Source organism: Haliotis cracherodii, unplaced genomic scaffold (assembly GCF_022045235.1).
Source record: "Haliotis cracherodii isolate W230 unplaced genomic scaffold, xgHalCrac1.p SCAF_1, whole genome shotgun sequence".
Classification (NCBI taxonomy): domain Eukaryota; kingdom Metazoa; phylum Mollusca; class Gastropoda; order Lepetellida; family Haliotidae; genus Haliotis; species Haliotis cracherodii.
The window spans coordinates 60,023,800-60,145,695 of record NW_027266264.1 but is presented as its reverse complement, the minus strand read 5'-3'; the positions used below and the strand labels follow the sequence as shown (position 1 = coordinate 60,145,695).

The following is a 121,896-nucleotide window of genomic DNA, read 5'->3' as shown; positions in this document are numbered from 1 at the left end:
CTATTTTCTTCAACAATTACCTCTTCGCATCAGGTCTCTTGTATTCAGCGGACAGACTTCTCACTGCGGTAATGTAGAGTATCTGAATTGCATCTTAACGTTCTATTGTATTTAATCTGTTATTCAATACCTCGCTTGATGATCGATCATAAGAGTCATTAGCAGTGTATAACAATAATCTAACGTAACAGCTCAAAGCGTGAATCACACACCCAACAGCTGTTGGATCGATCGTCAAAAAGAGAAGGCTGCGCGAGTTGGAATAGAATTACTCCCTCGGACAAAGGTTGGCATCGGGAAATGGTGGTGTGGAAAGCAAGTAGCGTTGTTGTGGGCTTCTGAGGACCACATGCTGTAGCAGACGACACTCAGGCTCGGCAGCAGACGACTCAAACAAGTTGGAGGGAAGAATTATTGGAGACTGGTTGGACGTTCGGAGATCGGAGGCTTGAGAGCAAACATATCGAGGCAAATTGAATGAAGCTTGGCCGAGCTCGTCCAATTATGACCCGAGATAAGTAGATCTATCTGAGGGAACTCAAATATTGTCCTGTTCAGCTGTATCGCGACATGCGGTGCTGCAGAGATTGAATGAATACCAAACTAAAAGTTCTCATAGCGGTTATAGAGTTTGACCGGAGGTTTTGTTCACAGGAGGAGAGGATGTTACGTCAAAAGTCTGATTGTTTTGTTCGTGGTGTAGATATGGATTGAAGCCAGGGGCTTTGGTAGCGAGGAACTATCTGCGAGTGAGAGTCTACCTGAACCTGTACGAGAGGTTCCCGCCATGTGTGTTTGTCGTCTGCTCAAGACTGAAAGAAGCGGCAGGCGAGAGGGTTGTACAAACAGAACGGAGGGAGAATAGTTGGCTATTCACTTGTCGCATGGAAGTATTACATGTGTTGTAAATCCTTTCTTGTCATCATTCACCGTTTTTTTGAGTAATTTATCGTAGATAAACAACTTCAAGACACCATAACGAGTTGTTCACAGTTAAAATTCACGAAGGTAAAGAGAAGAGATTGACTGGAACCCAGTTCTTATATTCACGCAGAACCGTCCGGGAAGGGTTTCAACAGTTTGACAACCCCAGACTTGGAATCCATTTCATTTTTTGCATTTCAAAAGTAAAAGTTGCTGCTTTGAACTTCAGTCTGTTACCACCGCTCGACAGAGAAAGACGTCACTTGAACCCTGCCTACAAAACGTACGTATAATTACGATTTTGACACATGTCTTACAGACATTCGAACTGTTTTAAGATTTGAAGACAAATGCTTATTCACTTCCCCAGTAGGATCATTTCCTAATTTAATGCTTGAACAAAATTGAAACGATGGAAGATATTTGACATAGTATTAGTTACAACTTGTGTACACATCTGTCTGGAACCAACTGAGGATGTATTGATATATCATATTCATCTTTCTTCATCTCGACATATCGTCTGAGGAAAATTACATCTTGAGGGGAGATCAGGGAGGGCGAAAATACTGTGTATTGATGGGAACAGTAATTTGACAGATGCTTCTCAGCTGATGTCAACAAATTGACAAATAACGTTCACGAGCTCGAAAAACCAGGATACGTTTTCACGAGCGAGGGATATTTGGGGCATGCCAATTTGTAGCAGGGTCCAAATGGATATCAGAAAGCTCAATTGATCTGACTTTTGTGACAATCTGTCAACAGTTTGACGATAAGTTCATTCCTCAGTGTCAAATAAAACCGTATTTGAAAATAACGCGTGAACGACTACAAGAGAATTTGTGAAATCGGGAAATTGCATTTGAACTTCAATAACGGGTTTTGAGAAATGCTTGAAATTAGGTTCAGTTTTAATACAACTCCCTGATCAATTTTCTTAGCAGTGTTATCGCCCTTAGTGAGAGTTTTCCTCTGTTACAGCACCCGAGAGCAGCGTCATTCTTCTTTCTGGGCAACAAACGCAGCTAATTAATTGAAAGGAAAAAATAAATTTCAAGTTGTGAGTAAAACTGTCTATTTGAAGATTAGGGCTGATGAAGCAATGAAGAACGTTCCGTATCCGGCATCTTCAAAGTTGACGGAACATTAAAAGAAACCCAAGGAACCATTCCAGTAAAGGCCTCGTCTACTATAAGAGGGCGGAGAAATCAATCAATTGGAATCATTCCTTCGATGCCTTCCCGATCCTACGCCGGGAGGATGCCTGGTCAGTATTCTCATGTCCACAATGGTCAACCGGTGACCAGAAACTATCGACAGCTGCGGTTGTGTGAGGTTGCAAATATGGTGATGAAAGCTGAGATTAAGACCATAGAGTTCTGGAGAGCCGTCATCTCGGAGTGTTTAGGCTCCATGTTCTATGTTCTACTCGGGTGCAGCGCCACGTTGTTTTGTGAGAATTTTAGAGACTATAGATACGATATATTGCTGGTGTCGTTTTCATTCGGATTTACAATGGCGACTCTTGTCCAGTGTTTTGGACATATATCAGGTGCCCATTTCAACCCTGTCGTCAGCCTTGCCATGACGATCACGTGCAAAGTGACACCCCTGAGGGGAATATTGTACTGTATTGCCCAGTGTGGGGGCGGAATAGCAGGGGCGGCAGTGTTATATGGGTAAGTAGTATTTGTTTTTGTTGTTAACAAACCTATTTTATATAGAAGCAGAGTATAGTGTTCTATGGTCCTTCCTCCACACAAAAAAAGTTATACAAGGCTCATCCTAGTTTGCAAAATATATCCCAATGTTAACACACTTTATCTAAGTTCATACCTGGAATATAAGAAAACATTTGTATTTCTTTAACACGTACAACTGGTTACTCGAGCAGGTCTATTATAAAAGCTCTTTTATTGACCAACGCTAACGGTTTCCAAAACCATTAGGATCAGCTCAAGGTGCTTTTTATGTCGTCACTGAATTCAACAGCTTGTTCAAATCTCCAGTTAATTGGAAAGGACTTAAATCACTGTTTCAACACATGCGTGAATGAAAGAAGATTTTCTGATTATACATTTAAGGTTAAACTGTGACAGAGAGTAATAGTGTCGTACTGTTCGGGGAATACTCTTTTATATATATTATCGATTTCTGTGTATTAGATGTAAGAGCAGTTCAACATGCACTAGGCAGGGATAAATAGTCGAGTCTTGCAAAGGGAATTCTCTTTTATGTGTACTGATTTCAGTATAGTGTTATGTAAGTGTAGTTCAATATAATTATATGTACCAAGAACACACGAATCGTAAGGCCATGTCAGGAAACACTCTTTTGATGTCGCTATTGATTTCTATATAGCGTGTCGTATAGCAGAAGGTTTAAGCTTGAGAAGCTACTTCACCATATTATTGCCAGACATGAAAATGACAGTGTCCGAGGTCTTTTCATGGTTGTCGGTCTGTCAGTTGCAAAATGGAACATACTCTATATAATTAAGAAAAGAAATACCTTTCCGCGAGTTCAATATACCAACGATGACATGGTTTTCTTTCTTGTTGTGTGTTGTTTAACGCCACACTCATTAATAATCCAGCTATACAAGCGGTCTGTATATAATCGAATCTCGACCAGACAACACGGTGATTGACATAATGACAATTGAGATACGATGCCATGCATCAACCAAGTCAGCGAGCCTTACCACTCGATCCCAATGGTCACCTCTTAGTACAAGCATGGGTGTCTGAAGACACAATACAATACCTTTAAGTAGCATTTAGAAGCTGAAGTATCTACGGATACAGGATATCGATTTCTACTTCTTTTATATTCTTTAGATGAGGCATAGATGCTGGTACCACAATCAAGCAAGTGATAAGGGTACTAGCATCTGTACCTTAACTTGGCACTGAAAGAAAATAAGGAGGTTGAAATCCTGTCTCCACATATTTCATACAGTGCATTATGTATCATTTAACATGTTTGATTCGTGTAACGTTTAAACTTATGATCAATAACGTAAACTATACAGGCTTAGTCTGTCCTACAGACCCTGATACAAATATACATCATATACAGCCCATGCAAGTCTATAATGTTTAGCAAGTTTCGATTACTGCAGTGTCTGAAAATGAAGAGAGTCACTGGGCTCCCTTTTCATTATATTTTTATCAAGATAACTGAACAACTGTTTTTTTCTGTACGATATGTTCATTTCAGAGACGAGATGTTAGTCTATATACAGGCTCTATGCATTGCCTTCAACGTTATAGATACCATTTAGAAATATAATAGGTTTAGTATTCACACTCTGTTAATAGGACTGAGTACAACACATTACGTTGAGGATTTCTGATTTGTCATCTAATTGTAACGTGTCATATCTGTCCCAGCTTGCACTAACAACTTCAACAAGTATAAATTCGATCGGCTGTTCTAATGAGCCTCCACAGTCGACACTCTGCTCGGCAAACTGAAGGATGCTTGTGTTTATTACCGCCAAGTAATTGGATTAATTACAGTACGAATTAACAATCATCTATCGATTATTGTATAGACACAGTGAGTGCTGACATATTGTTTTTCCCTTTTTGTCAGAACTTGAGCAGTAATTGGTCACCTGATATCCCGGACTTCGTCAGTTGTTAAGCACAACAAGTCTCATGAGTGTTGTCGTTGTCGCCTCCGTGGCGGGGTTCAAATGTACATGTTGATGGTCGCGGAGCCTAAACCTGACCCATTTACACCACCACGCTCATCCCAACGAGACAAATTACTGCAGTGGGAAGGTGACAGGACTGTGCGCATATATCTGTTAGATATATGGATACCGTGGGGCTGGAATGCCTCCTCGTCCATGACAATGCGACCAGACGGATTATTAATGTGGCCTCCATTATCAGCGATGGTAATGAGACTGTATAGTCATGACGGGCAGACTTTCAACACGTTGAAATATGATCAATCATGAAATTCCTAAAGAGTTCGTTCAGAAGGACTTCATTATAAACTCTCATTTGTTTCACGATGGAATGTGAGTAAAGTTTCTGATTTTGGCGCTGATAATGTACTTCACAACGATGATGACTAAGTGGAGACTGTTATAAGTTAACGAACTAATTATTTTGGAGAATGTACCTTATAATGACTCTTTTCTATGGATAGCAACTTCTTTTATTTTTAAAATTATTACAAAGAATAAAAGAAGTTGTATTCATGTTCTCCCAACTTCTAAATGCCTATCAAAGACTGGAGAAGTGGAGAATAGTTCTGGTGATGTATGGAAAACAGTCGCATGAACAATAATAATAATAATAATAATAATAATAATAATATTAATAATAATAATATCGACGAGGATGAAGATGATGATAATAAAAGATAATAACTTTTATAATAACGATAATCTCCGATATAAGAATCGGTATAGCGTTGATGATAATGATACGTGTCATTAGGGCTTGAACCAACACACGTCATATGGAGGTCTGCAGCTATCTGCCAAATAAGATAAACGAAAGACAACAGTTACTGACACGCTGTCCATGGTTACTCTTGGCAAAACTTCAATTTTATAACCAAATTCTATAATAATTGCGCCTACATAACCTCGGAGACCATACAAGGCTTGATGGATGAGGCCCCTGAGTTGGGTTATCAGATTTTGCCGTCGTAACCAACTGAGAATGTAAATGGCAGCAATTTCGACAAAATATTGCATAATGTACGTTGATATATTTAGTCTGATGCCACAATAAATCCTGAAGAGACGTCTTAAAATACAATAATCGCGAACAACTAATGTAAATAGGGGCATTACTCTGAGTTCCCTATGGGTCTGACGACAGAGATAAGACCCCGATCGCTGAGTTTCGTTATAGGAATTCCTATGTAATTACCAAGTATGCTAGAACTTCACATTTTCCTATACATCACAACGAAACGAGAGGTTCAAATTAATTTGAACAGCTGACTTTTTAGTTATCTATTTCAAAACTAGTTATGTCGTCAATAACTTATCAATTTTAGTAGCAAGGACCCAGAGATATCCGAAATCCCCGTTGGCTACGTATTGCAGTGTTAATTCACATTGACGTCTATGTAGGTCGCTTCTGTATGTATTAGCTTAATGGACACGTAATTGATAAGATAACAATCGGCGCTGAGTCAGTCGGTGTCAATTGGATACACGGAACATGTGAAATCTACAACAGTTCGTCACGTGTAAATGTCACGTTTAACTGCGAGAGACTCCATGGTTAGGCTCAGGTGCTCAACACGTGAAAGTCGAGCAATACCAAAGTACATTAATGAAATTGGCCTGCCGGCGATCTGTTTCTCACAATTGCAAAACAATGTTCGTTCTAAATAGGGTTGGGGGTCACTTGAAATGCAATTCGGATCAGATAAAGTGCCAGATGTCCTTGGTATCGAGTTTATGTCCTTGATGATTTAAAACTGGAATGAGCAACATAAGATCATTTTTTTTAATTTCAAACTATTGAAAATGGAACCCAAATGTTTCTAAGACTAATAGAACGTAAATTAGTCGTTATACATATTCCATGTTTTGACGATCACAGAGAATGAATTTAATTCGTTGAATTGCTTTTTAATGTATATACATCGAACAGTTCACAGGCACGCACCCTGGCGTCTCGTTGTGTGTCATGATACTGAGTGAAAGGGTTGGCGTGATGGTGTGAACACATTTTCTGTGCTTGAGCCGATTAGCAAGCGTTGCATCTATTGCTGAGTGGGCTCACTTCCGAGGCACCGTTATTCCATTAGGGATGTATCTTAATTGATATAAACTGATGCGTTAGCATCTTAACTGATATACATCGACTGCGTGATACATTAGCACCTTCACTGATAAATACATCGATACGTTCCCAGTGATGCAGGATTTCTTGTTTCTTGCGTTCTGTGAGGTCTGTTGGGTGTAATTGTGCAATATATATGTGTAAAGACATACACAAGACACTGTAATAAACTATTATTATTAAATGTAAAGGGATGATTTTGTGTAATGTATAATCATCTGAACACCTGTTAACTCAAAAACCAGTGATTGTTATGGAGTGAGTGACCAGCAAGTCCCCGAACCTGAGCGCCTGATCCATTTTGTCGTCTTGTGCAGTAAGAGGTGAAGTGAGGTGAAATGGGGTTTAACGTCGCGTCCTAGATTATTGCACTTATATAGCGACGTGCATGCACGCGTATGTGTGTGTGGCTGCTTGTACTAGTCCGGACTGATGCCGATCTATAGTGCTAGCACACTGAGATACCATGCCGCAGTTTAACATGAATACCCCACTCAGACACAGTATACTGACTCAGAGCCGACCAGTCCTTGTTTTAGCCGAGCACCAGACAGGGTAACAACAAGTACCATCTTTTAACGTCTTTTGGTATGACACGGCTAGGGATCGAACCCCGGACCTTCCGCTCTCCGGGCGGACGCTCTACCATTAGACCACGGAGGCGGTTTGTACAGTAAGAGAATGTTTCTGGGCAATATACGTTCAAAACTGTATATCGCCATACTGATCCACTGTGTATATGTTTGAGAGTATTTACCTTCCCGATCATGCGTATATATACAGATAAACTGACCTACCTGCAATTGATTTAAGGGAAAGTAGCAGCTCATTGGTACATGTATATATCGCCACACTTACCTTCTTGGTATACATTTGTGAATCCTTGCAAGCTTCACCACATTTAGCTCTATCTCTTTCTTTTGGATATTTATTTGAGTGTAATTTCAATCTTTAAATTCTAAAATAATTATATATCAGTTCATACCTATATATCGCCATACTGATCCACAGGGTACTAATCTTAGCGTCAGTGATAGTTCATACCTATATATCGTCATACTGATCCACAGGGTACAAGTCTGAGCGTCTGTGACAGTTCATACCTGTTTATCGTCATACTGATCCACAGTATACTAATCTTAGCGTCTGCATCAGTTCATACCTATATATCGCCATACTGATCCACAGGGTACTAATCTTAGCGTCAGTGATAGTTTATACCTATATATCGTCATACTGATCCACAGGGTACAAGTCTGAGCGTCTGTGACAGTTCATACCTATTCATCGTCATACTGATCCACAGTATACTAATCTTAGCGTCTGCATCAGTTCATACCTATATATCGCCATACTGATCCACAGGGTACTTATCTTAGCGTCAGTGATAGTTCATACCTATATATCGTCATACTGATCCACAGGGTACAAGTCTGAGCATCTGTGACAGTTCATACCTATTCATCGTCATACTGATCCACAGTATACTAATCTTAGCGTCTGCATCAGTTCATACCTATATATCGCCATACTGATCCACAGGGTACTAATCTGAGCGTCTGTGACAGTTCATACCTATATATCGTCATACTGATCCACAGTATACTAATCTGTGCGTCTGCATCAGTTCCTACCTATATATCGCCATACTGATCCACAGAGTACTAATCTGAGCGTCTGCATCAGTTCCTACCTATATATCGTCGTACTGATCCACAGGGTACTAATCGAAGCGTCAAGGATAGTTCATACCTATATATCGCCATACTGATCCACAGGGTACTAATCTGAGCGTCTGTATCAGTTTATACTATATATCGCCATACTGATCCACAGTATACTAATCTGTGCGTCTGCATCAGTTTATACTATATATCGCCATACTGATCCACAGGGTACTAATCTGTGCGTCTGCATCAGTTCCTACCTATATATACTTCATACTGATCCAAAGGGTACTAATCTGAGCGTCTATGATAGCTCATACCTATATATCGTCATCCGTCCACAGTATACTAATCTGTGCGTCTGCATCAGTTCCTACCTATATATCGCCATACTGATCCACAGGGTACTGATCTGAGCGTCTGCATCAGTTCATACCTATATATTGTCGTACTGATCCACAGGGTACAAGTCTGAGCGTCTGTGATAGCTCACACCTATATATCGTCATACTGATCCACAGTATACTAATCTTAGCGTCTGCATCAGTTCATACCTATATATCGCCATACTGATCCACAGGGTACTAATCTGTGCGTCTGCATCAGTTCATACCTATATATACTTCATACTGATCCACAGGGTACTAATCTGAGCGTCTATGATAGCTCATACCTATATATCGTCATCCATCCACAGTATACTAATCTGTGCGTCTGCATCAGTTCATACCTACATATCGCCATACTGATCCACAGGGTACTAATCTGAGCGTCAGTGGTAGTTCATACCTATATATCGTCATACTGATCCACAAGGTACAAATCTGAGCGTCTTTGATAGTTAATACTTATATATCGTCATACTGATCCACAAGGTACAAATCTGAGCGTCAATGATAGTTCATACCTATATATCGTCATACTGATCCACAAGGTACAAATCTGAGCGTCAGTGATAGTTCATACCTATATATCGTCATACTGATCCATAAGGTACAAATCTGAGTGTCAGTGATAGTTCATACCCATATATAGAGTCATACTGATCCACGTGATATTAATCTCAGCGTGAATTACAGTTCATACCTATACATTGTCACATTGATCGTATATATTCTGGGTATTTTTCCGAGACATACGCATGTGTAATCTCCCATCGCTTCCAATTACTGACTATACATCGCTCTGTTGGATGTGAACACTTCGTGACGAGGACTCGCACAAGCCTATAAAACACATACCATGGGCTACCACATAAATCTACTCTGTAATACTGGTATATAATAAGCAGTGCTCCATATGAAAATGCCATATGCTCATAAAATGCAAACAAGTAATGCTAGACTTCCATTAGTCTGACATTGTGATTGATGCACACTTATCAAGGCAGTTAATCACTAACGTGCAGTGATGTTATTCGGCGATTACACTCTACTACATGTTACTGTGGTTAGAGAGCCCGGCTGTTAAGCAATGTAAAATAGCAACTATAGAAAACCGGAATGAGACAAGGTTTACACTATAGCTACGGAACCATATCTTAGCAACATGGCTTGTGTTGTGTGGTACCGTAAACTGTGCAGTGCGGAATGGTATGCACTCAGGAAAAAAGGAACAAGTGAACATGCGTGACAAGATCGGCTGTATTTGTAAAAAAAAAATCTAAGCATTAGCTCAGCGACCAGATGTCACCTACAGATTGGGGCGCAGTCTATAGAAATCAATTAGCGCAATGGGTGCTTGACGTACTAACACAGAACCAGCTGCCCCGGCTAGTCGGTGTCATGTAAAATACGAACTGCTATGCATGTGGAACACGGAATGGCTGATAAATTGCGAAAGACGGAAACATATGTGCACTTGCACAACCAATTTTCTTGCTGACAACGAGATATTTACCATAAGATGCTAGTCATTTGGAACCGTTGCCTGTTGACAGATGTCTCAGCACCTACACGAAATGTGAAGCAAATTGAATAGATAATTTTAATTCTTAACTCCTTTCAACTACTTTGCCGACATTTTATTTTGTAGCGGGTATAGATGAAGCACGTGCTTTATATTACGTCATAACAGACTACAAATGTCGAAAGTTCTTATTTTACGAGAAACTGAAAAGAAAGTATGTTCGCATTTCATGGTCGAGATTTCGTTCTGGCATTTTGTCGGTTGTACTTCGTACACATGTTAACTATGATAAATGACTTGCACTCTTGGCTCGAAATACTCCCACCACGAAAGTGTAAGTTCGCACATATGCATCGTGAGCCTAGAGACGACCTCAGCCAATTCTCAGTGGAATGTCCCTCGCTTTGATCAGCGCCTCCAGTGCTGCCGTCGGCTCTAGACAGCAACCACGCGTGAACGGAATGTTCATTTACTGAAGCATGTTCGCTGCCTTTGTTCGCTTACTGACACTTTCATATTTTGTAAATAATGATTTCGAGGTCTGGAAGTGTGCATGCGTAGCATCCATCATACAGAAGCAGATATACATTCCACAGCCATTTCCAGGCAGACTCCATCTGCTGTTATATGCTTTGGGTTCTTACTGTCACAATGGTAAATAAACAGTAGGTGTGCAAGTTACGTAGCTAGGCTATGTGAACACGCCCTTCAAATTTTGTAAAATGTTACTGTTTAAAAAAATGAGCGTCGTAAAATTCTTTATCCAGATACTACCTTGTTTGGCTTCAAAGGGTATGTTCCATTATTGAACAGAAAATGACATAGTAATTTATATAAAATCTTAATTACCTATTTGCATCTTGATATATGAAGCGTAAAATTTGGAGGCCTCAAAGTAAATTAAACGTCAGATACTGCATTTTCTCTAGACTAACATTTAGTCTATGAAATCTTATCTGTATTACACAATACCTTTCTCGACTCTAAAAGTAAAAATAATAATTTTCCCAATGTGGAATAGAGCTAGCTAGAACTGGCTGAACTTGCTTTTGTATACGTTTCTAGATTGTTTCTTTTTCATAAAATAATTATATTCCATAGTCATGGTGCAGGACTACATTTTCTTATACACTACTGTGACATGATGTATCCAAACAGTCAATATTCGAGGTATACCGTCCGGAGCAGGTTCAAGATGAAACCATACAAAACAACAGATTTACTTGCATGTCCTCTTGTACAAAACACAGACAGCTTGTCACAATGCAAACTCACTCCGTAAGAATCCGAAAATACGGTAATAACATGCACACATCACAACAAGGTGGTAAATCTCAACTAATTCTGGTTTTAAACGAACAAAATATTAAATTACATCCCTTTCATAAAAACATATATCATGCATATGCAATGTATTACTTACACATTTCGTGGCAGAATCATAGCGTTGACAACAGCCGTACATCAGCTTATCACTCACAGCGATGCGAACTTTCAAATTTCACGCCAAACCGCGTGCTTTTTCTCTCAAACCATCCACCCGCAGTTGCATCCCCAGTCCAAGCTAAGCCATTCAACCGCAAACGGCAAATAATCCAAAGTGACTTTCTGTCATCTGCAGACTAAGTGCAGCAACAAAAATCGTTATACTGCTGCTTACCTTTTACACAGTGTGTCTCTCCGAGGGGGTGTCTGCGATCAAGAGGATGGTTAAAATGACAGTGTTATTGATGGTGAAGATGGTGGGCGGTGGTGATGTGCTGAAGATGTTGATACTGATATGCTCTTGCTGCTGATGACGGTCGAGGATGTGATGGTGATAGGGTAGTGGTAGCGGTATTCAATGATGCATTAAATGATCATGTACCAAATGACCTCTACTCTCCCCGAAAGATCAATATGATATTTTTTATTGATTGACATTTATCGTTGGGATGTTTAGACTTATGCATTATTAATTTAAAATTTTCTTCCCCTGTCACGATTCCAGGCGAAACAATACCCAGTATTGGTGTGACATGACTGATGACGTTCCATCGATATCCGTTGCTCATGCTGTCACCCACATGGTTTCCTGGCACAGATTTGATTATTTACAGGCTTTCGTAATATGGCTGGAGATATTACTGACTGCAATGTAACATAAAAGCGACAAAACAATTTCCATAATCATATTAAAAAATCTCTACTAAAAGCAGAATCCATTCCACGATACATCCTTTCCACCGGTTGCACCGTCTCAAAAACATGCAAAGGCAAGTCAATTGTTCAGCTGAAACAAAAAAAATCGGGAACATGTGGTACAATGAAAACAGTAAACTGCATCGGGCATGAATGTGGTCACTGGTGCGTTAAATTTGGAAATGTCCTCCACGTGACCACCATACAACTTCCTGAAAGCGCTGCCAGGGCCTTAAATGCCGTAACCTTGATCAAACAAGGATTAGCAAGAGTCTTATGACGCAGGTTGAAATACTTGTAAAATGAGCTCGTTGAATGCTCGAAGAATGCATGATTGTACCTCAAAAGTTGTGAAATGTAGACATCAAAGTTTGGAGCTGTTGGAATATTGCTCGATATAGACTGGTGGCAAGTTAAAGTCATCCTTCTTGTGGCAAGTTGAGGTCATCCTTCTTGTGGCAAGTTGAAGTCATCCTTCTTGTGTCAATTTGAAGTCATCCTTCTTATGGCAAGTTGAGGTCATCCTTTTTGTGGCAAGTTGAAGTCATCCTTCTTGTGGCAAGTTGAAGTCATCCTTCTTGTGGTAAGTTGAGGTCTTCCTTCTTGTGGCAAGTTGAAGTCATCCTTCTTGTGTCAAGTTGAAGTCATCCTTCTTTTGGCAAGTTGAAGTCATATTTCTTGTCACACAGTCGCTCAGCACATGCGCTAACTCATGCATTCTCGACGTTTCCTTGCCTTCTCACAATATCGTTCTTTGCAATATATCATCCTTATAAGAACAACGGGAGTAGCTATTTTTGTAAACACATTGGAATCACAACACTGGAGGCTTGGACATTAATACTGTCCCTTGAAAGGCAGGGTTAATGAAACACGTCGTTTATCAATAGAATGCAACTCCAGGGGTGCTTGCTCTACAGAAGTCGAGGGATGTGGATGTCATTGATGCTAATAGTGACTGTGTGGTCATATGGTTGTGGCGGTGATGACGATTATGATCATGATGGTGGTCATATGGATTAGTATGAATATTAATAGTAATGTTGACAATGGCGATGTAGTGTATAACAATGTTAGATAATGTTGATGGCCGTGTTAGTGACGATTGGGATCATGACAATGATATTGATTCTTATTACAAATATTGGTAGTTTAAAGAAAGCAGCTCTGTCACTGAAAGTCATGTTGATGAGGAAGATAATCAATTCAGTTAGAAGAAAATTCAGAGAGGCGTTCATCAAACATAGAATAAGACTGGTAATAGTCTTGGCCAAACAATTTCCCAACTCAGTGCTTGCCAATCTTCCCTCACAACTCAAAGGCACATACCATATTGACTTGGTCGTACTGGAATAACTTTTAATTTTAGATATTATTATGATAACCGTGATTGCTACTTTTTGAATCAACACCCTGAGGCTTTGAGAACACATTCCTCCATAACAAACACATCACTCTTCAAGTTTGCCCCTTGGGGCCGTTCAATAGTATTTAGGGGGCATCTCAAGGATATGTCGAAAAAACGTCTAACAAGACAGGGTGGTTTTATATGTTGCAAATCGCGATTCACCATATTATCAGTGGTATATGGCATTGTAACAACATGTTATACTATAGTCTATAGGTCATTATATTAACATTTAAATTACTATTTTGCGATTTTGTTGTTCAAAATACGTTGAATTAAGGTTCTAATTTAAAAACAACAAGAAGAACGTCAATGAAAATAATTAAAGTTGTTAAAAAAAACACATATTTCGTTGAACCTTTTGAAACATAAAATATCTGTATTGGAAATGCATTTATGAAACTACTTTTTAAAATCCATTTTTGTGTATGTCGATTTTTTATATTTTCTTAACGTAACACATTAATACAAATTGAATAAAATATCACTAAGAAAAGAACAGAACACAATAGAACATTAAGACATATTATCTTTAAACCACCGGCGGTGGTACAAGTGAGAACAAGAACAAGCATATAGTATATCCATACATTATTAATATGCGACAAGATCACAAGACGCCATGCAGGTCTCCTAGTAAATACATTAAGAAAGGAATACAACGCTAGTCTCCATTTGGAGTTTTATATAATTTTTTTAGTTTTATATATATAAAGGATATTTCATTATGGACTAACATTTAAATATATATATATATATATATATATATATATATATATATATATATATATATATATATGTTAGTCAATAATGAAATGGACATGTATTATACAGCCTTTAATTTTTCACGAGTAACACACATTGCAGCACTTTAAGGTGTGGTTTATTGCATAATAAACAATGTACATAAAGTACGAATAGCCATCAAATATTAGTCATAGCATGGCAAGCTTCTTTTATTTCTATAGATTCTGTTATTATTGTTTCAACAGAATCCATATGAACACAACTTGACCCGAGTACAACATAAAACGAAAAGGTGGCACTGAGCTAGGGTTTCTGGCAAGACGGCCCGGGGGATTTCTTGCAACTCAAATCCTCAAAATAACCTAGACAGAAAATGCACATAAAGGCATGCCAGTTAGAGAATTTCAGGAGCAAGTAGGGACATAAAAACGTTTAAATAGCCGCTTCGCTGATAAAGACAATATATTTGGTAACTTATGATACGACCCCTGAATTCGTGTCCAGTTCACGCCTGACCAGATCGAGGTGCAGAGTAATAGGCAGTATTCGATTTAGACCGGGGGTACCGCAATTGAGATTTTCAGGCGATTTAACTCAGCAGTTGTAGGATCAAACGCCACTGACGTCTCAACACGAGTGTGTAACTTTATGAACCTCGCCACATTAATAAAGTGATTTAAGTAATAGTGTGGAATGTCAGGTCAAGGGGCAGTGTAGCAGGGAGGACATGGCGTGTGATATAGAAACCACGGGAATTGCATGACAAATGACCCATCTGGATAACGACGCTACCCACGCAGCCATCTTCTTCATCTACTGCATATTAACGAAGTTACTCGAAAGTGAAAATAAATAATCTTGTTTTTATGGCTGTTTCTGTAGAAATGGATAAGTGACGTTGATAAAGCGTGACGCCAAATTACAGCATCAGATACCAGTCATCTGGTCGGTTTCCCTATCGCAGTAATCAGCTTCCATTGGCCTGATAGGGTTAGTCAGATCTTGCTGCTTGATGTGGCTGCAGGAATGGAACAGACATTCCAGTCAGGACGTATGAATGTCGGTTGCCCGACTTCGCTTTGTACGTATGATCAGTGGCAAGTGTTTAGCCTACATCGTAACATGTTACAGTAATGGACTATACAGACAGAAATATAAAAATGGACAATACAAGCATAAAGCCAAACTTGATCATCTGTCTGAGAGCTGAAGACATCGATTGAAAGCAAGACCAATCTCCGACCCCAATTCATTATAGCTTGGAGGAATATTGCTTTCTGGACCATGAGTGAACTGTCGATTTATCATAAATCTAAACAACAATTTGTACTTGTATGTGATGGCTCGTGATTGGACGGATTACAGAACCTTCAAAATACTTAACCACTGGGTAAAAGAAAGAATACCCTTGAAAACTGGATTTGAGGAAAACATTACAAGCGTTGTCAAAGCATTATTTGGTTGAAAGATGTCGCCGAAACACTGCAAACTTAAGGTCCAAAACACACCTGTGATACCCGTATAACATACGTGACCATCGAATAATCATTTCTTGATTGATTGCCACCATTAAACATGGGTGTATACTTTCTTTTGCCCGGCAGTTTATAGTCTGTGTGTGAATGTTTGAACCACGACGAAGGGATATGGGTTTATGTCGGTTTTAGCAATATTCAGTCCTAATACCTGCACCTTTTGGTGTGTGAATAATGGACTTCACACACTGAAACCATATAGAGAATCGAACGGACTTCGGTGTGACGAGCTAACGCTGTATCCACAAGGCTATCCATCATTGGACAATGCGGCATCATAGTGTGACGTTATACACGTGATTTTACAGTCAATGTTGCAAGCCATGTTTAAAGATCAGTAGTCTTTAATTATAATCTATGTAGAACTATACTTTACGAATTATACTTACTTTTAGCTATTGATATGTTGGACGAAATGTGTATAAGCTGCACAAAGCAATATTACTCCGAGTAAGACATATGTCTCCTTGGGGATCAAATTACGTGTGACCGGTAAGCATTCTATCCGTTCCTGCTCTTAAAAGTTAATTAAATCCGAACCTTTAGAAATAACCATATATTTTTACTGTGAAAATTGTTTTTCTCTTAAAGCACAGGGACGATTCATTCAAAGAACCTTTGACGCTGGGGGGTAATCTATACATTCTGTTCGTCTGGACAAAATCCATCAATGTTTTCCGCTGAGAAAACTAACAGAACTTATGCAATATAAACCCGTCTAATCCTATTTACGCTAAAGATTGGATTTCGTTGAAATACATTTTCTCCCAGTGTCGTGTCTGAGAAGAATTTAGAAAATACTGAGACACAGTCCAGTAAGCTCAGAGGAAAGATATCTTTATAACAGCCTTATTGCCCATCGATTGCCAACCATCCGCCATCAACCCTGATATGGCAATGATGAGTCACGTGACCAAACGACCCGGATTATAATGCTCTGTTTTGCGAGCTGCAATAACAACTTTAGACATGATATGCTTTTAACGGGCAAGTAATTTTTCAACGAGGCCGTTAAAGGCATAATTTCGATTAGGGATTAAGAAGGTTATGGTCAATCGATAAGCGAGCCGCGGAGATTAATTCCAGCGACTGCTCGTTGCATATCCGGAGAAGGGTTTTACTAATTTAATGCTCGCTAAAATCGCTGGCCTCAGAAAGTTTTCTAATCATAATGTCCCTGGCAAGGAATTAGGCAGCGCCATCAATAGTAGCTCGATGGAAGTCATCACTGTGTTTTTCAGTCCTTTCATTCCACAAGCGTTCGTTATTTTCTATTAATATAATCATTGTGATAAAGTACCCTATACGTCTAAAAAACCATCTTTCGATCCAGGCGTCCTATTGGTATGCGTGCACGTGCTGATAAATAACCGAAGTCTTCTTTTATATTCAATTCATATTTGATTTCTTTTATAGCGATACACAAAGTTTCAATTCGTCTGGGAGCAAGGCATCCATTTTACATAAAGCGACTGAAGGCCAGACTGCCGTACTGAAACAGCTTAACTATGAATCGGTGTTTCAGTCACTTTTCCAAATATGCACGTCTTCCTTTATTATATGTCGATGGGGCTTGGTCGTTATTGTATGTTATTACCAAATCCATTTGGAATTACAGTTACGGCAGTTGACATTATTTTGGGCCACGATTACAGTTCTCAGATCTAAATGATAGGGTCAACGCACACAAGCAGACCTGATTTCTTCTTGCCCCACGAAGGAAACGGTGTTTCTGTATTCACAGAGACATGATACATTTGGTGAGGGGACGATTCAATGAATACCTCGACATGTGCGGTGAGGTCACCGCGGTTCACGCCGTGCGTTGTACGCTATCATTATCTCATGTAGTTATTTTGAGTTCCTATAAACATTGATGTCACGATATAATCAGATAGTGTCTGTGCTATAGATTCTGAATATTCCTGGTTTCGATTTTCTTTCTTATTTTGAATAGAATCGGACCGTGCCGTTTCGGTTAAGTTTGACAAAATATCAATTTGTCGTTTCAGTATGGAAATAAAGTGTGTTATTCATGTTTTATAATGCGAAAGGGAACTTCGTTAATCTAAAGCTTTTTTAACGAAATTGGTTTGATTTTTTGTAAGTGATCTGAAAAGAAGATTTATTCGGTATATAATTCGCTCAGAAAGTGCACCTGGGTTACATGTTCAATGTTAAGGAGCCTCCGCTACGTACGAACGCCGGCGAATAACATTACGTTCACAATGAACATGACAGTTTGAATATCGTTTGATATGGTATTGATAACACGAACGGATTATAGAACCGTTTTTCTTCATGTGAAAATTGAAGTAATGATGTTAACTACGGACTATTACTATGCCAAATAACAATACATTTATGTCCTTCATGTAGAGTGAGTGAGTGAGTGAGTGAGTGAGTTGAGTTTAACGCCTCTTTTAACAGTATTCCAGTTATATCGCAGCGTGTCAGATTAATGTGGGGGGAAAGCCCGAAGTGATGCGGGTCTCTCCTTCATGTAGAAAACAGTTAGTTTAGTTGTTAATGAATCAAGAATTTTATTAAAATAAATATATTTTACTAAATTTGGATAAACAAATATGAAAAGGTAACGTTATTACCCGGCACCGTGATGAGATGCAGAAGGTAAAACAAAGAGATTCCCTACACAGATACCGCCTCAAATAGATTAATTCTAATCACGAAAGGATCAATCTCTGCGTACCATAAAGCTGTCGCTGCTACTGGGAACCAGTTTACTTGACAGGGTCTTTAACCCAGCGCTTGACACATGACACACTTTATATCGGGATCGAGATGTTTGTGCTTTAAACTTGACGAATTCCATGTCAACACATTACTGGGGAAAAAAATACGCGTGCTAACAAAATATACATGTATCTTCATCAGAAAAAGAAAAAACCCGATAGACTACTTAAAAAAATGTCATTCCCTGTACGGCTCAGAATGTGCACTCGTCTCATTTCGAGCAATCCTGCAGTATACGGAAAGAGACGAGTAACGACGAATTGCTAACCCGTGTAAGCTGCCAATTTCTTTAGTCAGACAGTAGAATTAACCTACCCTGACCTGAACCAACCCTGACAGTAATCAACAAACTGGGGTCATGTCGAGGCTAGAAGGAAACCCAGTCATTATGCTGAGGTCATCGATCATACACTCACAGCAATGCGTTGTTGGATGGGTGGGTGCATTTGCGTGTTTTCCCTGAAGGACTGGGCGCCGTCTAGTGATAAGACCAATTTAAGCCGAGAGCGATTACAGTAATCTCGTGACCTGAAGTATGGGATTTAACTCTATACGGTGGTGGTAATGTTAATATTTACCAGTAATACATTTTGGGGCATTGTGTTCTAACGTTTTATTCGTATACAATATATGACATAATATTCGAGGACGCTCTTCAGTCAACTGCACTTGTTAAGACACCACATTGAATCCATTCAACACTAGGTTCTCTCAGAGTGAGTGAGTGTGATGTTACGCCGCTTTTAGCAATATTCCAGCAATATCACGGCAGGGGACACCAGAAATTGGCTTCGCACACGTTCCATCAGAAAGATTATTAAAAAATGAGAGTAATGGAAACTTTGAGTTTTCTGCTTTAGAAAAATATATATGCTCCCTCATGCTGAGGGAATTCTATAGCGCATTGAAACTCCAACCGAATTCTTCCAAGATTTATAATGAAACAAATTGTATTTTGATGCTTAGTTTGTATGAGGTTCCATAAGGATTTTTTAGGGAAACAATACCATGCATAATAATTTTAACGTCATGAAAATATGATATACGAAGAAATAAAAAATAATATGAACATTTAGCATTGTATTTCATTTAGCGATGTTCTGAAATCTCATGGGGAGGATGAGGTTTTCAAAGATATGACCTATTTGTATTTCTCATTCACGTTAATCGTTTATGGCTTAAGGATTGGGTGCTAGAAGGACAATGATTATGGCCCGACATGGAAATCTTCAGTTTCAAAACATCCAAATTCAATTTCTCCTTTTACGACCTAAAACCTCTATTCATTCTTGTTTGAGGTGGAACTAAAGTGCAAAGACGTGGCGGTTGCACGTTCGGGCATTTTTTGCATCCGTTTTGTCTAAAAAAACGTTTAAGAATATTTAGTATTGATCGAAAACAACCGTTTGTAAAATCCCTTGAAACCGTTCTATTTGGCTAAAATGTGTCCAAACCCATTTCACTGTAGAAGTGAATTTCCTGGACTAGAAAATCGACCATTGGGATGAAAAATGAGAATAGAATGCTCCTTGTTACAACAGCAAGGGGCTATTGGTTAACAAATTAACTCTCAACCAATTTGATCTAACCCGCGGTAAAGTCAACAGACCTACGAAGAACTATTTTGTGTCGGATTAATCCGCGAGTATCACGTGCATGACATGTTCTTTGCAGAGTAAATTAGCTCTGAACTAATTTGAAACGCCATTGTGAGTTGATTGTAAGATTGAGGACGAATTTGAAGAACGTCAATATGCGGTGAAGAAGGTTTGCTATAAAGGGCATCAATGAAGAGATTAACAAGCTGTTGGATAAAACTGACAGAAACGTTTCAAAATTGCTTCATCTAGTCATTTAAGAAATGTGTACAGGGTTGACATGTGAAGGGCGAAAGGTTAAAAAAGAATTATTTGAATACCTAATGTTCTTTTATTATTTTTCAAGACAATTCTGTTCATTTTTCATTGCCATGATTTTTCAACTGACTCATTCAAAATTACGACACTTTAATACCGGGTTCCTGCTACTGAATGAATATTTCGTAATGCCACATCAGCAGCTATTCATGATTGAATCCTTCAGCAATACGAGCTCTGAAACGATCGATCACCATCATCTCGGCCCAACAACTATGTTGGTATGAAGTGCAGATACGTTGTACTTTGTGATGATTGCATCTTCTCTCTGTTATGTAAACTTTCAATCAGCACAACAACAAACGCACCCAAGCGTCTCCTGAAACCTTCCCCTTGTCATATGCCTTTTGTAGGGAGTGGATGAGCTATTGAATTGGACTGACGCATCTACATAACATAGACAAACATCCACAAGTCTAACCTCACAGCCAAACAGTGCCACTTCACTCCAGGTCTATGTTCTTGTCACAACTGTGAAGGATTTGTTAATCATTCACAATGAAAGAAGTTTCGATCGATTTTTGTATGTAATGGTTCATTTACATAAGCTCTTTTAACCGTTCTGCGTCTATGAAAGACAGACGCCCAAGGCAACGTGCCCAGTTTCTTAGTCCTTTCTAAAAACACCCTGATGTACATTTTGCATAAGTCAACACTTTCGGAGTTTGTAAAACGGAGCAAGCCAATCATGTTCACCCTTCAGTCTGCCTCTTTTATTCCTTGTCTAATTTCACGAAGCTAGTACCATCTCGGCGAAGATTACTTGCGCTCCTTTGGCACCAAGGGGCTGGCTACACTCTTGCACGGCGAGCTTGTCACAAATGATAGCTGTGTAATTGGATAAAAAATAATGAGCAAATGTACGGGTCAGCTGAAACTGAATACTAGATGTTGACAAGCGATCCATGTTATTGAATATCATAACCAAATGTGTAGTTTGATATGTCGGAGGACAAACACGGACCACACATGCTGTAAGACTACAAATAAGTACAAATATTTACTCCTGGCGGTCATCTATCGATAATTAGATAGGCGCTGTCACTTCGTGGTCATAAATGAAAAATGGGAATTTCATGTAAAAATCCTCATTTAATTCAAACTTGAATTCAATTCTCAACTTTCGGTTTTGAAGTGTCAATCATGTTAGTTGGGACGATTTCTCAATTCCACAGCAAACTCGTTAACTCTAAGTCTCAACAGTACTGAGGATACGGTTGATCTATTGACATGTGGCGACCAAATTAGTGGTCCCCTAGTCATGCCAGGATCCAGTGATGGGTTCCAATCCCAGATTCATTCCGACAATGAGTCATGGTGTGTCAATAATCCTGCTCATGTGAAAACGGCTCGGTCCTAAACCGTCGAGCATATCCCACCATTAAACTGAAACAAACGAAAAAATGATTATCCGCCTTAACACCAACTAGAGACAGCCATAGCCATGTTCATGTACTCCCCTACATTTCTCCAAATGCGTCATAATGTTTAGGATATCCCAGTTAAACCACGACCACATACATGAACAAACACTACAACACTAAACTCCGTAAAGATGGTAAAGTTCTTGTTTAGTTGCTGTAATAAACCGCGTCCTACTGGGATCATCCATCACCGCGACCATTGATTTACATCTGTCTGTTGCACATCACAGCAACGCCGGGATTGTTTTCTAAATCATTTGTTACAGGGACGATGAAATCAAATCTACTGAATGATTTATGGCCCATTCCGTGTTGTAAAATGGAGACATACATCAGGATATTGAGCATGCTTCATGTCACTTGTCACCTATAGATTTGTCCTAGTTGATCAACTTTAAGTGAACTCCGTCATAACATTTCCTATTAACAACTTAATTTCAGTTATAAACTCCAAAATCCGCGCTCACAATTCACACGCTATCCATGTCCAATCTGTGGAAGACAATCAATACGGCACTCACACAAGTGCCCGTATTTCCTCTAGTGGTCGCTTGATGTCTGAATTTGTGCTTGACGTAAACATGCGTTTATGATTGTCGTGGGACACTGATGAACCAGTTTAGCGTTATGCATTCTTACCATACGTACATTAGCCTTTGTTATATTGTGTTGAGTTCGTCGAGGTATATACAGAGGATATAAATCCACACAAGTAAAATGTCAACAAATTGGAGGTCTCCAGTGTTTTAGTAGAGAATCATTAATTCTTTCATCGTGAAGTTCGTGAAGTCGAACTACTTTTTATCCAAGCGGGAGCAACCTTTCAGTTAATCTATATTTGCCTTTATGGGGTTTGGGTTAGAAATTGTTCCCTGCAACCCATGGAGGCGACCTAATGGCTCCAGTGGTCAGGCGTCGGTGACTTGGTTGCTGGCGCGTCGACGTAGCCGGACGGCATGGATCATTGCTTATCATATCAATCACCGGTTAAATATGATAAACGGTGCTTGTCACTCATTTACGCTAGGATTTTTGGTAGGGATGGCCCAGGCTACGACTGTGTTTTTGTACCAATAATACTATAAGTATTCCTTGTTACGTTCTCAGTGGAAATGCTAGATCCACTTTACATACATCGTGTTTCTGTTTATGCATCATAGGCCACAGGAAGTGACAATTCTTTCTAATTTCTCACCCCCTCTCCTGAATAACCACACCCACAACTAGAAAACATCACCCTACCGAACGCACTGCACTTCCTTAGTTTGCTGCGAGAACCAGCTGTAACAACATCGTCTACAGCCTACATGACGGCTGTGAGCGCGCACCTCCCAAGCCTAACGCCTTGGAAGCGTATTTTACCCTTTCAAATACCCTCCCCTGCTTCATAAAGGTCTAACCCCACCCTGAGTACGACCTCACCCCCATATACCCCTTAACCTCTCTCCCCAACACGGACAGGTGAATAAACAATACCTCTATCCAAAGAGGCGGGTATCATTGTGGCGCCCTGTCGCATCTCTGGGAGTACTGATCTGAATGGTATTTACCATGTGCGCCGATGGTTATTGGTAGAGTTTCACCGCCTGACATCTTCAGTGAACGTCTGCGGGCACTTATGTCGTATGTCTGCTACCCATAACGCTGTATGCAGTTAACTCTGCTTGCCGCAAGCCCTTGGTTTTGGAATAACACCTTTCATATTGGTTGCTACATGTGCATTGTGGAGGCCGCGGCGGAAAGAAAACCAACTCAATCAATGTACACTAAATCGTCGTCAAGGACTCTCAGGGTCCCTAACGTTACATCGACTTGAACGTGAATGGATATAATAAAGTTCGAATTAACGAGAATTTTACTGTATAAGTCTGTGTAGACCAGAAGCCTTGTCAAAACGAAATATTGCATCTTCTATAAATATGCGTCCCACCTATTTTAAATGACGTCTTTCTTATTTTTCATAATTGCTGCAAACAAATGAAACAAAGCGCTTAACAAAGTAAAAAAAAATGAGGAAGAATGTGTACCCTATTTTGCAATACCGTTGCCAAAGCTGGTCTCCACCTCAGGCACATATATTGTACATTATCTATATGGTCCAACTGAATGGACAGTTACATCTTTATTTGAACATAGCATGCATGGGACTATATTATGCATCAGGTACTCAGGTACGTCAGTAATACATTAAGCGTGGGATGTGTATCTCTAACTGCCGCATGGCTCTCTCAGAAAAAAAAGATTGCAAGGCACGCTGTTCTCCTGAGCTTTGTTTTCACAAAACAAACACACAAAATACGACTCTTTTTCTCATTTCAAACCAAATCGGCATGTAAGGTAACCCCTCATCAGTAGAAACCGATCTTTACAAGCTGCCATTATTCGAATATGTTCTATATCATGTTTGTATGCACAGATTGGGATCCCCCAAGTTGAGTAAAGCAGTCCCACCTCGCTCCATTTGCATGTAATTAAGTGGGTAATAGTTCTCTCGTCACCTGTGCCCGCGCTCGGTTGTGATTACAGACACTCGCCGATACCCCAACCTGTTCACTGCATCTGGTTGTAATCTTCCGCGATGGCCGAACCAATTACTCCCTATGTATTCTTTCGCCGGATATGTAGTTCCCGTGGGATGGGAAACATGTCGAGTATTTGCTGTCTTTTCTCTGTTTGTTTTCTTGTGGATGTTTGCAATCGCCTCCATGTGCTTGCACTTCTGAACAGGAATCTGCACGTTCGACTGATAACAAATTGCTAAAACCTCTTAGGAGCCAATTGTAGAACGTGTGAATGAATTATGTATTGTAGGTTTTGGGGTGACTCGTAAACATCTACCAAATTATAATGATTTATTACTCGATTCGTGAGCGGAGGTATGTTTGAATTTTAAACTTCTTTACACGTGAGAACGAAACGAGTATGAATCGCTTAAGTCATCCTCGATAATTGTGGAGATTATATCTTTCTTCCGTTATGACAAATATTAGCAAGCCCTAGTTCCTTTATTACCAATTTCACTCTGTCACACCAAACCAAATGAGTTCGGCATTATTAGCATCATCATAATAATCATCAACACCACCACCATCATCATCATCATCATCAGCAGCAGCAACAGCATTATACCATAGATTTACATTGGAAATTGCAACTTCCTTACGGACGAACCTTCGTTAAATGTTTAATATAATTATAGAGACGTGTTATAAATTAACTTTAAGCTGGCAAAGATGTAGAATAGAGATAAAACACAACGACGCAACGGAATCGGGGTGGGGGTGGGGGGAGAGTGGGGGGGTGTCAGAAGTTGTCGCAGATGCAGGTCTTTGTTGTTGACCACTTTGTTGACACTCAAGGACCACAACGGAGGCGAACCTGGGACCCATCTCGAGCGGATCCTGACAAGGGACTTGTCACCGCACAGGGAGTGCCACTTTTGAAACCCGCGAGCAAGGGAATGGTGCTGACAACCAAAAGATCATAATCATTGTGGATCTTGACGCAGAGCCTGTCCTGGCAGGACTAGGTTCACATCTCTGTACAGCGAATAGCGACACCCTAGAACACTTGGCCACCCATGCTCCATCAACTTCATATACAGACACATCACACGCAGGAAGGCACAGATGTATATGGAGAACATATCGAACAGCTCAGTGTGAAATACGTAATATGATATACCATAATATATATGGCCAGGAACTGAAAATATTAAAGCACATTAGAAAAAAAGAAACTGCATGAACTGATGGAAAAGTCTTCAAAGATGAAAAAGATGAAATGTTGGGAGTGTATTTATTAATATTATACTTTGGTAAACACGCATCTTGCCAAGAAATACGTAAACTGTCATAATCTTCCTGAACTGGACAGATGGTTTAAGTTACGTTGAGCATCACACAGAAGCTGCGACAGCCTTTAACATTACTTGTTACGCCCAAATGCCATTGCGTTATATAGATGTGTTTCTCGTATATTACACACATCAATCATTTGCTTCATTTCATGTTCGGGCGTGAAATACTTTCCCTTTTATCATAAAGAAGACTGGCTTTGCAATATTCATGTCGTATCTATCTCCTTCACAAACACTAATACACAAAACACTAGGTTTAACGTGGTCTCGAGTAGGGCATCAGAGGAATAATGTAATAAGACACTCAAGGAGAATACTAGAAACTGCAAGAGAGGCTGATGCAAGTGCGGATTGTTTACAAGGATTTGGACCCAGGTGTGATTCATTCGAATCTTCAAGAAACGAAGAGTAAAGAACATAAAGTTATATTAGATATCATACTTGATAAAAACATAATAATAGAAAGATGAGCTCCAGAATAATCATATTATCGGTTTCAAGCTGATTTGCGATTTGCGACTTCGTTGCACGCCCGCTCAGGACTGCTCGACAGATGGCTCCTGTTAAGAGAACTACTGACAAATGACTGAGACGGATACATACGTATCATCTGCTATTGGCTGCGTCACCTGTGACAGCTATGGATTGTTTCTCATCGTCATCAGATTTCCAGACATGCGTATGGTAGTTTTATGGTTAGGTTAGTGTGTTCTGGCCTATTGTTAGAAGACATCCCGACGGTTCATACTAGAGTGTACACGGGAAACATGTAACACGGCCAGTCCCCTCGCTTCTTCATCACCAACATAAACACCTTTAATTCATTTACACTCTCTCTAAGGATTGAGAAATTATAAATATGTATGTACCTCATGCGTTATGCATGTGATGCTTTCCACAATGAAAGTAAGGTTATAGCTTTAGGTGGCAATCGCTAAACAACTTGCAAGAATGTGCTATTCTGATTAGAAGTGCCTCGATAAACAGGAATAATTAAAAATCACATGATAACCATTGTTGTACCCGTGTCTGACAGATACCACCGTTATTGGCCATCATGGTCAGATATCAATATATTGACATATTGGTATTGGACTAAATAGTAAGGATTAATTTTGGTTTAAGTGACACGGCTATTGTTGGCTCTGAATCCAGAACCGTAGGTAACAAGTAGGTTCCTGGTAGGTTCCAATAACCCCACCAAGGTAGTAAAGGACAAGGGAGAGGAACAAAGGTAGTAGTTAGTGAGTTAGTGAGGTTTTACGCCGCTTTTAGCAATATTCCAGCAAAATCACGGCGGACAAAGGTAGTAAAGGACAAGGGAGAGGAACAAAGGCAGTAAAGGACAAGGGAGAGGAACAAAGATAGTAAAGGACAAGGGAGAGGAACAAAGGTAATAGTTAGTGAGTTAGTGAGGTTTTACGCCGCTTTTAGCAATTTTCCAGCAATATCACGGCGGACAAAGGTAGTAAAGGACAAGGGAGAGGAACAAAGGTAGTAAAGGACAAGGGTGAGGAACAAAGGCAGTAATGGACAAGGGAGACGAACAAAGGTAGTAAAGGACAAGGGAGAGGAACAAAGGTAGTAAAGGACAGGGTAGAGGAACGAAGGTAGTAAAGGACAAGGTAGAGGAACGAAGGTAGTAAAGGACAAGGGAGAGGAACAAAGGTAGTAAAGGACAAGGGAGAGGAACAAAGGTAGTAAAGGACAAGGGTGAGGAACAAAGGCAGTAAAGGACAAGGTAGAGGAACGAAGGTAGTAAAGGACAAGGGAGAGGAACAAAGGTAGTAAAGGACAAGGGAGAGGAACAAAGGCAGTAAAGGACAAGGTAGAGGAACGAAGGTAGTAAAGGACAAGGGAGAGGAACAAAGGTAGTAAAGGACAAGGGAGAGGAACAAAGGTAGTAAAGGACAAGGGTGAGGAACAAAGGCAGTAAAGGACAAGGGAGAGGAACAAAGGTAGTAAAGGACAGGGTAGAGGAACGAAGGCAGTAAAGGACAAGGGAGAGGAACAAAGATAGTAAAGGACACGGGAGAGGAACAAAGGTAGTAAAGGACAAGGGAGATGAACAAAGGCAGTAAAGGACAAGGGAGAGGTCCAAAGGTAGAAAAGGACAAGGGAGAGGAACAAAGGTAGTAAAGGACAAGGGAGAGGAACAAAGGTGGTAAAGGACACGGGAGAGGAACAAAGGTAGTAAAGGACAAGGGAGAGGAACAAAGGTAGTAAAGTACAAGGGAGAAGAACAAAGGTAGTAAAGGACAAGGGAGAGGAACAAAGGTAGTAAAGGACACGGTAGAGGAACGAAGGCAGTAAAGGACAAGGGAGAGGAACAAAGGTAGTAAAGGACAAGGGAGAGGAACAAAGGTAGTAAAGGACACGGGAGAGGAACAAAGGTAGTAAAGGACAAGGGAGAGGAACAAAGGTAGTAAAGGACACGGTAGAGGAACGAAGGCAGTAAAGGACACGGGAGAGGAACAAAGGTAGTAAAGGACAAGGGAGAGGAACAAAGGTAGTAAAGGACACGGGAGAGGAACAAAGGTAGTAAAGGACAAGGGAGAGGAACAAAGGTAGTAAAGTACAAGGGAGAAGAACAAAGGTAGTAAAGTACAAGGGAGAAGAACAAAGGTAGTAAAGGACACGGTAGAGGAACGAAGGTAGTAAAGGACAAGGGAGAGGAACAAAGGTACTTAAGGACAAGGGAGAAGAACAAAGGTAGTAAAGGACAAGGGAGAAGAACAAAGGTACTTAAGGACAAGGGAGAAGAACAAAGGTAGTAAAGTACAAGAGAGAAGAACAAAGGTAGTAAAGTACAAGGGAGAAGAACAAAGGTAGTAAAGGACAAGGGAGAAGAACAAAGGTACTTAAGGACAAGGGAGAAGAACAAAGGTAGTAAAGTACAAGAGAGAAGAACAAAGGTAGTAAAGTACAAGGGAGAGGAACAAAGGTAGAAAAGGACAAGGAGAGGAACAAAGGTAGTAAAGGACAAGGGAGAGGAACAAAGGTAGTAAAGGACAAGGGAGAGGAACAAAGGTAGTAAAGGACACGGTAGAAGAACGAAGGTAGTAAAGGACAAGGGAGAGGAACAAAGGTAGTAAAGGACAAGGGAGAGGAACAAAGGTAGTAAAGGACAAGGGAGAGGAACAAAGGTAGTAAAGGACACGGTAGAAGAACGAAGGTAGTAAAGGACAAGGGAGAGGAACAAAGGTAGTAAAGGACAAGGGAGAGGAACAAAGGTAGAAAAGGACAAGGGAGAGGAACAAAGGTAGTAAAGGACAAGGGAGAGGAACAAAGGTAGTAAAGGACAAGGGAGAGGAACAAAGGTAGTAAAGGACAAGGGAGAGGAACAAAGGTAGTAAAGGACACGGTAGAAGAACGAAGGTAGTAAAGGACAAGGGAGAGGAACAAAGGTAGTAAAGGACAAGGGAGAGGAACAAAGGTAGAAAAGGACAAGGGAGAGGAACAAAGGTAGTAAAGGACACGGTAGAAGAACGAAGGTAGTAAAGGACAAGGGAGAGGAACAAAGGTAGTAAAGGACAAGGGAGAGGAACAAAGGTAGTAAAGGACAAGGGAGAGGAACAAAGGTTGTAAAGGACACGGTAGAAGAACGAAGGTAGCAAAGGACAAGGGAGAGGAACAAAGGTAGTAAAGGACAAGGGAGAGGAACAAAGGTAGAAAAGGACAAGGGAGAGGAACAAAGGTAGTAAAGGACAAGGGAGAGGAACAAAGGTAGTAAAGGACAAGGGAGAGGAACAAAGGTAGTAAAGGACAAGGGAGAGGAACAAAGGTAGTAAAGGACAAGGGAGAGGAACAAAGGTAGAAAAGGACAAGGGAGAGGAACAAAGGTAGAAAAGGACAAGGGAGAGGAACAAAGGTAGTAAAGGACACGGTAGAAGAACGAAGGTAGTAAAGGACAAGGGAGAGGATGAATCTTGTCCCTGCTGATACGGGGTTGTTCTTGTCTGGCTGTTGACTCTTAATATTGCATCCTACCCTTACGATGTGGGTCGACTTAGCCAGGTCGACTGGCTTTGAATATCCTTATCACAGATAAAATACGGATTTGAAATTCAAATCTCACATTGTCGTTCTCCCTATAATCGGAACCATAAAACTGCCTTCCCAGTAACGTATCGTGACAAGCATGAAGGCAATGTACAGAACATGTGCCATCGCTACTCGTCATAGTTCTCTTTACGATCCACTTGACAGCAAACGTATAATGTGTCTTTACTCTGTGAAGATAACGTGGGACATTAATCCAGAAGCGTTCCTCTTGTACAGCCGTCACGCCATTTTACCTACTGAGAAGAAGATGGGTAAAAAAGATGCTGTCTTAAAGCCTTGTACATCTCAATTCAACACATGTGTATAAAATGTCCAACATTTCTACACATGGAGTGTTCCCACTTGGATCTGGGCTGGTTTGTTGGTGCAGAGTGTTCAATGCTAGATCGTATTTCTGCCATATGTCAGACAGGGACCCCATACTGACATCGTTATGGCTACTTCGGAGCAAGGGTAGCTGTAGTTTTGCTGAAACTTGCCGTTTATATTTTCAAGGGTGAAAATAGATCGGCACTTCTTTGCATTAGCTAAGGAAGCTGCTGCTGTCCCAGAATATGTTTATTTCACCACAAGATATACAGATGTTGACATACACGAACCGAGATACCGCGCCCGTCAGAATGAACTTTTTTTCAAATCACAACGTCTCAGACAAGTTCTGTCGCTACCCACCACAGTGTGAAATACGATACATTACATACAGACGGAGCACGGTCAGTGTGCTTGAAAGTGTTTGAATGTTAGGTAGGGATGTACTTGTGTATGGGTGAATATTGATTTACGCCGCATCGAAACAATTACACACCACTTTAAAGCAGATTTTTCGGTGCAGAAAAGAGGCATTTCTGCACAAATATTATTTTGCTCTTCAATAATTGGTAACCATGGTGAAACTGATATTCAGTTTAGAAACATCCGTTTATGTGTTGGGGCTTATTGGAAGCGACAGTCGGCTAAGAATCATTACATGTAGGCATAATACGGCACTAAAAGCTACAAGTGAGATTTTATCTTCTTCCCCTTCAGACTGTTTTGTTCGGCCCCAGGATTTACAAATGTGTTTTGCGCCATCGCCAGGTTAGGTTACTGACTAGCGGGAATGTTAACCACTATGGCAGCGCTGCAAGTTCACGAATTAGGGTCCCAACCATGGACTTAATCAATTATTTCATTTCTTCTCCTGAGAGGCCATAGGGTACTACACAGCTGAGAGCGGTTATGCATGATGACATATTTTAACATGTCTTATTAATATTGCCTGATATATATGCAGCGAGATATTAGGTTGTGATTTGAGCCATGTTGGTTCCTTTAGCTTGCATTGTGTGTTTGATAACAGGATAGAATCGGTTAAATGATTATGCAATTATTGTAATCTTCAGCTTTTTTTAAATGACACATTCTGCACACTGAATTCCGATTTCTTCTGTAACACATGTATCATCTGGAAGAAATCAATCCAATATTGAACAAAATCTCGAATGGAGCCATGGCAAGAAGAACTTTCCATTTTTGAGGGCACAAAAGCGAAACGTTTGAACAAGCGTTTCATATCGCGTTATGTAAATATCAATATTTAAAACGAAAAGAACCTTTATGATTATCTGGGAAGTGAAACCGTCCCACATCTGCCAAGGAAATAGCCAGAATTGTTGGGCCCCATTCTCCATGTTGGTTTCCAATCCATCTTGTTTTTTCCGCCCAGTTGGGAGTCCAAATTAGACCTGACATGTTCAGGGCACGCAAAACAGAGAAAAGCCCAGTTCACTTATCCAGATGCGCTATTAGTGTATTAGGTAATTACATCATAACGCCGGGCTGCAACTTGCATTATACATGGGCTGACGTGTCTTTTAGAAGCAGACATTCTGATAGTTAAAGGGACGGATGAAGCGAACGGCGTGCTTGAAGTAAACGATCAGTGACTCAGTTTGTTTAAATGTATACCCCCTTCGAGTTTTACTTTTGTCAACAAATGAAGTGGTACAAATTACATGCTTCGGTTAAAGGGCTTGATTTGAAAAAGCGCGCATGCGTAGTTGATTAGAAGGAACGGAGCAATTACCCAGCTGCCCCCTGTCGGTGTGTGTTGTATGGATTAGGTAATGTTTTGTTAAACAGGCCATTGAAATATTGTGTATATTTGATAAACAGTCATAAGTTCAAAAGAAAACTTTTTTCATAATTATCAATTTGGGTTAGGGGCCGTCTCATACATTTTGTTCTAATTTCGTGAAATGTGTGTACATTATGGGATTGTGATTATCTATGGGCTTTGATGTAAGGACATGGGGTGATAAGGACATGGGCTATTTTGCCTCGAACACACTTAAGAGATGTCTAAAATATTAAACTTGCTTTTGTTAATTAGGCGGAAACCAATCACAAACAAGTTTTAAAACAATGCTTTTAGTTTTATATCGTCACGCGAACGGAACAAAATATTCGGAATTCCGTGCTGAACTTCCGGTTTCTGTCGTCACGTGACCGGAACACAATATTTAGAATTCTTTGTTGCTGTTGACATGACATGTATTGGCAGTTCGTTGATAAATATCAGTACAGAGTGCACCGGCTGGAAACTGCTGGTGGTGTGGGAAGCCGTCAGAGACGACCTGCCTGTGTATGAACCGGGGCGCCGACCCACCATTCGGGCGTCAATGTTGAAAGACAGTGAAATTAAGACATCAGCAGCAACGACGTAGGAACTCGATCAGACTAACACTTAGTCAATGAAAACATGTCTTAAAAATAATTACATATTTTTTCTTCGAAATAGCCTTTCCTCTTCTGCTGTTTTCAAGCAAACCAGTCTTGGTAAGTCTAGACTTGCCTAGGCTGTTAGTAAAAAACATACCTAAACAATATAAGTTCCACAGTCATGGAGCAGGACTAGAACTCAATATGTACGACAGATTTAGAAGAAGTGACTCTGCGATAACTTTGTGGTCATGGTTGTAGACTCCATTAATGACAATCACGACAAGAGCGTCAATTTATTTAAGTGAATTCGCGTTAATCCAGAGTCTATCGTGACCAGAGAAATTGCCCGGATGTTAACATTTGGGCGTGAATCAGTTCTCGAACACCGGGTGTCATCGCTGATTTTCAGTGATCCATTCATAATAGTCTTCGCTACTATTCTGACTTTCACACCCAATGGAATCTTTTTCGTCGTATAATCGTTGATGTTTTAGATTCATATTCAATAGCAATTCGTTAGTTGGACCCCGGTAACCCGGAGACTTGAGCTTACATTAATTAAAGTAACCGGGATTATCACTAACTTGGAAACTTGTTTCCAGGCGATTTCAGTTGGAATGGTCCATAAGCCGGATAAACGGGGTTTCAATGGATGGACTTTCCTGTAAGTTACCGAACTAAAGTCGCGACTAAAAGGGTTGTCTTTTCTTATATATTTAAGGTACACTGTATATAATACAATACTGGCCTATATTGTAAATGGGTGGTGAATGGTTAACTTGGAAACCGTGGGTAATACGCGTTCCTTCATTCCAAAAGCATTTGATCCAAACACTAACCTTATCCCGATGTTAAAACAAGTGGCAAGGACAGGTAATCTGTTCATGCTTCTTGATGACAATTTATACCATAGAGAACCAAATTACGAAAGAGAGCTTTTGCCCCCTCGAACCGAAAAGACGAGTAACAGGTTTTGTCTGACAAGATGTTGTAAATTGCCGGGCAAAAGGAAGTATACACTTGAAAATTGGATTTGACCTAAAGATTACAAGTATTATCAAAACAGTCGCCGAAACACTGCAAACTTAACGTCCAATACATCACCATCAAATAACCATATTTTGTTTGTTTCACTTTTAGCTACACATGGGTGTATACTTTGCTTTTCCCGGCGGTTTAATTATTCTCAATGTTGATTATATTTAAAGGAGAAAGGAATAGCAGTATTAATATAAAAAATAAGTATAGAATATTTCAAACTTTATTTTCGATGAAATATTGTCGTTCCACAGGTCTATTCTCATGGTGAAACAATACTAGTACTAGTGTATATACGTGGTTTCTACAGCCTGCATAACATACATTTGTATATCATGAATAGAAACAAACATCTCTGTTGGGTTTCAATCCTAACTCCGATTGACATGTAAATTCTCCAGCGAGTAGCCTATTCCCATTCCTCATATGACAGGAACTTAAAGTTTAAGTATTCAAACAACTATATATATTGACACATCCCCCGAATGCTGCATCCGCTAGTGTTATATGTGCCTGTATGTGTATGGTAAACGAGGCATTACGGACTCACTGGGTGTTTATTTCAGCAATGAGATGTCAATTTCAGCCAAGTGATATTGACATGCATCACACTTCGTAGACAGTGTAAACACTAACACGGACATTTCTCACACAAGTGTCATTTCAGTGACGAAAAGTCAAAAATTGTTCAATCTTTGTTATTTGTTCAATCCTTGGATATTTCTTATCAAAATATTTGTATGGTGCAAGTAGGTTTTTCTCTATTTTGCTAAGATAATGTACATTCAGTACAGTCGTATATTTTCCTAATTTGCTGTTATTTGTTATGATGCGAAATATTTGCCTCTTTCGTGGATATATATTTGTCTAAGCGAGATAAACAGCAGTTAAGAGCTTGCACAGGTCAGCTGATAAAATCTTCATTACCTAACGGTCTAAATTTCAATGTATTAATCATTCTTTTCTAAGTCAATGAAACACATCCTAAACTCAATATTTTGAATGTTGGACATATTTAGACTGTGGTCAAAGAAAATGTAAATTAAGAGGAAACGAAATTAGTGGTATGAATGATAAACCGTTAGATTATTGGAAATTTCAGCCAGTCGGCTAATAACATTGCTATTTCCGAGGATCGTATTCCCTATGGTGTAGTCTTCATTTATGAGGATCTTTGATTCACGAGAGTGATTACTGATAATTAATTGCAATTTATGGCAATAAAGTTAAATGTCAATATCGTTCCTTCAGTGAGCAATAGTCGGTGTTATTGCTTTCAAAGTCGTCTCCAACTATTTCAATATTTGCTTGAACAACATAAATCAGCCCCTAATTGCTATAAAGCAATATGCCTGCAGAATTTCAAATATTTTTTCCGCCATTGTTTCTAACAATGCAAATTGATAAATGAAGTGGAATGAAAATAGAAACATTACTTTCGAAAAAAAATCAATATTTATTCAGATTGGATTTAATAATTATTGATTTTCTTGTGAAATTACGACCGAGCATGCAAAATGGCAGCCTATCTCAAGATCGAACGTATTTGTATTCCTCGTTGTTGTGAACGACGGATGTGAAAAAATCATCATGCTTTCGTTTGAAGAAAAGGCTGTTAATCGCATCATTCGCAAGTTCCATTTCTCTCTAGATATCAGCAACCAAATGAGATTGTTCATGTTCTTGTACTGCGATATTTCATTGGTTTCTCTGTAATAGATTGTCCACTTAAAAGAACAACTTAGAATTTCACAGATAAATCTGACAAGAGAGGACCTGTTCATCTCAGCTCAGCGCTGCACGGAGACTCCGCGAACTCAGTACAAATGTTCGGATGCTATTCAGTAATACCTTCTTTCATGGTGTCAGAATTAATTGTGGCTTAATTTCTTTTTGAAGTGAACTTGATTAACTCACACCCAAAAGAAGCAGTAATAACTAGTTATAAAAATCCAACAAATTATATATCAGCCTTCAATATCTGTTTTATAGCCGACTTTAATTGTCTCGATACTTTCGAGGTAATAATATTGTGTGTACTTGAAACTTTAGTCACATATGAGAATACAGTCATCTTTCCGCGCGTACAACCGGCACGACGGACAGTTCTCTGACGCCGGGGAAAGCAATTGAACTACTTTCGTAAAGCCAATATTACCAAACAAAAGTGGGAACTGGATTTTATTAGTCTTTGAATCGGATTTCATGTGTCTTTGAATCGGATTTCATTAATGTTGAATTGGATTTCATTCATCTTTGTATTGGATTTCGTCACGTTCCTAATTCGTATTGGCTTGTGTAAAGCGTATTGCGTCGATACGTAACCAGCACAGCCTTTACAGGAAATAGCTTTATGCTATAATAATGGTGTTTATCAAAAACCGATTATATCGATAGTTGGTCATCTCAAAGTCCGCCATCTGAGGTTGAACAGAGAATATTATAATGACGTTAAACTCCTTCCCTGACTCAGTTGTGAATATTTAAGTCAGTTTGGGGGGTATCTAATTCATCTCCCTATCCAAGTTCAAGCTGACCTTAGTAAGACGCTGTGGTATGTCATTCGTGCCCATTCGTATGATTCCGGGATAAGACGAAGAGTTAACGTCGTTTAACCGACTGGGGCCCGTCAAAGAACAACCTGTCATGCATTTGAACTATTTCCAAGCTGCATTACTTTCTTTTGTCTTCTTGATAGCAAAGTTGCTATTTACAACCATTTGGAAAACTTTGGTATTTTGAACTGTCACTTTAGTATTTGTTAAGACAACATTTCACCACCTTAAGTTATATTCAATATGGATTTGTTAAGCGCACTACGTTAAGACATATGTACGTTCTGATTGACTTGTGTTTTCACGCAAATCGTCGTGCGTGTTACGGAAAGGCGCGAGTATTGACTAATTACACACACATTCTTCATCACTCGCCCGTGATTAGTGATCTCTCTCTTTCTGCTCGCCTACGCCAAGGGGTTGGTTACCGAGTAAATAAATGTCCATGATAGGACACGGGTCGCTATTCGGCTTTTCAATGATTGACACGAGTGGTCACGAATGACGGATGGCAATGTGTGACAACAGGGCAAATGTATATAAAACATCAAGGCCAGAGAATAACCTGCCGAGACAGATTCCACTCCAGGTGAGTGATGTGTTCCACTCGGCGAAAAAAGCGAACTAGCGGTGACAAGTGTATGAATGGACGGCTGAAGGTCAGTGATGACACCAGGTGTTCGCAAAAATAGTAAGCATGTCCTGCCCTACCGGTAACACCCGCCACTCACACAATTTGCACAAAAAGTAAGCGTTTGTTCGTTGTCTAACACCGCATGACAGTACTCCTGCCACGCGACAGCAGCCTGTAGACAATTGAGTCTTGACCAGACAATCAAGTAGCGAATCAGACAATACAGTGACACGTCAGCGTATTAACAATTTGCCACTAAACGGAACACGTATTCCAAAATCACGGCATGGCGTATTTCGGTGGATGTGCACATGGTACTGCGTTTTGCCCAAACACATTCAACGTTGATAAAGTGATGTAACCAATCAACTCCTGCTTTTTATTTCACCCTTGATGTACCCACGTGGGTGTTCCAGGGGTCATGAGAACAAAGGATTTCTTCCCAGCGAACCTCTAAAGGTCCCGCAATCGTAAATAGTGCTTGAAGTGTTAAATAAGGCTTGTTTTAATTTGACAAATATGTTTTCAAATTACCGCTGGCTGTACTCGCTAACGCCTTTTCCACTAAAACAGATTCTTCCGTGATTGCAGTTGTGCAGTCTGTGTGAGGGACCAAAACACATCAGCGACCTCCGGTATGCAAAGCCATGATCTGTTTTGCAGCCACACCGTTGAGAGACAAAACCTATCTAAGTTATCAGTGTGGTGGAAACAATGGGATCTGTCTTAGAAAGGCAGACAACTATCTTTTCCTTGCTCGATTGGTATGCATCATTGTCATTAGGATTATTATTTTGACAACTTGCCCGTGTATTTTTATCAAGTTAAGCTCCGGTTAATGGATCGCGGAGAAGTGGTATCTGGGTGGACTGACTACATTTCCATGTATGCTAAATGAATGGACTACTCAACAATCCTGCCCGTCCTGCTTTGGAGATAACGGGAGATAGCGATGTCTTTGTGCGTTGCTTTCATGAGAAGCTTAACTTCAAATTGGGAGATTCCGAATGTGGCTACATACATATTTCTTCCAGATTCCGAGAAGGAAAGGCCATTTGAATGTTCACAGACACATTTCAGGGATACTTACAGCTTGTGCACGTTTACCATCTCCAGCGTTAGATTTGACGTTATTCTAGAGGTAGTACGTCCAAGTTTGTCGTGTAATTTATTTATGATATATGGCCATCAATTGTAAAAATACCATGACTTGTAAACGTGATACTGTTGATACGTGACTTTTATTAAGAATGTTTCTACAAATTCGACAGCAATTGTAATAATTATTCCATATAACTGGTTATGTAGAGATGGGAAAAGAGATCAATAATATCGATTCATTTGTATTGATGTGTTCAATGTAGATGCTTCATAAATGCCACTTTCTATGTCTTATTCTGAAAGGTAGGCATCGACCGTATTTACGAAACTGCAAAGCAATCTGATGTATACGGGTAATTACGAATGTCGTCATCACTGGCGTCCCTTTATATATGTTTTCTCATATAGCAGTGAAGTTGTAGTAGCAGATATCCTTTCCGTAGGCGTCAAACTGTGAAAGTAAATACTTTCAACAAATTTAAACTTACTGCCAGTATTTATTGTTTTCTCGTAGCTCCCCGATGGTTCAAACGTTGTGTTGAAAAGTGTGTTTTTTATGTTTCCTTGACATACAAACAAACTCCTTAGAACATTCACGAGAATAGGACAGCAATGACAAAGCTAACAGTAGCAACAGCAGATGCTCAAGGATGCATTACACATTAGAATGTACACTACCTCTTTTATCAGCGTATAAGCCACATGCTGTTGTAACATAGTCTGCGTACATATCCTTTAATGCATTTTATCACCGTATATCAAAACCTTCTTGCGAATTCTGACATTCTTGTCTTATAGCGGGAATATCCTGCCGACGAGTTCGACACCGTCTTGAAAGAGTTGTAATGAGCTAGTGGAAGGGCAGAACCAATCTCTAGGATACAAATTCAAAACAAACCCTCCACAAATATTTTACGCTAACCCCAAATAAGCCCTTTATCATTCTTTCGCTTACAGAAAGGGCGTGCGGGGTATCGACTTTCTAACTTAACCATTGGTTGTTATGAAAGAGAACATGTTAATGATATGCGTTCCGGTGTACTGATGGTTGTGTAAAACACAGCTGATCTGCAAGACACGTGTATATGGTATGTATTACTGGTCGTCACTTATCGCCTGTCTATTCGCAAACGTCTGTGTAATATTGTATGTAAGTGTGTCTGTGTTTCCTGCTGGTATTTGTGTAAATGAATTTTTCCGACTGAAAGGAACTCAAACTAGGACGACAGGCAGAAATATGTACACGTGCAATATGTATGAGTTGTGAGGGTGAAGAAATGCCTGTAGAAAAAAGCTTCTATCCCTATCCTTGGTATAATTTGTATGATGTTGATGTTTCATACCCGTTATACCCTCTTATTTAGACACAGATGATGTCCACAATAAATATTTGTTCATGTAAAGTTCAAAAATGTTGTTCATGTAAATTTCAGTGAACGTTCCACATGGGATTTCAGATGGATAAAAACACGTTTTTTGCCATTACGTGCGTGTGAGATGATCACTTAATATGATGAGTGGTTTGTGTTGAGGTGCATGGTGTTCATATGGAACTATTACGTGGTATCTCGAGCCTGCCACGTGCTATTATGTGCATGCATTCCCCATGTATATGACGTTTACTGCTTTGATGGAACCCACGAGCATCACCATGGCGCTGACATACCAATGATCACAATCTGTGAGAGAACAGGATGTCGACCAACGATCATCGGAGCGTCTGACTCGAAACAGTGCATTTCGACGCATGGGCCACCCATGTCCCCTCCTCAACAAATAAAGCTTGGATCTCATAACTGATCTCTTCCAGCAAAAAAGCTTAGGGCAAGGTCTTCCGAGAGAATTTCCTCCATCACAACAGTTAAGTCTTCCGAGAGGATCTCCTCCATCACTACATCCAGGTCTTCCGAGAGAATCTCCTAGATCACAACAGTTAGGTCTTCCGAGAGGATCTCCTCCATCACTACAACTAGGTCTTCCGCGAGGATCTTCTCCATCACAACAGCGATGTCTTCCGAGAGGATCTCGACCATCACTACAGCTAGGTCTTCCGAGAGAATCTCCTCCATCACTACAACTAGGTCTTCCGAGAGAATCTCCTCCATCACTACAACTAGGTCTTCCGAGAGAATCTCCTCCATCACAACATCTAGGTCTTTCGAGAGGATCTCCTCCATCACTACATCTTAGTCTTCCGAGAGGATCTCATCCAGCAATAAAGTTAGGGGTTCATGTTGGACCCATGTTTGATACTTCATAATTTAAACAAGAGGCTGGTTATCTGTAAGGTATTTACGCGCACGACCAACATACCTGAGTGACGTCTGTTTCCTGACTTATTTCCTAAAGTCACATTTCTTGTATATTTTCATATTGTTTCAAATAGTTCAAAGCTACAAATTGGTTGCCTTTACCAAGTACATAAAATGCATATATCATTTTGTTCCAATTACATAGACAGCTCCCCATCGTCAAATGGGACTCTAATATGATATAATGATATTGTCTAGACCCCGGCTGGATGTAGCACATGTTTATTAGGCCAAGGTGGGAATCCTACGCCAGACATGACATTAAGTTGTAATGGGCGTTGTGTTTTCATAATTTGGCCTGGTGGCTGATATAATGTCACTTTCATTTAGAAATTTCATATTTCCGCAAATGTCTGCATGCAGCTAATATCACGCTTGATTCATTTGTAATTGACTCACTATTGTATGTGCCAAGACACAAACGTCAAATTGTGACCAAATGTTCGTCTGTATTTGAATACAATGATTCTAGCAGGAGGTTAATTTCGCAGCTCTATCTATTTTATGTTTCAAAATAAAAACAATACAATAATATTATCAGGCGAATAAACTAGCATAAACTGCCTCTGGCAAAACCATTTTCAAAATTAAATTGAAATAAATGAATTGTGCACCAGTACACACCATTAGGCTGAGTAAAACGACAATGGTGTTCCTTTCTAATGGGAGTTTAACACGAGAAGAATTAATTAATAACTTAATTACTTAAATAAAACTTAATTACGACATGGAGTTGTCGTACCAGTGGTGTTAACATCAAACCACTGGTTTTCGTTGGAGCTCTCTGACGATCCATATTCTAAGAGGAATCACAGTACATTTTAAGGATTCTAGACATTCATAATGGATTCATCAAGAGAAAGATTGAACTTGCCATATCTGATCTAAATGGATTTGAGTCTAGTCTCCTTTAGAAAACATTGCCTTATCATCAGTCACACTCTCCATGGAACACTCAACGACTGATGACTCTTTTAGTAATTCCAAATGGCATAGATTTTTTACGAGGAAAAAAAAGTCGTAATCAGTTTCAATAAAGCTAAAAACATTTTCTCCTGCTCTAAGTCTTTTCAATACCCTTCTAACATACTACGATGAATTATGTCCTAGTTTTGAGCCAAGTGGAAAATTGCAATTTGATGACAGATCTTTTCTAGTTGACGCAATAACTCCCCTCAACGAGAGCACTCAAACCTTAGCTCCCCCTGGAACTAAGATCAATAACACGTTAACAGTTGAAACCTCCTTCATGCCATAACGGGGGAGGCTTCACAAAAATCCATTGTTTTATTTCCGAGAGATGATTGTTTCTTGATCTAACGCATAATTTACTTCGCGGCTGTATACTTGTTCCACAAATCTCAAAGTGACGTCTTTTTACATTCATATTTGATCATAGCATTTCTTTGTATAGGACTATAAATCTTCATTGATGGTACTTAGTGCTCGTGTTTTATGATGAGTGGAACGTATCCATTTTCTTCAGATGTCGGATGATACTAGACAAAATAGATTTGTAATAAGTAGACGTTTTTAGCCTTTAATACGGATTGCGTGGCTGGACTTATGTCGATAAGTAGACTGGGATTGAGCTTGATGGAACCTTTGTGACAAAGTACTTACAATTAAGCTTTATATCTGCTTATGTATGTACGTGTAGATGGATGGGTCTTGGTAGTCATGGCTGCCACATGATATTTAGCGGTCGGTTGATTATAGAATTGATCGATTTTAAATAGGATCTTCGAAAGAAAAATCTTTGACAAATTAATTTCAAAGTTTCGTCTTTGAAACTAAACGTTTTTCATGGTGTTGAATTTGTTTGTACTCCTGTTGAATGGAATAAGGTAATCTTCCTCCAATCTACATAATAGCAGTTCTGTCATGTATGAGTTTCCGCTATTCATCTTTTGGCATGTGTGTATTTGTATATGGATGTCTCAGTGGGGTATTACGCTGATGATATCATTGATCATGTTGATGAAGAGGCCTTCAGAGTTATAAAATAAACATGGAATATTTCAACCATGCATTTAATGTTATGTTAAGGCGATTGATGGGATGTTTGTTACAATAAAATTATTTCTGTTCAATCCAGACATTATTTACGAATGCAGCTAAACCTGTCGTACCATGTCTTCCTTCATATGCACCTGGGATTTGATTTCCCCATGGGTAAAATGTGTGAAGCCCATTTGTGGTGTCCCCCTCCATATTACCGAGTATGTCTAAAAGTGTATAAAGTGTAAAAGTTGAAATGATATTCACTCACTACCACATATGGGGGCACGGGTGGCCCAGTCGTCTAAGGCGCCGCAATTCGCTGTGCAGAGTTGCGTTCCTTGGGCACGCCAGAAACCTATGATTGTGGGTTCGAATCCCGGTTCGCCCCGATTATGTTTCTAGGTTTGTGAGCACCATTGCCGTGCTCGTGGGTTACCGAAGTGGTACACGTCTGAGACCTGCATCACTTCTACACTTTCCTCCTACATTAAGCCGACACACCGTGATATAACAGGAATAATGTTAAAGCGGCGTTAAACCCAACTCACTCACTCACTCCCACATATGAGTGGTTGACCAAACCGCTGTATCGGCATCCATAGACATTATTATACCGTAATCGTGCGTTTGAATCTCAAAGTCGCTGGATGATCCATGGTCTGTAGGCACCACGCTCGTGCTCATGGGTTTTACCAAACGTCTGCGTTCAGTTGACAATCCGCGATATTGCTGGCATAGTGTCCCAAGCGGTGTTTAGCACACCTCACTCACCTACTTACGGTGCTCAGATGCGAGGATACGACTTGTCATTAAATGCCCACTCCACATGTTCTTAGTAGTTGCAAACACACGTACTGCACATCTCCCTAGGTGAAGAGGATGGATAAATATTTTGTAGCAATACATTTCAGTTATACCAATCCTGACTTTACAAGCCACGGGCGCATTGTTGCTTCATGTGTTAGTTCCAGATCTCGCGTGCAGATACATCGTGTGATGAAAGCACATTCTGGTGTGCCTGACGTGCTTCAGATAGAGGGAGCAACAGCGATATCTCCAACACTGATGCTTGCCGTAAAAGGCGATTGACTATGCTTGTCGTAAGAGGCGAATTACTTAATCGGGTGGTCAGACTCGCTGACTTGGTTGATGCATGTCATCGATCCCGATTGCGTGGGTCGATGCTCATTATGTCAATCACTGGATTGTCTGGTCGAGATTCGATTAATTACAGACTGCCGTCATACAGCTGGAATATGTCAAACAAACAAACAAACAAACAAACAAACAAACAAACAAACCCCCAACACTGGCTTAGTACTAGTTTGCTTGGTTCCAGGCTTGAAGTTTATGATTTGACTACATGTATGTACCTTCAATGCCATGTCACAGAAACCTTGAAACGCAGAGTTAGTATTGAGCAAGTTTACCCTGATATTCTTACAGTGAATACAGCCACCCCTCGGGGCTCTCCGTCCGTCGTGATTAAAGATATCATGCAACTGAAGGCACATCAAGAAATACCAGTTGATGTTGTTGAATAGTCCAGCCATAACACCACGCACTGGGGTTGATATAATGAGCAACGTCTCACGGGAGACGATAACACTCAATGAGGCACGTCACTGCCGACACCCCATACTGGTCTTACAACAAACATCAAGGGTTAATTTTTCACCGTTATCGATACAGGTACCTGCTTAAGGAACACCGAGATGACGTAAATATAACGACAAAGAGTTTTATATCCAGAAGAAATCTTTGATAAAGTCTGAGACCATTGCAAAATTCCGATTATGCCTTGAGCATGGATCACTATAAATGGAGAGCGTATCCTGTCCCACCGGGGGCACCAATCAGAAATACATGCGCAGTTAAGTCAATTGAAAATGGGATATAGTAATTGTATCGGACATATTTTTTTGTCACTGATGCGACAAATTCGGAAACACGGAAGTTTGATCTAAATATTGGATGTGTTTGTTTCTATGTAATAAGACATGATGCAAATCATTGTCCCAACTGATGCGTGCGGAGAACTGGGTCATTATCAGGGCATTGTGGGCAATACTGACAAATCGATATCAAAACCTCCGAAGTACACGTTAAATATTTGTAAACACGGGTTGCCTCGAAATCTTTGGAGTTAGAAAAAACACCCTTTTCGATGACAAATTACATAACTGTTTGTAAGCTATAAAAACAATCGAGATGCTTCACTTGCCGTGTCTGTGTGTGTGACTACACCCCGGAGATTCTGTGAAGTACAGTGCGTCTACTATAACGATCTCCATGCCATTGATAGCAGTTCGGCTGGTCACACGATCTGCCTCACGCCTTCCAACGGAGAGATAAAGCCAACCCATGGCCTCTTTGGGAAGTGTGATTTTCAGTTTAAGCACCTAAATTCGTCAAATTTGGTGTTTCATTTTCGCTAATACCGACCACATGGGCTGTAATTACAGGGGCTAACTAGGTTTATACAAACATCCATCTGGAAATATTTATCTCATGGGAATTTTATAGAGATGCGTTTCCCATTTTCACTAGCACACGTTACGTGTTCAGAGTTTCAGTTTTTTCTGTGCATATACAACTTTTCACGAACCGAGACACAAGTCTTTCCAACATCCGTTATGGCGACGGTGTACTTCCGGTCCTCTCGACCAATCAGATATTCCCATTCATCTGGGTTCATATCCCATGACGTTCATTCACACTCTTTGTTCAGTGTGTCAGTGTATCCTGTCAAATAAGTATTAATTAAAAACCTCAAAGTGTGAAATAACGCTATAAGAAGGCTACATGACTGACACTACGTATGTTAAGAAGGCTCGACCTGTCTGAAGTGTTTCATCCAAGTACATCCACTGAAAGGGTATACCTCATTGAAGTTGTTGCAGATCACGGGGAGATGTTTTTAGGTAATCAAACAGCCGCGACTGATACTGAGAACCAGGAGAGGCCCGACCTCTTACATGTGTAAATAAATGGCGTCTGTGCACCAAAATAAAGATCTTTAGAGTAGATCCCTTTTATTTATCAACTGTCTCGGACGCTGCCTATTCATTTAAGTCTCCAGAGCATTGACTGGATTAATCGACATTTGCTAGACTCTGAATAAAGCTCATTCCTCATTCAAACAGTCCCTACTATCTTGGGAGAAAAGGAAATGCCATTTCTGTGAGCAGGAAATCTTGGAGACAAAGCGTATATGATTCTGGTGTTTTGTTTGTTTATATTTTTCAAATGGTCTTCAGCTTCAGGAAGGGTTTGTGTCAAACTTTCCCATTATGTAAATTTATCACTGTCGTTAGACAAGTTCCATGATGTACGTTCTTTGTGTTCGTCACGCTTTCTAGCAAACTGATATGTTCATGCTAGTTTTTTTCAATTGTCGAAATTTACCATATTTTCTTTACAGTTTAGACAATTATTAGGATGTAAGGAATACGTAAATCGTTGCCGAAGAGTGAGTGTTGTAACCAGCTGCGATTTTGTTACCCCTTGATTTTATGAAATTGAGCTACAATCGGTGCAAAACGCCGTTTACTATTTGCGCCAGATCCAGTATGTGAGCGAACAGGCAGCCTCTTTCTCTATGTTTTGAAGTAGTGGGTGCAAAGCTCCCCTGTCTCTACTCCTCCAAGACATTTTTTTACTCATCCCAGATGTATGCCCCTACCACTCCCAGATATATGTCTCTATCCCTCCCAGGCATCTGTCTCTTCACCTTCCAGACATCTGTCTCTACCTCTTCCAGACATCTGTCTCTACCTCTCCCAGATATCTGTCTCTATCCCTCCCAGACATCCGTCTCTTCACCTCCCAGACATCTGTCTCTACCATTCCCAAACATCTGTCTCTACCCCTCCCAGACATCCGTCTCTTCACCTCCCAGTTATCTTTCTCTACCATTCCCAGGCATCTGTCTCTTCATCTCCCAGACATCTGCCTCTTCACCACCCAGACATCTGTCTCTACCATTCCCAAACATCTGTCTCTACCCCTCCCAGGCATCTGTCTCTTCATCTCCCAGACATCTGCCTCTACCATTCCCAAACATCTGTCTCTACCATTCCCAAACATCTGTCTCTACCCCTCCCAGGCATCCTGTTTCTTCACCTCCCAGACATCTGTGTTAACCATTCCCAGGCATCTGTCTCTTCATCTCCCAGACAACTGTCTCTACCATTCCCAAACATCTGTCTCTTCCCCTCCCAAACATCCGTCTCTTCACCTCCCAGTTATCTTTCTCTACCATTCCCAGGCATCTGTCTCTTCATCTCCCAGACATCTGCTCCTTCGCCACCCAGACATCTGTCTCTACCATTCCCAAACATCTGTCTCTACCCCTCCAAGGCATCCGTCTCTTCACCTCCCAGACATCTGTCTCTACCATTCCCAGGCATCTGTGGCTTCACCTCCCAGACATCTGTCTCTTCACCTCCCAGACATCCGTCTCTTCACCTCCCAGACATCCGTCTCTTCACCTCCCAGACATCTGTCTCTACCATTCCCAGGCAACTGTCTCTTCATCTCCCAGACATCTGCCTCTTCACCACCCAGACATCTGTCTCTACCATTCCCAAACATCTGTCTCTACCCCTCCCAGGCATCTGTCTCTTCATCTCCCAGACATCTGCCTCTTCACCACCCAGACATCTGTCTCTACCATTCCCAAACATCTGTCTCTACCCCTCCCAGGCATCCTGTTTCTTCACCTCCCAGACATCTGTGTTAACCATTCCCAGGCATCTGTCTCTTCATCTCCCAGACAACTGTCTCTACCATTCCCAAACATCTGTCTCTTCCCCTCCCAAACATCCGTCTCTTCACCTCCCAGTTATCTTTCTCTACCATTCCCAGGCATCTGTCTCTTCATCTCCCAGACATCTGCTCCTTCGCCACCCAGACATCTGTCTCTACCATTCCCAAACATCTGTCTCTACCCCTCCAAGGCATCCGTCTCTTCACCTCCCAGACATCTGTCTCTACCATTCCCAGGCATCTGTGGCTTCACCTCCCAGACATCTGTCTCTTCACCTCCCAGACATCCGTCTCTTCTCCTCCCAGACATCTGTCTCTTCACCTCCCAGACATCTGTCTCTTCTCCTCCCAGACATCTGCCCTTCAACTCCCAGACATCTGTCTCTTCTCCTCCCAGACATCTGTCTCTTCACCTCCCAGACATCTGTGTTAACCATTCCCAGGCATCTGTCTCTTCATCTCCCAGACAACTGTCTCTACCATTCCCAAACATCTGTCTCTTCCCCTCCCAAACATCCGTCTCTTCACCTCCCAGTTATCTTTCTCTACCATTCCCAGGCATCTGTCTCTTCATCTCCCAGACATCTGCTCCTTCGCCACCCAGACATCTGTCTCTACCATTCCCAAACATCTGTCTCTACCCCTCCAAGGCATCCGTCTCTTCACCTCCCAGACATCTGTCTCTACCATTCCCAGGCATCTGTGGCTTCACCTCCCAGACATCTGTCTCTTCACCTCCCAGACATCCGTCTCTTCACCTCCCAGACATCCGTCTCTTCACCTCCCAGACATCTGTCTCTACCATTCCCAGGCAACTGTCTCTTCATCTCCCAGACATCTGCCTCTTCACCACCCAGACATCTGTCTCTACCATTCCCAAACATCTGTCTCTACCCCTCCCAGGCATCTGTCTCTTCATCTCCCAGACATCTGCCTCTTCACCACCCAGACATCTGTCTCTACCATTCCCAAACATCTGTCTCTACCCCTCCCAGGCATCCTGTTTCTTCACCTCCCAGACATCTGTGTTAACCATTCCCAGGCATCTGTCTCTTCATCTCCCAGACAACTGTCTCTACCATTCCCAAACATCTGTCTCTTCCCCTCCCAAACATCCGTCTCTTCACCTCCCAGTTATCTTTCTCTACCATTCCCAGGCATCTGTCTCTTCATCTCCCAGACATCTGCTCCTTCGCCACCCAGACATCTGTCTCTACCATTCCCAAACATCTGTCTCTACCCCTCCAAGGCATCCGTCTCTTCACCTCCCAGACATCTGTCTCTACCATTCCCAGGCATCTGTGGCTTCACCTCCCAGACATCTGTCTCTTCACCTCCCAGACATCCGTCTCTTCTCCTCCCAGACATCTGTCTCTTCACCTCCCAGACATCTGTCTCTTCTCCTCCCAGACATCTGCCCTTCAACTCCCAGACATCTGTCTCTTCTCCTCCCAGACATCTGTCTCTTCACCTCCCAGACATCTGTGGCTTCACCTCCCAGACATCTGTCTCTTCACCTCCCAGACATCCGTCTCTTCTCCTCCCAGACATCCGTCTCTTCACCTCCCAGGCATCTGTCTCTTCACCTCCCAGATATCCGTCTCTTCACCTCCCAGACATCCGTCTCTTCTCCTCCCAGACATCTGTCTCTACCATTCCCAGGCATCAGTCTCTTCACCTCCCAGACATCTGTCTCTTCACCTCCCATCATCGGTCTCTTCTCCTCCCAGACATCTGTCTCTTTACCTCCCAGACATCTGTCTCTTCACCTCCCAGACATCTGTCTCTTCACCTCCCAGACATCTGTCGCTTCACCTCCCAGACATCTGTCTCTTCTCCTCCCAGACATCTGTCTCTTCTCCTCCCAGGCATCTGCCCTTCACCTCCCAGACATCTGTCTCTTCACCTCCCAGACATCTGTCTCTTCACCCCCCAGACATCTGTCTATTCACCTCCCAGACATCTGTCTCTTCTCCTCCCAGGCATCTGTCTCTTCACCTCCCAGACATCTGTCTCTTCACATCCCAGACATCTGTCTCTTTACCTCCCAGACATCTGTCTATTCACCTCCCAGACATCTGTCTCTTCACCTCCCAGACATCTGTCTCTTCTCCTCCCAGACATCTGTCTCTTCACCTCCCAGACATCTGTCTCTTTACCTCCCAAACATTTGTCTCTTCTCCTCCCAGACATCTGTCTCTTTACCTCCCAAACATTTGTCTCTTCTCCTCCCAGACATCTGTCTCTTCTCCTCCCAGGCATCTGTCGCCACCCATCGAAGGCGTCTGTGTCTGCCCCTCCCAGGCATCAGCCTCTTCATTTCCAAGGCGTTTGTCTATAACCCCCCCCCCCCCCCCCCCCCCCCCTCCCCAGGCGTCTGTCTTTACCCCTCCCAGGGGTCCGCCTCGGATTGTGAACAACTCTTGATTAATACAGACATAACCTACTCCAACCTGGATGGATGTAGCTTGAATTTTTCCTCACATTATCGACCATTCGTTTGTCTCGACCAGCTACGATTACTTTACGTTAAGACGTTGTCGTATGGTTGTAGACTGTAGACCATGACGCGACACCAAATTACTCTTCCCATTGAATTACCCCCCCCCCCCCCCCCAAACCCCAGCGACAAAAGGCAATGAGCCATGTACCGTGATGGTATATTGTAAGCTGTCGCACGTCAATGGTTCATTCAGCCGTATATGCCAGCAGGCAGTAAACCCATCAGTAAACTGAGACGAATCAAAGGAGAGAAATACATCATAAAGCAAATATGGGGAGTCCTTAGACTGAGGTAATTCCTGTGTTAGATATCAGAGGACAGATCAAAAGGAAGGGAAATGTCAGAGAAGTATGTGGATCACCAGCACGAGGCTGTTTCCACGTAAATATAATATTTACAGAAATTGTTCAGAAAGCCAGAAGACATTTTCCCCCTGAGTAGATCAATATATATGATTATGGAAATATGTGGGTTTACTTTGATAAATGTAATGCTACAACGTTACAGAGATTGTTGACACAGTTTCGTCCGAGTGCTCAAAGAAAGCAAACATTCTGATGGAGTATATCAAAGGCAGATGACGAAGTAATTGAGCGAAAACCTAGACCCATTTTAAAAGCAAATATATACTTGTTTTCGCTTTATGAAAAAAGCCCTCGGCTAAGATCTTGTTTAACCTTTAATGATTTCAGTCCGAATATGAAGACTTCCATATAATGTTAACTTTGATATTTGGAGAAAGGGATACTCTCGCGCCTGAACGATGTTGCATTTCGAGATTTTAATTCTGCTTGGTGATAGAGGGGTATTTTCTCTTTCTTCTATTTGAGTGGAAATGTAAGAGATGGATTTAACAATTGGGGGGTATTTTATTACTTAAAGTTGTCTGTTGAATAAATACAGCAGATATTGATTTAACGGACGGGCGCACAACTCTAGATGTAATGATGTACCTAATTGTGCCACATGTTGGTTACCGGGTATAACGTATGACAAATTAGAAACTTCATCAGTTTTCGTGGGTGGTTCTTCATCATAGTTTTTCAGCAAAGACGCAGGCCATCGGCCCATGCTACAACATATTTACAGCAGCCACAATAGTGGTACATGTAAAGTCATGACAACATGTTCTTCATGAGTTGCATAAACATACATTGTCAGATATCTCAACAGATCAACATTATCAATGGACATCAATAACTTAAATGTACGTATGGTAGGACGTCTCGTGTATTTGCTGGGGATATAGAGGGCCCGAAATACATCCTACGTCTAGCAAACAATCATCTTCTACATTGACCAATATGTGTACCTTACAAAGAATTTCTTGTCTGGGGCCATCTAATTATCCCAATTTCAATTTCTAGTTGATGCGAGCTACATCCAGACTAGCTAAGGCAACACGAAGTATTACTTGCCTTGAACCATCTAAATCTCCCAATTTCAGTTCCCAGTTGATTCGAGCTACATCCCAACCTAGTTAAGGCTACACAAAATATAATTTTAGAAATATACTTGATATATTGGTCTTGCCTCACAATTGTTTCATACAAAAGATTAACAAATGTGTTTGGACTACGAGATAGAGCTGTTTTTAAATATTCTTTCCCCGATCGTCGGTTCTCCAAAACGTGGGTAATGTTGAAGATGTCTATTTTTGTCTTATACATGTATACTGACACCAGTTTGTTATATTCGTATATTTATGTAACAAAGGTTTTGTGGCTGTCAAAGATATGCTGATTTGTTAAATTTGTTAATTTGCATTTAGACACGTCTCGAATGCAGACAGGAATCGTCAGGTCTCGAATGTAGTCAGGAATCCTCAGGTCTCGGATGTAAACAGGATTCCCGAGGTTTCGAATGTAGACAGGGATCGTCGGGTCTCGAATGTAGTCAGGAATCCTCAGGTGTCGAATGTAGACAGGAATCGTCAGGTCGTGAATGTAGACAGGAATCCTCAGGTCTCGAATGTAGTCAAATCGTCAGGTCGTTAATGTTGACAGGATTCCTCAGGTCTCGAATGCAAACAGGAATCGTCAAGTCCTCGTATGTAGTCAGGAATCCTCAGGTCTCGAATGTAGACAGGAATCGTCAGGCCTCGAATGTAGACAGGAATCCTCAGGTCTCGAATGTAGTCAGGGATCCTCAGGTCTCGAATGTAGTCAGGGATCCTCAGGTCTCGAATGTAGACAGGAATCGTCAGGTCTCGAATGTAAGCAGGAATCGTCAGGTCTCGAATGTAGTCAGGAATCCTCAGGTCTCGAATGTAGTCAGGGATCCTCAGGTCTCGAATGTAAGCAGGAATCGTCAGGTCTCGAATGTAGTCAGGAATCGTCAGGTCGTGAATGTAGTCAGGAATCGTCAGGTCGTGAATGTAGACATTAACCGTAAGGTTATAATGGTAGACAGGAATCGGCAGGTCATGAATATAAACCAGGAATATCAACTTGCTCTGCATATAACCAAGAATCGCATGCATCGATCATTTAACATCGATCATTTTCACATTTCGTGACGAATCTTCCAACTGTGAAGTATTGTCCACAGTTACACAAGTTTAGAATCTTAAACATCCTGCATGCACTTGTCACCCCTTTCGGAATAGTTTATGCAAGGGAGTTTCAGCTCAGGTCAACATCGACTTTAGCCCTTGTCTAAACAAGGTGGTAATAAGGGATTATATAATCACAATACATCACACACTTCAACCAGCAGACCTTACTTCCTCTCGGTCAGCCTGAAAGAAACTATTTCGTCCTACATAAACACTGGTAGGAAAGTCATTTCCTCTAAGTTTAAGCACACACCTCAAGATTGTGTTATGAGCAAAAGGTCTTGGTCAGCCTGACTGACAACCGCTTCCCCTTGACCACTGGCTATTGTCTGGTCAGCTGATTACATAGAGGAATTACTATGCACCTATTTCCTCGCTGGCCACTTGAGCAAGGACAGAACTGAACAGCTAATTGTCGGTACAGACACTGTGCCAGTGCTTGTGACGGTGGTACTTGGCATTTGCCGGACTCTCAGCTTTCGATCGTCACCGTTAAACGAACCACTCAGACATTGGGAAATATCATTGATGACACTGGGGCATCACCTCGGAGTCTCGGGGCGCACTGGATGTATTTTTGTGCTGGTATAAATAATATATTAGTAATAGCAATCATGACATGAAATTATAGCTCGTTATATGCACGACATATCTAATCAGAGGTCGCGACAAATGTGTTTTGGTTTATAGTGTAATGGGCTACTGACATGACACAGGGATATAACTTCCTTTTGCGACCCATGATACTCGTACATCTTGTTGGAATGTGTTTTGGACAGGAGTCTAAATATACACTGCCGGGCAAAAGAAAGTATACATTTTAAAATTGGTTTTGGCCAAACCAATGTCAAAATATCACTTGGGTGAAAACAGTCGCCGAAACACTGCCAACTTTAGGTCCAAACACAACTATGATACCAGCATCAAATACATTACCATGAAATAACCATTTCTTGTTTGTTTCATTTTAGCCACTATAAAACATGGTCGTACACTTTCTTTTGCCCAGCAGTTTTTAAGAACTGTGTATTCGGAAGACACAGAAATAATCTTCTTCTTTTAATTTATATTATATATATTAATCTTAAAAACAATTTTGTGTATACATTTCTTCATATGGCTGCAACATTGACGATGCGACGTTAAATATTTATTCACTCACTCGCATGCTTGTATTATGACACAAATATGACAGTGGTATACAATGACCGTAAAACATGCAAAATGATTTTTCACTGAAATCCTTCCTGAATAAAATATCCAGGGGAGGAATATAAACTTCATGACTGAATGTTAGTTATTAATAACATCTAGTGACGCATGCAAAGAAGCATGCAAAGAAGTTCAAAATCTTCTATAACCTCTGACTGAAGCTGTTATTTTCCTCCTCTTCCATTGTAGCATTTGCCGTTCATGCTGCAACCTGTTTGTTTGTTTGTTGTTTAACGCCGCACTCAGCAATATTCCAGCTATATCCAGAATTGAGTCTAGACCTGACAATGTAGTGATTGATATCATGAGCATCGATCCACGCAATTGGGATCGATGAAATGCACAAACCAAGTCACCCGATCCGATTTGTCGCGTCTAACGACAAGCATAGTTGATGAAGACCTATTCTATCCCAGATCTTCACGGGTCTGCTGCAAAATGGGGCTTCTAACTGTAATGTTACAACCAGGGTGTGTGAAGCGATGTTTTGAAGTTTTAAAAATTTGGGTTAAATTGAAAAATTTCCAGACATGCAAGCAAATTGCCGTAAGTTGTACCGTGGGGAATATGCCCCAAGTACTTATGTCATTGTTGAAGCCACTGAATTTCACGGTACTTGCTCAATTACTTACAGCTCGTCATGATATGGATAAATAACTGTTGCCTGTGGCGTAACACAACATTCAGTCACTCACGCCCTGTATGCTTTGTTGTAAGTGGTGGTAAAATTTCCTATATTGTGCTCAACATGACAAAAACCAAAAATCTCTACATCACTGCTGATTCTTGAAATATTGACGGATACTGCAGTTACATTGGCCGTTGACGTGTGTAAATAAGAGAGCTTCTCGTTCTGACACGAGAAAGTATGACAGGCAAAGTATAGCCACGGCGGTCAGATGTGGACGAGGTGAACTATCTAGAATTGAAAATGAATGCACCAATTTGTGATAGACGTTTACCTCAACCAATCTCCAATCTTAAACGTCCTCTGATTCGCACAGACGTGGGTTGAAAACTTCGTCCGTGTTTTTCCGGAAAGTAGAACTGTCATTATTCGGGTACGCATCATCACATCAACAGTGTACAAGATGAAGGAGTTTATTGAAAATAGACCTAGAATGGTTCATGTCGACTCACATCAACATTGTACAAGATGAAAGAGTTTATTGAAAATAGACCTGGAATGGTTTCATGTCGACTCACATCAACAGTGTACAAGATGAAAGAGTTTATTGAAAATAGACCTGGGATGGTTTCATGTCGACTCACATCAACATTGTACAAGATGAAAGAGTTTATTGAAAATAGACCTGGAATGGTTTCACGTCGACTCACATCAACAGTGTACAAGATGAAGGAGTTTATTGAAAATAGACCTGGGATGGTTTCATGTCGACTCATTACTTGTATCTCCGAAATCAGATCTCATGTAGCTTATAAACTACTGTTGATATTTGCCAAATACCAGACTTAGAGTGTTATTGTCTTGTATATCTGTAGGTACAGGTGTTATTAGCTCTGTCACAAGACGTTTGACCTTATAGATGACAAAGACAATCTATTAACTCCACAGACATTGCTTCTTTTCAGTGACTTAATGGTTTCTGTGACTGTCACGAAGATATGTCATTCGGCTAATTGGCTGCTGTAGCATTACCCTGTTCAAATATCAAAAGGCCTGAGTTAGAAATACCAGGGCATCATTAGGGTGGTACGAACTGCATCCATCAGTATCAGTCTGAGATGCAGGATGTGTCTTATTTCAAACAAAATATTATGATAATGATGATGCTGGTGATGGGATTAACTTCCTGATATACATTTGAATTCTGTATTCAGTACAGTACAAGCCACAGGCCCTTTGTACAAAATGTATGGCATCTTTATGGCAACAGTCACGATGATAAAATACGTGTTCTCTCTTCTTTACTGTGATACAGATATTTAGCGATATTAATAAGCATCTTTGTGTTGGTTGTAGATAAAAGAATATTAAACTTATGGACATTTGGGTGTAGAATATATTTTGAAGGAATATAGAGATGGCGTAGGTGAGTATATGCAGTAAATACAGTAAGTATATATAGGTAATGTCTCAGACATATTTCAGATAAGTACGTCTTCAGTCTGGATATGAACGCTGTTAGCGAAATAACAGAGATGAGACGAAGAGGGGAGAGCTCTATAGCGTGCTAGGGACATACCGGAACGATCGGGTGCTAAAAGACATAAAAGACGAGCTGTTTAAAGGGAACTGACCTTATTTCAAAACAGTAATGACACTTTGTTAACATAAATCGAGGTCTAATAATGGAATCCCAGGGCAACACTATTTTGAACAATTCCTCAAAGATACAAAACGACGATGATGTAGCGGCAATGCATAACGGAAGAAGAAAGATTTCATCATGAGCGAAATGGCAAATAAAAAAACAAAACACAGATGGGCAGAAAGACGTATAGACAGGAACAAATATGTTGATAGAGAGACAGGCGGAGGTACAGGGGAATTCACACATTGGTGTTTGTGATTAGATGGACAGAGATGAATGTAGGTTACAGAACACAGTAGATAGTGATAGCGTTCGTTATCCACACACGGCCGCCGCCAGTAGTTTCTGAATCAAATAAAACCCATGAGGAAAACCCAGCTGGTATACGCATCACACCAACTCGCAACACCACTGCCCTATAACTAAACTCAACCGGGTTCTAGCCCTGCTTCCCCCATGTCTCTGTCTCTAACCCCCCGTGAAGATCCGTGTTGTGGTTGGTCTTCAGCAACCCATGCTTGTCGTAAGAGGCCACTAACAGGATCGGATGATCAGGCTCGCTGACTTGGTTAAAACATTATTCATATTCCAATGGCGTAGATCGATGCTCATGATGTCAATCAGTGGATTGACAGGTCCAGACACCATTATGTCGTCGACCGCACATAGTGGAAACCCGTGTTGTTCCTCCCCGCACCTAACAGTGGTCGACCGCACATATAGGAAGCCCGCGCTGTTCCTCTCTGTACCCTACAGTGGTCGACCGCGCATACTGGAAGCCGGTGCTGTTCATCTCTGTACCCTACAGTGGTCGACCGCACATATAGGAAGCCCGCGCTGTTCCTCTCTGTACCCTACAGAGGTCGACCGCACACATAGGAAGCCCGTGCTGTTCCTCTCTGTACCCTATAGAGGTCGACCGCACATATAGGAAGCCCGCGCTGTTCCTCTCTGTACCCTACAGTGGTCGACCGCACATATAGGAAGCCCGCGCTGTTCGTCTGTGTACCCTATAGAGGTCGACCGCACATACTGGAAGCCCGCGCTGTTCCTCTCTGTACCCTATAGAGGTCGACCGCACACATAGGAAGCCCGTGCTGTTCCTCTCTGTACCCTATAGAGGTCGACCGCACATATAGGAAGCCCGCGCTGTTCCTCTCTGTACCCTACAGTGGTCGACCGCACATATAGGAAGCCCGCGCTGTTCCTCTCTGTACCCTACAGAGGTCGACCGCACACATAGGAAGCCCGTGCTGTTCCTCTCTGTACCCTATAGAGGTCGACCGCACATACTGGAAGCCCGCGCTGTTCCTCTCTGTACCCTGTAGAGGTCGACCGCACATATAGGAATCCCGCGCTGTTCCTCTCTGTACCCTGTAGAGGTCGACCGCACATATAGGAAGCCCGCGCTGTTCCTCTCTGTACCCTATAGAGGTCGACCGCACATATAGGAAGCCCGTGCTGTTCCTCTCTGTACCCTGTAGAGGTCGACCGCACATACTGGAAGCCCGTGCTGTTCCTCTCTGTACCCTACAGTGGTCGACCGCACATACTGGAAGCCCGTGCTGTTCCTCTCTGTACCCTACAGAGGTCGACCGCACATATAGGAAGCCCGTGCTGTTCCTCTCTGTACCCTATAGAGGTCGACCGCACATATAGGAATCCCGTGCTGTTCCTCTCTGTACCCTACAGTGGTCGACCGCGCATATAGGAAGCCCGCGCTGTTCCTCTCTGTACCCTATAGAGGTCGACCGCACATACTGGAAGCCCGTGCTGTTCCTCTCTGTACCCTATAGAGGTCGACCGCACATACTGGAAGCCCGTGCTGTTCCTCTCTGTACCCTATAGAGGTCGACCGCACATACTGGAAGCCCGTGCTGTTCCTCTCTGTACCCTATAGAGGTCGACCGCACATATAGGAAGCCCGCGCTGTTCCTCTCTGTACCCTATAGAGGTCGACCGCACATACTGGAAGCCCGTGCTGTTCCTCTCTGTACCCTATAGAGGTCGACCGCACATACTGGAAGCCCGTGCTGTTCCTCTCTGTACCCTATAGAGGTCGACCGCACATATAGGAACCCGTGCTGTTCCTCTCTGTACCCTATAGAGGTCGACCGCACATATAGGAAGCCCGCGCTGTTCCTCTCTGTACCCTATAGAGGTCGACCGCACATACTGGAAGCCCGTGCTGTTCCTCTCTGTACCCTATAGAGGTCGACCGCACATACTGGAAGCCCGTGCTGTTCCTCTCTGTACCCTATAGAGGTCGACCGCACATATAGGAAGCCCGTGCTGTTCCTCTCTGTACCCTATAGAGGTCGACCGCACACATAGGAAGCCTGTGCTGTTCCTCTCTGTACCCTACAGTGGTCGACCGCACATACTGGAAGCCCGTGCTGTTCCTCTCTGTACCCTATAGAGGTCGCCCGCACACATAGGAAGCCTGTGCTGTTTCTCTCTGTACCCTACAGAGGTCGACTGCACATATAGGAAGCCCGCGCTGTTCCTCTCTGTACCCTACAGTGGTCGACCGCACATATAGGAAGCCCGCGCTGTTCCTCTCTGTACCCTACAGAGGTCGGTTCCTTGCAGATTGCTGCTTAGTTGTTGTGGCTGCCTGCAAGTAGTGATGTATCACGTCACGTGTATTTTCGATCACGTCGTTGATATGGCGGTCACGGCTAACTTTTATAGATGCACATTGTTCAAATGTCGGCCCGGTGTTTAGAAAACGCTTGAATAAATAATACTTATAAAAGCATTAGGCTGAAACCACGTGAAAAGTAAACAGTGAATAATCAATAACTCTTTACAAGATACAATCCATAATACATTACGACATTCTTTCGTGGGCCACACCATAACAGCTTGCTTCAGTGTCTGCAGCTGAGGATAAACGAGAAGGTAGATGAACACAATACCCAGATATTTACCGAGGTCATCTTGTGTATATAATAGTATCTGGATTCTTCGCAAACACCTCTACCATATCCGCTGTGTGTGTTTTGCGGGGGTGGGGGGTGGGGGGTGGGGGGTAGTATTTATTCACATAACCCTTTTCATTTGGAGACCGGTTAATCCAGATGACTCACTGAAGCCATATTGTGCAGATTTAGAAGGTTTCACAAATAATCCAACAAACAATCAAGGCAAAAAGGCCTTGCCGTGTATAATACCATATTACAAAGATTACAAAAATAACGCCAGTTGTTGATTTAATTCGTTTTGCCCTAAACAAACAAAAGCTTTCTACGAACAATTTGTTACATAAAAGGCATAATTCGATTGAATTTTGTTTTGTTTTGCAAATGAACCTGAAATGTGATTAATCCAATATTCAACTATAGTATTCCCAAATAACAAAAGACATAATACACGCACGTTCTCGCGTACACACGCACGTGCACCCAACACGCACAAACAACACGCCACCAGCCACAACAGTGCCAGTAAGTCATTGCAGAAATCCAATCTGTCATAGAACTTAATGCATTGCACTTGCCCGACAGCACCGTGATTCCACCGAGTCTCAGACCTATGTGGAAAATCAATTACTTGCCTTGACATGTTATTGATTGAAATTTTGAGGGAATATCCCCGCTCTTAAAAACAATGCATTTTCAATCTACAAAATTGCTTAAGGAATTCGCTATACAGAAAACTTGTATATATTAAGTGCTTGGAGGTAAAAGAAATGATTTCGGGGTAATTCAACGTCGATATAATAACATAATGATGTTCTTCACTTTGATGAATTCTATGATGTAATATAAATATTTTAATAAAACCGAGCGCGGCACCACTGGGACTGGTTGTAAACGATATTACCTGACCTGGAAGGAACGCCATTTTGATGTAATCGATATTTGTAATGATTTCTTGTTCCCTGATTTTGCAAGTTTCCCCCAAACCACGATAAATTTTATAATTCAACACGTTTTATAATCTCCCAAGAAATTTAACTCATCTCTGACTGCAAATGGGATGTTTGACTTGAAATTGTACGTGATTTTTTTAATCCTTTTGCAACACTACAATCCCTCATGCGCTTTGATGAGATATCTATGCGTATTTCTGCACAGCCATGCCGCTTTTTTTCTTAAAAAAAAACATGTTTTATTTAACTTTCCTCCCCAAGGTGCAGATAAGTGATCAAATACACTGTAGAGGTTTGTGAATACTTTTTGTTTTGATTTCAGATCGAAATTGGTATCTTATTTCGTGTGTAACTCGCGTCCTGAAACTAATTGATCACTGCAGTGAAATCTCGAACGTTGAAATTTATTTCATTCAGTGTGCCTGGCAAAACTAGTATATGCTGCTCAACATTGGATAAGGATATTCTGAATGTCCAACGGGGGGATAAATCTGTCTGGATGTCTGGGAGACGTTGTTATTCATGCCATTTGGGCATGGTGCGGAGGAATGGTAAGCTTCATTTCATATTGAACAAATGTAAGCATTTATATACGTTGTTGCCTTCCGCAAGAGTATGAGCAAGCACAGTATGAGTGAGTGAGTATTTTTACGCCGCTTTAAGAAATATCCCAGTAATATCACTGCGGGGTCATCAGAAATGGGCTTCACACATCGTACCCATGTCGGGAATCGAACCCGGGACTTCGGCGTGACGAGCAAACGCTTAAACCACAGAGTAGTAGGAGTTGTGTAGTATTGTTCAGATTCACGCATGGGTGAACTTAGGGCTCATTTTGTCGTCGTTTTGGGAGAAAAGTGAAGCCTGTTTACAACAGAGGTTAAGTACTTCCCATTCTGGATCTCAACACAAATACCCACTGTTTAAACGGTGCAATACCTATTACGATATTGCTGAAATCTTCTAAAACATACGCTCCCAAGTTTTCTTTTGTTTATTATTACTTGAAAGTAAGCTTCGCATCCTATTCACACAGCAACGCCTCCAAACGCCCAGTCAGATGTACCCTCCATCTGGACACTCGGAATATTCCTAGCAAAGGTTAAGCAGTTTATGTCCCAAACCACCAATCGACGCTCTTTGTATTGAACTGAATATAGACACGACTCGAGAATTCGTTACTCAACTGTGTACCTAAATGACATTTATCTAAACCGTTTTGCCTCTAAACTGAAAACAAGCATGGGTGATCCTTTCTTGGGGTTGTCACTGGGTGACCTGGAGTAGTCACGTGACAGTAAATAATTGCTCAATTTTCAGAGAACGTTTTTATGTACCTTTGAATTATATGAATTGAAGTGCAATAAGACAGACAAATGCAATAACTCATCCTTTATGCAATATCCTCCCGTGACGCATCATCCATATGATGTATAGCTCCAGGACATTCCAAATACAACAGCGGGGCCTGATGGTTCGAGCTATCTCATGTCTAGACTGCCCAATTGACCAGAGGGCATCTGTAGACTTGAGATTGGCAAATGGTCCGAGATAGATGTAATGGTGGGCGCTGAATATGATCAATAGAATGTCCCTAACCACATCAGTGTCAGTAGCCCTATTACAGAGTCGTAATAAAGCATACAACGGTTGCTTACATCTCGCCAAGGTCAAGGTGAACGTCATTGAGGGTCATCGGGAAATGTATTACCTGTCAATGACGTGACGTGTTTAGGCTATGGTGGAGCTTAGAATGAGGCCAATGATTCATTTAATGACAAGCGCAAGAATCTGACGTTTAGACGTTTGTTAGTATGATTAAATTTCCTAGTTTCCTCTGGTAAGCCTTTGGTGGTGTATCCTTGTTAATACAGCGTTCATTTGTCACGCGGAAAACCCGGGTTCGATTCCCTACATGGGTTGCATGTAGGAAAGGTTTGTGTGTCCATCTCCCTCCAGATATTGTTGGAATATTCTATCTCGATTGGGTGATACTTGTTCAAATAGCCCGGGGAAGTTAATGTCCGAGTCGTCCTTTGATGGTCACAGATGTGACCTAAGAGAATCGGGTGGTCAGGTTATGTGAGCATTACGCGGGACTTTGTTCATAATATCAGCCACTGGTTTGTATACTGATTAGGGCCGATCATTGTCTTATCCTCTCAATGCCGAGCGCCAAGCAGGGTAACAAATGACATATTTTAACATCTTTTGATATGACGCGGCCGGGGTATCGAATCCTAGACCTCCCGCTCAACAGGCTCACGTTCTATACACTACACCATGGAGGCGGTCCGAGAATATATGGAATTACGTTGAGTGCAGCAAAAAAGATACTGTTGTCCTTTCGCAAATTGAAGCTTCTCTGTTTAATCTGTGAACATGGAACATTTAGTCCAAATGCGAGGTATGTCACATGAGTATCAATAGGAGCCGTGCGTTGGAATCTGGCATCCAAAAAAACTTTACTTCGGAGATAATGAGTGATCTGGGAATCAGATCTGGAATTTCAAAAGAGAAATATTAAAATTGAGAAACATAACGGAATGATATGCAACTGATATCCAGACGTTTTTTGATAAAACGCCGGTTTTATTATCAAAATCCTGATGTGAAATTTAGCATCAAATCACAAATTGCCTTCATTGAATTTAATTTTGTTTGATGGTGGGACGCCGTGCACCGGATTATGAGGACCTAATGACAGTTTGTCCGGGAATTCCATTGAATTTTGCCACTCAAAAAAAAATCTATAAAAAGAAGGGGAGAAGGGGGGACACATGTTTTCAAAATTAACAACATTATCTGTTTTTGATGATTGACAGAATGGGCATGTTCTTCCGCAGGCTATCAACATCAGCTGATGGAGTATGAAGGATTTGAACCGACATCTGTCATGAATTGGATTAAACTAAGCGATTATCTGACTACTATATCTCTCTACATACCACGGGTGGCCCAGTCGTCTGAGGCGCCGCGATTCGCTGTGCAGAGTTGCGTCCCTTGGGCACGCCAGCAACCTATGGTTGTGGGTTCGAATCCCGGTTCGCCCCGATTATGTTTCTACGTTTGTCAGCACCATACCCATGCTCGTTGGTTTCACCGAAGTGGAAAACGTCTCAGACCCGCATCACTTCGGGCTTTCCTCCCACATTAAGCTGGCACGCCGTGATATAACTGGAATACTGTTAAAAGCGGCGTGAAAACCAATTACCCCACTCCCATACCCAACAGTTGTTTGTTGATCATTGGTTAACACACTGACAGCACTAAGACAGATGTATCATGACGACAGGCTGTAAACAAATATAGTCTGGACCAGGCAAACCATTGATTGATATTGTGAGGAACGTCCTACGTCGTCGGCCTAAAATGACACACATTGAACAAATTCACCGCGCCTGTCCATCCGATCTATTTGGTCCATCTAACGACAAGCAAATAATCGACTGCTGCCTACAGGGTTCTCCCGTGGGTTAGTCCGTGTAGTAGGATGTTATTTTGCATCACTCATCCTCAGCTTCATCATAGACATGTGTTTGCAAACCATTCTGTTCTGGGTAGTTAAGAGGTTCGAAGTCATAATGTCTTATTGATCACCTGAACGTGTTGAAAATAACAATGAACTAATGACGTTTGCATGTGAGGTAACTGAATTTGTTATTGATGGGGTTTGAAACTTTCACCATGCTGGTTCAAAGCTTCATTAAACCTAGGCCAGGTAAACCAATGGTTGATAGCATAAGCATGGGTGTATTCGTGCGAAAACACAACCACCCAGATCACAACGAAGAGCTTATCAGCAAAGGTATTTAATGGGTAGTGGACTAATGTAGTTGTTACATCAAACGCCCGTCACACCGATTATCAGTGTTCGATTCCTGACATGGACACGAAATGTGTGTAGCCTATTCTCTGTGTCCCCTGTCGAGATATGAATATAATAATACAATAAACCACGGAAAATCAACACGCTCACTTTTAATACTTGGACGCCATTTTAGCCATCTAACTTGAGTTAAATCAGCTTTTATAATAAAAATGAGGTACAACTCTACATTAGTGCCCCTCGACCCCTCATCTCCCGACATACGGTTATATTTACTATGCGTTATGAAATTACACGAGCAGCTAAACTACCAGTATCACGCGTCACGCTTCCAACCCCGCACGGCGGCCCGTTGACGTACATAAGGCTTAGCTTGAGAAGATAGCTTCTTAACGTAAATCAGTTCTGGAGCCTGTTATGGTTTCGCTAGACAGTAGATTGGGAAAGTGGAAATTTCGTTAATCTATTAATGCGCGTCTGAGATTAGATGACGAGGTAGGTTGTAAGTCATATGCAGCCTTTTTGCCTTGTTCATGTAGTGTAAGAATATTTTCTATCTGGATTTCTTTGGTCGTTATAAACAAACTCTTTCTACCGGGTACCCATGTTGATCGAGCATCATTATTGTCTTACAGACCTGTCGAGAAACATTGTTAGGCTAAATACATAAAAATCGCTAATTAGAGGTTTTCCAGGATCCGAGGATCATGGTTCGAACCTGTTATTTCGTCCTTGGTTAGTTTGGCTACACCAACGTCGTATACATCGTACACCTCCATCTCGACGGGATATGACGGGAACACGGGTCAATCCAGCGTAAAATCATACACTCCCTCACTCGCTATTAAGTAAGTTGACATATGGTTTAACGTCACGTTCATACACTCCCTCACTCACTATTAAGTAAGTTGACATATGGTTTAACGTCACGTTCAGGATGATTGTACTTGTATAGCGACGTGAATACAGGTGTTTGTCTCCTCGTACTAGCAGGTTTTATGGTATTAGCCCACTGAAATACCATGCCGCAGTTTTAACACAATTACCCGTCTCAGACACAGTATACTGACTCTGATCCGATCAGTTATGTCATCTCCCTCATGCCAAGCCCAGGATGAGTAACAACAAGAACATTTTTTTACGTTTTCGTTTGGTTTAAAGCGACCGGGGATCGAACCACCGACCTTCCGCTCTCGTAAATTCAGTAAAGCAATGATATAGCTTTTTTAAAGAATAGCTAAGACAGCAAGTATCATTGACAGCAGATGTACGGATGATGTTTTCCATTTTTGGTCACATTAAGGACCATAATCGAGTATGGACCAGTAAATCCAGTGATTGACATACTCAGCATCGACCAAAGCAAATGAGATTCGATGACATGCATCAACCAAGTCAGCGAGCCTGACCACCCGATCGGCTCTTACGGCAAGCACGGGTTGCTGAAGACCTGTTCCAACCCGGATCAGAGTTGTTACAAACGGAGCACATATGTTTTAGCCAAAGTGAACTTCTGTTACTGAACGTTGTAAGAGGCGGACATTAGTTTTATGGTGTACTTTTTTAATAGCGGACGTATATGCTCAAATATACAGTACCAAGTAAAGAAAGAGTAAAAACGATCATGTCAATAGACCAAAAAAATTAATCAAACCAACCACTTAATTAACACAGTCAATTGGTCATGATCAAGAACCCTAAACAACCGAAACTTAATTTCAATTTGATATTCCACTTGGCAGATCGAAAACTTGCCAACAACTGTTCCTGGAAACAACATCCCATTGTAGCTCTCTGCTCCCTCGGGCAGGGCTGGATCCCAATTCCATTAGCGGCCAAGGAGTGTAACGGATCCTTGTGTATTCATCTGGCAGAGTAGACAATAAATTCGGCTTTATCATGCTCCTCCTGACAGCCAGGTGGTCAATGGGATATCAACAAGGTTCAGCTGGATCACATTACAGGGAAAATTAGTCCAGGCTGATGTGTCATCGCGATCGTAACTGTTCTACAAAACAAATCTCTAGTGGTTTAGTGTTGTGTATGTGCCATGCTTGGTCAGTTCGTAATACTTCAGTAAGTGTATGGTTATAGTTAACTGGGAAAGTATATGGTAAGTATGACGGCGGTAATACTCTGGTTGTATCGTGATAAGGGTAATTAATATCAATGTTTTTCTTGTTAAGATCGTATCGTCGTTCCCCGCTGTAGTCTTTGGTAGACTTAGTCTAGTGATGTTGTTTATGAGTATACTCGTGACGCTTAAGACCCGAGTTGGATATCTCACGTATGTTCATTTAATATAGGGATCTCATCCCCAGTGTCCCCGGCCATCATATAGCTAACAGCGGCGTAAAGCCACACTCAGACACTTGCATCCGAGGCTTTAGACAGGATCTCCTGACGGACCTTATATAAGCCTGGGTATTCGTGAACAGTTTCAAGTTCTGTTTGTACAGAATAATGACATCAGATTGTGCACGCAATAATCATTCTCAGCTCCCTGAGGAGTATACAACATTGTCCGAGTTCCTGTGGAAATTACAGCAGTCTTTTTGACTATGCGTCAGGTTTTCTTCAACTGAAGTTGCTCCATTCCCAGACAATTGGTATAGCTGGCATTATGTGCAGCTTTTAGCTCTTTTAAAAGCACACTTTCGTTTTCTTGTCGAGAAACGCCGTGATATTACTGGAATAATGTTAAAAGCGGCGTTAAACCCAACTCACTCACTCACTCACTCTTGTCGAGAACCACTGGCGAGTATAAACACTACGGCAACAGCTCATACGTTTTTGCTGTCTTCTAACAACTCACTGGATGACGATGCTGCACTTAAAGACTGTTATTTGTTTTATCTTCTAAGGAACCCATCTTAACTATTGTGATTGTGACGTTTTCAGTGTATCTGAGAGTGTCATAGAGGGTATATATGAGTAGACATAAAGTAGACAGATAAAGACGCTGGTGTGCGTGTATGTTTGGTAATCGTCTTTCTGGCTGTTTTTTCCCGTATTTAGTTGTCATGTCAATGCATTTATTCCCGGCGATCCCACAGCTTAACGTCCGATCTAGCCGTCTGATCTCATATCCTGCCCAAACTACCGTCCACACACACAGAGACGTACGTATAAGTGAGGAATTATATAATCAAATTTCTACCTTAAACTCCTCTGTCAATCTCTAATCTCCCTAACACGATCAGTTTTATGCTGATTAAATATTTACTCTATATCATAACTGTTACGCGTGGATCAGGTCTGTAGACAGTGTCCTGTGATGGATGTATAGACTTATCAACGGCGGAAGAACATTGCCAACCAGATGAGCTCTATGGCCAGAGCAGGTTATGACGGATGCACGAAGTATTAGTCTGGATGGTGTGTTTGACGGGAATGAGGGGTATCGATCTGGCAAAGGATACACCAGACTTTTGTTGTCAGTGGTTATAGATGGGCAATAAAGACTGTAGGCGAGGGAGCACGCCCACTATGCACTTAGGAGAAGTCACTTGCGGAGATTTTCCGTTCTATCCGTTGGGATTAGAGTCATTGTTTTATATCTATAATGTCGGATAACTTGTCGTGATGAAGCCGAATCCAATTCATCCATGAAACACAATTAGATTAACATCTTATGAAGGAGACGCATTGGAGAATCTGGTCACTGAATGAATCTTTGGTAGTTTAAGATGGTTCCAGTGTCATGATCTGCTCCAGGTTAATATAAGGGAAGTAACTCCTCTATGCCAGGAACCCCATCAACCGATATAAGTCATACTCGTCGCCTTCTGAATATGTTCCTTTCTGACAATGTCGATACATTGTGGTATTTCTCCTATTTTCTGAAAACGGATACTATAGCTACCAAAACTATCATTTCTACTCGTACTACGTTCTCTATTGCTACTTTTTTCTACTATTGCTACTATTGCTACTTTTGCTACTATTCCTATTCCAATGACACACGAGGATTTTATCATTTGCAAATGATGGATTCAGTCGAACGAGACGCACCAACTTGCTCTGCAGAATTGCGCCCCTTGATCGTGTCACAATCCTATAAACGTGCGTTCGAATCCTTGATCCTCAACACCATACCTGTGCGTTTCATGATAGTGGTGGACCCGTGCAGATCCGAGCTTGAATAGGTCTTCAGCAACCCATTCTTGCGGTAAAAGTCGACTACGCTTGTTGCATGAGGCGACTAACGTGATCGGGTGGTCAGGCTCGCCGACTGGGTTGATGCATGTCATAGTATCCCAATGGCGTGGGTCGATGTGCACGATGTTAATCACTGGATTGTCTTATCCAGACCGCCGTCATATAGCTGGAATATTGCTGAGTGCGGCGTTAAACAATAAACAAACATGAAAGTGGTGAATGTCTGAGACCTGCATCATAATTGGCTTTCTTCCACATTAATCTGACACGCCGGGATTTAACTGATATAATATCCGAAGTCAGGATATATCTCACTACCCCAGTCACCAAGTACACATATACAACTTGTGGACATTTACCACTGCTGGTGCCAGGAACCCCTCCTCTCTTCCAGAGGATAAATTGCGGGTAATACCAAGGTACTGATCGTATAGCAACTCGTGTAACAGTTGAAACGGCTGCTCCCTAGAACAGATTTCATGTCATAGTAATAGTTTAGTCCATATTCCTTAGTCTAATCATTACATGAAATTTTGTGGTTTGGTTTCACTTGTCAGTGCCGTCGACGTGTCTGTGTTGACCTTCACTCGTGTCGGTGAGTGCAAAGGTAGCCTTGCTCCAAGGCTATTCTGAAAGATGCGTCCATTGACGTATAGAAATTCTATGTTCATAATAGGCAAGTCTAGATAAGCAGACAGGATGTCAGCCTTTAAGGGTACAACTTGTTCGTATTAATCTAGAAATTATGATTTAAACTCATAATTATTGCCGTCGAGGCTTGTGCAAGTTTCGTGCAAGAGAGACGGACATCGAAACAGTGGTAGCATCCTACTCCACGCCCGGAATAGGAATCAGAGGTAAATGCTTCTTCGGTTACAACAAAAGAAGTGGAACGTTGTTGTGCTAAGGGCAAGAAATAGTTTTGTTTATAAACAGGGCTGCTGCGTCAATCGACGTGTTTACCTTCCATAGCGCGTATTATTTATTGTTATTGCTCATAAATAGGACAGTTTGTCAATCGGCTCGTTAAGTCTTTCATTAATTCTATATCCATTCCAGCTTGGGTCATATTACGGATATCCATTTCTTTGACGCATTCACAAAATGCAGAAAAAAATGAAGAGAATTCTGTTTTGTTGGTATCAGATATCACGCTTAATATGACGACGTCAACATCTTCACACTCAACAGCTACATCAACTGCCAACAGTACGACTATTTCTATGGTCACGACAAATACTACTGCATGTATACTACTACCTCCACGACTACTGCTACTACAACAGATTCAGATGGGTAATCTGGGGCTAAAAGGCCACCATTGGCCTACTGAGTTACATTGTTGATGGAAAACCGATGCAGACCCGTGAAGATCCGCGATATAATGTTTCTCGCGAACACCTGGGCCCACTTGCACAAAGCGATCTTAGCGCTAAGATGATCGCATCTTCTATACTTTAACATAGGCTTACGATAGTCTTAGCGCTAAGATCACTTTGTGCAAGTGGGCCCTGGTGTCACCACTGATTTCCATTGACCCATTGGACCCGTGAAGATCCGGGGTAGAATAGGTCTTCAGCAACCCATGCTTGCCGTAACTGGCGACTATGCTTGTTGTAACAGGCGATTAACGGGATCGGGTGGTCAGGCTCGCTGACTTGGTTGATGCATGTTATCGATCCAATTGCGTGGATCGATGATCATGATATCAATCACTGGATTGTCTGGTCCATACTCGATTATTTACAGACCGCCGTCATACAGCTGGAATATTGCTGAGTGCTGCGTTATACAACAAACCAATCTTTATGGGTTATCGGATGGCGTCCATCTCATGATGAATGATTACCGGTGTGAACCTTCAACACTAATTTGTGAGGGAGCGGTGTGGTAACCTAGTGGTTGAAACGTTCGGTCGTCACCCCGGACGTCACGGGGTAATTCTCAGAAAGGCTACAACGCTTGAACGCCATTTCTGGGGGTTGAAAGCGGCGTAAAACTATACTCACACACCTCCATATGTGTCATCCTGGAAATTCGTTGGTTCACCCACAATATAAAGGATGCACTTCCGACGACTCCGGTACACTCATAAAACATATCGTAAAAAAAACAATTGATATACAGCCCTTCTCCAATACCATACCCGTTAGTTTTGAGCCTAAAGTTAAAAGAGCTTTTAGACATGTTTACGCATGATGTCTGCACTGGGTTGCCCTGTGAACGCAATCCTCTCGTTTTCTATAATGAGCATCGTCTGTGAATACAGACACTTCAGATATGTATCAGAATATTGATTGAAGTCATCGGGTCCATGGACTAGGTTATAACAAATGTCAGAGTTATGACAAACATCAGCATTAACCCACGGCCGTAGATGTTGATCAGTGACAATAGGAATGACACATGCACATCAATATGGTCCCAGCAATAACAACGCTGTTTTATTTATAGCGTCCATCAGTAAACGCAGGGCGAAATGTTAGACTTACATTAACTGCGACCGGAATGGTGCGTCAAGCCTTGTTTATTATGTCATGAAACAGTATGGGATCTGATTATGTTTACCAATAACGGGCTTGTGTTACGTGTTAGGTCAATATAATCGTGATGTATACAATTTCCATTCTGTGTGTTGTTTTTATAACCACAGCTGAGCGATTAGTCTGTCATATATTCATTCGAATACAATCTCTATGTTGATTATTTGCATGGCATGCATAATGGATAATGTCTGATAAGGTGACGTAATCGCATGTACATTCGGTGTTTCGTCCAACTGAAAAACAATCTGGTTATAAAACATCGAGTTATTAATGCTTGAGGCAGAGGCGATATCATGTGACATTAGAATATAAATAAATACGTCAAAAATAATAATTTATTATTTTATTTTTTGATTATTTATTCATTGACTCCAAACATTCTGTGAACAACAATTCGAAATCAGTGACATCATTCCGCGTAATATTACAACAAATACCTCGCTATTTTTTATTAGTCAATCAGGAAACAGTAGTCCGTTAACGGGTGTGGCCTATTCTGGGGGTCATGGAAACATAAAACGCAAAAAATATTTGCTTGATTTGAAAACCAATGCCACGGAATCACTTTGCAATTTATGTATTTATTAATGCTTATGATTTCAGGATAACGCCGAGCAAGTGTCACAAGCAGCTGGGGGTCACCGTGCTGGACTCCCAGGTGTCCATGTGGCAAGGGTTGGGAATCGAGACGTTGCTCACCTTCATCATGGTGTTCGCGGTGTTCGCCACCATCGACCCCAACAGGAAGGAGCTGGGTAGCAAGGCGCTCGCCATCGGAGTAGCTGTAGCTCTGTGCCACCTGGCAGGGGTAAGATGCAGCTTCATAGATCATGCCGTGTGAGCTTGAGACAGTCTAGGTGTAATGTGAGTCAGTCTGGGTGTAATGTGAGTCAGTGTAGGTATAATATGAGTCAGCCTAGGTGTGCCGCGAGTCCTCCTCGGTGTAATGTGAGTCAGTCAAGGTGTAATGTGAGTCAGTCTAGGTGTAATGTGAGTCTGTCTTGGTGTAATGTGAGTCAGTCTAGGTGTAAAATGAGTCAGTCTAGCTATAATATGAGTCAGTGTAGGTATAATATGAGTCAGCCTAGGTGTGCCGCGAGTCCTCCTCGGTGTAATGTGAGTCAGTCAAGGTGTAATGTGAGTCAGTCTAGGTGTAATGTGAGTCAGTGTAGGTGTAATGTGAATCAGTGTAGGTGTAATGTGAAACAGTCTTGGTGTTATCTGAGTCAGTCTAGGTGTAATGTGAGTCAGTCTAGGTGTAAAATGAGTCAGTCTAGGTATAATGTGAGTCAGTGTAGGTGTAATATGAGTCAGCCTAGGTGTGCCGCGAGTCCGTCTCGATGTAATGTGAGTCAGTTAAGGTGTAATGTGAGTCAGTCGAGGTGTAAAATGAGTCAGTGTAGGTGTAATGTGAGTCAGTCTAGGTGTAATGTGAATCAGTGTAGGTGTAATGTGAAACAGTCTTGGTGTTATCTGAGTCAGTCTAGGTGTAATGTGAGTCAGTCTAGGTGTAATGTGAGTCAGTCCAGGTGTTATGTGAGTCAGTCTAGGTGTTATGTGAGCCAGTCTAGGTGTAATGTGAATCAGTCTTCGTGTAATGTAAGTCAGTCTTGGTGTAATGTGAATCAGGTTATGTGTAACGTGAGTCAGCCTATGTGTCATTTGAGTCAGTCAAGGTGTAACGTGAGTCAGCCTACGTGTAATGTGAGTCAATCTTGGTTTAATATGAGTCAACAAGTGTAATGTGAGTCTGTCTTGGTGTAATGTGAGTCAGTCTAGGTGTAAAATGAGTCAGTCTAGGTATAATGTGAGTCAGTCTAGGTGTAATATGAGTCAGCCTAGGTATGCCCCTAGTCCGTCTCGATATAATGTGAGTCAGTCTAGGTGTAATGTGCGTCAGTCTAGGTGTAATGTGCGTCAGTCTTGGTGAAATGTAGGTCAGCCGTCATGGCGTTATGTATTAATGTCAGTCATTATTTATAAAAGCGCAGAGGTTACATATACCCTACGAGGCTTGACGATGGCAAACAGGGTCGCGTTCCACAAAGCGATCTGAGCACTACTACTGTCCGAACTTCCATATCTGATACAATAGCTTCGAGTAACGGGACTCTGGCGAATACATACCTCGATTTCATCAGACAATTCATCTTGCAAGCCAATGTGTCACGTGTCATTACGTGTTTATACGTACGCTTCCTTTAACAACGTGAACGACTTGACATTGACCACGAACCACGGGTAGTGTGCTGATAGGTTTCTAGACATGCACTGGTCATCCTTAACATTGTACCTGCTGTTGTTTCAGTATCGCTTCACCACGAGCTCCATGAACCCGGCGCGGTCTCTGGGCCCCGCCTTTGTCATGAATAGATGGAGGAACCATTGGGTGAGTCTTATCACTGGCGTCATGTGACGTTTTCAGACGTCATCATTCGCAACAATGATCATTGCTCTCCTGTCTGCACCCAGTGTGTCTCTCAGAACCAAGGCAATATATTAAAAAAAGAATCCAACTCAAATATTGACTGATTTGGCAATCTTGATTGCCTCAGCTCTGAAATTAAGAATGGTTCTGGGTTCCATTTAAATATTACTTTCATTTTGTGGATAGATATTATTAAATGAGATAACTATATTTCTCGGTCTAAATGTTAGTCTTTATGTATCCTTGCTCGGCTATTGGGACGACACAGTTGTCGCTCGAGTACACCTTTTTTATCGTAAACCAGGATCTCGTACTGTCTCGTACTGGTCATGTAATACCAATACCGATCATGACGTGGCTTGTCGGTTGGAATTTGTGTCGTCAGTGTACACGCGCTGTAAGAAAGAAGACTTGAATCCACAATACGTCAAATACTTTAAGTCATTTCTCCCTTTTCAGATTTACTGGGTTGGACCAATGGTGGGCGGTTTAATGTCTGGCTTGTTATATGAGTATATATTCGACCCTAGTAGGAGTCGCAGAAAACCACGCACTGTTGAGGAGTCACCATCGTATCCGGATGCGGATGAGGGTAAGAGTCGTTCGTAATTCTGCTGCTTTTAGAGTAATCGAGCGTGTCCAAGCTCGTAATATTCTATGTAAAGTCAGGAATTCCAGATTCTCCACGAATACGTTCCGTGGCATGTAAGTACCAAACACTGTGTAATAGTTAATGTTCAACGCGGCTTAAGCCTGAGCCTTTAGCCTAGTAGAACGTACATGTTAGTGGGTTGGGTGACCAGTATTTCAGAATCACGGTGTGTCACGGTTTGACTGAAAGGAAGTGACGTAGGATATAGACGTTTAGCACAATGGTGAAATCCGGGAAAATAACTAGTACGAATCAGGGTTTCTAACCCCGACCAGCGGACCGTAGCTAGTACATGGGGAGTCACTCAGTACAATGACTCGCTGTAGACTACACGGTCTAGCGTCGCCCCTATTTGTAACACCTGTTTTCTTGAAACGATGGTTTATGTAACGATTGATTTTTTCTGTTTAACGCCGCACTCCAGTAATATTCTAGCTATATGACGGCGGCCTATAAATAATCGATCCACCCCATTTGGGAAACGATGCTATCAACCACGTCACCGCGCCCGACCACCCCACTCAATAAGTCGGCTCATACGACAAGCATAGGTTGCTGGGGACCTGTGTTCTTATCCGGAGTCCCCACAGATGTATATATTAAGAACAATATCATGTATTTGAAACTGTATCCGTACTAACGGCACATTTTCTGTTTTGCCAGATGAAGTCAGTACCCTGCCAACAACAACGTCATCGCCAAATCACGCCCCTCATACATACGGGAATCACGTGGCTCGTAGCTATGACAGCAACCTCGGAAGCTCATACGGCAATCACGTGAGTGGAGGCCATGGTAATCACGTGAGTGGTGGCTATGGCAACCATTACAACAGTAATCACGAACACGAGGCTGGTACAAACTATGGCGGTCCAGTAGGGGGGCGCAGAGGCTATAAGAACTATATGCCCGTGGACAACACCACGGCAGGGACGGAAAACCAAGCCTATGCTTTTGATACCCATCCCCGGCGGATACCACCCCCACCCCCAGCACGAAGCGCACACATGGCGGAACCAGTGAACGAGGAAATACTCCTTGATGACGTCAGGGTGGATCCCTACCCCGCCAGACAGGCTTGAGGGGTTCTAGGGTTGTCGATGTATACCGACTAGACAGGCCTAAGGGATTGAAGGTTGATACCTACTCGGAAAGACTTGAGGGGTGTATTGCTACCAGTTCTGAAGGGGTAGGGTGGATCCCTGCCTGACACGATTGAGGGGAGAGAAGATTCCTGCCTTAATGGGAATTTTTTAGGAGTCTGTATGAATGCCTGCTAAGCAAGACATGTCTACGGAGATCAGGGTGGATTTATTACAACTTCCTCGCGGTCAGTGAAATTGCTGCTTTTTTAAAGATTCAAGCACGTAAAAACACATTCGGAACAAACATGCGTCCTAGCTGAACGTGCAACACCATGATGTGTGGAAGGGGCCCGCCATGTTGTACGCTGATGTAGATCGAAGAAAGCATCATGAACATGGACTCCTTCAGCCCCTATACTAGAACATTAAGATTTAACAAAAGCGTGTACATACAAACTGTATTAACAGTGTCACCTTGTCTCGCAACGTCGCGGGTTGTTTTGTGCAGAAAATGACCGCGTCGTCCTGGTGATCAAGTTAGACGAACACTAAATTAATAAATTTCACATTTGCAGTATACCTGTTAATTGTGGAAAATGTTTCCCTGGAACTATGACTTTAAGCCACTGTTTTGTAGTGTAGAGCGTCACAGTATATGTTTTGTCCACTACGGAGACCCGGTTGGAAGAGTCCTATCTATCTCAGATCGATGTGTTCGTCACAAGGATATGTATAACTGACACGTAAAGATTCTTGGATGCTGGTTCATCACGGTAAAGCCCTCCTATGCAGTTGCCGGTCAACAGACGGGGTCAATACTCCTTGTTGTTATACCCTAGGCCTTCTCAGATACTGGTCGTCAATTTTAGTTGATAAGGAACAACCTCTTGAATGCTTTTCATGTGTGCGAACCCCTATCGTTTATCGCGACAAACCAACGCAGAACAACTGGTCTATTTCAGCAATGCGTGATGTTAATCTGTTTTCATTTATTTATACCGAATATGAAACATTGGACTAGTTAATTATTTCGTTAACTGTTTATAATCCATTCAAGCCATGGGATCTGTGGTCGGAATGAAAATAATGAAACGTATGAAATTAAAGAGTTTTGGAGTGGCCATCCTCAATTACCCGTGGTATGTTTTCTCAGTTCTACAAACAGTAATATATGTGATATGCTGCATACTCGAGGGTGTGGAAAGACAAGTTAAAGGATTACTTACATTAAATATGTACGTACTACAAATGTACAATTTGTAAAGTGAGATTCCAATAAAATACCATCGATTCCTTATTAATTCGGTACTTTGCTATGGCAGGCTATGCGCAGCGACATTAATATATCACGACAAACTCTTAATGTATCATACTTCAAAGAAATGTTAGAGCACCAGATTCTTTCATAGAACTAGTTTTTCTGTCGTGCCATGGCAGATTAAATATAGTTAAATGAAAGAATCGTGTGTTGTTTAAATTATTTTGGGTAATATATAAGGGTTTGGGGACAAGGGCACTCTTGGTCTCTAGCTACAATGACGCTGTGTAACCACTGGATCCACACGGTACCCAGTGTAGTACCTCATGTGCTAAACATTAGGTAGTGGTGGGTCGTGTTTGTTCCCCGAGGGGTGGGGAAATGTTACGAAGCACAAGTGACTGCCTGAAAACTGAAGCGCTCATAAAATGTGACTATAGAGTCGCTCAGCGCCTTCATAACGTCAACAAACTGTTTTGAAGGACGTGCCTCTTGTATATATACATGTATATAGATACATTGCTATCACCATCTGTTGTCTCATAAATTGTCCTCAACATATCCTTGTGTATATCAATGCCGTGATTGATGTACGTGGCCAATTTATGTGTTGAAGTAAGGTTTCTTTCAAATGTATTAGCAGGCTAGGGTATTATCATTTATGTTTCTGAGCGATATTACTGAAAAGGGTGTTCGATATATCGTATGTCTATAGGTAACAGGAGTCGACAGGTAACAGAGTGATTTTGGTCACCAATATCAGGTTACTTTCCTGAACACCTTATATACAGTGTGTAGTTCCCACAACTTAAGCGTCGAAGGAATTTGCAGGACATTTTAAGCCGACGCTGAACTGGTATCTCAGGTTCATCGCGATGTTTATCAAAAGGCCGCACACGCGGAACTGATGTGTGAACTGTCTCAATTATCAGTTTTCAAAATAATATATGTCATTATAGTAACACGTACATGTGTGACATATTACTTGTAGCTGCTCACATTAGTCATTTTTTGCTTGATTTTTTAAAAATGATTTTTTTAAAAACATAGAGCCTGAGGATGAAAAGAATTTTAGCGGCCTAGTCTAGCAATTGGCACAAACAAACCAAACAGGTGGTTGATAGTGTGAGCATCCATCTACTCCTGGCACTAAACTGGAGAGATCACAATATGTACTGCAGTATTGCCTTCGTGGAAAGCACATGCACGCTCTGTGTGTATTCTGTTGGCCTTCCTCAGCTAACCACTTCCAGTGATGTTCATGTTACGACCAGCATACCAAAGCTATATACACCGTGACGTCTCATTGTGAGGCCATATATCGTAAAAAGCATGTATTTGATGTGTAATGCATTGACATTATAACATGCGTGTATAGTCATGTGTCACCATTTGTCATAATAAAACATGCTTTTCTTTACTGCCGTTTTGTCTCCAGTTTGTCACACTCATTAATCTCGTCACTGTAATCTGTATGTACGATCAACAGCTGATCCCGCTGAAATGTGCCATATCTCCTCATGTAGACACTCCTTGGTGTCAAATGCGTGTTATCTGCACATGTAGACCCTACAGCAGGACGCAAGTGGTTTATGTCATATTCAGTGTCAACTGGCTGTTTTCAAGAAATAACTTAAAACTCACCTTCAAGAATTATTTTCATTAAACGCATCATTCAGTGTTTGTTGATTGATGCGGATGACTTGCGTCATTCTATAACTAGTTCACAGAGCATACGTCAATGTGAAGTGTTGCGCTACATAAGTACAATTATATTATTATATCTATTTTAATTATTATTATTATTATTAAAAATAAAAAATACAGGTTTGGTTGATTCTGGCACAGTCAGGCTGGTTAGGCTCATCATCAGCTCAGGGCCCTTACCCCCCTACACGCAGCCCAGACAGCAAATGGGACTTCTCCCAGGCAGTGTTGCCTAGTCAAACCCACCGAGAACTTTTCAGAGAATGTGAAGACTCCCATACACTGCAGCCTTCTGCATCACGCAGACTGTCAGAAGGGCCGGTAGCAAACCCAAGTACTCTCCCAATGTCAGTCAACAGATTGGAAGCACCAAACCTAAGGCAACGAGAACAATGGAGAATATGACAACTTGATACTTGGGATGCAAGCGTGACATTTCGAAAGCGAGGTCCGCATATTTGCCATGTTTTTCCTGATTCTTGTCAATCACATTAGTGTCAAAAGAGGACAGAAAAGTCAATAACATAAATATTTTCAATGGATTTATCCAAAAGGACAAGATCAGGTTTGTTGGCCTGGATACGTCCAAGGCTGTATACGGGCCTATTCCAAAGAATTTTATAGTTATCATTTTCCATGATGCCCTCTACATATTCCGGGTCGTACCATGGATGGACCTCTGTGTCAAAACCACAAGCATGGCGAAGACGGTAATAAAATGATCGAGTCACTCCATCATGTCGGTTAAGATACTGTGTTTGTGCCAAAGCTGGGCATCCACTGACAAGGTGTTGGACAGTCTCATTAAATTCATTACATAATCTACATTTCATATTTACATTTTGATGCAAAGTTATAATTCATTATTATTATTATTATTATTATTATTATTATTATTCAGCCATTGTACACAGGAAAACAAGATTTGGACATAACGACATAACGAATGTCCATAGGATAGTCCCTGAGCTTTGACCCACAGGAACCACAGTGTTTGGACATAACACCATACCGAATGTCCCTAGGAGCTGTGGTCAAGGAATTACCCTATTAGGACATAACGAAGTGACTGTACGGTCCCTAAGATCTCTAAGATAAAATGTTTGAATCCACAGAACTTAATGAAAGGCCCGGGAGCGCTTTTATCCGTATTAACGTATTAACGTGAAGTGCATGAGAGCTGTTCTCCATGTGCCCTTCAATGTTTCAAAATAATCAGACTTTCAGATCTCTGTGACCTACTGACCATATCAACAGACACAATCTTGTCGAAATTGCGTATGAGACTTAAACAGCAGAAATGTTTGCTAGTACCCTACTCGGACAAATTACACTGACTCTGAGACGACCAGTCCTTGTTTTAGACTCTCAATTCTCTTCACGTAATTTGTTATGACGCGGCCGGGATCGAACCAGTGACCGTCCGCTCTCCGGACAGACGTTCTACCCACAACACAACTGGACAGTCTAACACATCTTAGGTATAACGTGATGATGGTTAATTACGGTACATACGTCGCCATAAGGGATTCCATGGCATACAATCATCCAGGTCGTATTTCGGAGCTGCTCCTGAATTCCCTTTTCCACTTTTTCTTTTGGGTGATTTTTTTTTTATATTGACAACTAACAAACCAGACATTTCAGTTGACAAGGCTGAGATTCTCACGTTCCAGACAGATACTACCTAAACTATGGTACAGTTGATAGGATAGTGAAATCGTGACATATGTCAGCGCACTACGGTATAAAGTTGACTTACCTCAACACTATTTATATTCAAAGAAATATGAAGTTCGCTGTACTCCTCGTCTTCTCAACTCTGTTGGTGGCCTCCCGTGACTCTCGAGAGTCGACACAGCACCCCTACAATGTGTCCTTTTTTACCCTCTTAAATATGTGTCCAATATATTTTACGATTTTCGAACACATTTAAAGTTTCTTTTCTCTACCTGTATTGGAAATAAAGTGACACTCAGCTACAACAACGTGACTTGGTGAAATCTGTGATGACACACAGTTTGTCTCGTTGACAGGCAGCCCATCCGCTCTGTGGCACAGGCTGTGTCGCTGCTGGCTCAAACCAAATCACCTTCTGTCAGAACCTCTGCACTAGCTGTGCAGGACACGTCCATTGTAACACACATAATGATGAGTGCGAGTGTCACGGGAATGACCATACTCACAAGGCACGTACATTATATGCAATAGTTTCAGAAGTGTAATACCCTCTTGCAATCATGAATCTGCTGAGCACAGGTTTTGTTTGTTTGTTTGTTGTTTAATGCCGCACTTTGCAATATTCCAGCTATATGGCGGCTATCTGTAAATATTCGAGTCTGGGTCATGCAATCCAGTGATTGACATCTTGAGCATCGATCCAAACAATTGGGATCGACGACATGCATCAACCAAGTCAACGAGGCTGACCACCCGATCCCGTTAGTCGCCTCTTACGAAGGTCATAGTCGCCTGTTACGGCAAGCATGGGTTGCTGAAGACCTATTGTACCCCGGATCTTCACGGGTCGCTGAGCACAGGTATTGGTAGACTGGAAATGACAACAGTCATGACACGACGACCAGACATTGTTCCATGCTTCTGTTGACAGTCATATATTAATATTATTTTTATGTCGGATCGATGCGATGACGATTAAAAGTGTAAATAAGCAAGGCTGGTTTTTAAATTGAATTCCCTGAAACTGAATTATCTGAATAGTTTATTTGTTGGTGAACTGACCATTTGTTTATTTGTTGCAGCCTTGAATTGTTTCAACAAGGTGGAGATGGATACAAGTCATGCGCGTCGTGAATTAATAAAATTATTAGTAAGAATGTTTAATTGTTTATTGTTAATGATTATGCCATACACTTGTGGCAATACCTGTTTGTCTCGGAAGAGAACTGGTTTTACTCCGCCTGAATCGTATTTCCGTTACATCATGGCGTGTCGCCTATATGTGGAAACGTTTTAGAAAGCCCAAAGGGTGATGCAGGTCGTTGAGATTCGAACCCACGATCATAGGATTCTGGCACATATACGGGACACAATTCTACACAGTCGTCTTATGCGCCTTGATACCTCTTGACTGTGGCCATGTTCTAATATATCACATAGTCATGTTAAGGTGGATCTCATTTATGTTTACACTTGAGATCAAATATGGGATTCACAAAATGTGGCCCAGCCGTCTGAGGCGCCACAATACGCTATGCAGAGTTTCGTCCCTTGAACACACTAGAAACGTTTCATTGTTGGTTAAAATCCCGGTTCGCCCCGTTTATGATTATGGGAAGGTCAGCACCATACCCGTGCTCGTGGGTTTCACCGAAATGGGAAACGTCGAAGACCTGCAACAGTTTTAGCTGCCACGTCGTGATATAACTGGAAAACTGTTAAAAGTGGTAGCTCACTCACTCACTCTATAACGTGACGCTAATTCTATTAACATGTTGATCGCTGCTAAGTTCTTAATCTAAACAAACCACATAACAGACATCCTCGATTATCCAGTGTATTACACCGCCATTCCATTCATATAAATACCTTGCAATCCTTCGTCACCACCGCGTCGTGTTGACACGATGCTACAAATACATGAGCAAGAGACATTCTATGCCACCAGTAGGTTATAGATAGCAGCGATGCACGTTGTAACTTTACTTCCGAAACGAAGCTATGGTGATGAATGGGTCTAGGGTATATACACCAAGCTATGGTGATGAATGGGTCTAGGGTATATACACCAAGCTGTGGTGATGAATGGGTCTAGGGTATATACACCAAGCTGTGGTGATGAATGGGTCTAGGGTATATACACCAAGCTGTGGTGTGGATGGGTCTAGGGTATATACACCAAGCTGTGGTGATGAATGGGTCTAGGGTATATACACCAAGCTATGGTGATGAATGGGTCTAGGATATATACACACCAAGCTGTGGCGATGAATGGGTCTAGGGTATATACACCAAGCTGTGGTGATGAATGGGTCTAGGGTATATACACCAAGCTATGGTGATGAATGGGTCTAGGGTATATACACCAAGCTATGGTGATGAATGGGTCTAGGGTATATACACCAAGCTATGGTGATGAATGGGTCTAGGATATATACACCAAGCTGTGGTGATGAATGGGTCTAGGGTATATACACCAAGCTGTGGTGATGAATGGGTCTAGGGTATATACACCAAGCTATGGTGATGAATGGGTCTAGGGTATATACACCAAGCTATGGTGATGAATGGGTCTAGGGTATATACACCAAGCTATGGTGATGAATGGGTCTAGGATATATACACCAAGCTGTGGTGATGAATGGGTCTAGGGTATATACACCAAGCTGTGGTGATGAATGGGTCTAGGGTATATACACGAAGCAATGGTGATGAATGGGTCTAGGGTATATACACCAAGCTATGGTGATGAATGGGTCTAGGGTATATACACCAAGCTGTGGTGATGAATGGGTCTAGGGTATATACACGAAGCAATGGTGATGAATGGGTCTAGGGTATATACACCAAGCTATGGTGATGAATGGGTCTAGGGTATATACACCAAGCTGTGGTGATGAATGGGTCTAGGGTATATACACCAAGCTATGGTATGAATGGGTCTAGGGTATATACACCAAGCTGTGGTGATGAATGGGTCTAGGGTATATACAACAAGCTGTGGTGATGAATGGGTCTAGGGTATATACAACAAGCTGTGGTGATGAATAGGTCTAGGGTATATACACGTTGTTTAATCATCTTGATGGTTGCACTCGCACTCGTCCAGGTGGTGGTTGCAGTAGACGTTGCCAGTACAGTTGGTGTAGAGGTTAATACAGAAGGAGTGGCCGTCAGAGCCAGCAGCTGCACATCCTGAACCACAGGGCTCCGGGGCAGCGTCTGGTGGGATAACCATTGCAATTGAGTGAGTGAGAGAGTGAGTATGGTTTTACGCCGGTTTTAGCAATATTCCAGCAATATCACGGCGGGGGACACCAGATATGGGCTACACACATTGTACTCAATTCGTGAAGCCGGGTATTCGACGTGACGAGCGAACACTTCAACCACTTCGTCTAATACAAGCATTGGTGGCACTGGTGGTACTATGACCACCAACTCCCTCCGGTTCGCAGCCATTGTGACCACCTGATCCTCTTTGAAGTGTAACCAACTAGGCTTCAGGTCGTATACAAGTCCCAATGCCTATTAGTGGTCAACACGAAAAAAGAGTCCCATGTAGCATCCCAATGATCTACGGCGCCGCTTCTTAATGCGAAGAGTTGCTTTCCTTACCGTGTCAGGATCCACCGGTTGTGATCTCGATGAATGTGACCGAACTCGTTGGTTTAATGAACCCTGTGGACTCTCCTACCATGTCGTCATATTTTGTCATCGCAGTTGTGTAATTGCAAGTGCTATATGGAGCTTGTCCTTAGAAGGTTGGATTAGGAACTGGGGCAAAGTATAATTGAATATTTAAAAACGTTTAAATATTTAATGCATGTGAAGAATAGTTCAAATGTATCAGACGTAATTTGGTAGATAAGTTATGTTAATGTTTGTTCTGTTACTTTTTGAAAATAAGACCAGAGGTTCCCAAATGGTTCCCCAGAATTGTCGAATTTTATAGACGGGGAGATCTGTGAAAATCCGGGGTAGAATAGGTCTTCAGCAACCCATGCCTTCCGTAGAAGGCGACTATGCTTCTCGTAAGAGGCGACTAACGGGATCGGGTGGTCAGGCTCGCTGGTTGCTGCATGTCATCGTATCCTAATTGCGTGGATCGATTTTTAATTTGTCAATCACCTGATAGTCTGGTCCAGACTCGATTATTTACAGACCGCCCTCATATAGCTGGAATATTGCTGGAGTGCGGCGTTAAACAACAAACAAACAAACAAACTATGGACGGGGAAATTATAATATCTTGAAATGAAACTTCAAATTCAAAACCTCAACGCTAGATAGTTATCAGTCTCGAAACAGATTAACAGGCTTATAGCGGTGAAAATCACATGAATGGATCACACCTCCAGCTAAACATGTCCTGCCCTAACGGTAGCAACCGTCACCCACACAATTGACACACAAAACAGCAATAACACAACACATGTCAATGATACGAACACGCCCAACAACGATATCCAAAAGTCTTCCTCTTTTTAAAAGTGAAGTTTCTATTAGATACTGAAACAGGAACGCTGTAAAACCGTAACTACTTAAGGGATGATTATTCCCTGGCGTTGCCGTTTTGAATTATAAGGTAAGAATGTTAACGTAGGCATACTACTGAAAAATAGATCCCACCAGCTGCAACCACGAAAACAGCGAAAACATGGAGCATAACAAACTTCATCCTGTAATTAATGATGTCAACTGTTTGAGATTAGATCTGTACGTCTGTATAGTACTGTACAGCGCTGTAATATATGCTCTTTGTCTTTTATACAAGTCGTCAGACAAATGTGAACAAGACTATAATTTTTTACAAAACTGAAAATTAACCCAACGTTTAACATGACAGATGTTTGCTGATAAAAAGGCCTTTAAATGTGACATGTCTACGACCTTTTGTACACATACGCTATACAAGGTCCTGGAAACATTCAACAACATAAGGAAACATGAAGTTTATGATTTTCCTCGTTTTTGCCTCTCTCCTGGTCGCCGAACGTAAGTCACACACGTCCCGCCAGAGAATACCCAACTCTGTGTAGTTGTTCAGTCTCACATACCGACAGTATCTCATAGTTTATACTCTATTTAATGACTTCCTAATATGTTTAGTTTGGTTGTAGATTCGTTGGAATATAATGTGTTGGTTGTTAGATCTTTAATATATATGTTGATCGGGTGCTTTCAATGGCTATTAAAATAAGTGTTTAGAAAGAGTTACTACCAGAAGAAACTAACGCTGACAGATTTTCCTTCAATGTACGCTCGGCGAACGCGTGCTGGAAACACAAGCATTTGCACATGTGGAAAAGGGGGTTATAAGACTTAGTGATCTTCATCAACCAATGCTTGTTTAGCAGAGACAACTATGCTTGTCATACAATGCGACCATGGCGACCAACGTGAGGTCAGGTGGTCAGGTTCGATGAATTGGTTGAAGAATTTCATCGTGTCCCAATCGCGAGATCGATGCTCGTGATATTGCAGAGTGCGGCATTAAAAAACACACATAACTCACGCGCAGTGCTTTTATGGACTTAGCATCTAATCCAAATGAATTTCATTGCGTAATTATTATATATTAAGGTTTTGTTGAGTATTTCTAATATTCATTTAGATATCAAATTTTGCTTTTCACGTTGGTGGTATGCGTATATGAACAGATGGAATCGTTTCCTTGCAGAGGCAGCCCAGACCACCTGCGGCAAGGGGTGTGTAGCCTCAGGCTCTAACGCCCACTCTTTCTGCGAAAACCTCTGCTCCAGCTGTAATGGCCACGTCCATTGTCTCCACAATGTGGACGAATGCGTGTGCCACACTGATCATACTCACAAGGTACGTATATAATATCTGAACGAATGCGAGCACCATGCTAAGGTAAAGACTTACGAACTTGTCACTATGGGCAGTTTTACATTCAAAAATATCACACCGACGTGAAGGCGATGTGTTACCATAAGTTGTTCACAGGCTTGATCGGCAACATACCCTATAGTTGGCTATCTTTAACAAAACCGCCACATATTCATTTTGATAAATGATTAATGTTGTATACATATACAGGTGATTGCTTAGATAAGACCTCTGTCCTCCTCAAAGTGGTGATAGGTTATGCCATCTGCTGTTGAGAATGATAGGCTAGAATACTTACTCCTTTCCCTGACACGAGTGATCATGAGGTAGTGCAATATTTGACAAATGTGACAAAATAATACTTAAAAATTGTTTTACGTGGGACCTTTTGGTATAATATGAGGACATTAAGAAAAGAATACTGAGAGGTCAGTCTTGTTAGTAATGGATTCTGGAGCATACTCGCGGTATGACATCTAATTAATATATCAAATTTACCATCATCCAACAATACATTATTTCACTGCGCCTCTTTATATTTGTTTCAGCCGTGAGCTTTTCCATCCGGATAAGCACACTGCGGGATCTGACACTGTGATAAAGCGAATAAAGTTGTGAATAAACTTACTTCAGATTGCAGTTTTGATTTTTATTCTCGTTATGTTAAGAAAGTTAGCAATATATGTGTGTGTAATCATGATTTAGTTTGAGGATCTGTGATATGAGATGAAATGGGTGTTAACGTCGTGTGTGTGTGTGTGTGTGTGTGTGTGTTAGTGTGTCTGTGCGTGTGCGTGTGCGTGTGTGTGTGCGCGCGTGTGTGCGAGTACTAGTCCGGACTGGTTAATGACTATGACCCGACGCCGAGCGCCAATCCCATCTTTAACCTTCATTTGATACGACGCGACCGGGGATCGAACCACCGACCTTTCGCTCCCAGGGCAGATGCCTTGTCTAGTAGAACAGGTGATCATTTACGCATTATTATTGAGTACAGTGTGGATATCTGTAGAAGCGAAACATTTGACGAGACTTGGTGTGCTTGGGGAGAGAAGTCGAGTGTGTTAGATAGTGAAATATGTAACTAATCACACCTTTCTCGTGTGACAAGGGTATGTTAGAGGACGAATCACGAAGTAATTCGTCATCCAGCTGTGATATTTGAAAGACGAATGACCAAACGACAATGAGATATGTCTTGTTTCGTGGTTTAGCAGTTCAAACCCAAATGACAAATACCGAAATAGATCACATGCATGTACATTTACTCTGCTTTCTTGTTGATGACCTCAACTTGACCACAAGCCAATGGGACCCAAACAACAGACCAATTATATGTTGAAGGAGTGGCTGGGACGTTTCTTCAACTTGGAAAGTGGAACACAAGCAAATATAGATAAACGACTGTTTGAGACTATTATTTATGCTGAGCAACATTTTATATGGATGGTGACAAAATTAAATTAAAACATGTATGTCGGATAAATGAAGCAGAAAACACGTCTAAGCAACCAAGCATCTACTGTAATACCAAAAGCCCCACAAATCGTTATGTCAGGATCATTTTCAATGTGTTTGGCCCCATGAGTAAAGTCTTAAGCATGACACACTGTTCTTGTGTGCACCATGTATGTCAACGTAATGGACAACTGGAATGTCAGGCATTTCACAAGGTTTCAGACTGGCTTTCTGCCTCTGCCACACAGATAATACACGATTTATAACCAAAAGCAACGATAAGGAAACTTGGCATGTGCCAGCACATAGGGGTTTAACACTGACAGGATGCAACTTTGTAGACAGTTAAATAAACATGACGTTCGCTGTACTCCTCGTTATCGTAACTCTCCTGTTGGCCTTCCGCAAGTAGAATTTCGTTGTTGCCAGCACATGCTGTCGAGTGCTGGTCACGTAATGTCCCCAAGTCGAAACACAAAGATAAAACCACTGCCATCCGCCATCAACTAAGATGTACAACTGGTGTCTCTGGACGTATAAGGAGTTTGGATCAACGAACGTACCCCTATTATTTCAGGATCCTTTTCAAGTGTTTGCTTTGGTTTGGTTTGGCTTGTTGTTTAACGCCGCACTCAGCAATATTCCAGATGTATGACGCCTATCTGTAAATAATCGAGTCCGGACCAGACAATCCAGTGATTGACATCATGAGCTACGATCCTAGCAATTGGGATACGATGACATGAATCAACCAAGTCAGCGAGCCTGACTACCCGATCCCATTAGTCGCCTCTTACGACTAGCATAGTCGCCTACGGCAAGTATGGGTTGCTGAAGACCTATTCTATCCCGGATCTTCACGGGTCCCATATATGTATATACCCTGTAAGGCATTCAAATAAGGCGTGCAAACTATTCCAAGAACCAATAAAGTTACATCAGATTGCCGTCGTGTGTTTAGTTTCTACATACACCGTAACTTAAGAATATGTTTGTGGGTGCATGTGATATAGTTTGAGGTTCTGTGATAAGAGGTGAAATGGGTTTTCACATATATAGCGACGTGCATGCACGAGTGTGTGTTTAGTGTGTGTGTGTCTGCTTGTAAAAGTCCGGACTAATGTCGGTTTTTTAGTGCTAGCGTACTGAGAGACTATGCCGTAGTTTATGACTCCGAGCCGACCGGGCCAAGTTTATCCCATTAATGTCCAGCGCCAGTCAGAGAAACAAGTACCTTCTTTTAACATATTTTGGTATGACACGACTGGGGATCGAATCACTGACCTTCCGCTCTCCGGACAGAAACTCTCTCAGCTATACCAGGTGATGTCCCATACATACATACATGCCTAAATATTGAGAAGGGTGTGGATTTTTCGAAGAAGGGAAACATTTCTCGAGACTTGGTGTGCTTTGGGAGAGATGTCGAGGGTATTATAAAGTGAAATATTTAACTAATCACACCTTTCTGGGGTATCTTGAAGAACGAAGTAATTCGCAATCCATCTGTGGCATTTGTAAGACGAATAACGAAACATTTCGTTATTCGTTATTCAGCAAAGTGAAACACGAAGGGCCAAACAAACCATCGAAATATGTCTTGTTTAGTGATTCAGTTATTCAAACGCAAATGGCGAATATCGAAATAGATCATACACACACTCAACATGAACTCAACATGATGACACACGCAATGGTACCCAAACACCAGGCCTATAATATGTTAAGGAGTGGCTGGGACGTTTCATTAACTTGATAACTGGAAAACTAGCATATAAAAACTCATGGGCAAAAGAAAGTATACACTTTTAAATTGATTTTCCCCCAAAACTATCAAAGTGAGCAAAATGGTTTAAGGCTTAAAACAGTTGCCCAAGAACTGCAACATCAATCTCAAAAAACGCAACGCGTTGGCCGTAAAGATGCACGTGCAGTGCCCAAAAGTCACACAACAGCTTTTCCAGGTATTCGTAAAATTGCACGTGCTGCATTTGTATAAATAGGCGATGAACCGTTGCTAAGACATCACATGTAATAAAACAAACACACCAAAGACATGCCACGGTTAACTGCGAAACAAAGAGAGAAGGAACCATAGGTATGGAGCAGATTGGAGCCAACCACACCCAGATTGCAAGAAACCTAAACTATACACGGGAAACGGTCGTCAGACTGGTTCGACGTTCAGACAGACTGGCAGGACGCAAGACAGGCCAAGATCGGGCAGACCACGAGTGACAACGTAACAGGAAGATTGGAACTTGCGCACGTACCATCTGCGCAACAGGTTCGTCACGGCGACGGAAACGGCAGCAACGGCGTTAGGACACCGTATGAGTCGTCGCACGGTGCTACGACATCTACGTAACGCAGGTATTAGAGCCCACCATCCCTTCCGAGGAACATCAACGTCGAAGACTGCAATGGGCCATGACAGTTGGACGTGGGCATGTCCGTGATTGGCAGAGAGAGCTTTTCTCTGACGAAAGTAGGTTTCAGCTGTTTCACAATGATGGTCGAGCTCGAGTATACTTTCGCAGCGGGGAACGTTTGGTGCCAGGCTGCATTCAAGAAGTTCATCCCTATGGTGGAGGGGGTGTGACGGTTTGGGTGGAATTTGGGGCAACTAACGGACGAGACTTGTCATCATCCGAGGCAACCGCAACGGCAAGCGATACAGAGATGAAGTTCTCCGACCAGTGGTGCTTCCATTCCTTCGCCAAGAGCAACAGGGAACACTTCTGCAGCCTGACAACGCTAGACCACACACTGCAAGGCTCGTGCACGACTTCTTGAATACGAACAACGTCAACGTTCTTCCGTGGCCAGCACTCTCACCTGACTTGAACCCAAATGAACACTTGTGGGATCATCTGACGCGTCAGACCTTAAGACGTCCACACCACCAGCAAACCAGCAACAGGTTGCCGGCGCTTTAAGAATTGAGTGGAATCGGATTCCCGATTACGTCATCAGGCGGCTGACAACACCAAGGCACTGAAATTGTGCATGGACTATCGTATTGGAACCTATTAGCGAATACATCATCATTGAATAACATTCTCTTGTTTGTTTTCATTAATTTATTGACCATCAAACATGGGTGTATACTTTCCTTTGCCCACTAGTTTAGATAAAAGACTTGTCAGAATAAAATTTAAGCTAAGCAAACATTTTGTGGATGGAGAAACTATTATTATTTAATTTTCATTAAATTAAAATATTTATGTTGGCTTAATGAAACAGAAAACAGGTAATCAAGGATCTGCTGTAATACTTGTTGCTGAGCAACGGTGGGGTTGCTATGGCAGGCAATATGTCAAGTCACTGACCACGACCACCCGATCCATGAAGTTGGTTCTTAAGAAAAGCTTGGGATCAGTTGCTTGGGATCAATTCTTACCCGGACTCCCTTCGATGTTGGTCAGATCCATGCTTGTGTTATTTACGTCCCGTGAAGTAATCCTATTGTTTTTATTGGGCCTTTATGTCGCAGAATAGCCTGTTATCAGGGATTTTCTACAGAATATCCCTCTGTCCGGGCGATATTCTCTAGAGATATTCTGTTGAAAGTCCCCTATCCCATATCCCAAACTGCACAAATATAAAACGTTAACGTCAGAAAACAACCAGTCTCAATCATCCGCCGAAATAGACTTCACTAGGCAATGAAATCAAAACAGCGATGAGAACCATATGAATTGGTCAATAAAAATGACACCAGGTGTTCTCGAGAAAGAGCAAGCATATCCCGCCCTACCGTTGGCATCCGACACTCACACATTTTGCATCAGTACGTAGATGTGTATGTGTCAACAGAATTACTCCTGCCATGAGACCGCGGCCTGTAAAACAAGCCAGACAATTAAGTGACTGAACACAAACCAGACAATCAAACTGATTACAATGCTATCTTAAGGATATGCGCGGAATTATGTAAACTCAAACAACAAAAGTTACTTTTCTTTCAATGGGATCGAACTTACATCCTTCGATATTTCTTGCCTTGTGTGTGAACCATAAGGCTACAATGCTGTTTAGAATCTCATTGCGAGTACATGTACGCCAACAAGAGATATATTACGTCCGTTTCCTAAGATTCATTGAGGTTTGTGTTTGAAGCATACAATTGTTGAAAAATGTTGTTTCAGATTTTTCTTTCGATTTTTAAGTTGGATAAAAACATCCTCCTTGGTCTTGAACGAGAACATAAACCTGGGGAATCGGCTAATTGGGGCAGAACTCTAAATCAGTTTTCATCCTTTACTTAACAGAAAGTAACTGGTAATTCATTGACAGAGGCAGCCCATGACAGCACAAGCAGTGTCCCACTGGCGCTAACGAAATCCCCTTCTGTCAGAGACTCTGCACCAGCTGTGCAGGACACGCTCATTGTAATAAACACAAGTCTCCCGGAAATGACCATACTGACAAGGCACGTACATTATAAGTATTGGGAGTAAGTAATTGGAGTGAGTGAGTGAGTTGGGTTTAACGCCGATTTAACACTATGCCTGTTTCTAGTATATCACGGCATGTCAGCTTAATGTGGAAGGACAGTCAAAACTAGAAACATAATCAGACCAAACCGGGTTACCTACCCATAAGACGGAACCGAGACTTCAAGTATAGTCCTCGCCACTTGAAATAGAGTCACGAAATATCGCGATGATTAATTAACGAAGATAGCTGCCTGTGTCCTGATACGTATCAAGTGAAAACAAGCCATTCCGTCGACAAGAAATATTACTTACAGTAACGACAGAAATTGCAAAGTGTGCTTTTCCAGAAATATCCTAGGTGGCGATAAACATCATCATTAAGTTGTGATCATGTGGTTACATTTCAAACATGGTAGGGGTCGTATGGTTGCAAATTATTTCTTACCCCAGTCATCATTGAACCAATTTATTTATGCACAAACGTACCCAGCCACAGATTACCTTTTACAAACTGTTCCAGGAATGAATGATGGTTAAATAAACATTATCAAATGTAACAATAGTTCTTTCAAATTTCAATGACATGAAAAACAAACTCGGTGTACTTTCTTTAGCTCCACGGTTTGTGTTGTGTATCTGCGATATGGCATCAGACATAGTGTTACATTGTATGTGTCTTTCCCAAAAATAAAAAGTGCAAAATAATTAAGGACACATAGGTATTTAATCTTTGTCCAAATACAAAAATTCATGAGAAAACACAGATGCCGACGATAAGGCAGACATTAAGACATGCATCGAAGATCGTGACGTCAGAAAAGTTAAGTTGTGCTATGGGCCTTTGATAATGTGCCTATGTGATTGGAGTACCATGGTCTATGACGATATGTTTTAGGATCGGGGCCTTATGAAAGAACTAAGCACTATATAAGTACCATGAACGGGTAAAGTTTCATCAAAATAATAATGAAGTTTGCTGTCCTTCTTGTGTTCGCTACTCTTCTGGTTGCCTCCCGTAAGTATTTCTAAATTCTAATGATTTTCTAATTCCGGTAGTGACCGGACAACCGCGGGGTCTCACTGGAAATGGTGTGTGCCACTGGCACACAGATATCCTCAAAGTTTGACCTGCTACATCAAGATTCCGTGGCTCCATCAGTGGCGTACATACATTCAAACGGGAATGCGGTTGATATCTAGCTCCGTGACGACTTTCCTTCTCATCTGCCGGTTGTACCGAAAGAGTTCTATCATCCTTGCCTCTACTGCACTCACTGGAAAAATGTGTTTAGATCCTTAACATAAACCTAAGCGCATACCTTGTTTATCAGGACTATAACTGTCACCGTTTTCACATACATACGTTAGATAAATTCACTAAATTTATACTTATTAATATGTAATTCTTCATTTTGTGTTGGCGAGACCGAGTGAGTGAGTGAGGTTATACGGTGCTTTTAGCAATATTCCAACTATGTGCAGGCAGGCGACTACCAACACGAGCTCTACACAACATAGTATGCCCACACTGGAAATCTAAACTGGGATCTAATCTAACTACCAGCAGACACCAGCACTCTTGCTGACAGAGGAATCTCTGGCATTGATGTATTCTACAACCACATTTACCTATTGACAGACGCAGCACCTGAGGCGTGCGGGAATGGTTGTGTTGCTGCCGGATCTAACGGCCACTCCTTCTGCATCAACCTCTGCACCAACTGTACCGGCAACGTCAACTGCAACCACCACCTGGACGAGTGTGAATGTCATCCCCATGATGCGTGAGGTAGGATATAACAGTATCATACTTGTATTTGTACCAAGAGATCTCTATTGCTTGTCTACGACCAGCGGCACAAAGGGCTGTTAAGCTGACACGCCATGACAGAAAAACTCAATATTAGCAAAAGATCTAGAATATAAAATGTTTCTTTCATATTTATTTCATATAAAAAAGCATGGAAGCTTAAAATAAGGTGAACATCCAAATTGTAAGGCCAGCTCGAACATCCTACATCAGACACCCAAATTAAATATAATACATATTAATACACCTCCATTGACCCATTCACAGACATGACACATTTGTTGTTTCCAATTAGTTGTTGATATTTTTCAGCCTGGTATGAAGTCAATGGAACAGACGAAGAAGTCAAGACTGTAATATATATGACGAATAAACTTCAAAATAGCATTCTTGTCCTCAATTAACACATGCATGCATGTTTCTCTGAAGAAAATTGAAACAATTTGCTGGAAATTCCGCATATCAAGACAGTCCATGACTGTGGAGCATCTGCATTTAATATAATTACATTTATTTTACTTAACCAGTCTAGATCATAAAAGTACTAACCATACGTTTAGTCTACGGTCAGCACTATTATCCCTTTCAAGATCCGGGTTAAAATTGGTCTTCAACAACCCATGCATATGGTAAGAGCTATATAACTCACATTGTTGATGCATGTCATTGAATCCCAATTGGGTTGAGCGATGCTCATGCTTTAATCACAGGATTGTCTGGTCAGGACACGATTGCTATATACAACAAACAAACTAATACTGTAACATCGATTTCCCGGCCGTTGTATGGAACACAACAAAAGAGTAACTTAGGTTCAAAATGGTGAGTTGACTATGTCTACCGTAGCCACAAACATACCAGTTATATCATACCGAGTTAGCTGAATGTGGGAGAAAATCCCGCATTAGTTGAATAGACATTGTATTGCCGGTGCTGACAAACCAAGGATTATGATCAGAGTGAATCTGGGTTCGAACCCACGATGTTAGGCTCCTGACACGCGCAAGGGACTTAACTCTATGACACTTTGGTCCCCATTTACTTTCATTTAATGCACACACAAAAACAATGTATAAAATACCGTGCAAACTTTACTGACAGTGTTTTGATGACGTTATGTTATCAGTGCACAATCAGAAAATCATCATGTCGTTGTGTTCTTATCCGCTGCAACATGATGACATCACTCTTCCGTAAATGTATCTGACCATTCCGGATTTCTGTTTGAGATTTATACACTTTCTGTCTCTATTTATTCGAAGGCCAATTCGTCCCATTCCGTCCCATTCCGGGACAAGCCGAATGTAGACGTGTCCTTCTCAAAGGTTTCCATATTGGCGTATGCATACGAGAACTATTCCAAACAAGAACGACTAGTCCTAGTCTTCCCGCGTCTTGTAGTAAAATTAATGCAGGTGTTACAGCAGTGCTCGCTTACTCCTCTTGTGAAATTATTGAACCTCTCCGATACCACTAGATATTTTTGTACAAACATTTATTTTGCAAGCACTTCAACTCATTCTTTCTCAGCTGTTGATCTTTTATTTTGCACATTATTAATTTTTTAAGAAGATATTAACAGTAGAGAAAGAAAACTGACAAGTCGAAGGTGGTTTGGGGATTTATGTAATTTCAACAACGGATTTCTCAGACATTTTCGGTTACGTGTAGCAATTATGATATTGTCTGTTCAATTCTTGAAACGACAATTGTTAAAACTCATTTATTTCATGACTGAATCTGTCCTTTCATGGACAGCCTTAACAAACAATACACACATTTGAATAAATTACAATAAAATTATGAAAGTATATCATATCCACCATGTCTAGAGACTACATGTCTACATGAACATAAAAGTGTTTCTAAACATATACCAAGAACATAGTGAAACTAGGGTAATTTTCAAATCCCGTGGGAATTCCAAAGGTACCAATGCTTGTCGTAATCATATCTACATTTTGCCACATTTTTCAAACAAACGCACATTGCCAAACCTAATTTCACTACTGGGATTATATTGATAAAAGTACTCAAATCCTGACTTGTCGTAAAAGGTGTCTTTATGAAGGGGGTGATCACTCGGCTACCTGCTTGATTGTGTTTCATCGTACCTCGACCGCGTGGGTCGCTGCTGACAATATCAATTCCTGGTTTGCTTGGTGAAGATGTACGAGCAGTCGTCATAGAGGCGGAATATTGCTTAGTGCGGCGTTAAACAACAAACAAGCTTCACCATTCTAAGCTAGTTCTAGCTTAAGGTACTCTTATCAACTGAGGTAAAGACATACAGGTGAGTACAAAATACATGCTTGATTTAACATAAATAGCTTTCTTATAGTCGGCATTTAACTGATTAAATGGTGTAGGAGTAGCATACTAGTCTCATACTAGAAACATACAAAAGCAGAATATATGTACGTCATCAGGGTGATTTAAAACCCATAATATTTATTACATTTATATCTCATTACCAATTTTCGATCATTTTACGATACCTTCCTTCCATCGAGGGCTTTCTTTTACAAATTACGAAATAATTCGTTCGAATCTCATAGCCTTGCGTTTATGATTTGTGGTTTACCATGAACCATCATATAGTTTTGTATATTTAAGTGAGGAATCGGTTTTCTTCTAGCAACAAGTATCCTGCCTTATGATTCAGTTCTCACTTGTTAATGTAATAAAGGTATTAATAATCCATCTACACTTGACCACCCTTTAATACCTAATAAAGCGAAGACAAACATCATTGTTAATACACATGTTGTAGAAGTGGAGGTATTCGTTGTTCTTCCACCCAGCGAGGAGGCCTAGCTTTGGTTACTGTTTGGATATAGCCCGTGTTTTAAAACTGTATAAATTATATTGACATGCACAAATATGTTTGCTTAATTGTTTTTAAATATAATTTTGTATTCATGAATATACTGTGTATATATCAACTTGGTCGCTTCGCTGAAATAATGCCTATGCGACTTTAACTCACTCACTTACTCACTCACCCAAGACGTTATACTTCTATAACATACTTTTGACATGGTCCATGAATACCATGAAATATATGAATGACCTGAGCAAATTCAAAAGTTACACGTCCACTGCAAATTTTAATATTTCAATACCATATATATTTTATTAATCGGTGTGAAACGTACTTTTGATTTTTATGCCTTTACTGGAGCGTTGTCTGTCACAAACACATTTGTAAAAATCGCCATTGGTAAAAATATATCCGCAACACAATGTCAAATAATGAGAATGTAAGAGGAATGTGAATAATATGTTATGAAATCGGTGATTAATTAATTACTTTTATACTTATACATCGTTTTTGAAAGCCAGGTCCTGTTATATAGCACAAAAGACCGGATTTTGCAGTCAAGTGAGTCATTTCAAACGCACATGTATATTTGAATCTATCATCTAACCTAGCCTTGTCAATACGCACTAATTTCACTACTCGGGTATATATAGATCAAAGTACTCAAATCCTGACGCTCTTTCTCATTGGCTTGCGCCATTTCGACACATAGTAGCCTTCGAGAGGGGTAGAGCCTTGTTGTAGGTTACGGAAACACACGAGTCGTGGCGAATGTGTTAGGATGAGATAAGAAAACTTTGGACCCACAATCTTTGGACACACAAACACATTATATAAGAACACACTGTCTGTGGAGCAAACGATTTTATGTTTTATAGAATCTGAAACTTTTTGTCAGCATGCCACTTCGCAATCTGAAATAAGTTCAACGAGCTTTGTGTGGCAGGTAATTTCCATGTTTAAATATGGTAGACGAGATGTAAAGCCCACCAGAGACGACGTAAGCCGATCCATAGCACGGGCACAACACAACTGGAGCGGGAATGGTTTTGCAACAATGACATTATACCTTCTTCACCACTTTCCTGTGTCATATTTGGATAACAGGCTATTCTGCGACATAAAAACAATAGGATTACATCACTCGGCGTTTATAAGGTAAGCTTAGACCTGACCAACCTCCGAGAGGGAGTCGGGTTAAAATTGATCCCCAGCAACATATGCTTCTTACAAGATCCAACTTAATGGTTCGAGTGGTCAGGGTCGGTGACTTGATAGATTGCGTGCCACAGACTACCATTGTTACTCAGCAACGATTATTGCAGCTGATCCTTGATTGCCTAGATTTGTTTTCCGTTTCCAACATACATGTTTTAATTTAATGAGAATTAAATAAAAATGGGTAACCCATCCACACAAAAAATGTTTGCTCAGCATAAATCATAGTCTTTTTTTCCACTTTAAAGTAGAAGAAACTTCCCAGCCACACCTTAACATATTATATTGGCCTGGTGTTTTGGTACCATTGTGTATGTGGTCATGTTGAGTTCATCAACAATAATGCAAAGTGAATGCATGTGATCTGTTTCGATATTCGCCATTTTCCTTTGAATTACTGGATCACGAAGCAAGACACCGTTGTCACCCCAGAAAGGTGTGATTAGTTAAATATTTCACTTAATAATACACTCGACGCTTCTCCCAAAGCACATCAAGTCTCGACAACTGTTTCTCATCCTCGAAATATCTACAGTCTACTCAATATTAAGACATAAATGTTTTAGCAGCGTTAGGTATCGTTGGGGGACATCACCTGGTCCAGTTGATGGAGATTCTGTGCGTAGAGCGAAAGTTCATCCAAAATATGTCAAAACATGGAACTTGTTTCTCTGATTCGTGCTCGTTGTGCTCGTCATGAATAGGATATAACTCTTCCAGCACTATAAAACCGGTATAAGTACGGACGGACACAAGCGCGCGCTCACACACACGCACACACACACACACACACACGCACGCACACACACACACACACACACACAAACACACGCGTCGCTATGTATGTTAAAATATTCAACATCAACATATTCTTAAGTAACGGTGAATGACGAGAAACTAAACACACGACTGCAATCTGAAGTAACTTTATTGACAAACACCCTCCTTGGCACAGTCACAGTGTCATATCCTGCAGCTTGATGGCGGCGCTCATGGCTAAAACAAATACAAATCGTTATTATTGTAATGTATTTTTACCATTGTATGATGGTAAATATGATATATTAATTAGATGTCATACCGTGAATGACATCTAGAATCAATTAGCAACAAGACTGACTTCTCAGGATACTTTTCTTAATGTCCATATATTATACCAAATTGTCCTTTGTCAGCAACCTTTAAGTATTATTTTGTCACATATGTCAAATATTGCACTACCTCATGATTACTCAGGGAAAGAAGTAAGTATTCGGACCCATCATACTCAACAGCCATTTACATAATCTATCACCACTTTGAGGGCGACAAGGGTCTTATCTAAGCAATCACCTGTATATGTACATGTATACAACATTTATCTTATATCAAAATACATAATATCCAATCCTTAAACATAGGGCGGGTTTGTTGACAATAGCCAACTATTAAGAACATGTTGCCGATCAAGCCAGTATATCCTTTGAACAAAAGGATGGTAACAGATCGCCTTCACGTCGGAGTGACATATTGGAATGTAACGCTGCCCTTTGCAAGTTCGTAAGTCTTTACCTTAGCATGGTGCTCGCATTTGATCAGATATGATATACGTACCTTGTGAGTATGGTCATTTGAGTGGCACTCGCATTCGTCAAGATGGTGGTTACAGTTGACATGGCCGGTACAGCTGGAGCAGAGGTTTTCGCAGAAAGAGTGGGCGTTAGAGCCTGAGTCTGCACACCCCTTGCCACAAGAGGTCTGGGCTGCCTCTGCAAAGAAACAATTCCATCTGTTCATGGACACATACTACCAACATGAACGCAAACAGTGAAGCATTCATATTAGAAATACCAAAGCACAACGTTTATATCAATATTAACAGAAAGAAAATGAATTTGACTAAGATGCGAAGTTGACAAAAGACGATCCAGTGATAGTACTCAATATACATATTACAAGATCTTACGACTGCCAATTATGACACATTCTTCCTCCATGAATCTCCACTGAACTGAGGTTATTTCGAAGTAAGTAAATACAGTACAATGAGGTTCTGTCGGTAAACGAGATTCAATGCCAACTGAACGACAACACAGAGTTGGGTATTCTCTGGCGGGACGGGTGTGAGTGGGAAAACATGAAATACTTACGGGTGGCGACCAGGAGAGAAGCAAACACGAGGACAATCACAAACTTCATGGTTTCTTTATGCTGTGGAGTATTTCCAGGACCTTATATAGCCGTGCGTTTATAAGTAGGTCGATACGTCACAGTAAAGGCTGTTTATCAGCGAACATCAGCCCTGTTAAACTTTGGTATTCAATAATGATTAATATTTATTTTTGCCACGATGCACATTCGAAGAAATGTTGGGCGTTAAAAGAAGCCATGCGCATTGCGCGTGTAAAAACACAAACATATATATTACAGCGCAGCACAGTATTATACAGACAAACACATTTGATGTCAAACAGTTGACATAGCTACAGGGTGAATGCTTTAACAGAACTTGCATTCACTTCCTCCTGGTGTTCTGGATAAGCTTCCTCGTATAACAACTGATCCGGGTTAGAAATGTCTTCAGCAACCCATGCTTGTTGTGAGAGGTGATGCACGGATAAGATTCACGTGGTCGGTGACTTGGTTGTTGCATGTCATTGTATCCTGACTGCGCAGATAAATACTTATGACCGGTGAAGATTCGTGGTAGAATATGTCTTCAGCAGCCCATGCTTGCCATAAAAAGACGACTATGCTTGTGGTAAGAGGCGACTAACGGGATCGGATGGTCAGCCTCGCTGACTTGGTTGACGCATTTAATCGTATCCTGGTCCAGACGCGATCATTTACAGATCGCCGTCTTAAAGCTGGACTACTGCTAAGTGCAACGTTAAACAACGCACAAACAAACAGCTGTCGCTTTGTTCATAACCTCGTACGATCCTTGTGCATCTTTAGCCCAGCAATATGCCAATCACGAACCTAGGTTTGTTAGCAGCATAAACATGCTCGTTGGTTTCACAAAGTGGACAAGGCATAGGATTAATCACTTTTGTCTTTCTTCCAACTTTCAGCCGATATACGGCGTGAAATGTCTGACTGTTCAGTCTCAGTTAGAGCTAGCTTTAGCCGCTAACCCATTCACGTAACATTAACAACGTCAGGGCATATTAGAGGCCATATATCCAGTCTTTGTTTTATTAGTGAGTCAAACTAGAAACTTTACAACCGTTTCATCTTGGTCTCTGTCCGGGAGATATTCTTTAGAGATATTCCATAGAAAGTCCCCTATCCCAAACTGCACAAATATAAAACGTTAACGACAGAAAACAACCAGTCTCAATCATCCTCCGAAACAGACTCCACTGAGCGTAAAATTCAAAACAGCAGTGAAAACCATATGAATGGATCAATGAAAATCAGTGATGACACCGGGTGTTCGCGAGAAAGGGCAAGCACCTGACACTCACACAATTTGCATCAGTACGTACATGTAGATGTGTATATGTTGTCTGACGCCGCCCAGAATTACTCCTGCCATGAGACCGTGGCCTGTTAAGCAACAAGACAATCAAGTGACGGAAAACAGACCAGGCAATCAAGTTACTGAACACAAACCAGACAATCAAACCGATTACAATGCTATCTTAAGGAAATGATGTAAACTCGCACAACAAATGTTACTTTTATTTCAATGGGATCGAACTTACAGCCTTCGTATTTCTTGCCTTGTGAGAGAATCATGAGGCTACAAAGGCGCTTATAAATCACAAAGATTTTAAGAATCTCATTTTCAAGAACATGTTCGCCAGCATGAGATAACACGTCCCATTTTAATTCTAGAAACCGATTTGTTCAGAAACTCTCAAGTCTTTTTCGTACAAACTTTAAGGTATTTACAAATTTCACAAGCTATTTTCATGGGTATATACTAAGGAAAAAAATGGGTTTTTTTGTTTCAAAAACTCAAAATTTAAACTATGTCGCCCATAGATGATGATATCTTCATTTACACATGTTTTTGTTTTGCAAATACCTAAATGTGTGTCAACAAGTATCATGACACAACATTCAACTCATTATAACTTTATTTAAGTAATTTATAGCGTTATTAAAACATATTTCGTGTGTGGACGAAAACGGTTAAGCCCATGCCATTAAAGTATCCATTTGGGCAGGATATTCTTAGAAGCTACGTTTCGCGAAAAGCTGGTCTCATAACTGATTTTCGGTGATCCATTGATAAACTTTTCAACGCTACTTTGCCTTGTACGCCCAATGGATTGTGTTTCGAGACTGGTTATCTTCTGGCGTTAACGTTCTATATTTGGCCAACACTCCTTTATTTTAGTTTTTCCAAATCAAAATGTGCAACTAGAAATATCATGACACATCATGCCACAAAACATTTGTACATATACATTACCATATGGGGTGGTATTGCAGGGGGGGGGGGGGGGGATTGGATATGCCAGGTAGAAAATGGGACGTATTAGATATATGACACACGTTGTGTGAGGTTCATGGAAAGTGATTTTGAAACATACAATTGTTGAAAAATGTTGTTTCAGATTCTTTCGCTTTATAACTTTGATAAAACCCTCCTCCTTGGTCTTGACTGAGAATGTAAGCCCAGGGAATCAGGTAATTGGGGCGGACCTCGAAATCGGTTTTTGTCCTTTACTAAACACATGGTTATCTCACTGACAGAGGCAGCTGAAGACAGCACCGACTGTGTCGCCTCTGGCGCTACAGAAATACCCTTCTGCCGGAACCTCTGCACAACCTGTACAGGACACGTCCATTGCAACAAACACAATGATGAGTGCGAGTGTCACGGGAATGACCATACTGAAAAGACACGTACATCATAAGTATTGGTACATTGTATTACGATTTCTTGTAAAAGAAACAGCCACTTTGCAGCATCTGCACTAGAGTGAGTGGGCGAGTGAGTTGGGTTTAACGCCGCTTTTACAGTATGCCAGTCACGTGGTTACAGTCCGGATAAGAACATTTCTAACTTAGTAGACATCATGTGGTTGCAAATCGATTTCTAACCCCAGACTTCATTAAACCATTTTTTTTCTGCACAAAATTACCCATCCATAGATTACCTTTTACAAACTGTTTCAGGAATGAGTGATGGTTAAATAAACATGATCAAATGTAACAAAGTGCTTTCAATTTTCAAAGACATAAAAAACAAACTCGATATACTTTCTTTTGCTCAACGGTTGGTGTATTATGTGTCTTTCCCACATGAGGGGCGGTCGGGTAGCCTAGTGGTTAAAGCGTTCGCTCGTCACGCCGAAGACCCGGGTTCGATTCCCGACATGGGTACAATGTGTGAAGTCCATTTGTGGTGTCCCCCGCCGTGATATTGCTGGAATATTGCTAAAAGCGGCGTAAAACCACACCCACTCACTCACTCCCTTTCCCAAATGAATAAGTTCAAAGAAAGTAAGATCACATAGGTATTTAATCTTTGTCCAAATACAATAATTCATGAGAACACACAGATGCCGGCGATAAGGCAAGCATTAAGACGCACATCGAAGATCGCGACGTCAGAAAAGTTAAGTTGTACTATGGGCCTGTGATGATTTGCGTATGTGATTGGAGTACCATGGTCTACGACGTTGATCTATTAGTAGGAGCGGGGCCTTATGAAAGAACTAAGCGCTATATAAGTACCATGAACGGGTAAAGTTTCATCAAAATAATAATGAAGTTTGCTGTCCTTCTTGTGTTCGCTACTCTTCTGGTTGCCTCCCGTAAGTATTTCTAATGATTTTATAATTCCGGAAGTGACAGAGTTATCTCAACGGCGCACTAATCTCGGTGTCCGGACAACCGCTGGACCTGATAGGGATTCAGTATCGATACACTGGAAATGTCTGCCACTGGCCCACAGATATCCTCAAAGTATGACCTGTTACAACACACATTCATATTCAGCTCCGTGACGCTTCCCTTCTAATCTGCCGGTTGTACCGTGTAAGTGTTCGGTCTTCTTTGTCACAACTGCATACACTGGAAAAATGTGTTTAGACTCCAAACATAAACCGAAGCGCGTTCCTTGTTATCAAGACTATAACTGTCACCGTTTTCACGTGCTTACGTTAGATACATTTAGTGAATTTGATACGCAATCCTAAAGTTTATATTTGAGAGAGAGTGAGTGAGTGAGTGAGTGAGGTTATACGGTGCTTTATTCCAATCATATGGTGGCAAGTGAAACCAAACACGAGCTCTACACTACATTGTATACCCACACTGGAAATCTAAGCTGGGTTCTAATCTAACTACCAACAGACACCAGCACTCTTGATGACAGAGGAATCTCTGGCATTGATGTATTCTACAATCGACTTTAACTTTTTGACAGACGCAGCACATGAGGCGTGCGGAAATGGTTGTGCTGCTGCCGGCTCTAACGGCCACTCCTTCTGCATCGACCTCTGCACCAACTGTACCGGTAACGTCAACTGCAACCACCACCTGGACGAGTGTGAATGCCACCCCCATGGTCTGTGAGGTAGGATATAACAGTGTTATAATTGTATTTATACGCAGAGATCTCTATTGCTTGTCTACGACCAGAGACAAAAAGGGCTGTTAAGCTGACACGCCACGACAGAAAAAAACCTCAATATTAGCAAGAGATCTATAATGTAAAATGTTTCTGAATCTTTCATATATATTTCATATAAGGAAGCCTGTAAGCTTAAAATAAGATAAAAATCCAAACAGTGAGGTCAGCTCGAGCAACTAACATCAGACACCCCAGTTAAATATGAAACATGTTAACACAGTCTGTGGTGATACACCTCCATTCTTCCATTCACATACATGACAAATATTTGTACTTGGCTTGTTTCTAATTTGTTGTTAATATGTTTCAGTCTGGTATGAAGTCAAACTGGAGAAGCCAAGACTGTAAAATAGATAACGAATAAACATACCAATAACATCCTGTTTCATCTTGTGCTCAATTGACACATACACGTATGTTTCTCTGAAGGAAATGGAAACAATCGTTAGTCCTGCGTCATGACTGCGGAGTATCTGTACTTAATATAATATCTTTAACCTTACCAGACTAGATTATGAAAGTACAAATCATATGTTAAGTCTATGGTCAGCACTATTATCCCCGTGAATATACGGGTTAAAATTGTTTTTTTCACAACCCATGCATGTGGTAAGAGGCGAATGACGGGATCGGGTGGTCAGGCTACGCATATTGTTGATGCACGTCATTGAGTCCCAGTTGCGTAGACGGATGCTCATGCTTTTATCAGAGTAGTGTCTGGTCCAGTATTTACAACTATATAGGTGGAATATTGCTATATACAACAAACACATACTGGAACATCAATTTCACGGCCGTTGTATAGAACACATCTTGCGCCTGTTTATGAACCAACAAAAGAGGATCGTAGGGTCAAGCACGGTGAGTTGACTATGTCTACCGCAGACACAAACATGCCAGTTATATCACAGTGAGTCAGCTTAATGTGGGAGAAAATCCCGAAGTAGTGCTGGGCTTAGACGTTGGATTGTCGGAGCTGTCCAAGGATTATGATCAGAGTGAATCTGGGTTCGAACCCACGATCATAGGCTCCTGACACGCACAAGGGACTTAATTCTGCTCCCATTCACTTTCATTTAATGCATAAACAAAATGTATAAAATATCGTGCAAACTTTACTGATAGTGTTTTGATGACGTAATGTTATCAATGGACAATCAGATAGTCACCATGTCGCTTTGTTCTTAACCGCTGCAACATAATAGCATCACTCTTCCGTGAATTTATCTGATCTTTCCAGAAATCTGTGATTTCTTTCTCTGTTAGGATGAGACAAGAAAACTATTTTGGACTTACAAACACATTATTTAAGAACACCCAAACGATTTCATGTGTTTTAGAATTTAAAACATTTTGTCAGCACTTCTCAATCTTAAATTCGAAATAGTTCAAAGAGCTTTGATAGCAGGTAGTTTTAATGATTAAGAACGGTAATGGCCCCGTGAAGCGCACTACAGCCCACATGAGCCGATCAATAGCACGGGCACAACACCATTGGCGCGGGAATGGTTAATAATGGCATTGTACCTCCGTCACCACTTTCCTGTGTCATATTTGCAAAGTGAGTGAGTGAGTTGGGTTTAACGCTGCTTTTAACAGTATTCCAGTCATATCACGGCGTATCAGCTTTATGTGGGAGGAAAGCCCGAAGTGATGAAGGTCTCAGATGTTTACCATTTCGGTGAAACCCACGAGCACCGGAATGGTGCTGACATACCTAGAAACATAATCGGGGCGAACCGGGATTCGTACCCACAATCATAGAATTCTGGCAACTCTGCACAGCAAATCGCGGCGCCTCAAACGACTAGGCCACGTGCACCCGCGCCCCCTATTTGCAAAGTGGCCAAGATGAAACGGTTGTGAACTTTCTAGTTTGACTCACGACGAAACCGGATATATGATCTCAAATATGCGCTGGCGTCCTTATTGTGAATATTACACGAGTCGGCTCGCGTCTAACGAAGATTGAACAGATAAATCTCATACCTTGGCCACTTTGGTGATACCCAGGAACAATGGTTGTCGTCCTATCAAACCTAGGTTCATGATTGGCAAATTGCTGGGTCAAATGTGCACAAGGATCATACAAGGCTATAAACAACGCGACAGTAGTTTGTTTGTGCGTTGTTAAACGCCGCAATCATCATTATGCCAGCTTTCTGACGGCGGTCTGTAAATAATCGAGTCTTGAACAGACAATCCAGTGGTATACGCAATCGGGATTCTGAAGAATTCTTGTCAGAAGTGCAGTTTCAGTTTCGAAGGCCAAGAGTAACAGTATCACCTATAACAGTGGATTGACTACTTCAAAATCGTGTTAGATATCTCTGATGTTGTGACTGATGGTGAATTTGTTATGTTTTGCAGAACTGTCATCACTGACCATGCTTTTGATGTTGGAAATTAACATGTGTTGTGATGATGATATCAATAGTTTACTTAACCATGATATAACGGCTGATGAGATTGTATATGCTACTGATGCCCTGATGTGTGGTAAGCCTCCAGGCTCTGCTGGTACAGTAGCAGAGATGATAAAATAGGGCAGTAACGTTTTAATTCCTTGTCTGTTTACCTTTTTATCAATATTTTCAGGTTTGTTACTTTTCTGGATGAGGGGCCTAATAGCAATATATTTCCATATATCCATGATGTAAATAACTTTCTGGGCATCACGCTTATGGATATTTGTGGCAAGGTTCTTACGCAGGTTCTAAATAACAGGTTGAAACAGTTTGTTGAGTTATATTATAAGTTTCCATAATGTCAGGCAGGTTTCCGTAAGGGGTATTCTACAGTGGAAACTATGTTTATATTTTCTATTATAAAAGATATATATTCTAAAACTTTATCTTCGTTTAAAATTTCAAAGAACAGTATATCGGATTAGTTTAATTGTTTCAGTGGTGTTAGACAAGGCTGTATTTCCAGTCCTCCTTCTTTCAGTATTTACCAATCAGTTGGAGATATCCAACGGTTTGGAGGTAGAGGAATCTTTGTTCACCAGGATTTTATGGAACTATTTTTGCTTTCGTATGCTGATGATTTGTGCATTTGTTTCAGATACGGTCCTCGAACTGCGGACTTTGGGGTTTAGAAGTTAATTTCGACAAAACTGAAGTTTTTTGTATTTTGAATTGAAGGTTAAGAAATTATGAAAAGTGGATGCTGGTGGACTTGTATGTCAGGGTTTCTACATATTATAGCTATTTAGGAATTATTTTTTCAAATAGATTGTGATGTCAGACATTGGTGTCCAAAACTAGTGAAGCCATGTTTCCTATGAAACAGCTGAGTTATAAAGTGTGAAATATTTCTCCAAAGGTATTGTTCTGAACGTTTCAACTTCAGATTAAGCCTATTATTGTATATGGTTCAGAGAATTAGAGTGTTAAGGAATGGTTGTTTCTCGAACGTATCCCAGGCAGTGTTACGATATTTTAGTTAAACTAGAAGCAATCGGGAGAAAACACATTGGCTTCAAATACCAAGAATATACTAGTATTATTTTCTTTTGGGTATGGTTTTGTTTGGGAGTCTCAAGGTGTTGGTAAGACTGATAGGTTCTTGACTGAACGTATCCGTAGGGTTAAAGATCATCATACACAAACATGGTATTCTGAGGTGTGAGTCTTTCACAACTAGAATTATAGTCACTGTGAAGAATTTCGCTTACAGAAATTAGAACCATGTTTGTTGAGTATATTAAGGAAACATAAAATAAGAAAAAAGACGTATGCTAACTATATTAACAATTGGTGAACTGAAAATTATGCTGAATATAGGGAGGCGAGCGGCCATCGATAACATACGGTTTTGTCCATTATGTAACTTACATGTGTGATATGTCCCGCATATGTAAATATTCGTTCAAAATATTTTCCCATTTTTCAATGTCCATACTAATCCAAGGGATAGTTTCATAACAATCCTGCAGTCCTCCGACGTATATACTGTCTAGAACGTTCAGCAGATTATATTAAGTATGCCAGTCTTCAGATTTGTAAATATTTGCTATTGCACTCGTGTTGGAAATACTATCATTGTATTTATTGTACGTGGGCCTGGGGCCTTAATACTGAATTAATGATGAATCGGGATACGATGACATGCATCTACCAAGTCATTGAGCCTGACCACCCGATCCCTTTAGACGCCTCTTGCGTCAAGCATGGGTTGCTGCGGGCCATTTCTAACCCGGATCAGTTGTAAAACGAAAGAACCTGACCCGGATTCCCCAGGAGTCGACTAGCAGAGAGTGAATGAAAGTTCCTTGTTCTGCAATCAGATGAAACCAGTCGCTTCACTTTCCCTTTAGAGATTCTGTTTGAAAACTATCCCTGTGATCCATTACCGTATTTCAATATTTTTGTAAATATAAACCGTCAAGACTATCCTTTTACCTTGTGGACTCCTCTATATCTGTAAATAATATATCTTGTGTTATGTATGAAGTTAAGGAATTACATTGATAACTTTCAAATAAAATCAGGATTAATGCAATAATTTATATTATCGGCTATTGTGAGATATTTTCATTGATGGAAATAGATCCCCAACACAGTGATGCCGCTTTCGACAGGCTTTTCAACCAATCCGATTGCGACTCACCATTATTTCTACAGCGCCTCAATAGCCGTGATTGGGGTATACACACGAGCAGATCACACATCGTTATGATATCGATTGTTATTGACGTCTCTATATTGTTATCATAATACCAATTTGAAACAGAAAATATTATAGATGCAAGAAATAATGTACTTTAAAATCACATGTATTATGACGAACGATAAAACGAATAAAATCAGCCCGTGACATGTGTACCTTCATGAATAATATTTGGCAGTCAGACAAATTACCATAGAAATTTCTATAATTGTGAGGCGATAGTAGGGTAAAAGACACATTATCATCTCATTCTACCGGGTATCCATTCACTGCTGAACAAAGGCATATTTCGAACAACGTCACTTAGCAAAGGAGACACCACCTATGCTTCAGTATGGGACAGGACACAAGCCTTTGATTTCTCAGGTGTCTCTCCGTGATTAACTTTGCTTATCTTCACCTGATTTGTGACCTTTGTTTTTTATCGTGTAAGTCAGACCACTGTCACTTGTACCAAGAAAATAGTTTTGTCTGTTCACGGACACCTGGTCTTTTTGAAACACTAGATATACAGGGATACTTGTTTTGCATATGATTGTAGAAAAGGTACGGTGTCTCTATACATTGCTCACACAATTCTCATCCTACTTCCACAAAGCTGTCATATTCCTCATTAACTGCTCAGCAATTTCTTAATTAATTAGTAGACTATATACTGCTCAAAAGAAGTTAAAGAACACCAAGTTTTTTCACAATACCATAGGTAATGAGTCGTGTCATGACAGATTAGACAGATTAACTATAGTAATATATATTATATAACTATATTTCTATAAAAGAATCGGGTGTTCTTTAACTTCTTTTGAGCAGTATAAATAAAATGCAGCAACTCCAAAGCCTGAGTATAATGAGTTTCCTACATCTGTCGGAAGATATTTCATTGCGCGTAAAAGGCTAATTAGTGATAAAACTTATAAGACGGGTCTCTGAAAATAGTGATGACACCAGGTGTTCGCGAAAAGGGAAACCACTGCTCTAACGGTAGCACCCACTACTAACGCTTTCAAAAATTGTTGTGGTTAACATATTTGGAGAAAATACATGTTTATGATACAGTCGAAAGCTTACAATGGACCCTTAGAAAGAATAAGTGATCATTCCGTATGATGACGGAAAGCCATGTCGTGTATGTCGGTCAAGTCGCGGATATGTGTCATTCACAGGAGACATAGAATTGGTACCAATAAATAGGAGACCAATGTTTGCCGACAGCGAAAATAACCTCCATTGAAAGAGTGCAGCATTTCATTTCTAAAAGAATGGCAGTGCTGATTTACAACATTCCTGTGACATTTCACAATGCACAACGGAGATCGGGAATTCGAAAATTGATATTTCTTCCTCATCCTACTTACTCTGTATTCTTACAAAAAAAACACTGAAAAGTCCAACTCTATTTTTATATATATTTCGAGCACTGAGCAATAGTTTGATAACCGTAAACCAACTAATAAAAAGATGGGCTTAGAATTATGTGATTTCATCGCTGTAACCGCACCGCAGTATGTCCTATCTTTCAGACAAGACCAATAGGTTCCCCATATTGCAGTTATATCTACATACAATGTCACGTTTTAGGTAGTTTTGAATTAGATATTCGGGTTGATTTCACACGGGTTTATATCTGAGCGGATGCGATTGTCTACGAACAACAGTAAATTCCCTCCACAATACGGTCTATTGACGTGGGCAACGCCAGCTGTTTGGTCTTGCGCATGTCAGTAAATGTGACCAATAGGGACCTAATGGATGAAAAATCCCATTTTGACTTTTCATTATGTTTTAAAACTACAGCATCTTCGGAACACAAAAATCCTATTCACAAGCCTCAGTTCATATTTATTACAGTTATACATGACATCACACATGTCGATTTCCACTGAAGTAAGCTGACGTCAAACGTCTTTAAGCGTCATAACACAATTGTATAATAGCACCCATAAGGTCCCTTTCTCCTGGTGGGTCACGCCGCAATCAGCAACATTCCATCTACATCTCAGATACACATCACACTGAGTTCAGCGTGATGCCGCTTTCGACAGGATGTACATGTATATTATATAACGGCGTGTCGGCTTTTTGTGGGATGGAAGCCGAAAAGATGAGGGCTTTAGAAGTTTGCCACTTTCGTGAAATCAACGTACACGGTTGTGGTGTTCACTCTGCACTGCTGATTGTGGCGCGTCAGACGACTGGACTGCTGTGACCAAACTCCAATCAGAGTGAGTGAGTGAGTTGGGTTTAACGCCGCTTTTAACAGTATTCCAGTTATATCACGGCGCGTCAGCTTCATGTGGGAGGAAAGCCCGAAGTGATGCAGGTCTCAGACGTTTACCACTTCGGTGAAACCAACGAGCACGGGTATGGTGCCGACAAACCTAGAAACATAATTGGGGCGAAACGGGATTCGAACCCTCAACCATAGGTTTCTGGCGTCCCCAAGGGACGCAACTCTGCACAGCGAATCGCGGCGACTTGGCCACCCGTGCCACCAGCTCCATTCAGAGCATCAGGCGTGACGCAATATTAACATATAACATGATTTATCTCTGTACATCTATTTTCAATCATGTATACCATAACACTTTACATATCACAAAGTAAAACCTTAGATTATGTCTGATGTCTCATTAAGTTAAGGTGATAATTAATAAGAATGAAGGTCGTTTTCTTTCCGCTGACCACTTGAAATCATGAAAGTCTCCAGGAATCATAAAATAACATACCTCACTACTTCGCAAGAAAATCCCCTCATATATGGTATTTATTTTACAGACCTATTAATACTGTGTGTTTTTGGTATTGTATTTGCTGAAGGTGTTATTTTAGGTTCACAATAAAGGTGTTAGTTAAGTGTGTAACCCAACACATATACGCCAGTGCCATAATGAAGAATCGCTTATATATATTCCTCTATGAATATAGTAGTGTCTAGAAAATCATATTCTGTACTTCTTTTCTGGCGAAACACATCTTCCCCGACATACTCATATTGAAATAGAGAAATTGAAATCGATTATGTAACCATCCCATGGCTATAGCTACTTCACTACCTTTAAAGCAGAGCTTTGAAAACGATTTATGGTAGACATGTGGGGGGACATTTCCATATTTGAGGTATCGGTGACAAAATGATGTCCGAATCAATTTCCTATTTTTGACAAGTACCAAATATTCTCGTGTTTTTTCAGGTGAACAATTGACTTGCCTGTATATGTGTTTGTGACAGGTGCCATCGGTGGGGCAGGATACGCTCACATTTTCCCGAACATCTGGTATCACCACTATTTAAGTGATTTATAAACATGCTTTCGAGATTTTGTGGAAATCATACAATCAAATCTACTTTTAGCAGGGACTTCTCATGCATATGGAAAGGGTTTTGTCGCTTTTATGTATAAGGGCGTCCTCTGCTTGTAACCGTTCCTTGCGATCATCAGCTGGAGGTACTAAACATGTTATAGCCAAAGTTTCATCCCGTATCGGCGGCATCTAAGACATTTGTCAAGATTAGGTTCATGTCACATGTAGATATACCCCAAAGATACATTGAAGTTAGGAATCTAAAGTATACACCCATGTTTGATGGTCGCTAAAATGAAACACAGAAGACATGGTTATTCGATGGTGGTGTATTTGATACGGGGATCATAGTGGTGATGTGGAGTGTTTCCACGACTGTTTTTAACGTTTTGATAACGCTTCTAATTTTTGGGTCAAATCCAGGTTTCAAGTGTATTCTTTCATTTGCCTGGCAGTTTATGAAACTGAATTAGGAATGGGGCTCAACTTTGCTTTCCAGGTGTTTATAATCCGTGAACGTGAGTATTGACACTGCCATTAATTAATCGTCCTTCACATACGCGTATATCCTATCCATGTTTATTCCAATTAATTACGCCTTCAATGTGGGAAGTAAGTGTGCGTCGAGAAACGGTGTTCAGCCTCAGAAATCCCCTGTCTAATTACTGGAACGGTCTGATGTGCACGTTAGTACTGTAGCTGTCATGGGCTGATGAGGCGACCACATCTATTGGTGTGATGAGGATACCCGTAGCTTGGAAAAACAGGGGTTGACAAAAACAACATCCTGTCTATCTGACAACCAGACCGAGTCGATTTGTTAAGACAACATTCGTCAATCAAATTGTTTGTTAAACTATGTTTTCGAACGAAAGTTTATGTAAACACTCAGTTACGAAAACATCTATTGTGCGGCTAACGAGGCTGTTGTTGATCAATCATTTTCCATTTTACAGTTTTATATCCAATATATCAACTCGTGGAACTTATTCTTTATAACATCTCGTCTTTCTTTTTTGACGACACTTAACCAAGTATATTTATATAGTAAAGAAACTTAAAATTAGGTCATAACTAGATGGTTCGTTCTCCATTGGTAAACTATATACTCTAGGCAGAAAGAGTAAATACACCATACTCTTTCTTAACAAGAATAGAGCCTCCAATTTCGACCAGATATGACACTAAAAAACGTTGAAATGATTAAAGAATTCGCCGGAGAGATGTTCAGATAATGGAAAATAATAACTGTTATCAACTGATATCATAAGTACAGATAGAAGAGTGAGTGAGTGAGATGGGTTAAACGCCGCTTCTGACAGTATTCCAGTTACATCATGGCGTCTCAGCTCAATTCGGGAGGAAAGCCCAAAGCGACGTGGGTCTTAGATGTTTACTACTTTGGTCAAACACACGAGCACGGGTATGGTCCTTACAAACCTATAAACATAATCGGACCGAATTGGGATTCGAACCCACGATCATAGGGACGCAACTTTGTATAGTGAATTGCGGCACCTTTGACGACTGGGCCACCCGTGCCCCTTCAAGATGTAAAAAGCAATCCTGTTGACTTGTGTCTTTTTCATCATCAGACAATATCACGAAAACAGTTGTACTGTACGGTTTTGACAGTTGTAAATAATTGTACTGTCAAACACTTGTAAACATTTCTCTCTCTGATACACGATGCAATGTATATTTAACAGAATTATTTAAATGTACATGCATATTTCTGAACGGTATAACATACATATGTACATTTTAACATATTTTATATACCAATCATTACATCAAGCAATGTATATTAAATTTTCAACAAGTCATTTGCATGAACACTATGGTTTAACTGACAAGGACCTAATCTTTCACGTTGCCAAAACCTGCCAAAGTATTTCATGAAAGCGTCGTTTAACTTTGTATAAATAATTTTATCCTTTGTATTACGTATTTTAATACCTGTTTACTGCTTATACATTGTCGTAATTATATGTTTAAAGTCTCTCCTAAATCGCTGGGCGATTGATCATAGTTTTATTTTTCATGTATTTTATACTTTGTTTATCAACTGTACCATGTGTGAGACTTACATTAACAATTCTGTCTGTCTGTCTGCATCAAGTACATGAATATTTAACACCCAAACCACACCGTCGCGATCGTTGATGAACTGTGCTAAGCATGAGCTTCCAAGCAGTGAGTGATTGAAATCTACATCTTGTACATATCTCAGAACAGTGCACTTGACCCAATGATATACATTTAGCGCAACATGTCATTTTCATCATTCACGTTCTACTGTTGTTGTGCCTTCAATAATTCGCACAATGTATCATTCCGAAAGGCCACTTGTACGTGGTTCAAATGTCAATCACCTGGTATTGTTTTACATTCATCCGAGACATTTTCTTACATCAAGATTCACGGAAGTGAGGAATACTTTGTTCCCCGTGCAAAACATGATTAACCTCATCGACATGCTTTCGTGTCGGGAAATTTATGTTTTTGTACTTTCTCTCAGGTTTGCTGACATGGTTTTCTGAAAATTGTCTGGTCGCTTCGATGAATGTGTGACGCGTCAAGCTGCACATGAAGCATGCTTATAGCGACTGTCCGAGTAACACATTTCAGTGGGATTTGGGAAACAATGTACAACTGAATTCACTTCACTGTCAGTATGATGCAGTTTGTCCAACTCGTTGACATATTCAATACTTGGTCCAAAACGAGTGTCTATCATAAGATATTTGATGACAATAATATAAAACACACACACACACACACACACACCACGCACACACACACACACACACACACGCACACACAGATATATTATCATATCATGCATGTCTTGAATTTTGTAGCCACGCAGATATAAGATCAAACATTGACAAATATTTTCCTATTGTTATTTCCTTTACACATAGATGTTTCTTAATAGAATTAGCGTTACAGAATTGAATTACCTCACTTGAAGTTGAATATTGCTAATTTTAAACAATAAACAGTGCATGTAAACGTTGCTTGCGGATGTGTTTTGAGACATATGACACAAATTTAGTTCACCTTGTGGAGTTTCTGCCAAATTATCCCTCCTTCAACTCGGGTGCACAAACTAGTCTTGTCATTCTAAAGACACATATTAATTACGGCCCTACTGCTATCAACATGAGACTCAACTGTCATGGCAAAATTAGCGAAATGGTCAACAATATTAGTTAAAGGGAAATGTTTTCCTTGGAAATCCGACATCGTTGATCTAGTCAGGAATTAAAACAACATCTCAATCAGCGTAAGACGTGTGGTGGAACAAAACGCGTGGCGATCCTCATCGCTTTGTTTGATTGACTGCTATTGACAATATTAACCATTCAATCAAGACAATCAGTTAGATAATAGGGCTACACAAACAGAACAATGTGACGACAACGATCCACCTGGAATGAGCGCACCCGTGTTTGTACAGGAAAGCTCGTGCGGGGTAGATACTGGTTAGATAATTAAGTCGTGGAGTTTTGATTGTGGGTAATGTAATTAGTCGGAGAGCAAGTGGCAAGTGAGTAGGCCGAGTGGTGACAGACAGTGAGAGTTTGGTGTCACGCGGATTTTCTCAGTGTCTCATTAGAAATCTAGTCAGTATATAACCCCCTTGCTGACGACACAGTCAACAAGCATCTCAGCTACAATTTGAGAAATATCAGTCACAGTTTGACAACCCAAACCAGTACAAAAATGAAGAGAAAGTTTTGTGACACCACTTTCAGCGAAAACCTGCCAACAAAGTCCCAGCGAATGCACTGTCACCAAAGTGCACCCCAGGGATCCACACCGCTACCCCTCGAGGAGAACGCATCGTCTACCCCGAACTACAACACTTCTGTGGATCTACGTCGCGTTATTGACGAGTTTGTGGCCATATACGAACGTTTGGACAGTACCGACGATCCCTTGGTTAAGCCAAACTACTCTTATACGGAACTAGTGTATTTGGCTCTACTCAGATCGCCGAACTTCTGCCTGCCGATTAATGAAATATACAAGTATATTCAGACCAAGTTCCAGTTCTTCAGGAGGAATACTCGTGAACACTGGCGTAATGCTGTCCGCCACAGTCTCTCCAAGACCAAGTGCTTCACCAAGATCGGCGTCCGGCGCGGCCCAAACTCCTCCGGCACCTACAACCGCTCCATGTTCCTGTGGACCTTCTTCCCCAGCAGCATCGTCAACTTCGCCCGTGGTGACTACCGCTCCAGCGTCGACAAGGAAAGCGGAACCAACACTCTCAGGTGGGGATACTATCGTATTAATGCTGGTGAATTTTGGGACCGTGTTTCTCTTTCGTTGGATACCAAGATGATGTCATTCAAGGAATCTCTTGCCGCGTCCCCAACTCAAGCCCAGATTTTCGAAGTACAGTTGTGCATCTTACCCGGAACTGAGTCTCAGTACACAGCTCCACGCCCATCAACTTCGCCTGAGACCCACCCCGCCTACCGCCAGGACTCACCCCCGTCTGTCAGGACAACCACGTCGTCAAACACCCCAGCGTCCGTACAGCCTACCCATGGAGGTCACCACATCATGCCCGCAACTGTATCACAGTACCATCAAGCCAGAGCTATCCATAGTCAAGTCACAGCTACCCGTAGTCAAGCCAGCCCTTCCCTCAGCTACAGTAGTAGCACCAGTCCATTCTATCACACAAGCCCTGCGTTACCCTCGACCACCAACGAGTATCACTACATCGCCAGTCCCGAGCACGACAGCCCGTCGTTCCAGCATCAGAACCCGACACTGGCCCAGTCAACTCCGAACACAACGTGCGTCCACAAGGCCACAGGAACAGCGAGCCGTAGCTTGTCTTGGGATTCTTCTACGGACATACTGTCCTGTGCTTGGAACGCTGTAAACTCCACACCCTGTGACAACTCCGACAGCGACCTGTCGTCCAACTCCGAGTGTCGTGACAGCGGGGTCAGCACCGACACCTCCAGCTCAGACAACAGCTACCTCCACGCCTTCATCGACGGCCGGCAGTTTCACTCACCACCCCAGAACGTCAATATGTTCAGCCCATCCTTCCATCCTCAGCGTTACCAGTCAAACAAGATGGGATACACCGCCCGCCACGCCCACGCCCACGCCCATCCCCCCAGCAACCCCCGGGATACTTTCACCGACGTTCAGCTTCTACCCGAAGCATCTCTTTCGTCCCTGTTCGATCTGGCATCGAGTCACCACCAGGAGTCTTCTGTGTTCGATTTCCTAAGCCAGGATAACAGTTCCGTTAAACAGGAATCCGACAGCGGTTACGCATCATCTTTTGCGCATGACAGTTATCTGGCGTTTGCCCACAGTTTGGTATCCAATGTCACACCTGCTACGTCATCATGCAAATACAGCACCCCGTCTGTCACTTCCGCCACATCTGCGCATGGGCACAGCTATCTTCCGGAGTGTGATCTGGCCCAATTTGACTTTCTGCAAGGACTTGATGTTTCAACCCTTGCCTCAATAGACAATCTTGCCAGTTACAGTCAGTGAATATACACTGAGGAACACCGATGAATGTTATTCACTACATAATCAATATGTATGTTTGATATCGTCGGTAAATAATAATCTACAAGTGCTTCCAAGTGAACCAATGTTTGTTAAGACATGTACATTATTAATACTGTGTAAATAATCATCATGAAAGTGCTAACTTACCATTATTATTTTTGTATCATGATCACCCGTAACCGATAAGAATGAAAATCAAATTGTGATCATATCTGTTTTGTTATAATGTCATTTTGGTATGGCAATAGTTGTGATATTATGAAACCAATGTACATCTGCTATAAGCTGCTATATTTCGTACATTTAAGCATTTAGTTGTAAATCACAGTTTGAAATGTTTCTTTTGTATCAACGGGTGATGTATTTGTAAATTAGGGTGTATATTTTGTAAATGTTGTGTTATGTATATGCAATGCTAAATTGTCAAAATACACTTGCTGAATTGAAACTTATCTTGTTCGTGATCTTTATAGTTAGAAGTGCTTGCTGAACGTGGGATGCCCATCATCACAAAAGCATCCGTGACGAACACGTCACATCTTTAAACACTGACACACAATTTGAAAGCTAAAACGGTCTTCTGATAGCATCGTCTTTCTACGGATATGTGGTCGATTGCAACTTAACATGCCAATTTCCTACCAACAAAACAAGTTAGAGGTTTCGTTTAACTGGTTGTGAAGAGTTTGTATGAAGAAATGAAATTTAAGCTGTCTGGCAGCTAAACATCAATAGCAGTTTATAAAGTCCTGAATTGTATGTCGTTTTGATAAATATTTATGAACCAAACTGAGAACAGAAGTACACGTATCGGAAAACAAAACCTATATTAGATATGTTCGCTGTGTCTTGTGCCCTTTAAATATACCTGTCAGGGTGACAATGTTAATCGGGACGGCATAGGGAAACCGTCTGGATAAACGACTTTCCAAAATAACTAATCATTTTACACTGCGCAATATCTCCTCTCTATATTTAGAGGTTCCTAACAGTACACATGGTGCGGGGGCTGGTGCTGCCACTGTTCTGTCGCTATATCACCCAGAGCAGCATGCTGAGGTAAACTTGCTTCGCTTCGGACTTTCCTCCCACTTCCTATAACCGTGGGTTCGAATCCCCGACAAACTCATCCATTCAAAATGTATGTTCACATTCTTTTGCGTTTGCTTGGTAAGCGACATTTTCTGTTAGCTAAACGTAACACTTGATGTCAAACCTTTGAAAAAGAGATAAACATGCTTTCACTGCCTAATCATCATTGCAACAATACATTGAAACAATTGCATATTGAATGTAAGAATTCCACAAGTAAAGGGAGGTAACTCTGGTAACTCCTAATTTTCAGCCATTTGTTTATTTGTTGTTTAACGCCGGAATCAGCAATATTCCAGCTATATGACGGCGGGAGGTAAATAATCGAGACTGGACCGACAATCCAGTGATTGACATCATAAGCATCGATCCACACAAAATTGGGATACGATGACATGTATCAAACAAGTCTGACCACCCGACCCCGTTCGTCGCCTCTTACGACACGCATGGGGTGCTTTATTTTCCACTGAAGACAAATAGCTTTAAACTACCTCTTTTATTTTAAACTTTTGATTTGGCGAAAGCAGGTGTAGCACCGTGTTTTGAGGTGGGTTTTTTATACTTGTGATTTAGAAGATATACGCACTGTGTTTTCAATGTAGAGCTGGAATACCCGAGTGAATGCTAAACGACGCTATATTGAATGTGTCACCGGACGGTAAGCTAACATGAAGTTGCACCTATACACAAAATTAAGCAAGACCTGCAATGTTTAGTTCTGCACCGTATATTGTGACGCAAAGGATATGACGACACAGTCTGATACAGAGAAGCGCCAAAGTACAAGCACTCTCTAACTTGACATACAACCTCTTTGTCGATTTCTATCGTATTTCTACCAAAGATATATCAACACGAATACCTTGAATATTGTAGCAACAGCAATCCTAATTTGTAGCCATTACTGTGAACGTAATTATTTCAAAAGTCCCACAGATAATGACTGTGAAGAAACACTTGAATATTGTAGTGACGGCAAATCTGATTTGTAACCATTACTGTACACGTAATTATTTCAAAAGTCCTACACATAACGACTGTGAAAAAAACATTTGAACATTGTAGTGACGGCAAATCTGATTTGTAACCATTACTGTACACGTAATTATTTCAAAAGTCCAACAGATAATGACTGAAGAAACACTTGAATATTGTAGTAACGGCAAATCTGATTTGTAACCATTACTGTACACGTAATTATTTCAAAAGTCCAACAGATAACGACTTTAAAAGAAGACTCGAAATAAACTGATGGGCAAAAGATAGTAAATCGAGTTTGTTTTTAATATAATTGAAAATTGAAAGAACTGTTGTTAAATTTGATTATGTCTATTTAACCACCACCCATTCCTGCAACAGTTTGTAAAAAAAGTAATATGAGACTGGGTAATGCCATGTAAAAAATAAATTGGTTCAGTGACAACTGGGGTAAGAAATGAGTTTGCAACCACACGACCCCCTACCATGGTTGAAATGTTATAAATATGCGCATGTACAGTTCGTTTTTGGATATAATATCTCTAACTTAAGATATTTTCAATTGAAAAAGGTGGAGTTTCCTTTGCTCGTCAGTATTGTATTATCAAGTGTAACTGGAAATACAAGTTGTAATTACATTTTATTATCTTATCTAAAAGTATGCAGTTAATGCCATTCCATCTTTCCTAAATCTGGATTGGATTTACTGCTGTAATCGGTTGTGTGGTGCTGCTGTTTCACTTGAACATATCTCGAATCGTTAAGAGAGAGTGAGTGAGTATGGTTTTACGCCGTCTTAGCACTATTCGAGCATTATCACAGCGAGGGACACTGGAAATGGGTATTTCGTTGTACATATGTGGGGAAAGACATGAGATTGTATCTATGTGGGGAATCAAACCAGGGCCTTTGGCGTGACGAGCGAATGCTTTAACCACCAGGCTACCCCACCGCCTGCCTGGCTCAGTTCCATAAAGCGATTGCTGCGCTTGGGAGATCGTAACTCCGATACTTTAACACAGACTTTCGACAATCGAAGCGATATGAACGTTTTGGGGAACGGGTCAAATCATTACGAGACAACTCGTATGTTCTATGTTATAATGCCACACGGGTACATAGACAGTGCGTTTATGCCATGTCTATTTCGATAACCTGTTGATGAAGTTAGGTCAGACCGGCAGTGCAGCGACAGCCTCAGTAGCCAACGTTGAAAGCATTCTGCAACCAATTTATGTTATTATTTTATTAGCACATCTACATCCCCTGGTTACAAATGATATAGCACGTTCTGTAACAAAATGCAATGCAAGTGAAACCCAAGAGCTCGATGATAGTGTTGACAAACCTAGAAATTACCAGGACGAACCGGGATTCGAACCCACGATTATAGATTGGCACGTTGCTGGGAGGCAGTTCTGCAGAGCTAATTGCGTCCCTTTGACGATCGGACAGCCGAATATTGTGTAAACGCCATTCAGCAAAAATCCTGCTATATCAATGCAGCTTGTTGATAATCGGATCTGGACCAGACAAACTGCAAGAGAACATATCCACGACATCAAAGCACAACCGCGCAATCAGCACTACTTGATAACCATATTCAAATTACTCGTACGACAAGTATAGGCTAAAAAGGACCTTATCCTCCCCAGCATCCTAACGGGGTATTGTAACTAAAAATATGAACAAGACACAGTTCGAATAAAATGAGTTTATATAAAATTCATATCGTTGACAGTTCAACAATATTCAGAACGGTAATTCAGTCAAACAACATAATGAAATAATGTAAGGCACAGCACTTATGAAGAAATATGCACATTCGGATACATTCCCAAATAACATCGACCCCTGATGCTTGTAATAAACCATGCGTGGCTCTCCCATTCACAACACAGCGTCAGCACAAAAGAGGTATCATGAGGTCAATACGAGAAATTACACTGTGTCATGCGGTCATCGTACAGATAACCAAGGTAACTCTCACACGTTGCATATGGGTCATCTGGGTAGAGGTAGCCATGACACCCTGTCGTAAGGGACTCCAAGGGAGACAACTCGTCGTTTTGTCCACAGGTCACGACCCCGCGGCTTATGTAATCCGCTGCAGACAGGGTAGGATAATACAGGTAGTCGTACCCGTAGGAGGGTGGAGAGTGTACGTTATTATAGCACAAGCCGGGTTCGACAGGTTCTTCTCTCACATTGTCGCAGATGTTGTGTTCAGCAGAAACTGGTGAAAATGAATGAACATCCCGACTGCAGTCGCTGTCTCCGCTGACGGACAAGAAGGACACACCGCTGTTGAAATCGCCGTACGAGCTTCGCCTGCCGTCATCTATCGGGGAATCACACGCCTGGACGAATGAATAACGGCCTGGTACTTCCATGGTCGGACAAAGCTGCACTTCTGGTTCAATAGGAGACAGTAATTCTGATGACACCAACACTTGGCTAAAACTGACTGGCGACACTGACGTTGTTTCGCCCGATATGATGTCACTTCCGGTTGAAGCAGACGCCTGTTGCTGCGCGTAAGAAACCGGATCTGAAGCCATTCCTAGACATATTTGAAAGTTCTGTATTTTCACCTGCAGGGAGTCGACCACCTTATCCCAGTACGCCTCCGTGTTGTCTTCATGAAATGCCCTCAACAACATGTCGTCTGACCGATATTTATCAGCTTTGTGCGTACGGTAGTCCCCTCTTACAAACGACGTCAAGCTCTGTGGGTGTATACTCCATAAGAACGTGGGCCGGAAACTGGTTGCTGACGTCTTCTTGCCCACGTTTATCTTCATAAAACATTTGGTCTTGGACAGGCTGTGTCTTACAGCATTACGCCAATGGGCCTTCGTGTCATTGCGGAAATACAGAAACTTCTTCTGGATATGCTTGTATATCTCAGGGGCGGTAAGACAAAAATTTGGAGCGTCCAGAATAGCAAGGAATATCATCTCGGTGTAAGAGTAGTTAGGTTTCTCGTCTG

General features: G+C 41.3%; 2 protein-coding genes and 3 long non-coding RNA genes across 7 annotated transcripts in view; 4 read left to right on the top strand and 1 right to left on the bottom strand.

Annotated features, from left to right (window-relative positions):
* The first annotated feature begins 292 nt into the window (after window positions 1-292).
* Window positions 293-80,244, top strand: LOC139456236 (aquaporin AQPAe.a-like). Of its 2 annotated transcripts, XM_071238677.1 has the most exons (7): window positions 293-1,207; window positions 1,909-2,606; window positions 70,901-71,105; window positions 72,606-72,686; window positions 73,185-73,317; window positions 74,041-74,156; window positions 80,190-80,244. In XM_071238677.1, exons 2-7 carry the CDS (start codon window positions 2,161-2,163, stop codon window positions 80,193-80,195), a joined length of 987 nt encoding a protein of 328 aa, XP_071094778.1. In that variant the 5' UTR covers window positions 293-1,207; window positions 1,909-2,160; the 3' UTR covers window positions 80,196-80,244. The 2 variants fall into 2 exon arrangements, with proteins under 2 accessions (XP_071094778.1, XP_071094334.1); XM_071238233.1 differs by lacking the exon at window positions 80,190-80,244 and having other exon boundaries at window positions 74,041-77,103.
* A 3,744-nt stretch (window positions 80,245-83,988) lies between these two features.
* Window positions 83,989-85,599, top strand: LOC139466485 (uncharacterized). Its single transcript, XR_011653530.1, has 3 exons — window positions 83,989-84,105; window positions 84,791-84,942; window positions 85,509-85,599. It is a non-coding gene; the product is annotated as an uncharacterized lncRNA (long non-coding RNA).
* A 6,078-nt stretch (window positions 85,600-91,677) lies between these two features.
* LOC139466473 (uncharacterized) lies at window positions 91,678-93,057 on the top strand. The gene is made up of 3 exons (XR_011653519.1): window positions 91,678-91,875; window positions 92,500-92,649; window positions 92,983-93,057. It is a non-coding gene; the product is annotated as an uncharacterized lncRNA (long non-coding RNA).
* A 9,160-nt stretch (window positions 93,058-102,217) lies between these two features.
* Window positions 102,218-103,660, top strand: LOC139466457 (uncharacterized). 2 transcript variants are annotated; one of them, XR_011653502.1, is made up of 3 exons: window positions 102,218-102,269; window positions 103,083-103,232; window positions 103,600-103,660. It is a non-coding gene; the product is annotated as an uncharacterized lncRNA (long non-coding RNA). The 2 variants fall into 2 exon arrangements; XR_011653508.1 differs by lacking the exon at window positions 102,218-102,269 and adding an exon at window positions 102,276-102,468.
* A 17,172-nt stretch (window positions 103,661-120,832) lies between these two features.
* Window positions 120,833-121,896, bottom strand: part of LOC139456509 (uncharacterized) — a 1,242-nt gene continuing 178 nt past the window's right edge. Inside the window, exon 1 of the mRNA XM_071238263.1 lies at window positions 120,833-121,896. This exon is cut by the window's right edge and continues 178 nt beyond it. Within this exon, the coding sequence (XP_071094364.1) occupies window positions 120,833-121,896 (1,064 nt within the window).

Coding starts and splice junctions, on each gene's coding strand:
- LOC139456236 (XM_071238233.1), top strand. CDS start 2,161: ATGCCTTCCCGATCCTACGCCGGGAGGATGCCTGGTCAGTATTCTCAT. Junction 2,607..70,900: donor GGGGCGGCAGTGTTATATGG/GTAAGTAGTATT, acceptor TTATGATTTCAG/GATAACGCCGAGCAAGTGTC. Junction 71,106..72,605: donor CTCTGTGCCACCTGGCAGGG/GTAAGATGCAGC, acceptor CTGTTGTTTCAG/TATCGCTTCACCACGAGCTC.